The sequence below is a fragment of the Crocodylus siamensis genome, chromosome 2 (assembly GCF_052110815.1).
Source record: "Crocodylus siamensis isolate JL-2025a chromosome 2, ASM5211081v1, whole genome shotgun sequence".
Classification (NCBI taxonomy): domain Eukaryota; kingdom Metazoa; phylum Chordata; order Crocodylia; family Crocodylidae; genus Crocodylus; species Crocodylus siamensis.
The window spans coordinates 108898819-109006966 of record NC_143396.1 but is presented as its reverse complement, the minus strand read 5'-3'; the positions used below and the strand labels follow the sequence as shown (position 1 = coordinate 109006966).

The 108148-nt window shown below is 41.2% G+C and overlaps 2 protein-coding genes and 1 pseudogene across 8 annotated transcripts; 2 read left to right on the top strand and 1 right to left on the bottom strand.

The window, feature by feature from the left end:
• Positions 1-2731: 2731 nt before the first annotated feature.
• On the bottom strand, positions 2732-86644 carry SCLT1 (sodium channel and clathrin linker 1). 4 transcript variants are annotated; one of them, XM_090036547.1, is made up of 20 exons: positions 86548-86644; positions 80556-80608; positions 76440-76509; positions 73617-73672; positions 70156-70291; positions 69289-69411; positions 68248-68313; positions 65117-65187; positions 47773-47863; positions 47536-47627; positions 44366-44543; positions 39372-39470; positions 31561-31632; positions 30477-30551; positions 29689-29834; positions 25569-25761; positions 24290-24486; positions 7516-7594; positions 6083-6178; positions 2732-3494 (listed from the first exon to the last, which is right to left on the bottom strand). In XM_090036547.1, the coding sequence occupies exons 2-20, from the start codon at positions 80579-80581 to the stop codon at positions 3432-3434; spliced, it is 1929 nt and encodes a 642-aa protein (XP_089892673.1). In that variant the 5' UTR covers positions 80582-80608; positions 86548-86644; the 3' UTR covers positions 2732-3431. The 4 variants fall into 4 exon arrangements, with proteins under 4 accessions (XP_089892673.1, XP_089892674.1, XP_089892676.1 ...); XM_090036548.1 differs by having other exon boundaries at positions 86538-86558; XM_090036550.1 differs by lacking the exon at positions 80556-80608 and having other exon boundaries at positions 86548-86587.
• LOC149870596 (UPF0462 protein C4orf33-like) lies at positions 86630-105651 on the top strand. 4 transcript variants are annotated; one of them, XM_090036555.1, is made up of 7 exons: positions 86630-86745; positions 87681-87791; positions 98228-98408; positions 102122-102182; positions 102410-102461; positions 102584-102783; positions 104866-105651. In XM_090036555.1, exons 1-7 carry the CDS (start codon positions 86680-86682, stop codon positions 104969-104971), a joined length of 777 nt encoding a protein of 258 aa, XP_089892681.1. In that variant the 5' UTR covers positions 86630-86679; the 3' UTR covers positions 104972-105651. The 4 variants fall into 4 exon arrangements, with proteins under 4 accessions (XP_089892681.1, XP_089892680.1, XP_089892678.1 ...); XM_090036552.1 differs by lacking the exon at positions 86630-86745 and adding an exon at positions 86833-86999 and having other exon boundaries at positions 98165-98408; positions 104866-105641; XM_090036554.1 differs by lacking the exon at positions 87681-87791 and having other exon boundaries at positions 86727-86745; positions 98165-98408; positions 104866-105641.
• Positions 94454-96528, top strand: LOC149870597 (uncharacterized; annotated as a pseudogene).
• Positions 105652-108148: the final 2497 nt, after the last annotated feature.

The following is a 108148-nucleotide window of genomic DNA, read 5'->3' as shown; positions in this document are numbered from 1 at the left end:
AGGTTGCATTCAGCGTTAAGGATAGACTCAGACTCACTTGCCCCTAAGTGCTAGGGTAAGATCCTCTCTAGAACTCACTACTTGCAGAACTTCTTTAAAAGCTCTTTTCAGTAATAATTTGGGCCCAACTTGAGTTATAGTCCAAGGCAACCTTTTTTTGAGTGGGGAGAAAGGGAGGCAGAGGGAGTATTTCTTCCTTTGCCTAAAGCTGAGATACTGCAGTTCCTGTTCACCCTGATAGAATACAACACTGACACACTGACCAAAGTGACAAAAATATGAGGCTTTTATGCCATGCCAGTTCACTTATGGACCACCTCAACTCGGGTCTCTCATCTCTGGGCAGACCTTAGATGCTCTATGAGCAGTGCAGGCTTGGTAGAGGTTGTATCAGTTCCCCACAACAGAACAGGTAAAATCCTACTTACACAGCTCCAACAAAGCTGTTAGCATTTCTCCAATTTTCCTCCAAAGGGGATCAATTTGAGAAGAGCCTTTGTATATGACTATGAAATAAAGTACCTGAATGTCCAAAGTCTGCATCGATGGACTAAGGAACAAAACACAGATCACATCTTTTCCACCATTACCATCTGGGAAAAGACTACAATGGAACGTGCTGGCCAGAGCTCACACCACTAACCAGAAAGACTGGTGGGGCATATGGAACCACCTTCTGATTAATCCATTTTTGTCTCCCTCTACCAAGCTTTCCTGCAAAGCTCCCTTTTGTCTGCACCAGCGGAACCTATTCCTCTCATTGAAGTAAAAAGTCAAAGGTTTTAATTCTGCTATCCCAACAGAAGTTTTGGAACTACAGTTTTAATTCCAGATATTTGCTTAGGATTCAAGTCCTTGGCAAACTTACTCGTAAGAGTAAGTTATCAGCATTTTCCAACTCTCATCTCCGATGAGCTGGAAGGCACCACAGGAAAGCAAATAGTACCTAGAAAAATCAAAGTGCAGAGGTACAGTAGTTACCCTTTCTTATGCTAGTTAGGGGAGTCAGGTCTCAAAACTTTTACATGTAGTAGTACCAGGAAAAAAACCCAAAAATATATACAGAGGTGTATTCAAATGTAGTGCTTAGTTGTCATATTGCTTGCATGCTGTGGATAAAGTAAGATCTGAAATTTTCTGCAATGGTAGAGTATAGAAGACAAAATAATGCATCCAATCTTCCCTGAAAACCATGTTTGAGTAATAAGGTTTAATGATCCAGCCTCTCCACTTGGGCAAGTATTCTGTTATAAACCGTGATCCAAAATGGCACACATCAAGCCAACAATGTCTGGGGGTAAAACCATGCTCTGTTACGGTGGTTGTTCCATTTTCTTGAATTAAGTGAGGTTTCTTCGTTAACTTACTTAGTGAGAAGAATTATCCTTAGCTGTGGAAATGTTCTTAACGGGCTCTTCAGAGGGAGGCAGGTATCAGTGGCTGTGTCTACAAGTGCAATTAATGCAAAGCAACAAACTCCAGAGTTTATTGTTTCTGGGTGCACCATTTGAACATGTGCCTGGGAGCAATAGACTTCAGAGCAAGAAACTCTGGAATTTGTTGGTTTGAACGTGTGCCCAGGAATACAGCATGATGAGCTGGGTTGGAGCAGCCCCAGCTGGCAGGGGATAAATGTGCTGCAGAGGAGTTGACTGGGGTATGAGGGTGCTTCAGCACAGGGTTAGCTGGCAGGCACCGAAGCACTCCCATGCCCCAACCAGCCCCTCCAGCATCTACACGTGCACTGATACAGAGTATTTTTTACTCTGCAGCAGGATAGTACTTGTATTTACAAGTACAATATTTAGAAGTACTATCCTGCTGTGGAGTAAATTAGTAACCTAATAGGGGCACATATGTAGAGACTGAGACATTTACTGTGCAGCTAATTAGTCAACCTGATACCTTTGGGACAGGGACAGGCGTCTACACGAGTTGTCTATACAACTCGTGTAGACGCCTGTCCCTGTCCCAAAGGTATCAGGTCCTGTCCCAAAGGTGCAAGCAGCTACAAACACTGCCACAGACCTGTGGGATTAAGCATGGCTTAATTATTAATCTAAAAATAATGAAAGTTGAAGTCAACACTATAATTGACATAAAACAGGGAAAAAGAGTATAATCATGGCTAGGAACATCTTCCAATAAATACGTAAGAAAATAAGTTACTTTAGCCAAAGATGAGAACCTTCCAATATCTGTCAGATATATGCTCAAAGAATATATGTTCACAGAAAAAATAGTTATTTCTATTTTTGCTTAAAAATTACCTTTTAGACTAATGTTATGAAATTTGCCAGTCTCAAATAAGGATAAACTGCACCTTCAGGAGAGTTCTTGAACTCTTATTCTACGGAATTACAATGCTCAGAAAATGGCAAGTTAGTGCATAAAAGCTGTAGATTCTTCTGTCTGGCTTTACCAACACTGTGCAAATAGGAGCAGTTGCCTCTGGTTACCAGACATATTCCAGCAAGGAAAAGAAGCTGGGTAAAAAAAGGGAAGGAGCAACTATAAAGCACTAAAAAACAATGGGGGAGGACTTGTGTTTGTAAGAACTTTGGGTACTAAGGGGAAAATCATCATCATCAGTGATCATCCATGTTTTATTATTTTCCATGGAGAGCACAGAAGTAGTCACCTGAAGATACTGAATACTTCAAAAAATAGAGGTAAGACAGATGTGCAAAACTATCATCCATAAGCACCTACTAACTGAAAATTAAGGAGGTAATTTCCCAATTTAATTCAGAGAAGGTGCTGTACATTCCTTCTCATGCACAAGAACTGGTCAGAAAATTCAGTTTATTACTTTAAGAAAAGGTGTCATATAAAATTCAATACAACTATGTAAAGAATAAAGGTGTTTTTAGACTTTCCAGTAGGCATTTCTTTAATACTTGGTCATGATTGCAGCACTTGCTTTTGAGAAATGAAATAAACCCCAAAAGCCCTATAGCAGTGTTTCCCAGCCTTTTCCAGCTCAAGGCATGTTTGCATTAAAAAAAAAAAATTCCAACGGCACACCTGTTAAGGCATTCCCCATCCTCATACCTATCGTAGCTCATTGCCACGGCAAAATTCTGTGACACCCCTGTTCATTTCTGACAGCATGCTTTTGTGCCATGGCACGCTGGTTGGGAAACACTACCCTATATTAAATTTGTTTTGTTTTATACATTAATGAAGGTGATTAACTTCTGAAATTGTTCCGTTACATTGGTGCTTATTTGTTATATTCCATTCTCTTGTATGTATTTACTGTGAGGAAGCTACAATTCAGCTTCATTCTTCCTTGTCCAAACAGAAAGGAAAATGTTCGTGCAAATTCCATAAGCCCCATGATGCACTATAGACTTCAGTGATCCAGTACTGTGCTTCTCTGATGGTTTTCCCAACTCTTAAATGCTGTAAATGAATAATGCATATTTTTAAATGTTTTCCAGATCCATCACAGAGGCAGACTTTTTCTTCTGCATAGCAATCATCCTGAGCTGTAATTAAAAACAAACAGTCAGTTTCCCTTTTCCATCAAAATCATTATAGGAAACGTATGGCAGTACAGTTTCAATAAGCAACATGCGATGGAATAGGCAGAGATAACTGAGATTTTGGATAACTCAAGAATTTTTTACTCTGTTCAATAGATGCCATATGGTTGTGATCTTTTTTTTGACAGAAAGGAGTTAAGATTGATTGAATCTTGAAAAACAGAGGTTGCACTGAACTAAAACAAAATGCATTAAACATCCAGAATACATATATATTTTAAAACAATCTGTATAAAATCCTGCAAAATCCTGTTTTATGAGTTATCTTTGTCTAGTGGTATAGTCCTATTTTAGTCATGGCTGTAAAACTCCTGAAGATCATTGATTATTTAATAAATTATTTCCTTTTTCTTTCCTAGAGCATCTTTCATCTCAACTTGCTACATACATTACTTTGCACAGACACTGAACCACTGAAATGCCATTACCAGTGAAGGGGCAATAGCGAGGTAAACAAGTGATGCATATTTATCTGCCAACAGTGGGCACATAAATATCTGGGCCACCACTACTTAGTAAACTAATCAGAAATAATCTATGGTAACTCTACAGTAGGTAGAAAAAAGTAAGTATCTGTAACATTTGTGTGCAGGATGCAAATATGTCCTTAGTTTCTAAGCGTCTTCCTTCCACATTCACTGTGGGCGCATCTACAAATGACGCTACATTGATGGGCAAACACCATGACACCACACCTATGTCATTGTAGCAACATGCTTGCTCAGTATAGTGCAATACTAAGGCAATGTAGCAACTAAAAATAACCATGCACAGCTGACAGCGCAGTATGGGCTGTTACTGCATCATCATTTAGTACTTCCAAAAGGTACTAAATGATGGCGCAGTTAACAAGGGTGCTGCAGGGCCACGTGTAGATGCACCCTGTAAAGCTTAAACAAATACAAAGAATGACCATTTGCCCTTCCAGAACAGTGTTCTTTGAGCTGTCATAGTCACTGTGCCTCCCCAACCTCCCACAAAAGTGGCTGCATACTTTGGGGGCAAGTTTGGACTCTTCTGAATAGTTGTGTTCATTATAGCTGAGTTCTATACATCATTGGGAAGGCAGAAATGGCAGAATAGCTTTGGTGCTCCATCAGTTACTTCACAGTCTGAAGGTTCAGCATGTGGTGATGGACCAGCTAATTATCTCTAAGACCAAGTAACCATTCTTTCTTCTTTGTATATAGTGCAGCCCACTATAGGTGATTGCCAAATTGTATCATCTTCAAGATAGTCTGTATCAGACTAGGAGCATCAGGCTGGAGTGATGCTCTCCCAGATCTAGCACTGGATTCAGCAACCAACTCCAGTGTATAATAGAGAATATAGAGAAGAACAGACCTTCCATGGAGGTAAGTAACATTGGTTCTTTTGGAACATGTTGGTGGCAGTGAGGTTTCCCCTAGTGAACACCTAAAGCATCCATTTTCTGGCAGGGATGATGAGCAGAGGTGAACAGCAAACAGACTGTTTTAATGCAAAATGAGGAATGGATTTTTCTGAGAGGCTTGAAGGAAGCCAAGTTTTAAGAGTGGAATGTGGAGGTTCTGTGTTGGGCAGGTTTGGTTTGTATGCACACACAAGGCCTTTGAGAATGTTTGATACCATCTGCTGAAAGGTGATCTACACGAGACACTTGACTGTACAGTACCTTGTTACTACTGCACAATATGGTAACAAGCTCCTGTGCTGCAGTACGAAGCTCCCGTGCAGTCAGCATAACCAAGAAGCCATTCGGGGATGCTACTATGCAGTACCTCCGATTACTGCACAGTCATTTAGTAGTAAATGACAGTGCAGTAATAACTGCGCAGTCAGGGTCTTGTGTAGATGAGGCCAGAATGTATCAGGTATGTTGATATTACAGTTGCATTGTGACTGAACTGAAAAGATAAAATCTGTTTTACATCATGAATTGGATCAAGAGTTTATGGAAGCCAGGCTGTAGGAGGTAGCAAAGCATTTGCAGTTTCACAAAGACACCATTTCTGATGAATGCAGCTCTCTTGATCAAATTGTGGGGCATGAAATCAACTGTTTTGTGTAATTAGCGATGATGGCTGTTTAAACTTTATATTTTAGTCCCACATTTTGACCTAGATTTTATTTTACACAGAAGTAAAAAGATAGAACCTTCTTTTCCTTTGTTTATTTTCTATCATTCTTTGCATGTCAAACAAAATCCATATCCCCTCATTAGTATAATGAAAAAATATGAATCCAGAGATGCCATTAAATTTATCTCCAAGCTCAGATCACATAAAAAGCATTGAATCATGTTTGAAAAGAATGCATTCCACCAACTCTTGACTGTTTGAAGAAAGTCCAGCATTTGATTGAATATATACTAGTTTGAAACGACAGTTTGTAATATCAGAATGTCTCATTGCTTATTAGCTAATTTATTATGTCAAACAAACTAATACCTATAAACTGAGGAGATTCCAAGACAACATTTTTTTCTTGGGATATTCAAAGACATTGATATGTGATTGTAATCAGGATGTTGTCTACTTAGAATTAGGTACCTGTTGAGACGCAGTGGCTGCCCTCTGCTCTGCTTGGCTTAGCCGTCTTTGAAGCCTGTTGACTTTTTCTTGATGTTCTATCATTAATTTTTCATTCTGTATAAATAAAAAACCTTATTACAAATGTAAGATTCTGTTAACAGATTGATGCATATTGCAGTGTGAAAGCTTTGAGCTAAAAAAGCTTAACCAATGCTAAATATTGGAACTATTTAACATCTACAATAAGGAAAGAGAGATTGTTGTGATAGATTGTCAAGAATTTTCAGCTTAAACAAAAAAATGCAAAGTCTCTCACATTTTTTTATTTTACAGTTCTTTTACACACAGAAGATTTCAAAGCCAGTTATATTAATGTCACATTTACAGTTGAGACATCTTATAAAAAGTTGGCATATTTTACTGGCAATAACTGTTATATGTGATAGTATAACTAGAGGCGGGCAAGTGTGGGGACACCAGTCATGGGTGCTAATGTAGAGCCTTCAATATGGCGGCAGCAAGAGCCCATGTGTGGCGAACCTGTGCCCTGGCTCTCTGACACTCAGTACTGCCCCCTCCCCTGCATTTCTTTCCAGGGTACAACACCCACTGAGATGCAAACATAATAACTAGATGCAAAGCAGAGGAGAGTAGGCAACAAATATTTCAAAGATGACTCCTCTTAATGCAGGTTTTTCCCTTTATTTTCCACACCAAAAAGTCGTGTGCAAAACCAAAAATAAATCTGCCCCCCCAAAAAGCCACAAAATCCAGAGCAACCAAAACTCCTTGGTCGTATTTTTCTCTACCAGCAGTTTTAGAAATCTGTCCCCTCCACCTTGTCTTAAATAGTGCTAAGGAATAAAGCATGATGTTAAAAGACTAATTTCAGAGAACATTAGGTACTATCCCAGATTTACTAGGCAGTTTGACAGAAGCACAGCTATTTTCACAAGTGACCATTAATTACTTAATAATGCATCCCAAACAAACTTGCCTTTAAAATTTTAATGCATAATGTAAGAGAGAGTCCTTTATCTATGCATATATATTGTAAATTCCACCACTGTTAGGTAGTATGGGGAGATGGTACAGAATAAAAGTAAAAATGTAACAGGTCACCTTTCAAAAGCACACACAGACAGATATCGACAAAAATCCTTGTCTTGTGACTTTTTCTGAATCACTGACAATTTACACTGTCCTTCCTTAAGTTTCATCATTTGGGAGTTGCATTAACTTCTATTCCTGGCATCTGTCCATTAAATCTCAGCAAAAATAAGATGGTAAACTTTTCAATCTTAGAACTATACTAGTAAAAAATTCTAAGTATCTTCACAGGCATTTATAAAGTAACAATATAACTCATCTGGATAGGGTTCTGGTAAGAGTCTACTGCATGCGCATCAGGTTATAGCTGAAAGTAGTTCCCATGAGAGCCATTTTCTTACCTCTACTACCTTTTCAGTTGCTATTTCCAGCTGAGAAAGCAGCTCTTGAGTGTGAAGTTTTTGTTGACGTAGCTCACTTCTATCAATGAGAAGAAAGAAGCTGATTAATGTAAAGTAATGCATCTGCTATCTGAATAATACTTAATAGGTACTTTTCTGAAGTTTGCTAGGGTTTATGGTCCATTTTTAATTATAATGTTGTTGACAACACACTCGCACCAAATGCATTCTGACTCTCCCTTCCAAATGATATAGACTTAAATGTGTAATAGTAGAGGTATAAGGCATATTTGTTTTGAAGGCAAATAACCTTTGGTACTGCCATAAGTCTGCAATAGCAATGTTTTACAAATACTGAATCAATTATATTGACTACAAATACAAGCCGTGTGTGCAAATTTTAAACTTTCAGGTAAATAAACTGAAGTCATTAGTTTAGTTAGGTCAACTAAGCTAACATTAATGTTGGGGAACTACAAATTCAGGGTACTAGTTCTCTGCAAAATCTGAAGTACATAAAACATATACACTCATTCTAATCTTTAAAAATCTAGGCACAGCCTTGTCAGTACAACACTTAGGAAAGTATTGTAGCAAGGTATAACTAGAACTTCCCAAGCAAAGTTAATACTTTAGCATAGAGGAATTTGCATCAATTGTATATGAAGGAAAAAAAACAGGACAGAGGAAAGGAAGTTGACAACAACTTGATTTGAGGGAGAGGAGAAGCAAAAACACTGCAGTTGAATGAGATAACTTAAAACATAAATTTATCAATTGGAGAAACCCTTACCTGTAGCTTATTTTTTTCTCTTATTTCCTTTGAGTATTTTGTAATATTTAAAAAATGCCAAATAAAAACACTAAAATGTTTCCATCTTCATTCATATTACCATTGTGGGAAAAGGAGAGGACACTTAATACCAAACTTGGAACCTTTAAAAGTTCTGGTCTAAATAACCTGAGTGTAGGCAGATGCAACTCCACTGACATTCAAGTCCATCTGCTAAGAATGACTGTAAAATGTAGTGTTAAAAATTCCATTAGCTCAAAGAAAAAATATCCAAGAAAAAACACAACTTTAAAATAAAGCACTAAATAATTTGTACACTTAATACAGACTCTAGAAAATGACTGTAAGGAGTTCAGTTTATAGGTAGGGAGCTAACTTTAAAAAAATATGCATGCACAGGTGTAGACAAACAAGTGAACAGATCCAGCTCATCTTTTCCACACACATTCTGTGAATCTTAATTTACAAATCTGGTCAACAAGGGCTAGATCAGCAAACTAGCTACCTTTCCAATCTGGTTATGATGATACCGTAATTGAATTTGTTAGAAGAGGGCACTTCATTCATCCGTAGAAATGTAAGAGAATGCATATTACAAAGTAAAAGCATTCTTGCTTCATTTCATAAAACTGTCATAAAGCCAGAACGAAACTCCATTAAATTCTATTAAGAGTCTCTCATTACCTTAGATGGACCAGATGTACAGCCCAGATGTACTTGAAAGCTTCAGCTTCTATTCTTAGAATGTGAAAGCCACTGCCAGATAAAGGGTTTGCAAGTCTCCATCATGTTAACAATTTTGTCCTATTATTAGCTTGGAGATCTTAATTCTAAGTGAAAATAATATTGTTGGGTACTGGAACGGAAATAAAGTTTAAATTAGCCATCCTCTCTCCTTTGTGGGACCAACACATCCAAAATAAAATATTCACTCACAACTTATACTTTCCTTCCCTTTTAAAACTTGAATTTTTAAAGCTTCTTCAAATACTTAAAACCTAGTTTTTAAAAAATAAGAAATGAAAACTGATCCATACCCTTTTATTATCGCAGCTGCCTTGCTTCTTCCCCTAATTTAACTTTGTTACAGTTCCACGTATAATTGTACATTAAAGCTCGATGACAGTAGTTTTAAGAAATGAAGCAGGAATGCATTTACTTTGTCAGATTATTCTCCTCTTACATCTCTAAAGCAGCATGCTGTTCTTGTAGTTCTTCAATGACCAACTCAACCAGAACTATAAGAATACCATGCTACTACCTATCAATTTAAAACTGACCACTATTATACATGCTGATGTAGCATTATAGATTTAAACATATGTTAAAATTATCCCTCTGCCCTCTTGCATAAGTGTTTTTTTTTAATACGAGTGATTTTTTTTCTTTATTGAACTATGCAGATTAAGATTATTAAAGGCCTGGTTAGATGCTGCAAAACCTTATCCTCATTAACTTCACTATAATAAGTTGTCCTTAAGAAGTCAATGATGTAAATAAACCTAAGTATAAGTATTTTCAAGATAGGGCCTCAAGTGATCAGCTAATTCTTGAATGCTGATTACAGAATGTGAACAGTGATTCAACCATCTGCAAATCATTGATTTGATTTATTTATATATTGGTTCTATGAGCTAACTAGTCATTGCCAGACAACAGTGTTTTGATATACTTCACTAGCAGTGGAGTTCAGAAATTTTTCTAACAGTATAAAGGTTGTTTATGTATTCAAATATAAGTAACATTAAATTATATGTTATTAAACATTTTTGAAAGTAAGGAAGTTATTAAATTGTGGAAAGAGAAGTTACCGTAGTTCAAAATGTGTCAACCATATACACATCCTCACAGTGGCTGGACCTGTGCCACCACTTTAGGGCACTTGCTGAACAATATGGACCTGTCCACCTCCAATCTGACCTACACACTGCCTGATCCGGTCCTGTGTCAGCCAGATCTGGTGCACAGGGCCATGTTATCTGGCCCTGCAGAAGGCGGCAATGCCTCTCCTCCCACCCCTCTTCTCCCCCCGTAACACTTGCGGGGAAAAAAAGGTTGGCAGGTATCTACAAACAAATTCATAAGCTGTAAGCTCAAGGTAGTTGAGAGAAACTGATGATTAGGAAGTGTGAACTGTTCTTTATCCCCTTGGCATAGGGCAAAAGGAGGGGCAGGTATATACAGCACTCAACAGATACAGCCAAGGCAAAACTCGACTACCAGAAGCACATGAACACCAACAGTGAGCACAGTCACCTGAAGGAGAACTTCTCTTTAATATCATTTAAGGGGCCAAACAAAGAATATTTTTCAGTACTATATTTGGTATTTAAAATGTATTTATGCCTTTTTTGCTTACGTAAGCAGGTGATGAATTGACATTCTCAGTAGGATAGACCAGCATGGATGCAATCATTTTCAACTTTATACTATGAAGTTATATTTATATTACATTGGCTGTATGTTTAAGAGGAAACAATTTTGTCTTATAATCCACAAGGAAGACAAAACAGTTCTTGGCATCAATAATTGATCCATGAGGACTGTTTTAATTTTTTTTTTTAGACTTGAATAAGACCAAGAGATTTTTTTTTTAAACAAAGTTGATCAAATAAATGTCTACTCCATATTGTCTTTGTTAAATAAGTAGGAACCAAAGGTGAGCTGTTAGTATTTTGGCAGATGGGTGATAAATCTGCCAGCTGTAGTAAGTACTTTCTACAAAACTCTCGTATGACAAATATAGCATGTGACAGATGTTTTTTCAGTTGAATTATACTATAATATGCTTCAGTTACTCTTAGTAATTATGCATTTTGCAGACTGCCAGTACCTGCAGCTGTCTCTCATCCTGTTAATTTTTTTTTAATGAATGTCTTAAAAAAGCAGCTATCGATGCCAAACATTACAGAAGCACAGCCAGTAATAATGTTTTAGAAACAGAGGAAATCTCCTTCAGCTCAAACGCTCTGAAACACTCATTTAACATACTGTACGATATGTCCAAGTACACAAATATGGTGAACTGCTAAATAAAACTCAAAATGGCCAACTTTCACAAGGAAGATAGTTATAAGTGGACAACCTGAGGCTATGGAGAAATGTGCATAATTAAACATGAGATGGACACTATTACCATGAAAAAGTGAATGTTTCAGTGGCAGAAACAGAAACAAAGATACCTGAGGAAGTTACATGTAGGTTAGGATAATGTTAAGAATAAAATGAAGTGTATTTCAACAAACAGAAGCTATGTCATCCTCTTGGTGAATCTGTACTGGATGACTGTTAATAACTGAAGAGAGTTTTTAAAATGTATGCTGTTACTCAGCTTATTTGCTGGAACACGTTACAGGTTGACTCTTGAAGACAAACTGACTTTAATGTAATGTTGAGACACAAATTCAATCTTCTATTAAGAAAGTGAAAACAACTTTCCCATACTCTATTTAGTAGACTGCTAAGTTTATAACTGACATTTTTCCATTTATTAAATTCCTAATTTCCAAATTCAATTGTGAGAGTAATGTTAAAACATTTTTAATTTACTTGTGTTTGAAGGAAACCCTGTACTTAGCCATATTGGTAGTTATATGGTTCTTTGTAACCTTATGTAGAAATTTAGTTTCAAAGGAAGTAGTTTAATCAGCTGCGGCTGCCTTTACTTACGTGGTGTAGTATTTTTACTATGCAATCATCCATTGATTTAAGTGTGATTACTGGCAGAACAGGGTGTTGCTCAATACAAATGCAACCAAATTTTTCAGAATTAGGATTTTACTGGACAAATTATTTTGTCTACTTGTGTATGTCTCCAGTCTTCTTTTCCTCCATTAAAGGCCACTTATTGGACAATTTATTATATGTTTCAAATGACATTTACAGTCTTTCTTGTCATTATTGCTCTAGCCCTAGTCCTGCTAGAACCATGTTTAGGAGGGAAGTGCTATTTTCCCAGCTGTCTGGTGATGTAAGATAGCAAAAAGGACTTCATTAGGCTTTTCTAAAATATTATGCATGGTCACTAGTTATCTGCCAAGTCATTTTTCAATTTACTTTAATTCCTTCCCTCGTCCCCAAATTCAGGACATATCCTGACATAAATTTTTCATAGATTTGAAGGCCAGCAGGGACAATTATGTTAATTTAGTCTGACCTTCTGCATAGTGCAGGCCAACATTTCTGGCAAGGGTAATTTGAAAAAACTTTAAGCCAGCAGTTCTGTGTCTTTTCCAGACTTACTAAAACCACATTAACAATATGGCCTATACATGCTAACTTGTCAGTGAGAGCTACACATTTATTTACAGCTTGGTCAGATTCCTTTTATTTCTGCTTTTATTAAAGGACTTCATATATGTTCTTTCCTTCTTAGTGCCTTTTGGCTGTCTAACTAAGCTTTTGGTGGTACATGTGGGTTTGGTGGTAAAGGTGGGTTGGATTGACACAGTTTGGTCTTTGCAGGCTAGGTTCAGACTTAGAAAACATTTCTTGGATACCAGGTCAAGACCCATTGGAACAAATGTGTTAACATGAGGCCTGAATCTGGTCAGACACTAGGTCAACCCCCTATTAAAATCAGTGGGGTCAATTTCTTGTCTGAGGCAGTATGGTTGCCTATAAAGGGTTGCTCAAAGTGAAAACCTATTTGCCAACCATTGGAGTGTTTGCTTCACGGCAGGAGATGCTGTTCTGCCCCCAGTTTTATTGCCAAGTCTGTCTTCTCCTAGGTTGCAGTCCTGTGCTTATTACAGATTTCTCACTCACAATCCTGTGCTTGGTGGGTGTGGATGGTTGTGCCCAACCCAACCCTGCTGCTGAGATCTGGCACTTTTGTCCATTGAACACCGGTTCTTAGGGCTGTACAGCTTGGCTTATGTTCACTTGTGTTAACAAGGCACATCCTGTGTCTTATCCACCACGCCTTGATCTTATTCACAAGAGGGGAGAATCCTTGATTGATAGTGTTTGCCCACTTAAGCACCCTGGGTCATTGATCCTTGGGGTTCTGCCTCACCTTACACCCCACGTTAGGCCAACCAGATCTTACACCCTTGCCAGGCTGTTGGCCATCTAGTGGAAACATGGTATAATTAGCTAGCCACTCAACTGGCCAGACTTGAGCCTATCCTGTCTGTTGCTATGTCTGGGCAAACAAGCTGTCCACGCCTGGGTTCTGCACTGAGCATTCAGGTCCTTTTTTCACTCTCACACTGCCAGAGGGTATCAGTTCCCTTTCTCTGGCCCTGACGTAGAGCTACCAGTTCTGTGTCTTCTCAGCCCTGGTGGTTAGGATCTCTACCCCTTTAATCACAGTCCATGGGGCTTTTACTACAATGTCCAGCAGGACTAACCTAGCGGGCTTATAATCCTTCTAATATGCCTACACATATTAATTTTACAGTCAATATGAAGTCCTGGCTTCCCAGAACTCACAATTAGAGCTTGCATTGTTCCCCCGGGCATATAATGTCCCTCTGGGTCCTGCACAGTGTGTTGCTCCCTCTTCTTTGTCAGGGTTTGTGTCCTCCGAGCCACTACTTAGGTGAGCAGGCTCACCCCTGCTCACTTTGTACCTGCTGGGGCATGTTCTACTTGGGCTCCATGTTCCTGCTGTCATGGTCCCAGGACTCTCTTTTTTTCCTGCTGGCATGGGGCACACTTTTGTGACATCAGCCCTTGCATGCTGGCCTATCTGCATCTGGCATGAGCTGATAAAGTAGGGCAGTGGCGGTGCCTGAGGGTCTCTTGTCCACCCCACCCCACCTCTGACCCTGCAGGTGAGTCCCAGGGCCTGGTGGATTTACAGGCATTCCAACCCCATCCAGGGGACCCAGTGGAGGTGTTTCTTGGGGTCTCGTTGCCCTGGAGCCACCTGCTCAGTGACTCCCTGCTAACACAGTGAGTCAGAAAGAATCTCTGTGGGCTGGATCCAGCTCTTGGTTTGTAGGTTGCCAACCCTTGATTTATGTGATACATTTATATTATATTTTTACAGCTAAGTCAAAGTATGGTTGTAGAAATGCCAATTCCAACTATGACTGAGCTAGGATGGACAACAATGACAGTAAAGACTCAGGGACAGATCCTGTTCCACCTATTAGTAATGTGGATGTAGGCACTTAAGTATAGTCCTATTCTAGCTTGCTCTAGACTGGAAAAATCATTAACATAACTGTTTTCATAATATGACTCCATTTTAGCTGTAAGACTATGCCACAAAAAGTAATGAGCAGCAGGAGGACCCATCCATATTTTGTATTAACTGGTTTTTAAGTACTTAACACAGGGGTTGGCAACCTAAGGTCTACAAGCTAGATCCAGCCATGGAGGTCTGGCAGTCAGCCACTTGGAGGGGGGAAGGGGCGGAGACTTTAGTGTGCAGAGACAACCAGGTTGTAAGCTCTGGTCCACACTGACAACAGGCTGTCGACCTCTGGCCTAAGAGACAGAATAGGATCTCATCCTTAATGGCCTAGGCCTGAACACTAGATAGCCACTGCAGTATATTTTTGATACCTCGACGACTTGTATTTTTTTGCTAACCTATGCCACCACATCCTCACTGCTTTTATTACCCATGCCAGCTAAATTAAAGCTTCATTTTCCTGCACAGACATACTGCTGGTCCTGGACAAAGCCATAATGTAGATGCCAAATAGACAGCCTGCCTTATACAGAAACTTTCATTTGCACCTCCTTTCTTTCTTTATTTTTTACCTAAAAAGATACTTTGAGTAAGCATTATTTGGAAACTGACAACACTTTGTTTTCTCTTTGTGACAGCAAATATCTCCTCATAGGAATGTAAACATGGATTTTCTCTATTTTCTGTATAAATTTTATCCCAATCCTGGAAAGACATCAGTATTAAAAGTATAAATATTTGGTATTTTTCTGAGGCTAAAAGTGATCCTTACAATTTAGATATCTAAACATCTTAAATAACACTCTAAATATATATTTTACATATAGAAAGATACTATCGAATAGAAGCTAAAAATACGTAAGATATTACATTTAGTACTGCATTAATGAATATCAACTAAATATTCATTAAATCTTAAACAGCTACTGATGTCTAATTGAAAACACTGTCTTTTAAATAAACAGGTTTTTTTTTAGAAGTTTTTAAATTATAAAAGACATGGACATAACAGTAAGACCTTTTATATAAGATTACTGAATCTGCCACTTATTTCTAAAATCCTAACCGTGTTTGTGAGATCACAACTCAGTGCTGCGGAGATTATAAAATAAACAGAACTTTAGGAACTGTATGAACAAGAGCAGAAAAACTTTTAAAAATCTTCTTTTTATGCAAATACCCTTAGAAAGGATACAAAAATATAATGCAAACTGTAATATAAAAGTCTCTTAATGGAATGTTTCCTGTGTGTGTAAGGTGCTAATACAGCTTTATACAAAACAAATTGCAAAAAAGGCCCTCCATTTACCAAACACTAAAACTATATTGAATCTGGATAATCCAGAATGTGAGCACTTTAGGAAAAAATCTGCATTGTAGTACAAGAGATGGTATTGCACTGGAGCATACAGTAATGCATAATTGTAGTGTCTTTTCTTGTGAACCATATCAAAGACTGTAAAACATTTCTTTGATGTTAAGAAAAAAGTCCTGTTTCTACAGCAGACAGTAAAAAGAGGAACAATCATTATTTTCTTTAGCAAATGGGTCATTAATTTAGAAGATTTATCACACTGGAAGTAAACCTGAATCGAGTGTATACAAAAGCAATATTAGCTTTTCATTATTCATTAATTATTTTATGTCATTCTTAAAGGGCTATCGCTTCAATCTTCCTAATCACAAATCAACATGGCCTTATTTTATGTAGGTAAGGGATGGGGAGATGGGAGACTACTTAGATGGAAACAGAGCAGTCAGAAATTTGAAGACAAGGAGGAAGAAGACTGCAATCTGGCACAAATATTCAAAGGCTAGTAGTAGGATTGAAGAAAATTACAAAGCCAGTTTTACTTGAAGCACTTTATACCTGATGTAAGGGTGCCATGATAATTGGAATGTTATAGAAAAAGTAGCAGGAACTGAGGTTAGACTGCAGGGGCAGGCAATTATTTCAGGGGGAGGGCCACTTACTGAGTTTTGGCAAGCCATTGAGGGCTGCATGACAGGCAGCCAGGGGGTACCTAACAAGGGTGCCTTGATTTTTTAAAAAAATGAGAACCGCTGGACTAGATGATGTAATAATAATAAACGTACAGAAAGGATAATCTTCCATTAAAAAGGAGGTGGACTTAACAGCTTTTTGTTTCCCCATCCCCCAGGAATACAAACACACATACATATTTAATTTTAGGCATACTGACACCACTGTCTTCATAAGACTAATTTGATGAGTAATATTGCACATCCTTGTGTTAGAAGGATTTGGTCCTAAATTTCTGTAATGATGCAAATTGATTTAAATACAGTTTATAGTGATTAGATTGAATATGTTTCTACAGAAGAAGTCACAAATGCTACTGTGTGATTTTGTTAAAAACAATGTTTACCTCGTTACTGTGACACCATTGACATTTTGTTTTAAACCCTTTTTAAAGAATCTTGGGTAATTTATCCTTTAGTACTAGCTGATGGGTTATGGAAAACAAAAGATTATAGTTAGAAGCAATTTTATACAGCATCCTTATTTTCTGTTCTCCCCCGTTCTCAAAATAGAATCTTTGTTCATTAGATAATGTGCTTCTCTTGCTTATTCTTCATGTGAATTCATGACATTTTTTTTAACATTGTGAACATAATGGTAGAAACTGATTTTGTGACATGTCCCAAGCAGCAGGGCAGGATTTAAAAGTAGGACACAAAAAGCAAGATCAGATGACTGATTATGAACAAATGTCTCGTTTTATGCAGCTGTCTCAAGTAACAACATAAAAGAAAAGGGAATTATTGAAAGTAAGTACACCTACCTTTAAATGATAATGATAATGTGAGATGACACTGGGTCTTTAAACTTCCCGTGAATTTGACTAATTGCAATACAATCTATCACACATTGATTCACTGTCCACAAGTACTGAATGGATTTCAAATGCATATTTTTTAAAAAAAGATAAATGAATTTATGCCTATGGTGCACTGAATCAGTGTTCTAATGCTGGTTCTAGACATTAAAATAAAGCAGCTTTTTGCTGACTGCAATCCTAAATTATTATCACTATGCACTAAAATTAAGGAAAACTTCTATCACCTTAGCTCCTACTTTCTACTTTTTTCAGTTCCTTTGCGAAAGTGTTAATTCCTTGCCTATCAAAAGGAATAATCAAAATGACTGTGTGTCATTTTTTCCTTAAATTGATATTTCAAGGATTGGAAAGGAAAAAAAAGCAGCGTATTATCATAATATATCCATCATCTCTCTGGAGACCTTGGATAAATGTGGTTTATGCTCTCAAGTCACAAGTAAACTGGTGGTCTTCATCTGGATCTGATTTGTACATGTTATGACACTACTACCTCTTTTATAACTGGAACCTGCAGGGGAACTCAGACAAGACACAACGTCCGTCTACATTTCTGGCTTTGAACCTAATTTTTCTTGCATTCTAAAGTTAAGTACCTTCATCTCCAAGTTACAATTCATAACCACCAAAACATCCACACACATATACATGCTTATAGATGTTTGTGTGTGGTGTGTGCAAAGAAGATGAGATTAAGTTTAAACATTAGGGTTGTGTGAAGCTTCAGTAGCCGATTCAATTTGAAGGAGATTCAGTCTGAGTCGCCGGCCAAATCTGAATTGAATCGGGAGACCCATTAAAAGGTCTGAATTGAATCGGAAGCCTTCCGAGATTCAGAAGGCTTGCAGTAACCAGAAACTCAGAAGAGGGAGGAGGATGGGGTGACCTTCCATACAGGTAGTCTTTGACTTATGACAGTTCGAGTTATGACAAACAGCACTAACAACCTTTGTAAATTGCGACCCCATTTCCAGGTTCTGACTTCATGATGTGGGGGACAGCTGCTTCCAGGTTGTAAGTCTGTTTTGGTGGATGGAGGGGGAAGGGAAGGGGCATGGGAGGGTGCAGATCAATGCCTCCACAGCGAGGGAGGGATTGAGGCTGGGGCTGAGCCAAGTTGCCAAGCCAGGGCGGGACTCAGGGAGGGGGGCTTCCACCATTACGCACCACCGCGTGATGCTGGTTTAGGAGCTGCTCTTCTGGTGGCTCCTCTGGCAGATCTCACTGCCGGTCCAGGAAGGCATGGGAGCGGGCGTGTGCCCCCAGATATGTGCAGGGCAGGCTGGGCCGGGCTGCACTCTGGGAGGCTAGCCCCAGTCCCCCACCAGTGGGCTGTGCTCTACAGGGTGGGTGGAGCCAGGGCTGTGCTCTGGGAGGCTAGCCCCAGCCTGGAGCACACCCAGCCCTGCCTCTGCGTCCTGCAGGGTGAAGCCGTAGCTTGTCCACAGGCCTATTAAACATGTTCTAAAATATAGACTCATACACAAGTAGGGATGGAAGGGATCTCTGCAGGTCCTATAGTCCAACCCCCTTCCTGAGGCAGAATTATCCCTATTCAAACCATCCTATACAAATCCACTGTCTAACCTCTTCGCAAAACTACACAGTCAACCCTGACACAACACAAGACATAACATCCTAACCTACCACAGGTAAAACAGCGGGGACCACGGTGACCAACATCCTGCTACTGTAAAGGTGGTTAATATATGTTCAAGAAAGCTAGGTTTTCCTTGTAGTTGCATAAACCTTACTTAATTTTGTACCATAAGCAGTCAGACCATAATATACTGAAAGACTATTATATCAGCTCAGTCCAAGCCCACTGATTTCAAATGGACTTTCCAACTGGTGATCAGTTTTAAAATGTGTTTTACCACACTGGAGTTCTGCCACTATTCTACTTAAGGTTCTTGCTGATTTTGTTACAAAACCATTGAGATGTTTGTCTCAAAATTATTTTACTTTTGATTGAATAACCTGCAATATTTCTTGGTTCTTGACAAGAGATGTTTTGAATGTCTAGAAGATATCTGCACTCAAAATAATTACACTAATATTTTAAAATCAACATATGAAACCTGTTAGTTTATAATACAACAAAGACTTTATTTTGCAGAAATTCTCTCTCATAAACACCATGGCTAATTTGTGCATCAATCACATTCTGTACTATATACCTTTGTAGGGTAGTGCAAAACCTGTAAAATATTTAAGTTGGCTTTCTATTTACCATTGTAGATGATATCTAATTACCAGTATTGTAATGGCACTTGTCAGCTTATCAGAGAACCAATCACAAAGAATATAGATGCAATAACAAAGTTCTTTATGTAAGTTTAAATGACAAACTTGTTTTAGCAAATTACTCCGATTAGTTTCTATTGTTACTGTTTTCAGATCACATCTAAAATAATTCCTTCCACATATTTCATAGAATACCTGATCAGAGAAAGAATGATAAACATAAACTATGAAATCATCTCCAAAAGGTGAAATCACTTGGTATTAGTATTAAATACACAACATCTGCCAAAATGATATAGGCTTTCCACATGGAGTGTGTGTAGATTTACAGCTTTTAATATGGAAAGAACTGAGTTTTTCCTCTTCTGCTCATCAAGGCAGTCCTGTCTGATGAAATAGCTATTACACCAGTAAATGGGATGTTAAATCTTTGCAGGATATTCCCAGACACTACTATATGGACAGTCCTGACACACAAATAGGACATTTTCAAAACAGGCTATTCATTTTTCATGCAGGTTCAAAGAAAAAACTATTTGTTATGTTTTTTTCAGTTTATTTTGAAAAATAATAAACATCAGCAATTTGATTTCAATTGAAGCTTCTGATCCATTATGGAAATGTTTTAATGTTCTAGTCCTACTCATAATAGCTTTGAGAGAGAAAGGGCACCTATACACATGTTGGACATCTGCTCCGACATGTGATAATCAAATCTACCTAAGCATGTTAATTAATGCACCCCAGCAGCCTCCATGTCATGTCCATTCAGAGTCCCCGTGCTTTAAAATGGCAGTGGGGGCGCTTGAACTAAAGCTTGTCCAATGATTTTTAGTTCAAGCACCTCCGCTGACATTTTGAAGTGTGGGATGATGAATAAACATGACACTCTGGGTGCTTTAATTAGAGTGAGTCTCAGAGCTGCTCTAATTAAAGCACCTCCCTCCCCGCCAAAGCATGTGTGTAGATGCCCAAAGTGTTTGTTTTCATTGGTCATTTCACTTTCCCTGGGTGTGCCTACACGTACAATTAATAGTACCTGTATCTGACGGTACTATCCGACAGTGCTGTCTACACTAAATTAGTCTACACTGGCCCAATTTCTGTGCATGTTTAGATGGTGAAGCTTTACTGTGCAGTAAATTAGTCTACTGCACAGTAAAGCACGTGTAGACATGCCCCCTTTCTGCTGTTTTTTTTCTCCTTAAACTGAAAGTTTTGTTTGATCATCTCCAACATTAGTTATGACCCCATATGTTGAGCTGTGAAAAATGGTTTCAGCATTTCTTTGTTTTTTGAAAGACAGGATATAGCCTAGATTTAATTGTGTAACCTTACTTTGCTTTGAAACACTACATCCATTGTTCTTCCGTAGTCAAACAGTGACATAAGACGATAAAAAAGCAGCTGCAAGAGTTGACTAATTACATTTAGTCAAAGCTATATTAATCTGTTAATTAATAAAAGCTTGAAAAACAAGATACATAGCTCATAGAAGAGCTGTGAGTTCTGAATTTAGTTTTTTTTCAGAAAGACACTTTATGTAAGAAAATCTGGAAAACTTTCCAAAATGAAGCACAGGCAGATTAAGAAAAGTATATAACAGTTACCCCATGAAAAGTAAAATCAGAATAAAATGATTTGAAACAGCATTCTATCCCCAAGCTATGGCAGGGTAAACACATCTTGAATGGTTTTTAGTAAAGCTGTTGCATAAGCAGCATTTTTTAACTTCTAAAACTAGATGTGCATTGATATATCAGTCGCATATTGGATTGGCACCAATAACAGGACATTTTTGTGGCCAATGTCACTGATAAGGGACAGGGTGGGGTGCCTGCTTTGGGCACAAGGCCAGGGGATGCACTGGCCTCTTCCCAGTGAGGGGCTGCGCGGGTGGCAGCAGCAGCACTGGGAGGGGTGGCTATGGGGTGGGCTATAGCCATCCCAAAATTCCTCATCAACTGAAGAAATCATATGGCTTTCTAAAACTTTCTAATCACTGTGAGTTATCTAAAGCTATTATAATGTTGATATTATCAAGAAACTTTAAACAGACATACCCCTATATACAACAAAAACCAATAATTACATACATGTTAGTAGGTCTTGCTTCAACCTCTCAGCCTATTTCTTTCTCCTTATGGACAGCTGCAGATACAAATCTTGTTCTAACTTTCATTTCTTTCTTGTTACTTCCCAACATTCCCTTTCCATTGTCTCTTCAAGCTATGGTATTTGGCCACCTTCCTTTTCTGCTGTTTTCCTTTGAAATCTATTACATATGCTGATCCTCCCTCAGTGTACACCCTTTCACTACTCATTGGCCAGTCTTAAATGCTTCCTCTACTCCCAGTTGCCAATTTACAAAAACTCATCCTAAATAGTGAGAAGTTAACTTGGCTCTTGTACAATAGAAATAGCCTTACAAGTGACACATTTAATGGTTATTCCAAAGTGGAAATCTTGTAAATTTCACATTTTAATGTTCCCCTTTAACACCTTGTTAAAGGAAAACTGAAGTTTCACAATACCTGAAACACAAACTTTTGTCTATGCTTTACACAGCATTTTCTTACATAAGATATGCCCCAAAATAAAACACATATCTTGTTTCTGGGAGCATAACATAGAAAAAAATAATTTTCCTCCTGGAAACACTGAGTGTCACTGTGGAGATACTCAGAGTGACACTCTGGAAAGTCTGAGTGAGGTAGAAGGAACTTCCTGGCATGGCAAGGCAGCAACAAGGCTAGGCCTCCAACTCTTGTAGGGACAGTAGCAGGACTGTTACTTCTTTAGTGTAACTAGCTCTTGATATAAATTCCTGTAAATTATGAAGGGTTGTTTCCACACCACAAGCTTCATCAAAATACAACATACTGCATACAGCTGCTCACTTGCCTTGAGCCAGCTCAGCTGCTGAAGCACAAGCTACAGTGCTCAGCCAAAAGCTACAGCTGTGAGAGGGTTAACGTAGGACTCCACCCTTTCTGGTTGCTGGGGCCAGAGACAAGGAGCACAGCATCTGTTTGCTTCTATTCCTCCCCATTCCAGTGAATAAAAATCAGCTTTTGTCACTGAAGACAAGCCCTTTAATTTTAGAGGAAAAGGTGTATGTTAGTAAGCAAATAAATACAGCATTGTAATTTCATAATTGTCTTCCTAAGGAAGAAATACATTATTACATATTATTATGAATATTTGAATATATCCTGCATTTCAGGAAGTAAAACAAGCTATATAAAGGAGTTTTAACTTCCTGTGTTTTGTGTACCCTACCCATTTTCCTAATGTGAAAACTGAATGCATCTTATCCACAATGAAAACATAGCCCAGTATACTTCCTTGTAACTGCTTAGAGAATGGACTGTAATCAGTAACACACAGAAAGTAAAAAGGTGCCATTCAGACTTTCTCCTTGTTTTCTGTATTTTTAAAATCTTAGGAACATGTAAAATGTTCTTGAGAGGTTGGGCGGATAACACCATATGTTAAAGAACAAGGCCTAGATAAATGCAGAATACGTAATACATCTGTTTGCTGAACTGATAAATCCAGTTGTTAATATTTTCATGTAGCCAAAAAAAGGAGAAACAATATATATAGCAATTAACTTAGTTGCTGGGATAGGTATTTAGAAATTAAGAGTTGCCACTTCTTGTACCTACCTGCAGATAATATAGGCAACTCACTGGGCAAATAGGTCTACTTTCCAAATCCTATTAATAGCAGTATTGGAACTAACAGGGTATAGTCAGTTCTACTATTGCTAACAGTGGAAGTACTAAGATGAGCTGTAAGATTAACCTTCAAAAGTATCTGTCAGAATTAACTTTCTGATTGCCGTATGAGTCTGACAGACGTGATTTTGTTTAACAATAAGAATGATGGAAGAACTGTATAAAACCTTGCCTAAAATTGCTCTTGCCTACAGCATAAGGTCCTTCACAAATTATATCTATCCAGAAAAGACAGAAACTGAACTGAATGGATTCAAAAGATGCTTTTATAACCTCATCTTTGAACACCTGGTATCAGAAGACAATACCCATGTGGCCTTTAACAGGCAATGCTTTTCAGAGCTTTCTTAAAATTTAGTGACAACCTGCAACAGAATTTAAGGAGGGTAACTTCAAGAAGTGTAAAATATAGTGGAACCTGGATTTTTCATATCCAAGTGGTTTATAACTTGCTTAATTAGGGGGTTTGCTGAATTAGGGAGACACTGCTCGTCTGTCCTGTGCAGGTCTTTTGTGTGGTACAAAGGCATTCCCTGTTAGTTTGCAAACCCTCATCTTGGCTAGTTGGTTAGGAATCTAGCCCCGAGAAGGAACTGGGTTCTACTGTATAGAAAATTTCATAAACCAGAGCTCAAGTTTCCTAAAACATGACAGTTTACTTGGAAAGAAAAAAAAACGTAACAGCTATTCTCTGTAATAAAATGTCAAACGTACACAATAGTGTTGTACCTTAGTTGAGGTAGAAAGCTCTAATTTCTATATTTGCCTGTCTAAATTTGGAACAGTGCAGACACTGAGCAAGAAGTTTCCAAACATTGCTTTTGCAGCATCTTTTGTTGGTCTGCAGAAAATGCAACATTTTCTCTGGACTGGATGTTTTGCTCACCATCCTTTATTTCCACAACATGTACAGTTTCATAATGATGACCAAAACTGAACAGTGCAACTAATTAAAGAAAAACACTAACAAGAATTAACTTACTTCAAGTTACTAATCCTGGTCTCTGTTGTTTCTGTCAGCTTCTTTGTTTCCTCCTTCCAGCGGTTTGTTGCTTTTTGCTGAGCTACCAAAAGACGTCTCAGTTCACCAGTGGAATTTTGGTTAGCATCTTCTAGCTCTTTCAGTTGGGCCTCAAATCCGTGCTCTTTCACTAAATGCTCATGTTCCATTGTGCTTATCTAGAATATGTCCACATAATACAAAATCAATGTGTCCAAATTCTACTTATTCTCTCAAATAGAAATATTTGCCTAAAACCAATTCAAACATGTAGTAGACTTAAAAATAAAGGATAATGGAGCTGTTACTCTGTCTTTATTTAGTTGTGTTCTACAAGTATTTTTATTTTTTCTCCCCTCAAATTTAAAGGTATGACTGCAGTTGAAATAGATATAGCCAAATTAACTTTAAACTACCTAGTTCAGGTACCAGTAACATAACAGCACAGAGGTCAGCTTGGGCAAGCCTGAGTATCTACCCGGGATGGAGGGCAGATTTTGCAGACTATATTGAACCCTGTGCTGCTAGAAGCTGTGTTCTTATCAGTATCTGGACAGCTAGCTTGGACAGATCTACATTTGGGTTGCCATGTGGAAGTACCATTAAAATGTAAGACTCTTGGGGAAAGGCTTACATCTAGGGGTGCACTGATAGAGATTTTGGGGGCTGATACCAATACCCAATATTTAAGGAGGCATATTGGCGATACTGATCTGATTTCCAATACAGTTGCCTCCAGCTGGTGAGTCCGTGTGGTGGAAAGGGAGGGGGAAGAAGGGGCGTAGTGGGGGGCAGATCAACGCCCCCCCATGGTGAGAGCGGGGGCAAGAGCTGCTCAGCCAGGGTTGGGTGGGCATGAGATGGGGTGGTGATGGGTTGCTGCATGGTGGAAGGGGGCTTGGGACAGCCCCAACCTGGGCCCATAGGGGGGAGAAGCTGTGACCTGGTCCCCCATCCAACCTGGCCAGGTGGAGAGAAGGGGGTATGGCTTGGTCCTGCAGGGGGGAGCAAAAAGGGAGTGTGGGTTTGGGATTTTGGCAGTGAGAAGGGGTGGCAATACTGCGACTACTCCCCTGCCACCAAATTTCCCAACCTGTGGGGAGCCCTGTAGTTCCACAGGCCACATTTGGCCCACAGGCCAAAGCTTGAGCACCTCTCCTGTACAGGGATCTCAAACATCTGATTTGGGTTAATAAATTCCATTCTCAGAGTGAGGCAATTATAAATTCAAGTCCATCCATTATTACTTTTTTTATAGTACCTTGAGTTTAGCCTTTTTTTGTGCCTCCATGGCAAATTTCTTCAAGTCCTCTATTTCTTTTCGCAACTGTTCATTTTCTTGCTGTAGTCGTAGCCTTTGTTCACTGACACAACCAGACTTTTCTCTTTCGGAATCCAGAATGCTTTGCAACTTACGAACCATTTCCTGGCAACGAGATATCTCTTCCTCAGTGCTAGAAAAAAACAATCGATTCTCACTTAATCAGAAGGTAAAGTCAGTCTTTATCTTTTTGAGTATCCTTATCTTTTGTCCATGGCTTTCAATTAAGAAATTTATATTTAGAAGGCAGAATTCTCATGTTTAAAATGCATAATGCTTAACACTGACTTATTTGTTAAGACTGGCAAATGTGAATTCTAGTGTGTGAGACTTCATGCTTTGAATATTTTTTCCAACTTCCAGCAGGGTCAATATTCAAGAAAAATAAGGAGGATCAAACTTTAGCATGAATATTTAGTTGAAATTTAAAATGTTCTTTTTTCTCAATAAAGTGATCACAGAAAATTAACTTTACTCTCTCCATCTCCAATAAACAAGACATGCTTTTGTTAAAACAAACTACATTTAAAGATGAGTATTTTTGAGCCATAATATAAAGGATGTTGAACTTTAAGTCCTGATGCAAGAGTCTTGAGGTAAAAAGTTCAGAAGACCTATTAACTCACTCAGCTCTGAAACTTGGACTTCAGATATATTGTTCCCATTTGCTATATTACAGCTTTACTTTTGCCCTATAACATTCCCTATTATTTTTCCCATGTCACTTATGATTCCTACCACAAACTTGATATCAAATACCAACACAATCCTCACTTTCCGATTTCTACTTCACTCCTGAGTGATCCCATCTTTTTTAGGTGAAGTACTGTCCAGTACTAACCACATTTTTTGCCTTGATAGCACTACAAAATATGGATTTTCTGTACAGGTTTGATGAAGGCAAACATGTCTGCGGCAAAAGAGCAAGCATAAGGTGATAGTAAAGACTTTCTGCAACGAAACAATTTATATAACGACATATACCAAAAAAGAGCAATCATTCACAGTGTATTAGTCTATCTGTTTCTGGACTTTGAATTACCATGGCAAATTTCCTGGTATACCCTAAATGTTTCTCCTCTCTGCTGACTTATTGAGAACTGGCATAGAGGGTGTAGAGACTTCACCTATTTTGATGTAGGAACTCTGTGAAGGGATTACAAGAGGCATGGCTACAGTGATATACAGGGTCTATCTTGAACCAGGCCACAACTATTCTGAGCCATGTGAGAAGCCCTTTCCCTTTCATATCAGACCTTGTAGTTCACACCAGTGCTATCCACAACATGCAGCCTATTTCTCAAGCAAAGCTTTCTAGAAATTGATCTGCAGAATATTTGGTTCTTGTCTACGATTATAAACAGTGGGCGTTTATATACATACTCCAGGGAGGGAAAGAAAGAGAAGTTTTAATTAGAGCAGTTCCAAGTGCCGCTCTAACTAAAGCCCCTGGAGCGTCTTGTGTATCAGTGTCCCTGTGCACTTCAAAACGGCAGTGGGGGTGCTTTATCTAAAGCTTGCCAAATTAGCTTTAGCTAAAGCACCCCCCACTGCCATTTTGAAGCACAGGGATGCTGATACACAAGACGTGAGAGGCTGCTGGAGCACAGTAATTGCCATGCTCCAGAAGACTCGATTAATCGAGTCTTCTCCAATATGCTGGAATTACAGTGCATTGGAGCAGCATCTCTACTTGTTTATAGGCATGCAGTGAAACCATGTAGGTACAGAAGGGCTAGAAGTCATGATATTGTTGCTGGAAAACACCCTGTGCCCAAAACCTTAATGCCATTTGATAATAAGTGCAGAAAGGGGCAGGCTAGGAAGCAAGGCTAGGAATTTCAGCAGGGCTGGCAGGGTCAAGCTGGCTTGCTGATGGGGACTGAGCAAAAGAGTTTGTTGTATAGATGGTTGGCAGGTACAGGCTTGAGATGGATCCAAAGGCTGATGCTACCTATTAGGGGAGAGACAGCAGAAAAGACTAAAAGGGGATGAATTTCATTCTGAATGTAGGTGCACAGTAGTTTCAGTAGAAATATGGCTGAAACATATTTCTAAGTTTGTAACTTGGACAGCTCATACCTTAGAAGAAAGAAAATTCTGAAAATGCTTCATTTGAATGTAATGTTCACTAGATTAGATTTATACAGTCTGTAGCAGTATTTCATTCTTTTAATCCAGAAACAATTGTAGACCTAGCCTAAGGGGTGGAAATATATTAGCATATAAAAAAATACCCAAAACAACACCACTAAAAAAATCAAGTAATCCCCTTACCCAGGGGAAACAGAGCTCCCATTTTAAGTGGTAAAAGATGCATCAAGCTTCTCTGAACATTGCTGTATTTTGCTCTCTGCTATAAAACATCCACTTCTCTTTCAATCGCTTGTGAGCACTTGGGCTTCACAACTCTTTGCTCTAGCTTCAAAAATGGTACTACAGCTAGCAGCCCAATTCTCTCAAGCATGCTTGAAACACCTCTATGTCATGCCTACTCAGATTTAGAGTAAGGGGTATCATAGGCCAGGAGAGAAGAGGAAAATGCTCTTTATCTTGTGACTTTTCATTCTAGCACCTTCCATTCACACAGTCTTCACAAAATACTTGCTTGGAGCCTAACCTTGTCATATGTTTGAAGCAAGTACTATCCAGAACAATAAGCTAACAAAGCTTCTAAGTGCTACTTCTTTCACACCATCTGCAGGAGAACCTTGATGTTAAAATATAGGGATTTCAAATTGCTACCTAAGCAACAGCCAAATAAAACATAATGTAGTACTCTGTGGGACGTTCAGACTATCTGACATAAATGGTTCTAGAATGAAAACTTACCAAAGACAATTTCCTTCTCTTAATCCAGGTAAAAAAAAAGATTCAGTCTATTCAGGGAGAATTAAAATGGAACCTACAGATTTCTGAGCATATCTTGTTCTGTAACACTTTTTACCAAACTCCACATCTACCTTGTCAGGTAGGCAACTCAAAATATTCAGAAAAACTACAGACGGATGACCCTTCAAATAGATTAATAGAGAAAGTCTGAAGGCTTCAGTGAACCTATCCTGTTGCTCTACAAACTATGGGAATACTTCCTTTAGAGGAAAAGTAGATTTTTTTCCTCTGCTACCAGCTCAACTGTTTCAATGTACATCCTGGCTAGGAACTGACTGGAAGTTAGTTCCTACAGCCTACCCTCTGTCTCCTCTTTCCGAAGCAGAAAAGGTCCTATCCTTCAACTCCTTGTCAGAGGCCAGAAGACCTTGAATTTAGTCATTTTGAAGAGAATAGCCTTAAAGCCAATTAATACAGACACACTTCTCCCCTACTGGGGGAAGAAAAAATGGTAGTGAAGCAAGAGACTGTTGAATAAAAGGTGAGTGTACAAGAGAATAAGGTCACAAAGCCATTAGAGGAAAAAATGTACTCATGTTACAGATGAACCTTAGGAAGAAACAACACTTAGCACATCACAAATCTTAAAGTGTCAGAGGGCAGGTCACAGTGCTTTACAGGGAGAACTTCTTTAAGGTAGAGTGCTACCTTAAATAACCCCCTGGTAGAGTTTTTGAGTAGTTGTTAAGGAGAGGAGGAGACAAGGCTGTGAGAAAAATAAAAATCTGGAAAAAAAATACTCTTCTTCAGTTGTTCAGTACAAAGAACTTACTCTCAGTACTGCAAGTGTAATACCAAAAAGGAACTAGCCTATTTTACTGGACAATAATTCTAGTAAATACAGAATGTAGCAATTCTTCTGCATTTTTTACATAAAGTGATTTTTCCAAACAGATAATACTGCATATTAAGATTATTAGTTACAAAGTTGACTTCATTTTTCTATTTTCTCTGTGTTATAGAATAGTTCTGATCTTGTCTTGAATTCTAAACAATGTTATTCCCGCTTATATTACTACAGTAGTAATGCTGTTACAATTAAACAAGAATAACAATAAGAAGCCTACTACTCTTCTTCCTGCTGCTTAAAAACATTATATGCTATGACACTTGAAGATTAGGTGGAATATTTAGTGAAATCCTAATCTGTAAAACATCTGTTACTCACTTCATTTCCAGATACTTCATTTTGTTTTGTGCTGACTGCAGACTCAGTTGAAGGTCATCTTTTGCACTTTCTGCTCTTAGGCATCTTTGGTGCAGTTCCTCCAGTTTTCTGTAATCATATTCATTTCCTTGGTTTTCACGGTATATCTGTGGACAAGGCTTTCATGTAAATATCTTACTTTAATCACATGAATGGCTATCAGCATACTATTGCTGTCTTTGTTCCATGCAGTTTTAGTAGTTGAAATAATGGGATTTCCATCATTACAACTGCTACTAAGATAATAGTTTTATAGATCTTGTAGTCAGTTAATTTTCTTGATATGTGGTCTTTAGTTTCAACTGCTGCTCCTACTTTTACTCACTGGATTATGTTAAACATTTTTCTCCTACTCCCCAGCTTTTACACTTCTCAAATATTTGTAAACAGGTTTTACTACTGTTTGTCATAACCTGAATGAAGCTAACAGGAACCTAATAAATATGTTAAGCAGCCATTTACTGGTTTAGGAACATCATCTCAGAGCCATTGCTCACAGTTTATTTACTATATCTCTAAAATGGAATATGAAATCCATTTTATTTAATTTTAAATCCAAACCCTGAAATTAAAAAGAAAAATTAAAAATAAAAATCTAAAAAGGACAAAACACAGGCATCATGGTATACTGTTCACCTTGCTTTAACAGGTATTACTCAGGAAAAAACCAATAGTAAAATATATCATAAACTAATTTAATAAAACAATAAAAAAAATTTGAAGTGCAAATGTGCAATTTTCTTTCTTACCTTTTCGAGTTCTTCTTCCACTGCTCGCTTCTCTCTAATAGCCCGTTCTGTTTGACTCTGCTTTTCTCCACATTCCTATAGAAAGCCAAGCTATATTTGTAATCCTTATAAATTCACTGGGTACTATCTAATTTATATACTGAATAAGACAGGGGATACTTAAATGCCACTATCTGAAACTACTAGCTAGAGGACAGACTGCAATGTCTTATATACAACCAGACTAACAGAATTTTTTTGGATGCAAAGGTTCTTATAAACTACAGTCTGCGAGTGAGTAGATACGGCACCAAAAGGATCACCTTACAGAAGCAAGAAAACAGTTTTGGAAAACCCTGTTGTTCTAGGTATACATTTTTCTATATCAAATTAAGCACTCCAAACCAACTGATTTTCATATAATCAACAAAAGGTAAGCATTAAATCAAGTGCTACCTCTAAATAGTATTTCAAATTCCTTACCCAAACCAATCAGGTGCAAAACTGTCTAAGTTGCAACTGTTTTCTACTGACTATTTTTCCTCTGTACCTGAAATCAGTCAGACCCTTTCTGCTGAATCTTTAAAAAATGCCTCTTCATGGAGAGATCAAAACTGAAATATTTCAGTCCACATGAAGACCGACAGTTATAAACAACTGAAAGAGCCCTGTATCAGGGATCCAAAGATTCCTGTTACTTTAAGGGGAAATCACAGCAGGCAAACTTTGCTGCGTAGGCAGGCAGCTAAGTAGGAAGTAGCTGCACTGCAAGAAGCTGGCTGTGTGAGGCAGATTCTAGGCAGCCTGAAAAGTTATGACACTGTAAAACAAGAATAGGAAGAACTGTAACTTTATGCTAATTTATAAAAAAAAAATCATTTTTATAATTTAAAATACATTTTCATTTAAAAAACAGAACTGGCATTTCATGGCTGCTGACAACTGACATCTAAATGCCCTACTGAGGGTCTCAAACAACTTGTTCAAGTCTCTCTAGATTTAGATTAGCAATTAGATAACTATAAGAGGGAGCATATTAGAATATAAAGAGGAATTCAAACATTTTGATGGTCAGGAATATTTTCAACAACGTCTGGACTTGTACCATTTGGAGAGCAGTAAGTTCTTCTGATAGTCGAGAAATCTGTATATTGTACTGTTTCCTTGCAGCTTCCACCTGCAATTAAAAACATAATAAAAACAAACAAAAAAATTTAACTCGCTCTACATGAACTGCTTTTCTGTCATGTGAAATGCATATGGTACTGGAATTAGGAGTTTTCACCAGTTTCCAGACAGGAACTTTTTGGAAACTATTTAGAAGATATGGCCTACATTTATGAATGGTAGCATGAATAGTAATTAACTTTTGTCAAGGAGACTTTAATAACAAGTTGCCTCTATGAAAGGGAATTGTGACACCAAAATAACCAAATTAGAGTTAAAATCTATTGTTTTTTGGTGATCAGAAACAAAAAAGGCATTTTTTCACTATATGACATTTCTGAATTAAGGAACAGTTCTCGAGTTTTTGGAGGAAGGAAAAAGATTTGGAGAGCATGTAATTGAATTTGAATAGGAAGAATATGTAATGTGGGAGACAGCAGTAACTATATATGCATTTTTAATAATCTATGAAAACTAGTTATCCAAATAGGTTACATATTATGTGAAGTTTTGTAAAATTATTACTGTTTGCCTATGTTGCTTTAATTCAGTGGGAACTGTTGGAAAAACAAACAAAAGAAACCTACAATAAAGTAGTTTTTTTTTCTTTTAGAAAGTAATTTTGTGAATGATTTATAACAGAGGAGTCAAAGACACTGCCTGTGGCCTGCATCTGGCTCCTGAAGCCACATCATCTGGCCCCCAGTGCTGACCCTGGGTCACAAATTAACTCATGTCACAGATGGTGCATGCTGGACTGGCCCTGGGACCTGCATTACACATGGTATGTGCTCCAGGACCATACTGCATGTAGCTTGAGGCCAGTCCAAGACACCTCCTGCATGTGGATCCTGCTCTGGCTGGTCTGGGACTGCAGCACACACAGCACAAACTTTCGTACCGATGCTGCATGCAGCTTGCATCACAGAGTGGCCTGAGTGTTGTGTGTGGCTTACACCCTGGACCAGACAGAGTGGTCACCAGATCTGGCACTGGGGGGCAGGGGAAGTTTCCATGGGCCTGATCCAGCTCACAGGCCAGCCCCAAACTGTTCATTTGGCCCATGGACCAATCCCACACCACTCATCAGGGCCACACCTTGGTCTACAAAACTTAGCCAATTTTAAAACTACCTTAATGTCAGGCTACAGTTCTAGAGACCAGGTGTGATATTCTGACTTTCTGAAGCCAACTGAAAAACACCTGATTTCAGTTGAGTATGGACTTCACTGTAGCCCCTAAGATCTGGACACAGAAGAACCACTTTTTAGAAGAAAGTGAAAGAAACCCAACAGAAGAGCCAAAAGGAAAGGGCAGTACAGCACTTAACCAGAACACGAGAGAACACAGCAATTCTGGTGTAGTATTTCACTCTAATACTGATGTTGTGAAGTAATATATGATTAAGAAAAATGTTTTCTTTAGGTCTGTCGGGACTAGGCTAAGTGCGGCTTATGCTCTGCAGTTTGATTTAGTGGGTCAGCTGAACCCAGTGAACTAACCTGGCCCTGCTAAGCTGTAGGTATACTCCTACCAAGGAGGAGTAAACCTACTTGGCCCATACTTGCAGGAAGACAGAAAAGCCAAAGCAAATAAAGAGCTGAGGCTGGCAACACAAATTAAAGAGAACAAAAAATCTTTTTTTAAATATGTAGGGAGTAAAAGGAAGGCACTGGGCAGCATAGGATCCCTACTGAACAAAAAGGAGCAATTAGTGACAGACAGGGGGGATAAGGTTGAGATATTCAATGAGTTTTTTGCCTCTGTGTTCCTGAAAAGGGGTCAAGAAAAGTCTGCTAATGAGTTCTTAAATGGGCATCACAGGGACACCAGCCCACCAACTGTCAATGCTGACTTGGTGCAGAATCACTTGGATGGACTGGCTGTGTTCAAGTCAGCAGGCCCAGATGAGCTGCATTTGAGAGTACTGAAGGAATTGGCCGGTGTCATAGCAGAATCACTGGCACGGCCTTTTGGAGCACTTGTGATGCTTGGGTCAGGTCCCGGAGGACTGGAAAAGGGCCAATGTGGTCCCTATTTTCAAGAAGGGGAGGAAGGAGGATCTGAGGAATTATAGGCCAGTCAGTCTCACCTCCATCCTTGGTAAGGTCTTTGAAATGATTATGAAGGATCATATTTGTGGGAGTCCAGTGAGAAAAATAATGCAGCAGGGAAACCAGCATGGACTCGTAGTAGGTAGATCATGCCTGACCAATCTGGTTTCATTTTATGACAGGGTCACAAAATGCTTAGATGCAGTAGAGGTGGATGTTGTTTTCTTGGATTTTAGCAAGGCCTTTGATACGGTGTCTCATCCCATTCTCATAAGTATATTAAGAGGCTGTGATATAGATGTTTACATCGTCTGGTGGGTGGCAACTTGGCTTAGCAGTTGCACCCAGAGAGTGGTAGTAGATGGGTTGGTATCGACCTGGAAGGATGTAGGTAGTGGAGTCCCGCAGGGTTCGGTCCTTGGACCTGTAGACTTCAATATCTTCATCAGTGATTTGGATGTGGGTGTGAAGGGTGTGAAGCGTACTCTATCCAAGTTTGTGGATGATACTAAATTGTGGGGTGAAGTGCATGCTCCTGAGGGTAGGGAACGACTGCAGGCAAAGGACAGGTTGGAAAAGTGGGCAGTATACAATAGGATGCAATACAACAAGGATAAGTGCAGAGTGCTGCACTTAGGGCAGAAAAATATCCAGCATACCTACTGGCTGGGAAGTGACCCTCTCAGCAGCACAGAAGCGGAAAGGGATCTCGGAGTCCTAGTGGACTCCAAGATGAACATAAGTCATCAGTACAATGAAACTGTCAGCAAAGCTAACTGCACTTTATCATGCATCAGTAGATGCATGACAAATAGAACCAAGGAGGTGATACTTCCTCTCTGTGCGGCATTGGTCAGACTGCAGTTGGAGTACTGCGTCCAGTTTCAGGTGCTGTACTTCAAGAAGGATGCTGATAGACTTGAGAGGGTCCAGAGGAGGGCCACTCATATGGTTAGGGGCTTACAAGACGAGCTCTATGAGGGGAGACTGAGGGACCTGGATCTCTTCAGCCTTCACAAGAGAAGGCTGAGAGGTGATCTTGTGGCCACCTACAAATCCATTAGGGGGATGCAGCAAGGGATCGGAGATACTCTGTTCACCAGGGCGCCTCTTGGGGTAACAAGGAACAATGGTCACAAACTGACAGAGAACAGATTTTGGCTAGATATCACGAAAAACTTCTTCGTAGTAAGGGTGGCCAAAATTTGGAATGGGCTTCTAAGGGAGGTGGTGCTCTCCCCTACCCTGGAGGTCTTTTAAGAGAAGGCTGGATAAGCATCTGGCTGGGGTCATCTGACCCCAGCACTCATTCCTGCCAAGGCACGGAGTCGGACTTGATGATGTTGAGGTCCCTTCCGACCCTAGCATCTATGAATAACCTAAGTGAGGCTTCTTCCCTGCAGCCAGAGTAACTGAGCCTGAAGAACTAACCAGTGCTAGCTGAGCCCTAGCTCCTTCCCTCTGACTGGTTTCATGTCTGCTCTTAAAGAACCTTTTCAGCACCAGAGCTTGGCTGCACAATTTAATGGTTGCCAGTCCTTACGCAGCTCTTGTCCTGGTAACTCCTCTGTGGCCTCAATGCCTAATTAACCCTCTGGTTCAGTGTTTGGACTTCTCTTTGACCTTGGTTTACTTCCTGATCTCTGATCTCTAGTTAATCTTCCAGTTTGGTTTCAGACTCTGGGCTTCAGTTTAGAACTTGGGTTGGTCTTGATTGCTCCCAATCCCTAGTTCATCCCAGCAACCCTGCTTGTCCTCACTCCTGCTCTACCCACTAGGCCAATACCCTTGTGAACTGTGACAACATTATCTTCCATATTTCTTTAAACTTCTTGTTTTTCCCCCAAATCTCTAGTTTCTAGTGCTAATAAATCTAGTACATTATTTAATTTTTTTCTTTATCTCCAATTTCCTTAGCAGACAACTCTTCCTCACAACAGTTCTTCAGTTCAGTGACCATTTGTCACTGAAATGCTTTCTTTTCTCCAGCATGCATGTGCATACAACACAATTTTCATGGAATAAGCAGCAAGACTAGATGTGTTCATACAGTTTGAAGGGAAAAAAATATAACATTTTTTCAGTATTCATGAAAGCAAACATAAGAAAATACTTTTTAAAATTTTGGGGGGGAAAATGTTGCACAAACAAAAAACCTGACATTTTATTTTAGCTTTTACTTCCAAAGATGCATGCTAATTCAACAAGGTAAAATGTGCCCTAATCCTATATTATGTAAAACGACAAAAAATGTTTTAATATGTATGCAAGACAGCTCTTTAGCTCTGAGCAGTAACTCAGCGTTGCAACCAGATAAGTGCTGATGGTTCTACTGTTTCATTGCTGGGTCTTAAAACTAGCACTTGCCATCTACCTTCTACCTGCATTGCAAATGCCGTATTTCAGATTTCTATGAGGCACAGCAGTTTTTCGTGCCTGCTACTAGCAGCTAACCAAAAGAGATCAGAGATCACTTTTAGCCCTATTTCTCTAGTTAAAAACTATTTTGAAAGCCTGATGTGTCACTGCAATCTTTGGATACAAGGAAAGTAATAGGGAAAGGAGATTGGGAAGGAGAAAAGAACCTGGCATTCTTGCACAGAGACTTATCCTGAATCAGGGACAGAGACTGAATTGAGACAAAGTTTCAAAGCAATGGATCAGCATATGGACTTTTTGTCATGTCATTGGCAACTTTCAGATTAGATGATTTAAGTCTATTGCCCATCTACAGTAACACATACATTTCTTAGAGGGAAATCAAGGTTGTGAAGCCTATATTCTCTGATAAACTCTGTTTTAAGGTAACCACATTTGAAATGGGAACAACAGCTGTTGAGCACCCTCAAAGAAAAGGAGTGTCATTACAGATAAAGCAGAATTGGGAAAAATCATTTCCATCTCTTTTCATAGATGATAATAGATATAATTGCTCAACTGCTCACAAATGTCAAGATGTCAAGCATGAGTTAGTCCAAAGACCAGTTAAAATCTAAGATTGTAAAGATTGATTAAAGTCAATCTGCACCTCATTTTACGAGTACATGTTCCAGGATTGTGGCCTTTTGGTTTTAGCCCTTTTCAGTGAAATCTAGTTGTATATAGAGCAAACTTTTAAAGTAATGCCATGGAGATGCAATAACTGGTACAGGAACTTTCATCAGAACTTGTAGCTTACCCCATGCACGCAATAGGCATTCCGCAGGGAACTCAAAATGCCCCATATTCTTAAATTAATCATAGCTCCTTGTGTTGATCTCAGTAAAACAGCAGGTCTGAGGTAGTAACATCCAATAGAATTACTGAAGAGAATCTGACTCCATTTTAAGAGTCCACATACGGGCTTTTTCCTACAACAGTGCCTACACAGACTTCAACACTTTGGGTCCCTGGGGCATTTGTAAGAATCCTTCATGCGTTATAAGAGCAGTTTTATGCTCTGTCTTTGCCATCTAGACATCCTTGTAGTAGCTGTAGTATTAAAACGCTTGCAACAAGACTGTTATCATTGATCATGTACAATCAATTTTTGGGGCTGTAAGAAACACATGGGAAAACATACCTATGTATTATCTTGCAGAACATCTCCATAACATGAAAGAGTTTAGAACAATATTTATGTATTTAAATCAACATAAGCTTTTATCTTGTCAACTTATTAGCATGAACTAGCCCTTTTAACTTTATAACCTCTAACAAACTAGTAACTATCTGCCAAAAATGATGCAATTAATGTTCTGCCCAACATTTATGCAAGACAACAAAATACAGTTTTACTTCAATTAGAAACATCCTAGGCTATTGTTTGGATAATTTTTACATTTGTAAATTCTAAATTTTCTGAAATTAAAATCTGTTTACATGCTGTTTTATGTTTGTCAATGATTACATTTGATTAATTCCTGTCAGTATTTAGAAAGAGAAAAATCAATTGCTGTGGCAAGGATATTTATACTTTACATACTTAGTAAGATTAGGATCAGCACCTTGAACTTCATAAACACACAAGCAAAATGCAGGACCAGAGACCAGCAATCATTTTCATGTCTGAGTTTATTACTTAAAGTATATTACATGCTTTAATAACACATCAGTTCAGGGTTATAAATGCGTCATCAGGGTTCCACACTGGCCAATCTACTTGCAGGATGTGAGCTTTATTAATTTTTTGTTCACTGGTGGAACCATTATGATTAAAGTGAAGAAAATATGAGTATGGTTCCACTAGAAAAAGCAAATATCTTTCATTTATATTATACCACATTCCTGGCATTCATGATACAATATTAGCAGCAGATCATTTACTATTATATATACACATACATCAGACATTTTAAATGGCAAGGGCAGACATGGCAGTTGAAAATGATCCAAGATACTGTGACTTGCCTACTGGCCAATTTTATATTCCATCTGAAGAAACATTCACAATCTTCCTTCAAGTCACTGCCAGACCCATCTTTTAAATAAACACATACCAGCAACACAACTACAGAATGACCTGGAACCACCAAATACTGAACTGAAGAAGTAGGCTAAAACTCTTAATTTTCACTCAGCCATTTGGTGCACTGGAAGTGTGATTCTGTTTAAGTTATGGTGGATAGCAAGAATTATGGCATTGTGTACTTAAAATACTGTATCAGTGCTTTCTGATGTACAATATATGAGATATACATGATAAACACTTACGAAACTGTAAATGCTTTTATAGGTCTTGTACACATTTCTTCTAAAATCCTTTAAGTATAACTTATTTAAAGTTTGGACTGAAAACCACTAGTTTCATAGTTTCTAGGGTTGGAAGGGACCTGAGCAGATCATCTAGTCCAACCCCCTGCCATGGCAGGAAAGAGTACTGGGGTCAAACGACCCCAGCAAGGTGTACATCTAACCTCCTCTTAAAAACCCCCAGGGTAGGAGCCAGCACCACTTCTCTTGGAAATTGGTTCCAGAACCTAGCTGCCCTGACTGTGAAGTAGTGCCTCCTGATATCTAACCTAAACCTACCCTCTGCCAGCTTGTGACCGTTATTCCTGGTCACTCCTGGCGGTGCTCGGGGGAACAGGGACTCCCCCAATGCCTGCTGATCCCCCCCTGACTAGTTTAGAACAGGCCACAAGATCCCCCCTCAGCCTTCTCTTGTGGAGACTGAACAGGTTCAGGTCCCGTAGCCTCTCCTCATAGGGCCTGCCATATGACATTACAAAAAGGAGCTTCATTTAGTTCTAGTTGAAGATACTGCTTGTCGGTATGCTTACTTTCTTAAAGCAGCTAGAATCAAATACTGTTAAATATCATAAAATGGAAAGTAAAACATAAACCCAAACCTAGATACAAAGCTTTTAATAGTAAGTACTAAGACAAAACAAGGGCAAAGTTTATAAACTTTTTCACAGAAAGAATATCCGGAAAAATGGCTTCTGATCAGTTTCTTATTAGATAGAGAAAACAAGTGGCATGATCAATATGCCTCTAGAAATGTTTTTGTTTTTCAATTTCTTCTGTGAGCAACTATCCATATGCATATTCCAGTATATGTGACACAAAGTATATGGAAGAGCAGACTTGAACCAATGGAAGATATCCTCAAATAGTCTAAGTCATTTACTTTTTCTTCTACGTATTGAAAATGTTCAGAATAAACTCTAAAACAAGCACTGGAAATTATGCAGACTATTTTACTATAACTTACTTCCTTTCTAGTTCTGGCAGCAGCATCTTGTACAAGCTGAGAAACTGCTTCTTTCATATTTTCTATTTCCTCTTCTTTTTGCTTTTCTCCAAGCAAGGCCTACAGGAAAAAATAATCTGAAACACTGTAATATTAACAATCTGTAATACTGTTAATGCTAACAAATGCCATTTATTAAAAAAAAAATCAGTTATTATAATCTCATTTCTAGTAAAGAGAAAATGAATGTGATGGAATGCTGAATGGCATGAGAATTACTGTTCCATACAAAATTTTCATACATATATAAGATATTTAATTTTCTAGACTAAATGAACTTGGGCACATCAGGAAATACATATACTTGAACATCAAGTGTATGTCTGAGTCAATATAGTGCACTACATTGATGTCTAAGGGTGCTGTAGCCTGTACTCACTTGGAAACAGATCTTCAGACAATTGCTGACATCTTTACCGAAGCATACAATAAAATGGGACTGACAATTAACATTCAGAAGACTAAGGTCCTCCATCAACAAGCTCTTAGGGCACCTGTACACATGCAGAGAAGCTGCTCCAATGCATTGTAATTACATGTCAGAGCAGACTCAATGAAATCGAGCAGCAGACTCCAGCATCATGTGTAATCACATCCCCATGCTGAAAATCGTGGCGGGTGTGCTTTAAAATAAAGCTGGTTCAACAAGCATTAGTTAAAGTGCCACTAGTGCCATTTTTCAGCATAGGAATGCTGTGGCAGGGCACTGGCCACTTTAAGGGCAGAAAACAGGCAGCAGCCAGGTGCCTGATGAGGGCAGCCATTTTGGACCCAGGCATATAAACTGGGTGGCAGTTTGCTGCAGGAGGAAACATCAGGCTGAGAGGCTGCACCAGCCATAGTCAGGAGGTAAGGGCAGGGACCATGGGGTAGAAGTGACCCCTTGTCCTGGGTAAGACACAAAACCGCACCCTGCTGGGGAAGGGTGGTCTGGTGGGGCTCCTAGTGGCGTGAGAGCCCCCAGGAAATGCAAGGCCAGTTACCTCCCTGGTGAAAATTAGGTCAGGGTGCTTTATAACTTCAGCCCCACATCCCTGGTGGTGTTCTAATGAGCAGGGAGAGCCCAGGAATTGTTAAGGAGCCCTGAGGCAGAGCTGAGGCCGGAGGAGGGACCTGGGGCTGCTCCTAGGCAGCAGGGGAAAGCCTGGGGGGGTGCGAGACAGACCCTGAGTGAGATGGGCCATGGACACAGCAGCCCTGTGAGTGGGGATGAGTGAGGAGGCTCACTGGGGGCATACTGGCCCAGTGAGGAGCTAGGAGCAAAAGAGGCCTATAGCTGTAGAATCGCTCAGTCAACGCTCAGGTGAGGGTAGCAGGAGACACCCAACATGTTGTGCTGGGGCTGACACAGGCGAGGATAGCTAAGCCCAAAGCTGGGTGAGGCCGGGCAGGATGAGTATGGCCCTGAGAGAGGGCAGTGTGAAAGAGGCTGGGTGAGAGCCAACAGAGTAAATGGGACTCTGGTGAGAGAGGGGTGGCACGTGAAGAGAGAAGAGCTACAACTGTGTTCCCAGTTTGCTTTAACCAAAGGCCTGGAGAAGTAACACCAGAATAACATCTGCAAGGGGGGTCAGAGCAGGTATTAGGCCCTTGTCAGCAGGGTGAAAAATGGGTAGCCTCCCATGTTAGTAACAACTCTCATATTTTTCCATCAAGGCATGGCAGGAGAGCAAAGCAAGCAGTTACTCCAGGAGCAGGGTAGCTGGCGGAGCCTGATGAGGAGGCCACCCTGTTACAGACGCTGATACATATGCATTGATACACAGACACTTTACTCAGAAAGGCTCTTGAAGCCAGTCTAATTAAAGTACCCCTCCTCTTCCCTCCCTGCCTCCTGTTATAAACACCCTTCATGAGCAGTCCCAAGCTCTGCTAATTCAGATTCACAGTGAAACTGGAAAACACTGAGTATTTCTGGTATTTTGGAAACCTTCTCTCGCAGAAGGCTGACATTGATGAAGAAATCCAAATGCAACCTTTAGACACCTGAGGAAATGGGCATATAAATTTTGTGACATCAGGCCAACTTGGAAGAACGCAATATCAACTTGTGGGAGTCTATTGCCTGGGACCACCCCAAATGGAGGAAGAGTATGATGCAAGGACCTCAGTACTCTGAAGTCTAATGGCGACATGGGAGGAAAGTGACATACAGAATTCTTGAGAGGAGGAGTTGTGAAGGAGTCTCTGAAATAGGACCGTGTGAAACACAGAACATGCACTGAAGAAGGGGCCAAAGGAGAGGATGATGGAGAAATCTAAGAACTCGTTGCTATGTACAATGAACAGCTCATAACAGCTACAAAACGAGCAATGAGTCAGTCTCTGATCATTCTGCTTGGTTATTTTCTGTTTTAATTTATTTCAATCATTGTACTTCATTTCCTGTTACTATCATTTTTTAAATTCTTCAGGCCTTTTGTGGATCTCACTTTTGTAAGCCCCAATTTCTCCAAGAAGAGATGCTACCTCATTTCCATGCCTTAAAAATCTGTTACTTTCCCAGGAGACACACATTTTACATCATCCTGATGGATGGAAGCTCACTGTTCCAAATAATTTTTTTTAAGGAGTAGTGTTCAAAACCAGAAATATTAAAGTGTATATGTTATTCTTTACATTTTGGTTCTTTGTTCTGTTTAATTCATAAAGCTCAGAACAATGAATCTCTCTCTCTCTCAAGATTATCAATTAGCTGTATTTTACTATTTCATTTTATTCTCACAATAGGAATATACTCATCTGCTACTTTCAAGAATGCCAGATGTTTTACCTCTATACCTGTTCAATTAGTGTTTCAAATCTGTACTGCAACTACAGTAATTTTACCAAACCATTTATTTCTGGCATAATGCTTTGCAGAATATTTGACTGTGGATAGCACTGAACAGTCTGCTGAACTGGATAAAAAGATGTATACTGCAATAGCTCAGATATAGGAATCTTAACATTTTCTTAAACTCTGTACCTTTATGCATGCCATCAAAATGAGATTTTACTCTTTGGTGACACTTTCCAAATTAAACCAGAAAAGAATAATATGTTTCCTTTCTAATGACTTTGGAAAAAAGTTTTTCATTTTTTCTTTTCACTCTGCTTCTCGCATTGGTTTTCCCTCTTCCAAGCTCCAAAGGCCAAGTTATAGGGGTCAGATCTTGCTTATCAGGAAATGAGGACTGATGACTCCAAAGACAATCAGCAACAGCTGCAGGAAAGTAGCTTGTGGCTATTCATCCTCCAGAAGAATAGAAACTAGCTAGGCCAGGCAACTGCAAACAATAGGGGTAGAGAATATTCCAGATGTTGGTGGATACAGGAGGAGATACTGGTATAGCCGCTATCCCTTTCCTTGCACCCTCTAATACAGTGACTCTGAACCAGGATGCCAGGGCATTCTGAGGTGCTGTGTGATCTTCTGAAGGGTGCCTGTAAGGTGCAAGGAGATAAATACTAGCTCAGGCTCAATCCTGCCTTGTCACATTGCCTGAACCCCCTGCAAGAAGGTAAGTACTGAAATAAACTACCTAATTTTTATGTGCTTCTTCTGGTTAGAAGAGCCTATTTCAGGTACAGGTAATATGCTCCATAAATATTAACTATCTAGACTTCATTTGCTGATTTTTACAAACTAGTGTCTTGCCAGCAAACATACTTCAAACTACTAGCAGTTTCCTGAATGCCTGGTTTTCAGAAAATGGGACCTCTGATATAACTGGCCTACTCCTGTCGGACGGTTTGATGAATAGAATCATACAGTCTAGTAGGGATGCATGGATAAAGATTTTCTGGGCTGATTTCGATTATTGACCAGCCATAACAGCTGATACCAATCCAGTTGCTGATGTGCAGCCCGGCAGCTTGGAGAAAAGCATCTGGCTGGTAAGGCTGTTGGGGGGAAGGGGCATGGGGGCACAGATCAAGGACCCCATGGTGAGGGAGGGGGTGGGGCTGAGGCTGGGGCAGCCAGTGTGGGGTGGGACATAGGACAGAGCCACAGGGAGCTTGTCCACGGGGTATGCAGGGGGGGCTCCCACTGCTGCATGCAACCCAGGGGAGGTATGGAGGGCATGTGCCCCCAGGTTCTGTGTGCGGGGCAAGGGCGAGTGGCCACTGCAGGCTGGGGGCTGTGCTTGGGGATGGTGGGGGTAGGGTGGATGGTGGCTACACTGGGAAGGGGGTTATGGGGTGAGCTATAGCCACCCCAAAATTTGCCGTAGCCCCCTGTAGCCTCCTCTCCCAGTGCTGCTGCCACCTACCGCAAATGCAGCCCCTGCCCAGCCCCACCACTTGGAAGAGCCTGGCACAGCCCTTGGCCCTCAGTGCACAGCTCACCCTCGCTCTGCACACAAGTCTGGGGGGCATGCGCTTCCCCATGCTTCTCCTGGGGCGCACACAGGAGCTGCCCCCCTGCCCCCTACACCTCTAGACAAGAAACCTGCAGCTCTGTCCCATGCCCCGCCCCACCCCACCCTGGCTGTGCAGCACCTGCCCTTGCCCCAGCCCCGATCTCCCTCACTGTGGGGCCCTTGATCTGCACCCCTCATGCCCCTTACCTCCCCCATCCCCCTTCTCTCTCACAGACTTACCAGCCAGATGCTGTGCTCCACACTGTTGGGCTGCACTCTCAGCAGTGTACATGCTGTTGCTGTGCACATGCATACAACATTTATTGGCAACATTATTGCCAACATCAGCTAAAAAAGGCACTGCCAATAATGTCGATTTTCCTTTCATTGGTGCTGATACGATACGGACTGATGCACTAGTGCATCTCTATAGTTTAACTAAACTCTGGTGATTTTTCCCTCGGTTTTAATGATGTTGTAACAGGATCAGGAGAAACTGCATTGTAAATGAGTCCCAACTTAGCTGTTTTAGTATTATAATCTGGCACCTAACAACATAAAGTAGTAAGTAGTCTAATAATCAAGAAAGTTCTGGATCCCCTATCTTACCTGATTTTTTTGTAGATTAGCTTCCTCTAAGAGTTGCATGCTATCTCGGACTTTTACGACAGCATCATATTTCTCTTCTTCGAGACGTGAACATTTTGCCTGTAGCTCTCTAACCTGCTTCTCTAGGGCTGTTCTTGCTGTTTTCAATTGTTCGGCATCTTGAGTGGCTACACGAAGTCTGTAAAGACACAATACCTCTTATTGACAGAACAAAATTTACTAAAAACTCTCTCATTTCTGAAGCCTGTTTTGCTGATTTTTGTATAAAACCTCTCAGTTGGCCATTCATACACCTCAGAAAAACAGAAAGAAACAAGTTAATCTTGAAGAAATGGGTGCAAATGAGAAAGGTGCTGCTACTCTGAGACACCTATGCTGGGTTGCAGCGATGCACTATAATTTGCTAACTTTTGTTGTTTGTTCCTGACCCTACAGTATAATCTTCTGTATGTAACAGTCACTGCAAGGGCAACCAGTTGATGTCACACAAATTGGTCTAACATCAGTTGTTAAACAACAAAAACAGATGCACCTTAAAGAAACAGTATTATATATATAAATGCCTGTCCTTTTGGACTTTTTAAAAAAAGGGAAAAGGAGTAATTGGATAAGGACAACAAAAAATTTACAACCATGCTGTCAGTCATAAGAAGTTGGAGATTGTAACATAGTTCTAGAAATTCTTACTGCTGCATTATAATGCTTAATTATTTATTATAATCATAATTATTTTTATTAATTATGATTGACATTACTGGTGAACACCAAGGATAAGCAAGAAAAATTTTGATGCACCAATCTCAGGGAGACCTCTACGTACAGATTAGTAAAAGGCCAAAGTTATAATTGAGCATAATTACTATTTTATGACTGCAATCAAGTAGCTTATTTCCTATCATCTATAAGAGACAAGGAAATAAAGAAAAAAAAAAGTGAAACAAGGAGCAAGTCAATGAAGAAAAAAAATCACAATTCTCTATGTACAGATTAGTAAATTAAAATACTTGAAGTATGTCATGTATTAGCAAATGTTTCCACATACTATATTTACATGAATCTAAGATGACTGCATTTAAGACAAACCCCTAATAATTAGATTCTAGACATGGAAAATTTACAAATGTGTTATAACTTCCCATGTCTAGAATCTAATTATCAGAGGAGCATCTAAATTTGTCGCTATCACCACTGCACAGTAGCAGGAGCACATGGCTTGGGGGAGCAGGTAGCAGAAGGGATCAAGTGGCTTAACCCCTGCTGCCTGCCCCCACTGACACCTGCCCTCCTGTCACTTGCTGCTTACCCTACCACTGCTGGCCCCACCACCACTCTATCCTAGGGCATGAAGCACAGGCCCAGCTACATAGCCGTGTTCGCAGCAGTGGCAGCTCCAGGCTCAGACCCAGCCTGCTTGCCTGTACTCAAATTCAAGACAAGGAGCTTTTCTTCCACTTGTTAAATGGGAAATTAATGCATTTTGGATTTGCGTTACTATCAAGTTATCAAGTTGTTTGGCCAAATGCTTGATGGGTAAGAATTAAAATCAAAATTCTGATCCAGAATTAATTTATTCAGCCAGATTCTCTCCTGGAAACCTTAAAAGCTTAAATGAACTGTTATGAGCTGCACTATGGTCTGGGGAGGCTCATGGGGTGTCATGAATGTTTTCTTGTATTTATTTAACTGATACCGTGTATGTGATATTGTTGGAAAGCCCAGGTTATGCTGTATCCATTTTTGTCACTTTTATAATTTTATAGATTATGGTACATTGCCTGTATATAGCTTCATGATACTGGACATGGTTTACTCAAGGAAGTATGGGATGCATACATAAGAACAACTGCCACTCCCAGACATGGGCAGAAAGAGACATTACTGGGTTGGGCACCCAAGGCATTGTCTGCTTATAATGGGAAAAGCAACTCCTAAAGCAAAAGCTTCTGAGAGAAATGGCCTATCAGTCAAAGGAATGCCACATGTCCCTGGGAGAGAAGCTTCTGGAGGATTCTGCTACTCATTTGAATTGGGATAAGACTAGTTGAGGGAGAAGGGGACAAGAGGACTGGTTCTAGCTTGGAGTTATTTAGGGGGAAGTCTATGATATGGTTATTTTTTGCATTTTTTCCTCAGCTGGAGATGGGTCCAAGGCCCTTGCAGCCAGAGTTGACAGAATCAGTAAGAAGGCTGTGTTTTGGGAGCCTCTCAGGAGGACTAAGGCATACTAAATGAGAACCTAAGAAACTTGAACTGTCTTTCTCTTCTGTCTTCAAACTTCTGGTCTATTCTCTTTTGTCCTATATAATAAATCCTTTTATTGTCTCCTTATTTAGTGCATATGGTAAAAAGTGATCTCTGGGTGAAAGTTATTCCAGGCTTACCAGTTCTATGGAAAGGGGGACCTAAAATTTATTTCAGACCCAGGGAAGCCACCTAGACCAGACAAAGATTCCCCTGCTGTGAGGTCTGGTATGAGGGCAGTGGAGCTGAAGCTTATGAGGAGAAGGAGTTATATCAGGGTAAACCTTGGTCTGTTCCGTGGGACAAGATGGACAGAAAGGAGAAACTTAGGGCTCTGGGGCACCCTCCAATGAGGTTTGTGACATACATTACAACTGGTGGTACTATAACTGAACTCATGTCCTTCATTAGTATTCAAGAAACTATATCACTGACACTTATCACTAAAAGTTTCATTACAACAATGATTTTACTAGTTCCAAGACTCCCAACCTGAGGCTTAGAATCATCTCTTACTTGATTTAATATGGAGGAGGGCTGTATTAAGGTGGCCAATGCATATTTCAGACTGAGACTTAGATAGGCAGTTCCACCCAATATTAATGGAATTTGTGAATGGGATCCATGGATTAGCTTGATATGAGCTCTAATCTTACTCCACTGAACTGAAGTCATTTGCAAAACTACATGGGAGTAGGATCAAGCAAACAGTGGTCCCATAACCTTTATTCAGGTGAAAAGAAAGCAATTCAGATAATTTTGAGAGGGTTCTATGAACTGAGCAGCAAAAGTACTGTTAGTCCAGGATAAAGTAAGCATGTAAATTTTGAGAAACAGGAAATCCTAAAGATTATGAAACCTAAATTCTCAAATTTCATGTTGTTGTAATCAATTCCATCTTTCAGATCCAACAACATTAATCTCTTTACCTTGTTTCTAATTGTTTTATGCTAGATTGTAGTTGCTGCAAGCGTCTGTCTGATGCTTCCTCTCTCTCCTGAGCTGATACAACATCTTCTTCCTGCAAATCATGTGAATTAGTCAAAGATTTCTTACTTTTGCTTGAACATAAAAAATGAAATGTTATGATGTTACAAAAAGAACACTTTGAAGTGAATATAAGCGCTTTATGTTTGTACTAGAAGAATCTCCTGCAGTTAGAATACCTTTCTCTCCACTTGAGATTGAAGATCCTCAATCACTTTGGTCATTTCATCAACCTTTGCAGTTGCTGTTCTCACATCTAATTTGGTTTGCCTGTGTATAAAGACACCAATCTATGAATTAAAATTAGCTAAATATAGGGAGGAGCAGCAGGGAGGGGGGAGGCTGCTGATTTATTAGAACAGACTTATTAGAACTTTATTTGACCAGCTGTGAAATCTACTTCAACATGAAAGCTGAATAGGAACAAGTTCTGTTGCCTTGTATGCAGCAGCAACAGAGAGGGTTCCAATTTCATTAAAATTACTGTTGTACTGTCACGTGTAGTGGGAAGAAATTTCTGATGACCAAGCAGGAGTTTGAAACTGTTTAGGTATTGTTCAACACAGCTGTGTTGGGGACACCATGACCAACATTTTCCATAGTAATCTAATGATTAAGACATGTTAAAGGGGTATGTTTTTCAGAAGGATTTCATGATTATTGGTCCCTTTAAGTTAATTTAAACTGGGTACCCAAAATTACTTGCTATTTCTGAAAATTATAGCCTGTGTGCTTCAGAATGTTTGGATTTGGCTAGAGAAAGAGGGAAGGGCAAAAAAGAGCACATAAATGGGACCAGGGAAAGTGGGTCAGCAATCATACAGTTTTTCTAAATCGAAAAACTGAAAGAAAAACCTTTATTACAACTCTATAATGTAAGAGAGGAAAAAGAACCCAGATTCTTTCTTCTTCTGTGATCTACTTCACCCACCTTATATCTGGAAGCAACTAAAACTTTACAGGTACTCTAGTCTTTTTATTAAGATACTTAGGTACCCACGATCCTGCTTCTGTTTATATCCAGAACTGTCTTTGTCTTGGCCTTTGTACCTCTTGTCTCTTACCAAATAATCATCTTAATTATGGCTTAAGAAATTAGACAGAACAGAACCTATGTCCCTTGAGGGGCCTGATCTAGTAGGCATGCTCCATGCAAATCTATTACACACTGGATCAAGACTTTGGAAAATGCAGATCTGGCCATTTTCTTTAAAATACATGCATATATATATATATATATATATATCCAGCAGAAGAAGCAGTAGCATAAATACCACTGCCAGTGTCAATTTTTTACATAATAATTTAGCAGTCAGGGCACTTGGCCAGAAAGTGGGAAACCCCAATCTAGTGCTTTTTTTCAGCCTGAGACCCACATCTTCTACTACCCCTAAACCACCAGGTTATAGAATACTCTAGATAGGGACAATCTCCATCCTTCCTGCTAAAGCTGTGCCACTGTGCAGAACAGAATGTAAGGTTTCTGAGGACAGAATGAAGAGAATAAATCTATGGTTAGTAGTTAAGGTACTAAAGTACTGGTGGTCCTGGCTTCAGCTATCTTCTCCATGTCATTATTTATGGGATTTTGTTTTATATTACTGTCCTGGAGAGCAGGAAAATTGCACCAGAGAAAGTTCTCAGAGTAAGAATCTATACCACCAACTCTAAGTTTTTAAAATTCAGTGATAATGAACTCCCTAGGATTGTTTTCTCAGTGTAAAAATGGAAATTGTTATGTGGTACCTCAGGTTTCAGAATGTAGGGATTTTATTCCTTCTATCACAGAGCTAGCATTTGGCAGATCACTATGTTTCTGTCCTGCAAATTCAGATCAATAAATCAGGAGAATGCCCCTCTACATCACAGGAGCACTGTATGAATAAATTAGTCAATATGAGACCCCTGGATACTATGATGGATAGGTAAATTCCTTTGCATCAGTAAAAAATGCTAAGACATTTAAAATTTTACTTTTCAATTTTCACTAATATTTGAATTGACATATTTACTGATGTTAAGAATATAGAATTTATCATTCCAGATCTAACCGTTTGTCCATCTAGTCTTGGTATTCTCTTTAGAATGATTTGATAATGACTGCTTTTGAAGAGAAGATGTATAATATAATAAAACCACTGAACACCATTCAATCTCTCTTTTCCTACCTTTAACAAAAAATGAAGGAGGGAAGTCTGTTTAACCTCACTTTTCTACCAAGGAAAATCAAGCACTAAACTATCTGGATGGTAGAACTAGTCTCCCTACCAAAAAGCACAGAAGAAAGTTCTAGTATATTATAGCAGGAATTCAATGTTTTCAACTTCTTAAGTATCAAAATGTCATTGTTACTGCCTAAGAAAAAACAAAAAAGGAACAAATGTAACACACCGTCAGAGACCAGCTGCCAAAAGTAGTTTATGATAGTTGCATTTGTAGCTTTTGCCACTATTTAATTAATATAATTGCTATTTTAGAGTTTCAGAGTCTGCACATTGGTAGAGTTCTTTTCTGAATTCCACAAAGACAGAAGTGTTTGTCATTGCAACAGTGGCACTACTCAGATTAAAAAGGCAGAACAAGATATAGCGAAAGGATAACAAGCTTAAAAGTGTAATCAATTTCTTCTTGTCAGAGATGTCTTGCAAAACTAGTGAGTCTGTCTGTAGTAAAGATTTCTTAAAGATAATTTATTTTCCAATTATTTTGTTCCTTCCATCATCACCATTCCATTCAACCTGTTACAACAGAGTAGCTTTTTGGTCCTTTTTAAGATTCTCTACTTCCATCAATACCCTTTAATGCAGCAATGTTCGGGTAATTTATGTACTCACAATTAACACTATTAGAAAAAATAATAACTGTATTTTTGGAAACCAGAAGTGCCATCAAACAAACCAAATACACAGTGGGTACATCTACATGAGACATTTTACTCGAGATTAGAGCAAATTACTGTGCAAAAGTTGTCACCATCTACACGTACAGATGCTTACCGAGCAGTAATGTGCTTTAATCATGAATAAATTTGCTACCTGTAAATACAAGTAGCAAATTTACTCATAAGTAATTACTGTGAAGTATGACACATGTAGATGGCCAACTGGGAGCAAATTTGCTCCTGGTCAGCCAGGCAGCACAGGGCAGGAGATTGCCTGCTGCCGGGACAGGCATCCAGGCCCAGCCCTGTGCTCCCTGCCAGCCATAGGCTAGCACCGAGGGGGAGCCTAGAGCTCCCCCTGGCTGCTGCAGGGGGCCAGTGCAGGGCCAGTGTGGGCTGGAGCAGGCTGCTGTTTCTGCTTCCCTGCATGTATATACCCACCCTGGAACATCTGCATGCTCAGAATCATTGAACATTTGCATGCTCAGTATCATTGATGTTACAGACAAGATTGTATGCAAAGTGCATGCTGTAATTTAGTTTTAAATACAGTAAAAGCTACATTAACCAGCACCTTACGAGCCGTTTGTAAGGTAAAGTGAAACTGGAAGTGCCCACCGCTGTTCCACCTGGTACTGGCTAGTGGGCATGACCTAATCGGTGACCTAGAGATCAGTGGGAAGCTGGGTGACAGCAACCACAAGCTGATCACCTTCACCATCTGCCATAAAGCTGGCAAGTCAGTCAGCAACTGAAGTCCTTGACTTCAGGAAAGCCGACTTTGACAAGCTCAGGAGGCTTGTCAGTGAGGCCCAAAGGGACCACGACCCCAGGGGGAGGGGCGTTCAGGAAGAGTGGTTGCTCCTCAAGGGAGCGATCCTCAATGCACAAGCTAATTCTATCCCATCTTGGAAGAAAGGCAGCAAGAGGGCACAGCAGGCCCTCTGGCTCTCCAGGAATCCAGCCAGCACAGGTCTGTTGCGGGTAGGTCTTTCTTGACCAATCTCATTTATTTCTATGACCAGGTGACCTATCTCCTGGACAAGGGAGAAGAGATCGATGTCATATATCTTGATTTCAAAAAAGTCTTTCATCTGGTATCCCACGATCACCTCTTGGAGAAACTGGCTAATTGTGGCCTTGGGTCCACCACGATCCACCAGCTGGGGAATTGGCTCTGTGGTTGGACCCAGAGGGTAATAATTGACGGAAGTCAATCATCATGGTGCCCTGTGACCAGTGGAGTCCCCCAAGGCTCTGTCCTTGGACCCATATTGTTCAACATCTTCATTAATGATGTGGACATTGGAATCAGAAGTGGACTGGCTGAGTTAGCTGATGACACCAAACTTTGGGGCAAAGCATCTACATCAGAAGAAAGGAGGGTGATCCAGGCTGACCTGAGCAGGCTCAGCAAATGGGTGGATGAGAACCTGATGGTGTTTAACACCGAAAAATACAAGGTTCTCCACCTTGGGAGGAAAAACCTGCAGCATCCCTATAGCTCGGCAGTGCTACGCTGGTTAGCACTATGGAAGAAAGAGACTTGGGGGTCATCATTGACCACAAGATGAACATAAGCCTTCAGTGCTGCAGCTAGTAAAGCGAGCAAAATACTGGCTTGCATCCATAGATGCTTCTCAAGCAAATCCTGGGACGTCATTCTCCCCTTGTACTCAGCCTTGGTGAGGCCGCAGCTGGAGTACTGCATCCAGTTTTGGGCTCCACAATTCAAAAAGGATGTGGAGAAGCTTGAGAGAGTCCAGAGAAGAGCCATGCACATGATCAGAGGTCAGAAAAACAGACCTTATGATGACAGGCTGAGAGCCATGAGGCTCCTTAGCCTGGAAAAGCGCAGGCTCAGGGGTGATCTGATGGCCACCTATAAGTTTATCGGGGTGACCAGCAGTTTCTGGGGGAACGTTTGCTCACCAGAGTGCCCCAAGGGACGATGAGGTTGAATGGTTATAAACCATTGCAAGACCGTTTCAGGCTGGACATAAGGAAGAATTTCTTTATGGTCCGAGCCCCCAAGGTCTGGGACAGCCTGCCATCAGAGGTGGTTTAAGCACCTACACTGAACACCTTCAAGAGTAAATTGGATGCTTGTCTTGATTGGATCCTATGACCCCAGCTGACTTCCTGCCCTTCGGATGGGGAGCTGGACTTAATGATCTTCTGAGGTCCCTTCCAGCCCTAATGTCTACGAATCTATGAATAACAGAGTTTTTACTGTATATCAAAACGTTTAATTATACAACCTTGTATAGGTCATATTTTCCAATATACTACCTGTTCACTGATACTAAGGCCTTGACCAAACATGCCCAAAGGCTCTGACACAGGCACAAACTACTGAGCCTGTTATATTGGTTGGGTGGTAAGAGGAGGTATGTCATTGTCAGCAGGTGTGCCTACATATGGTCATTTAATACGGATTAGCCAATTTAAGCCACATTAGGGGCACGAGTCTACACATGCGTGCCCTTAAAGTGGCTTAGAAATGATGATTTTAGGCTACTTGAGCCTAAATTTGATACTCGTCCAAGCCAAATATCAAATTTGTTAATGCAGATTAATGTATGTATAAATGCGTTACTCCACATTAGTTTAATGCAAATTTAGTCCTGGGTCTGCCCAGCCACTAGGGGGCCTGCCAGAGCCCAGCCTCAGGACTCCTGGCTGGCCTCTCCTCCACCATGCCTGGGTTGCTCTCTATATAGTTTGCCACTTGTAAGCGGGAGGGCTTTTTTGTTGGTGGGTGGGATGGAGGGACACTGTTTTGGGGGGGGGAAGGAATGGGGATGGGTATTGTGAGGGTAATAAAGTATTTTTGTTTCAAGCATATGCATGTCCTGACAGTGGTGCTGGAGGTGGGCAGGGGGTAGGGGGTGTGTGGGTGGTGGGCTGCAGCAGGGAGTGCAGGAGTTGGGGGTTAGCCAGGGCCTTCTGCAGCTAGTGCCCTGGCTCCTCCTGGTGGATACGCAGCTCTCTTGGGGCTTGGGTGGGGTGGGGGTGCCTGCTGCAGGCAGCTTGGACAGCACCATAGCCAGCAGGAGCATGGGGTGCTGGTCGTTACAGTCAGGGGCCAGGCTGGAGCAGTAGGGTGCTGCTGACATTGCTGGCAGAAGCAGAGGCAGCTCTGGTGCAGGGAGGCAGGGTGGGAAGGAGGGAGCTACCGTGTGCTGCCTCTGTGCTTGGTATGTGGCTCCTGGGCAGGGAAGGAGCAGGCCAGGGAACAGAAGGCAGAGTGTGTTTCCAAGATGGCTGCCAAATGCTGGCAGCTGGCTCTGGCTTTGACATGGCTGTCAAGAGGCTGGAGTTCCCCCAAGTGGCCGCAGAGGTTCACAGCAGGGCTGAAGCAATCTGAGACTGAAGTTAGTTCCAAGTCCCACCATGTTTAGACACCTGCCAAACCCGCTTAATTCGCATTAGTTTAATGCGAATTAAATTTAAGCCATCTTAAATTCACATGTACATGCACCCAGTAGGTATCACTCAGTCTAGGAAGCCCCACTTAAAGATAATCTGAGAAAATAAGGGGGACTGCTTAGGAATCAAATCCTTCTCAGAGTTTTAAATCTTGACTAAATTTACTTTGGTGTATGCTACTCCAGAGTAAGGGTTTTGGGCAGGCATTTACACATGTGGGGATAAGGAAGCAGATTTGCTGCTCTTTGCTCCAAGTTTCCTGCAGCCCTGCAATGGGCCCCTGCCACCACTGAGGGAGCTCCAGGCTCCCTGGGTGCTAGCCCAGGGGCTGGCAGGGAACACCGGGCCACGAGACAGCTGTCCCCTGGCCCCAGGGGCCACCTGCTCCTGGGGTGGGGACAAAGTTGGGGCAGATTGGGGCAAGGGGCTGGGAACTACCCCATCCCTACAGCTCTTTCCAAGCCCTGTGCTAAATCCCCAATCACCAAATTGGGGCATAGGGTGGAAACTGTCTCTGACCAGGATAGTTCCCAGCCCCTGCCCTGCACCCTGGGTAGAGGTTGGACAGTTTTTTCCCTGCTCAGAAACATGAACGCAGAGCGGGAGGGAAAAAGGCTCGGGGACTTGTTCCCTGCCCAGCTCTGAGTGTGGAGCCAAGCAGAGAACAAGCTCCCCAGCCTGTTCCCTCCAGAGCTGGGCGAGGAGCAGGTTCCTCTGCCCCTGCCAGCAGGGAGCTCCCAGCACGATCTTCAGCGCCAGCTCCACAACTGTGGGGCCAGTGCTAGGAGATCCTCATCTCCCAGCCAGAGCTCTGCAGTCATGGGGCTTGGGCTGGGAGGCCCTTATTACCCAGCTGGAGCTCTGCAGTTGTGGCCAGTGCTGGGAGATAAGGGTATCCCCACCCAAGCCCCGTGACTCTGGAGAGCTGGCTGGGAGAAAAGGATCTCCCAGTCTGAGCCCTTTGTAGACATATGATTACCTCACAGTAAATTATGCTAATGCAAAATTAAGGGTCTCATGTAGATGCACCCACTGTCTGCCTATACATATCTCCGTGAGACCCACAAGGAACTGGCTTGAATTGGTTTTCAGAGTTTCCACAACTAAAGGAACTCTCCAGCATTTTGCCTAGATAATAAAAGTTAGGCCATTAACACTAGACTTTGGATCAGGTGCCACTGTATTCCATTAGCCCTAAAGAAAACATCAGTAGAACCTTGGTAAGAAATTCCTGTTTTATATTTCCTTGCCCTCCGCCACCCCCATTATACTGTTGAATTAGTAACACTGTGTTAATAAACACCATTTGGGTTGGCTGAATAGTCTCCCATTAATTAAATAAATGGGCAAAAGGAAAATTTGATCAAGTGATCAACTGGTTATCTAACCAGTCAGCAACTGATTCCACCGTTTCAACAACAATAACAGAATGGAAAAGCCTTTCTTTAATCCTTACACATCGTTATGTTGTGGTTGCATTGTGCTTATTATAATATAACTCTCCCAGTAATTGTTTATACCTAAAACTTTTCTTAAGCAGTATTAAAAAATTCAATTTCTTCTTAAATCAAGCTTTCCCTCAGATCTGGAGGGCCTACAATCTCTTACATATCAAACCCACCTCCAGTTTAAGTCTCTAACTGCTTCAGGCCACCTTATTTTCCAGTCATCTCCAGAAACACATACCGAGGATATATCATGACAACCATAACGGTATCACGTTTACACCATCCTATGGTTACAGATTCTAGCGGTCAATCTTCCCAGTTTTACATGAATTTTAAGACCCCTAAAACCACAGGTTTTATTTGCACACATACAAGGAGTAACATTACAGTTTTATCACAGAAACTGGCAACTGGAATACTCTGCATAAAATCTTGTAAAGGACTGTAAAAATATATCTAATTCCATATATTCCTTATTTTATATAAAAATGCATGTGATGTGGTAACATCAAATCAAATCAGCAGCTTTCTCACTCAGTGGGTGTGTCTATACGAGCCGCTTTACTGTGCATTAGCCTAATAACACTGTGCTAATAGCCTACTGCACAGTGTTATTAGGCTAATGCGCAGCAAGTGTCACTAAGCCATGCGCTGGCACAGAGGCTCTAGATACTGTGCATTTAGCTAGTTCTTTATTAAGGAAGTACTAAACTAAATGTACAGTATCTAACGCATGTTAACGAACGTGTAAACACGCCCAGTAAGGAGGCTGTAAGCATGAAAATGTACATATATAGTGATACAGCTCTAGTTGAACAAGGAAGCAGGCCAGTGAACTGATGAAAAAAATGAGTAAAACATGGTGGCACTAAGCGTGAGAGAAATGGCAAATATAAATGCTAAGCAGAAAAGAAGAAAATATCCAGCAGGGATATTTCATAAAAATGGGAATGTGATATACAATATATAATGATCCTGTACATTTCCAGAAAAAGCAAGCTGTGACAAACATCCTGAGCATGCTTTATATAAATGAAAGCTGCATGCAGTTGAATTGATAGTAGAAAAAACAAATAAACAAAACAGAACACACCCCTATTTCCCCTCCAAATAAAAGAAAGCTCCAAAGGGGATGAACTATTTTCTGTAAAGAAAGAGGAGAAAAAATGCATTGAGGAACACAAGTTCATGACTTACATTGGCTTTTTGGCCAATTACATTCCATTTTATGTCTTGAATAGGCTAGTTAGGAAAAAGCACTTTGAAAAACAGTGTTGTTAGACTTCAGATCAACTGAAAGGTGTTCTCTCTTTGTGAAAGTTTATTTTAAAGTTGTGTAAATTACCTGAAAACTTTTGAAAGTTTATCTGGAGTTTAATCTAGATGCTAAAGGCAGATATCTCCTATTTACTGGAGTGGTGACATACTAGATGCAGACAGACGTGACAATTTTTGGCTGATCTGGCCACATAAAGCAGTTTATAGCTGCGACCAAATACAAATGCATGGCTTCAAACAGCTTAAAAAATGGCCAACTGGATGAAAAGCTGACCCCTCATTGCATGAGGTATCAGATAAAGATGTTAAAAAATATAGCGTCTTTTGTAACTTACGTCTGCAGAGCTCCCAGCCTGTCACTGTTTTCAGAATGGGACGGGAGTAAAGGGAGCAGAGGGAATTCAGGTTAGGGAGGGGAGGTTCCAATTCTTGGAAGCTGGGGTGCCCCAAGAATGAGTTCTTCCTGCTGCCTTTCCCCCCACCCATTCAGAAAACAGCCAGCACTGGCAGAGAGCCCTGGTCATTGCTATGGGAACCTGGCTGCAGACTCCCAGCACAGCTAGATTCCTTTCTGCCCTGGAACCAACAGCCAACTTCTGTTTGGTCTGGGGTAACGCTGCAAGTCAGAACACTGCAAAAATCATTCCGAGTTACAGATGGGAGCTGCATTCTGTCTGTACCCATTGTTCATTTGTAGAGTCTTTACAAAGGAGGAGAGGGTAAAACTCCGTAATAAATTGTGTTTTATGGTCTTTTAAAATAGTGATATAAGCACTGGTCAAAATAGTTTAAAAATATATGGAGTTTCCCTTGACAAAATTGCTCCTGAGCAACAAAGTTGAATATAAGATAAAAACATGGGGGAAAAAATCTTAAAGCATTGTTTCTAAATACACAGAACATGTGGCCATCTAACCTGGTGATACATGGAGAAAAAACATTTGTAAAAAAGAATGACCCTTTACTGCACTAAAACAAACCTGCGCTAAAACACATATTTGCCTCAAGAATAATGTCAACTTTCACCATGTGCATACAGAGAAATTAGGACACATAAATGTATAAATAATATGACTGATTTTGCTCATCTAGCAATCATAAGTGAAAACATGTTGGCCAAAAAAGCCCTTTACTGAAAGCAAAAAGAAAACAAAGCTTAATATATTGTGCTATACCCTATTGCAGCAGTCACCAACCAGTAGATCTCGATCCACCAGTAGACCTTGGAGCCTGCTACGGTAGAGCCTTTTGGAGTTGATTTGAGGCTGGGGTGGGGGGCTGAGTGCTGAGAAGTCAGTCAATGGGGAAGAGAAGGGGCGAGGGCTAGATTGAGGCACTCGCAGTGAGGGACAGTGCCACAGAGGAAGGAGCAGGGGTAAGTTGGGACTTACCTGCTGCAGAGGTGCACCCCCAAATAATTGTTTTTCCCTCTGCCTCAATCTGCTCCCCCCTTTCCCACCCTACAGACTTACCTGCTGGGCAGGGGGGCAGGATAGCGCACAGTAGATCTTGGGTTGTTTTTAAATGCCAAAGGTGATCTCCTACTTAAAAAGGCTGGAGACCACTGCCCTACTGTTAGCCCACAGGTAAGTTTTTCAAGGTATGCCAAACATTTGATACCAATCAAGCAAAACAGCATGATCTTCCATTAACGCATGCTCTTGAGGCAATTCCTTCAGACTCATAGGACTGGAAGTGACCTTGAGGATCATCTAATTCATTCTTTGTGCAAATCTAGGATGTGCTATTCCTAAACCATTCCAGACAAATCATTATACAGCCTCTTCTCAAAAACCTCAAGCAAAGGAAAGCCTGAAAGTTTCCTGGGAAGTGCTCCATTGGCGTACTGTTCTGACAGTAAGGAAGTTATTTGAAAATCTGATCTAATAAATAAGTGCTTTGCTGCTATTTAAGCCCATTGCTTCATATTCTTCCATATGCAATCAGAAATTCCTCCTTATTCTTTCTTTCTCCTTTGTCTTTTAAATACTTGAAAACATGTCACCTTTTAATCTTCTTTTCTCTAACCCAAGTATACCCAGTTCTCTCAAGCTTTCCCCAAATGGCTTGCATTCCAATTCTTTTACAATCTTTGTTGCTTGCTTCAGGATACTCTGGACTTTGTCTAATTCTGTCTTAAACTGTCAAACCTAGAACAACACACAATGCCCAGGTGAGGCCTAATCAGCACTGAGTAGATGGCCACTGTCACCTTCCATATCTTAAATATGCTACTCCTGTTAATGCACCCCAGGGTGACTGCATCACACTGCTGACTCATGAACAGGGATCCAAATTTCCCATTTTCTGCAGAAAAATGGTAAAAAAAAATGCAGATTTTCCCTTTTAACTGAGAAAAACATGGATTTTTCATTTTAACATTGATATACTCAGATATTCCACTTCTGCAAAGACCTCTCTGCAGGCTGGCAGAGTTGCAGCCTGAAAGGGGCAGGGAGAAGCGGGGGAAGGGTGGTCAGGAAGGGGGCCCCATGTGCACTTGTGTGCTCATGCATGCACATGGCTACCAAGCAGCTTGGACAGCAGCTCCTACAAGTAAGTCTGGTGGTGGGTAAGGGGGAATGAGGTCCCTGTAGAGAGGGAGGAAGGAAGGGAGGGAGTTGGGCAGACCTGGGGCTGGGGATGCTGCCCAGCTGGGATGGTGTGTGGGGTTTGGGGCCCAGGGCTGGAATGCATGGCCGCAAAAAACAAATAGTGGTTTATACTTGTCATCACTTTTCCCTGATTCTGAACCAAAACATTGTATAAAGTTTTTGTTGTCATCCCTGATTCACTATCTGTCGTCTCGTAAGGCATCTTTGTAAAAATAAAACAGTCTCTATCAGACCGCAGTACTATTAGGCACTGATCAATTTCTCGAAGTAACAACAGCCATTGGTAGAAAGTGATTTCTAAGTTGTACCAAAGTTCAACAATATATAAATGTTTTATTTGGGAATGGCATTGAATTAGGTTTTTTGCCAATTCACTGTCTTCAAACATGACCAAGGGAGTAAGTAGCTCAGCAAGATGGAGAGAGCAGCCCTGCCCTCATTTGGGTAGAAATATCCCAATGCTGTTTCGTGAACAGGGATCTTGGTTTAATCTGTTTAAAAATCACAAGTTCTCCAATTTAAACTGCCCCCTGTGAATTCTCTGATTAAAAAACCCCAAATCCACAATTAAAATGAAACTCCACTACCTATATATATATAGGTATCAGCTGAACACAACGTTTTATTTTACTGGAGGGGGCCCCCAGCTGCCAGGGCTATGGGACCCAATGGCTCATGTGGCTAGAGGGGATCATGGAGCCTAGTTTCACCCTCTTTTCTTGTGGCTGGCACAGCAGAAATGGAGCCAAGTAGAGCCCATGCAGGGGGGACGGAGGCTGCCTACTGCAGGGCTCAGGAGTCCCTGCCCTGATGCCTTACCTACAGGGGCCTCCGCAGCACAGCGGGCAGGACTCTGCGTAGGAAGGCAGAGTGGGGTGAGGAAGCTCAGTGCCACCACCACTGCCTGGAGCCTTATGCCAGCCACACTGCTAAAGTAAGGTGCCCCCTGCCTGCCTGGTAGTGGGGGTGGCAGTGGTGGCATGTTCTGCTCCCCCACTACTGTCAGGCAGATAGGGCTGCCTCACCATGATGGCATAGCTGGTGCTGGGCTCTCAGCGGCAGTGACACCCAGACTCCCAGCCCCATTCCACCCTCCTGCGGTGGGTCCCACTCACTGCACTATGGAGGCCCCTGGTTGGGAGGGCAGTAGGCTGAGGAGCCCTGAGACCTGCAGTAGACTGCCCATATATTCCCCTGCCCTACACACAAAACTGTGGGGGGTGGGGCACATGCCCCCCATGCTCTCCTATATATATTTTTAGTTTGATTATGCCTACTTTATAGTATACGATGCAGGATGAATCTTTGAAGGACAAACTGTCATGCCATTAACCACCATTTCTTATTGCTATTCATAAAGCAGCATCTAATCAGAAACAGCATATATATACTAGTTTAGTACAGCTGCTTTGCACAGCTTTTACAGACAACCTCATGGGATTTAAAGGCATGTGTGCTACTTTCTAAATGAGGCAGCATTTTAGAATAAGAAAATGTACCATATTTTCTTGTGTACAAACAGGCCTTTCCCCGAAAAACCAGCTGCTGGAAATCAGAGTGTGTATTATGTGCAAGGAATATGGTAAGAGCAGTTTCTGCTACTTATCAGGTGAAAACAAAAGTAAAATCCACATTAATTCTCAGGGAGTAGAGCATTGAGCAGACTTGGCTTTCTAACTGCTGCTACTCAGTTACTGACTATAAGGTAAGATATTTTTCTCTTCATTTTGATGTGTATTATATTCTGGGGCTTGATGTATGTGAGGCAGTATGGTGCTTCCCTCCTAATATGTACATTGCCTACATGTATACAATACAGAATTGTGCCACATCCCTGTAAGGCAAGGAAACTGAAGGTAAATTATGAACTTGATCATTTATAGATTATATCATACTCTCAAAATGACTGCCTGGCCTGCAAATTAGTCTACTGCTGAGCAATTTCAGGATGGTTCCTCTGGGTATAAGAAAACTTTTTACCCCCTATGTATTTAAAAAAGGACTTCTTGTTGTCCTTGATTTGGGTCACTAGTCCCAGTTCCATCTCCGCCGTGGCCTTCCCGACCGCCCCCAGTACTCTTTCCTGCCATGGCAGGGGGTCAGACTTGATGATCTGCTCAGGTCCCTTCCAACCCTACAAACTATGCAACTATGAAAATACATGCTTCTATTCTTGCCCAAACACAACAAAAAACAATGAGTCTATCAACAGTGCCTGGTACTGTGATGGAGCACCTGGGGGCTCTGTCACTTTAAGAGAGCAAGAGCCCAGGCAGAGCCCTACTCAGGAGGCAGTGCAGAGCTGCATCTAGGTTGCCATAGAGACTGGCTGATTAAATTAATTAGGAGGCACCTGCAGGCAGCCCAGGAGACTCACCTGACTGAAAGAGGGGGCAGGGCCCTGGGAGGAATAAAAGGCAGCCCCAGGGGCGGGCCAGCTAGTCTGGCCCTGGGAATGAAGCAAGAAGGAGCTCTGCAAAGGTGACTGTGAGTACATTAGGCCCTGAGTCAGCTAGAGAAATGAATGCTAGCAACAGATCCAGAGCAAGGACTGGGCTAGTAGTTTTGTTAGAGCCAGAAGGACTTCTATTTGTGTTTTGATTCCAGTTTTACCTGGTGCTTTGGGGGGGCCTATAGGGTGGGTTACGAAGTCTCATAGCACCTGCAGTTGTAAAGAGCCAGAGAAAGGCAGGACTGAGAATTTGGGAGCCAGGGGGCCCAATGCCCAGGTAAGGCAGAAGCAAGGTTTGGTGCCCAAACAGAGAGAGTGTTGGGAGGCTCAACAGCCGAAGAAGGGTGATCTGATAGTCGAAGAGGGTAAGCTGAGGACCTGGGAACCCTGAAGCTTGGTACAGTCTCTAGACTACAGCTAGAGGGGCTCAAAGCAAAAAAAGCATAGGCTGTGACTTGAACAATGACAGGCTCGCTCTAGGTTCCCCAGGCAGCCTCCCTCCTTTCCAAACAATAACATCAAAGGTGTGGTAGGCAAGTAACAGGTGACAGCCCCCTAGGGTTGGAGGGGCAGGAATTATGTGCCCACCAGGGGGTGTCACAGCTGCTCCTGGGATCTGAACAACCTGTTGTCATGTACCTATGAATCCGACAGCTTTGTCAGATGACTTTTAGCCGAAACTTGTGTGAAATCACTTAAAAAAAAAAATGTGGATGTGATTTGTACAGCAAACCAGAAACAGTCTTTATCCATGTTGGATGCAAAATATGTTACACTCTTGTCAAATGTTGACATTAAGAAAAATGACTATAACACATAGTATTTCACACTACATCTCTAAACTAGTGCTGTTGTGTTGCCTCAAATTAACATGAGTGTATTTTCACCAGCTCTTGATGCTTTGAACTGGAGAGTATATTTACAAATATTTTATCTGCAACATTAATGAGGGACCTCTTAGAAAACAATTTTGACTTCTAAGGTTTTTTTTCCATCAAACAGCTTAATGAATAGCACTTGTCATTTTGTGTCAATATAGTTATACATACCTACTTTATTAATAATCCTTTTCACTAAAGTCCTAGGGAGAGAGAACCTTCTAAATACAAATCCCAGACTTCCTAAAGAATGATTTCTATGTAATGTTTAACAGAGCCCTCTACATCTGCAACCACAGAGTTGAGTCCTTTACAGTGAAAATGTGTAGACGGTGACCAAACATTTTCAAGAACTGCATGCTGAATGTTAGTAAGTATTTGAGGAAGAGCTTCAGATTTCCACAAGAGAATTTTTCAGCCCAAGTCCAGGACCACTTTTCCAAGGACTTCCACAGTATATTGGCTTACAGCTAGATGTATACACTAGACATCTGTAACATCTACTTTTAAGTCTGAAACTTAAATTTATGCAGTAGTGGTTGTTTATTTGCAACTTTTGCTAATAACAATTCAGTAGAATTAACAATAAAACTATATTGTATAATAATAAAGTTGCATGATTTGTGGTTACTGGTAAAAGTGTATAATAATTTTATGTATTTTACAAATTTTAAGGAGCATTACAGTCATTTTATAATGTATAAAGATGCATATGAATAAACAAAACGAAGCAATGTAAAGTAGTAGAATAAAAAAAATAAAGACATGGAATTCAATTTGACTTTGGCCCTTATTTGTTGTACAAGTAACACCAATACCAATGTAGTGTAGGACAGGCTGCAAGTTGTTAGAAAGGAGTCATAGTTATGTTGTCTTCATTAGCCTAGTACTTAATTTTCCACTAACGGAGAGATCAACTTCCTTCTTACTCTCTGCCCCCCCCCCCCCAAGAACAAAGGGGACCACAAATGTAGCTAGGTCATCCATCTCATTCCTCCTGCAAGAGCACATCCTATCTGAATATGGGGTCCATCACTACCGCCTCATGACAACTGAAGATTTCATTAGAGCGAACAGCAGCCTTATAATGGCCTCTCATTGTTTGTGGCTCTCTACTTCAGATACATAAATAGGTTTCTTGGCCAAAGGGGTGCTTTATTAATTTAAAAAAGGGAAATTTTTAGAGAATCCCATTGCCTGCATAGTTGTCTGTTTGCTGGCATCTTTAATTCTTAAATTTTATCTCTTGCCTTAACTATGGGGGAATATTGGTCTAGTAGCTGTCAGCACACTTCCCAGTCTTTCTCTGCAGTGTATAAATGGCATTTAACTATACAAATAAGGGTTTATTCAAAGGAAAAGAGGCTTCTAAAATAAACTCTTTAGGGTGTCTGACGGGGTACAAACTATAACTTTTTTTTTTTTTTTTAAACCAATAAAATTCTTAAATAAACTAAAGCACTCTCATTGTGAAGCCCTGTTTTGGACTACATAAATGCTTCTCCCCCCCACACCACTGTAGAGTCTGGTAGAGATATACACCTTAAAAGTAATTAAATTTCATTCTATTTCAAAATGAACTACAGGGTCAGTATCCCATAGTTCCATACAATAAAATGGGCTTTACCTTAGAGCTATAGCTCTTTAGTGCTGCCCTCCTACCAGTCTTATTGTAAAAAGATAACTCACCTCTTTCTCCCCAGAGACTTGTTTTGTTTTAATGCTTATATTTTTCAATGTGCTTATTGTAGCTCAGATTTTTATTTAAATACCTCAGAATTTATTTTAATGAGGACACTGCTGCTTATTTTTTGCAAAAACCATGCTCTTTTCTTCCTTCCATTCCCAAAAACCAATGCTTTGGATTTAGTAGTACTGATTTTTTTTCAAGATACTTGAAGTTTGAGCTTAATTTAAGCATTTTTGATGTTACACTTAAGGAACGTAATACTTCTTTACTCTTCAAACTCAGTATAATTTGTCAGTGTGTGATATACAAGAAATGTACAAGAATTCTATTTACTACATAAAAAATTGTTTTAGGTGTTTTAAACGCTTATACTTCTTGACTTTAATGAATTGCAGGTCAGGAGGACATGCATGCAGTTGAGTTTTTGTCCACATATTTATACTAATAATAAGTCTCTTTGGACTCAGTCCTGTTTAAAGTGTTGAATAGTCTCCCAGATCAAGTGCGTGGGGAGAGCTGAGTACTCATCACTGGAAGAGGAAAGGACTTCAGATGTACAAATGCATTTATCCCATCATTTTTTCTAGAATCTAAAATTTTCTGTTATGAATAACTTGTTATATAGAAAATAATATCTAGTTAATATATTTATTGAGGACTAAACGATTTGTTAGTTGAAAACTAGGGTCTGTCCTAGTCTATCTGTATCCAAACGGTCTCTAATGACTTCTAGAGAGAGAGAATTGAGTTCTGCAGTATAAACAAGGTTAACAAAGGTCAGCAATGCATCAAGCAGGAATACTGATACCCAAATGCTTGGATAGATTTAGAAATATCTCTGGTTTATACCTCAGTTGTTTGCGTAGGTGTTCTAGTTCCACATTCTGTTCTGTTACTGTTTTCAGGAATTGCTGGTTAGCCTGCAAAATGGGGAAAGATCTGTAATTCATTCTTCCTGCTGAAGACCACTTGTATGCTCTAAGTAACAAGTACTACTTTTGGACACTAGGTTAAAAGAGAGTTCCTTATGCACACTACTAACAACTGCATACAAATTCATTACCATGTGCTAGCAAATTGCCCATCAAGAATGACGGGAGGCCACTACCCGCTGCCCCTTGCCACTTTGAGCCAGGTCCGGGTCCCCCCTGCCCTACTGCTTCAGGTTGGGGCCGGGGCCATGGCTGGTGCCCCACCCTGCCACTTGGGGCTGGAGCTGGGCCCCCTGCTCCATATCAGTTGCCACTGTCACCTCATGCTGCAGAGGGTGAGGCCAGCTCCAGTGGCCTCCCCCACACTCAGTTGCCACTGTCATGGCAGCTTGGCTGCCAGTTCCTGTTTGAACACTTGCACTGCATTTGATTGTTTTGGACAACCAATCAGAGTGTGAATAAAGCATTATGGACAGACAGACTAAGACTTTTATTATAATAGAATGTATTTATACTTTTATTCTATTGGGGTTTACTTTTTATTGCACAAGTTCTTTCTCACGCATCCTATTTGGTTAGGCAACATACTAAAAATGGAATTCATTAAAGCAGTATTTTTTCATACCTCTCAATTCTTTTTTTGATATGTTTTCTTAAGTTATACTTGGTTTTCTAGCCAAATTAAGCTATGTGTTGCAAAGGCTGGGGGTTATTCAGCGAACCATAATTTGTACTGGTTAACTTCTGGAGTATTACAAAACATTCAACTCTCACATGACTCCTGTTTAAAACCATTTAAGACTATTTAACAAGAATTGTCAAGCTTATTTGCATAGAAAGCCAGATTCTGCTTTTAATTTATAATCTGTGAGTGAAATGATGAATATTAGCATTACAGAATACCCTGAATCTGCCACCTAACTTCTGCTGCTGTCAAAAGGAAATGAATGCAAGGCTAGGGACAGAAGTTACACACAAATTAGTTTTAAGTGATCAGAAACTGGTCTAATCGTGGAACAGAACTGATATTCAGTGCATATAAACCAGTTTCAAAATCACCGTAACTAGTTTAAGGTAAACCTAGTTGAATGCATCAGATGCAACTGATTTTGGGTCAGACTGGTTTATGAAACTTCTGTCCCAGACCCCTTCCTGGTTCAAGTTAAATCACAGTCTTCCAGCATGCTCTGCAGCCCTGGACTGGGCTGTACTGTCTACTTCAGAGCAGGCCTGACCCCACCCCTCTGCTCCCTAGCTGGAGCAGTGAGGGATGGCTGACAAGGATGGGACACAAACATAGTTGGGGATGCAGACTAGTCTATGGGGGAAGGGAACTATCTTCCCTTTTCTCTCTCTTCTTCCCTGCCCCCCCTCCCCGGCAAACCGCAGCTTGGGTGGGTCTGGGGCCAGGAAGGGGGGTTAAAGATCCTTTCCCGAACTCAAACTTATTGCTGGCTGCAACTGTGGACTATAAATCCCGGAGGCACCTGGAAGCAGGAGAAGGAAGTGATGAGCAACCCTCCAGAGTCCTGCTGCTGTAATTCTTGACTGCATATCCTTGTCCTGCTGCCCCTTGGGTCTCTGGGAAGTGAACACACAGTCAGAGCCATGCTTTGGCACCCCCTGGCTTCTGGCCTGAGCCACTACAGGCATGTGGCTGCATTTCCTGAATCCAAGGTAAATGTCTGTTTGCTTCTGTCTTCAACTTTTAATCTGTACAGTTTAAACTAACCTGCAAAGACTGAAATAATTCAGCCTTGGGCTTTTTGATTGTTTGTACCTAGCCCACAGGTACATTATGGCCTTTATAGGGTTAGGTCTTGAAAGATCAGTTCTGCAAACTACCACGCAGATAGACACCTTTGCCTATGCAGCAGCCCAATAAACTCAGTAAGATATCACACTAACAAAATATTTGTCAATACTGAGATCAAATCTGGAATCACCATTAATTTTGTTCAGTATTTTTGAGAATTTTATTGTTACCCCCGTAGGAAAATATACTGATATTTACCACAACTACTATTTTTCGCCCTTATTTCACTTCCTTCCCCCATCTTTCTATCATTCTGTTCTTTGTTGGCTTTTCTTAGTCATGCATTTTTTTCCCCTCAATTTTAAGTTCTTATTGTGTACACCTTTTGATAAGAAATGTTGGCAATTGAAGAAAAAATGCCATTGATAACCATCAGGTTGAATCAGACTATCAATATTCAAACAGCTTATTAGTGATTGTCCAATCCAAGATACTTGGAAGTGGGGTGTGACTTTCAGGAAGTGCTGAGTACTAACCCACTGAATATCAAGCGCTCCTAAAAATACATTGCAATAAAATACTAAAAATATAGGCACTAAAACATCTTGTTACTTTTGAACTGAATCTAATTGAAGCAAAAAACAACATACAAAAAACCACCCAGAAGCATAAATGATGAAACTGGCCAACACAACTGGCACTGAAACTCCTACAGAGATGGACTGTACAATATGAACACAAGGTGGTTACTAGTCGATCTATGAAACACTTAAGCTTGGTGAAGAACTGGCCTAAAAGCTCTAATTGTAGAATACCTCGAAATGTTGTGGAGAATCTAAGAGGTCTTAGGTGCTTAAGTGATCTTATTCCAGCCTGCCCCTCTCTCTCTCTATTTAATAGACAGAGCAAGTCCTTTGCTCTTTTCATAAAGTACTTGCAGAAGGAAAACATGAGATGACAACTATAATATACATAAACTCTATCAAGAAATTTTTGGCATGGGTTACTGGCTAGTGGAGTAACTATGGGAAGAAGAAAAACAATCAAGTCTTTGAACGTTATTCCTGAATACAGCAAAGCCTGCTGGATTCGAGAGTAATAAACCAGTCAAGATAACTGGCAAGGAGGCCCAATCACTTTTTTTTTTTTTTTAATTGCTTGGAAATATAAATGAGTATTATCCATGCACAGAAAAATTACCTTGTCTGGTCTATGCTCCCTCTGCCCCATTAGAGACCTCGAGAGCATTAAACAATTTAGTATTTTGAAAACAGTTCAGATGTACTGCTTACCAACTCTGTTTTCTCATTGGCTAAATGAAGTTGCTTAGTTAGTTGTTGAAAGCCAGTCAACTGATCCTGAAAAAGAAAGGAGAGCTTGAAACAGTCATCTTTAAGAGATCTTTAATTATCATAGATACATTTATGTTCAACTGAAATAATTTCCAACAAATTGTGTGTCTCTGTTTTATGGAATCAATGTTTAATCTCTCTTTAACTAGTAAAATCGTAGGTGAGCTACTGATAATAACCATTAAGGGCAAAAATCTAATTGGTCGCATGCCTCCTAAATGGATACATGCATACAGTAAAAATCTTAATGTATACCGGTACACTACTTCTAAGCAGCTACAGACTTCTAGCAGACTATTTTTGTTAGAAGCAGAAAATATAGACTTGCTTATGCACATATAGCCTTTCTGTAACTCCCTATATGCATTTAGGCCATTCCCTGGACTCTTGAATGCTTCCTTATGGCTCTTGTGGCTCCTGTGACTAAGAAGCTATAGGACAGCTTATTTGAAAATGAAAAACAAAAGGAGTGGGGGAGGGAAGGAGGAAAGACAATGACTTCTATTCCTTACATACTTTGCTGGGATATGATTTATGGAAAGACGGTTCTACGCAGCACCATTCTACAATTCCTTCTAAAAACTGAATGGCATTCTCACTCTACCTCACTGTAATTTACTGCTATATAAAACTACACTTGGTATGCATAGCTCATCATATTGTCAATGGATTTATTGTTCAGTTATACTATAGTGCATGTAACTGCCATAACCCAAGTGGGGTTGTGGCAGTTAAGAGTGGAACTGTAAGCCTGCCAGAATTGTGTAGTAGCATCTGGTGTCACAAACCCAACAGAAGTGAAGCTTGCAAACAAATTGGGGTCACAGCTAAAAATAGTTTGGGAACTACTCTTCTAAGCACAAGGTATAGGTGAATGATGGCAGTGAAATACAAATTATATTACTTTAAATCAAACTTTACACTCTGAATTTATCCCAGATACAATGGTGGACCAAAAGAAACAAATGCAAGGCAAATTACTTTTTGCTTTTGCCTTTCAGCCACGTGAATGTGGGTTTCAGTCATGTATTCCTGGTACTGCTGCTGGAGTTGATCTAGTTCCTGTGATACTGCCTGCCAGAGTTCTAGTGCCTGTTCTTTTTCCTAGGACATTTAAGAACAAAAATAGAGAAGATTATACATGTGTATTCTTACAAAAAGACATGTTTATCTTAATTGAAAATGATATCTTGCTTCCACCAAAGAGCTCCAAGACTGTCCAACTCAGTTTCTATACGTGTTGGCTATTGTTATTTAACTCAATTGCCAAATTCAGCTATTAGTTATATGGATCAGCTCCCAAAATCATTATGAGAGCTACACAAGAGAACATAGCCCCTCAAGTACAGAAGCATGGACATGAGGAGGTACTTGCAGTAATGGTCTTGGATTAGAGAACTGCATACACCTTTCCTACCCTAAAATTAATTAATATGAACCTTCAATGGTCCTATTCTACATTTTACTGTTGTTTTGATCAGAGCTATATGCCAAAATGACGGCCAATACAAAGTCTAGAAATATATTCATCACAAGATGTTAGAAAAGCCTTCTGTATTCTCCCATGACAATTTCTTCTTTTTAGTTGGGCAATTAAACGAATAAATCAATCTAGCAATTAATGGTACAAAATGCAAACTTTCTTGAAACATTCCAATGACGAATTCTCTTCCAAGTCTTGGAACCACAAGCAAGATATGAAGTATCAGCAGAACAGAAAATGGAATACTTTTCTAAATATTTAATCCAAAAAGATTATAATTAGAGTTTCTTTACCAAGGGATTAAATTATTTTCCCTGACATGCCAAGGAACAAGCTGAAGATAGACATACAGCAGCATTACTCACTTGATTGGCTAGATGTAACTGATCTTGGAGGTTTCTTATTATGTCTTCATCTGCAAACACATCGCTTCCCAGAAAAGTACTAGGAGGAAGGGTTTCTAACTGTTTCTCAACAGCTTCCTTCAGTTCTTCATGCAGCCTACAATACATGTAAAGAAACTTTTACTATGTGTTGTTTTTGTTTTGTTTTTTAAGACATTTGGAACAGCACAAGTATTACTGATGTGAAACACTGACTATACCTGAAATAGTCTAATATTTTCAGTCAAGCTCTATTTTAAGTTGTTAGCCTTTTGTCTGCATTAACGTTTGCAGGTTCAACTATGTCTATGGTATATGGGGTCCTATCCCGTATAACTGACAAATCTACATCAACAAAGGCCTGGTGAGATGCAGCTCTATTGGCAAAAGATCAGCTTCTGCTGGCAGCATTTCCGCCGTTCAGGGTTGCTGGTCTAACTCTGGTCCCCCCCCAAAAAAGGTATGATACATCTACACCAAAAGGCTGCTGGCATACTTAGGCAGAAGCCCTGTAATACAATGTAAACTTTAGTGCAGTACTACAGAAATAAAAATAAAAATTTAGCATGTACAAAAATGTCTATAAATACACTGAAAGTTATTACTGTTTAACTTTCTCACAGAGCTAACAGATGCAAGCAACAACCTTGCTTCCTTCTTTCTTTTGCAACAAGTGAGTTCATACTACTCAAACTGACTTCACCCAGAGGTTCAAATACTAGGACTAGAAAGAATGCCTATGGCATTGCAAGCATTGATATAGTATGTACTCTGCTGCTTTAACAGAAAAATAAGTTACTTCTTGTTTTTCTTTGATATTTAATGTGATATGCAAATGTGGTAGTTAAGAGTCTAAGGAAGGCTTTCATTATGAAACACCATCTTCAAGATTATTTCCTCTGAAACTTCTTTCTGTGAAAGCATACACATGATGATTTAGTTATTTTTGAGTTGGCCAGAGATTGAGGAAAATATTTAGTATTCAAGTTGCTAGGTGCTTTTTATTGGATAGAAACTTGGAAACTCTTTCAATTCTGCACATTTTAAGTCATCAAGAAAAAAAGCTGAAATGTTTTAATAGGCCCATTAACTTGTAGTAATATATTTAGTCAAGACAGCAAAATAAATAATAAAGCTGTAGTTAAATCTGATTAAAGCAATTGTATGAAGCATGTCAATTGCCACTCATTGGTCCTGCAAGACTAGAAAAATTTTGCAAGTTTGCCACTAAAACTAAATGGAATATATAAGATTGACAGTCACTTGTTGTTGCCTTCCTCCCCTCTCCAAAGAACAAGACTTCGCAAACATTTGTAAGCATTCCAGAGCTGTGTGGTAGCATCTGGTTTCACAAACCCAGCAGAAGTAAAGATTGTAAATAAAAGTGGGGTCACAGCTAGAAACAGTCTAGGAACTGTTGCTTTAAGCACATGAGATATAGGTGAATGATACAAGTGAAATACAAGTTATATCACCTTAAATCAGACTACACACCAACTCTAAATTTATCTAGAATACAATGGTGTATTGAAAGAAGCAAGGAAAATTTATTTTTGCTTTTGCCTTTCAAAGACTATCAAGAGGTAAAAGTTTAAAAAAGAAGTGTGAAAATTGTAGAGTGCAACAATTAATAACAAGATATGCTGTTACAATGCAACCATTAGGTTTACATGATTCTACAGAGACACAAGAATAGCAAAACTGCCCCAACTCCAGCCCTGCTTCTCCCTGGGAATGTAAATCTTGTTTTAAAAATTGTTAAGCCTCCTCTAATTATATTAAACAGTTAACCAATTAACATGTGTCTAATCCTGGTTGGCCGGGGGAGGTCAGAGCCCTAGTGCCTGCCTTGACCTGCTGCTGAGGAGTGGGGGATCCTGCCTGGAGCTGTATGGAGAACAAGGGGCTGCATGCAGACCTGCTTGGACACAGCTGGTGCTGAGAGCAGGTCCCAGGGGCCTTGGATGGGGGCAGGCAGTGGCGGCAAGCCCCACCAAACAGCACGTCCCATGTGAAGCTGTGGACAGCAGCAGCAGGCAAGGGGCTTTCTCAACCCACTGCAGCCACTGGCTCACTGGGAAGAAGTGAGCAGACAACATGAGTTGGAGTTGGACTTTAAGTAGCCTGTTATCTTCCAGCCAGGTTATTGGCACCTGTGAACAAGCAGTTAATTGTCTGAGTCATTGGGCCACCTGTTTTTCTTTAATCTTGTAATCTATGGGTACTAGTTCCCTGCCACCTCCCTGTTTGTGAGGTACTGTGCCACTTCCCTTCTCTCCTGAACAGGGCCCTGTGCAAAATGTTAACTGGTAATGCATTACTACTATAAATCTAAGCTTTCACATCTTTACTTCACTCATGTTCAAACTGGGTAGATTGTCTAAACTTGCATCACTACATAATCATTCAGATGTAACAGTTACAGCATAATGGGTAAGGCATGCTCCTAAGCAGCAACCTGCTTTTTAAAGTGGCTAAAATACATGTTTACCCATACTCCTAAATACAGTGCCAGAGGAAAAGCCCTTTAACCACCAAGCACCAGCTCGATGCTATATCTAAACATCTCACATTCTACTTAACAGTAGAAAACACAATTTTTTCTCCCTTGCTAGACTGCAAGAACCGCTTGACTGATTTTCGTTAAAGTGGGTATGCATTTCAAAAATAACTTGAGGGGAGAGGCAGGAAGGAAACAAAGTAAGGAATGATTTTCACCTTTAGTGCACAATGCAAGGAAACGTGGTAAGAGCAGACACTAACATTAAAAGGGGGGCAGAGATTTACTAGATTCCCCCAAAACTGTAGGTGCCAAGCTGTTTCACCGTATTTCACTTAGTTGGTAACAATATAATCCAAAATAAACCTTCATTCTTTACTTGCCAAGTTTCAAAATTTCATTTTCAAAAGTGAGGCAGAAAAGAGGAAGCATGGGTTTTACTTAAAAGCTGCAGGAAAAAAGTATTCCTAAGTCTTGCGTAATTCCAACAACTGAATTTTTCTAAACTTCTTAAAACTGATAATTTATCAATACTCTACTCTAAATAATCTTTTCAGTACAATGTTTTGGAAAGTATCAATTGTATAAGCAGTTTATTACTTATTTTTGTGGCCTTAATATTACTTGATGAGGGGAAAGGGAGAGGGGAAGAAGAAACCCTCTCCTACTCACTGGATATGTTTATAGGTACAGAAATATATAAATAAAAATGTATAAAATAATTAAGCTTTTACAGCATTGAAACTTAGTACTGTGCTTCCCATTTAACAATATAAACACAAAATCAGGTACAAGTACACTTGGCTAAAATTTCAAAACCTTGATGCCATAATTCATATTACACACCCGCAATATACAGGTTCAGAAATTTACTTCCAGGTCCCTAAAAAGACATTTATTTTTTAGATTTCAGAAATAGGAAAAATGGTAATGATTAATCTACCTTTCATTTTCCTTGATGACTTGTTCAAGCTTCAGTCTCATCTCGCCCAACTGTACCTGACAGAATAAAATTTGAGACTGAGCTTTCATATGTAAATCTCAGAGCTACCAATCAGTCAAGTAACAGACTGGAAAGCACGCTGTAAAACACTCCCTGAACTTCCTAAAGCTTAGCACCAATTATTTCTGACTCGCATTAATAAAAATAGACAATGCAGCATGGTGGACAAATAATGTAATATTTATTTTGCAAGAGAATTCACAAGATGCAACTTAAGTCCAGATAATTTGTAGACAGTATTCAAATATATTAAAATCATTCCATTCATGTCTATGAAAACTGCACAATAAATATTTATACGGTTTGCAAAATCTTAGGTGAATGAACTCTAATAGTAAAGTTGTCATTTAGATTGAGTTTTGTAATTTTACATAGTTCTTACTAATTGCAGTCATCCAATATAACTTTCTGCCTTAAATAGGTGCAGAAAAAAATAATGTTTCTAATTTTAAGAGAAATTTCTTAATTTTTGAAACTCTAGGAAATAAGAGCACTTTTTCTTTAAACTGTTTTTGTTTGGCCATAAATTATTACCTAAAGGACTGAAGCATCAGGAAGAGCAGACCACTTCTACAATTATCTGAACTAGGCAAACTGAGTCAACATGTGTAGACTGTCTGGCTGAGAGAGCCAACAAAAAGGCCAGATATGCTTCAGCAACATTTCCCCTCAGGTTTATATCCATCCATTTGCATAACCAATTTTCCACTTAAATGCCTCATTGGGAGGGGGATGGGTGGAGATATGATGTACGAAGAGGAGATCTGGAAGAGTTCGGACATGCTACTGCTAACTTTCTGCCTCTCCACCACCAGGAAATGCAGTGGAAGGTGAAGGAACTTTTTCTTTTCTCCCTCAAGATGAATATTGGGATGTGAAATTAAGTAGTAATTAGTGAATAATACTCACTGTTGCCTCTCTCTCTGACCAATAACTGAAATTAAGAAGTTAATTTAATCTGTGTTCCCATCAAATCTCCTTCACCACTAATACTCATTTCACCTCAGAAAAGAACTTGTAATTAGAGGTACACCGATACACCAGTCTGATTATTGGATTGTACAGATTATAAAGAAAATTATCTGTATCAGCCTTAGGTGGCCCATAATTGGGCTGATGAAATGCAGCTGCAGTGCAGCATGTAGGCAGTGAAGACACAGATTGCAGCTGGTAAGTTGGGGAAGGGAAGGGAAGGGGGTGGGGGACACAGATCAAGACCCTGCTGTGTGGGAGGGAGCAGAGGTGGGGCAGAGGCAAGCACGGAGGGCGGGGATGAAGCCTCAGCTTGTCTAGGGGTTTGGAATGGAGCAGGGCTTATATGGGGAGGGGAGGGGAGGGGAGGGGCTCCCACTACTACTGCTATCATTTACACGGGAGCGGGGGATGCATGTGCCCCCAGATCTGGGCTGGGAGGGGCACAGGGCAGGCAGTGGTGCTGCTGGAAGCAGGAGGGTTGAGGGGGGCTACCCCAAACTTTGGGGTGGCTGCAGCTCAGGCTCTGCTGGGAACAGGCCCCAGATCTGCGTGGGACACACTGAGGCTAGGGCAGTTCCCAGAGGAGCCTGGGCTCGTCAGGGGACAGTGCCAGTGGAAGGGGGCTATAGTGGGGGCTGCAGCCACCCTGAAATTAGCTATAGCCCCTCATAGGTCCTCTGCTCCGGGCAGCACTGCCACCCATCCCATGCCCTGCCTGGGTGGCTCAGGCTCCATGGGAAACAGCCCTGGCCCCAGCCTGCCCTGCCCAGTGCAGATCTGGAGGTATATACCCCCCACCCCTCCTAAATGAGTGACAGCAACAGTGGTGGGAGCTGCCAGACCAGTCGTGCATGATGGTGGGAGCCACCTCTGCTTCTCCCTCCCCCTGTGCCCCCTGGATGAGCCTTGCTCCATCCCATGCCCCCCAGACTAGCTGTGGCTTCATCCTTAGCCCACCCACCCTGACTGGGCAGTGCCTGCCCCTGCCTCGGTCCCTCATAGTGGGGCCTTGACCTGCTCCGCGCTTTCCCTTCCCCTTCTCCTCCTACCACACCAGACTTACCTGCTGTAAGCAATGTATCTGGTATTGGATTGGTATTGGCAGATATGCCTCCTTAAACATCAGCATCAGCCTCAAAAATCCCTATTGGTGCACCCCTGCTTGTAACCACATTAGGATGTTAAGAGGCAAGACTGAGCATGTTTAGTTTCGTAATGTCAGTTTCTAGTGTGTATATAAGCCAGTTAGGACATACTCAATTTCTTTTCATAAAATGGTCTATTCCACTCTTCAGAAAAAGCAGCATCCTGGTAAGTCTTTGAAAAAGCAATATTGTTTCCTTCACTGACTAAATCTCATGGTCTAGGATACTGGTACTAAAGGAATAAAGTATTACCAACAATAACAGCCATCTTGCACCAAAATACATTTTTTTGGAAAGCTGGTAGTATAGGTATTCAGTACAGGGGAAAAACCCCCCTACAAGCCAGTTTTTGTTATACTTTCAAAATAATAATGTAAAAAGTATGGCAAGCCTTGGTGTTTGACTAGGCAAACTTTTTCTTTTTTTCTTCCTTCGAGCATTAGGGTCTTGCTGTGCAAGATGCTAACTATCAGCTCAGTTTCTATTGATGCAGTTCCTTGAATTACTAGAACTGAAAGTATTTACTTTACAATTAAGCCAGCTTTAAGTCCAAGATGCAAATCTGTTCATACAGCTAGATATTTTCTGATTTGTATTTGTTAGAAAAGAGATAAGCAATCTAAAATATGAGCAAGATTCATACCTGATAGAATTGCAACTGTTCACTCATTTCGTCCAGATGTTTATCACGTTCAGCAACTAGAGGAGACAAGCTAAAAGTGGAAAACTGTGTAAGATGTACAATTATGGATGCTGACAGTGTTCTGATAATTACATGATTCCTACAGAATGTCTTGATTTTATACTTGAGAAAAAACACAGTTCACATATCTTCCTTCTTGCTTCCTAATGAAACCATAACGTTATCAAAATCAGATTAATTATTTTATTAGCTTCATAAGTATGCCTTAAAATTAGTAAAGTCACTTGCAAAACTCTTAATCTTTTTCTGCCATATCAAAACTGGATATTTGAAATACAAAATTGATGCCAGTGAAACATTAATATTATATACATCAAAATATTAAACTTCAACATAGAACCTGAGGTCTGCCTTTTTCATAGAGGTAAGAATTAACCCATGAAAGGCAATTAAAAGGACATAAAACAACAGGAGGGTACACCTTTTTTTCCTCCTTGTAGCTGCTTTTCCTAATGCACATCTTTCTACTGCCCATCATTAGTTGTTCATATTTTTGCTTCCTGACTAGTCTGCATTAATATTTTAAGTCATCTGTGAATTTGACTCATTGTCCACATGTTCATCTCTACAGATTTCTATTTTTCCCTTAATATTTATTTGATCCCTTTTTCTCTTTATACAGCTTAAAATATTACAAAATAAGATCTAGGGGCTCTTCCACAAATGAGGATGGGGGCAATCATGGTGCCACTTACCAAGTATTTGAACAGTAAGACATGGTACATACTGTAAGAGTTTACCAGGTAACTAGATAACAAATATTATTAAAAAAGGAGAACCCAGGGAATGATATACTAGTCAGCCTAACTTCAATCCCTGGAAAGAGTCTGGAATAAAACAACATAACAAGCAAACAAACCCCCCCCCCCAACAACCGCACAATGCATTTGTAAGTACCTAAAGCACAATTAGGTGGTAAAAGCATCCAGCATAGGCTTCTTAAAAATCAAGCATAACAGACAAATCTATCTTACTTGTATAGAATGTTAGGTAGCCTAGTGCACAAGGGTAAAGCAGTTCATGTGATTATTCCTTGACTTTAATAAGGCTTTTGGCACTCTTCCATCAGATACTCACAGAACAAAACCAAGGAAATAGTTTACATGTTTTGCATGGGTACAAAAATTAGTGGAATACTGTTGTCAAAGAACTGTTATCAATGATTCACTATCAAACTTGAAAATAGGGGTGCACAGATAAAAATTTTTGGCTGATACTGATGGCCAACTATTAACTAGGTATAGTGGCTGATAAGGATCCGATATGCAATGCAGCAGCTTGGAGAGAAGCCTCCTGCTGGTATATCTGGGGGGGAAGGGGGTTAGAAGGAGTGTGGGAAAGGGAAGGGGGGGGGTGTCGGGGGGCGGAGAAGAAGATCAAGGCCCCCAAGGTGATGTGAGGCAGGGGCAGATCCCTGGGGGAAAGCAGCACCATGCTGGGCTACACTGTGCTGTGGTCAGGCCCCGGGCAGCAGCAGCGCTGGGAAGGGGGAGCTATGGCAAATTTTCAGGTGCCTGCAGCCCCCTCACGTAACCCTGCTCCTAGCACTGCCCAGCTCACCCCAGACTTAGTGTGCAGCAGCAGCTGGCCCAGCTAGCGTGCTGATCCAGGGGTGCATGATTCCTGTGCCCTCCTAGGGTGCATGCCCTGCCTCCCTGCAACCTCCAGGTAAGCAGCTTATGGCTCCATCCCACAAGCAGCTATGCAGGACCTGTCTCTGCTCTAGCCCCATTCCCTCCCTCTCTCAGCTGCTGCAGCTGCCTACACTGCCTGGCATTTGTCGGGGGGAGCATGTGCCTCCCCATCTGTGCACAGCGGAGGCAGCTGCCACTGCGGGCTGGGCTTCGGGCTGCAGTGGGCCTTGGGGCACAATGTTGCATGTCCCACCGCTGGGCTGAGCCTTGTTCCCTACCCGCCCAGCAGCTGGATGCACATGGCATTGAGCCACTCCTGGGCGGGCTGCAGTGGGGCTTGGGATGCCTAGCCTGCAACACAGCTGCCTCTGCTGTGCACAGATGGGGGGGCATGTGCCCCCCTGGTCCTCTGTTGGGGTGTGCAGCGGTGGGAGACCCCCCATGTCCGTGGATGAGGTGCCCAGGCTTGATCCTCCCGCCACCTACCTGGCTAGGGCCCCACTCAACTTACCCCTGCTCCTGCCTCTGTGGCATTCTGTCCCTCCCTGCAGGGGTCTTGATCTGGCCTCTGCCCCTTCCCTCCCCCATGGACTGACCTGTTGGGTGGGGCACATGTATGTATGCATGCATGCACGCACACTCAGCCCCCCACCCCAGCCTCAGATTGACTCTAAGAGGCTCTGAGATCTATCGATTGATCAAGACTGACTGATTTGTGACCACTGTGAAACACTATGGACTAATATTGGTGCACCTCTACTTGAAAGGCAACTTAAGTGGGTCACTTGTTCAGTGTTCTCCTTTACATCATGGACTATGGCTATTAAAAGCACATGTTCTTACTATCTGCAAATAACAAGAAGTTGGGAAAGGTTGCAAGCACTCTCGAGTACAAGATTGGGACTGAAAACAATCTTGATAAATTGGAGAAATGAATTAAAATCAACAAGATGAAATTCAGTTAAAGGAAGTGCAAAGTCCTACATGTCAAAAAGCAGACGTCAAACATGATGTGATGCTGCTGCAAAAAGAGTAAAACTCATCCTTGGATCCATTTATGTGAGTTTGTAATGTAATATAAGACAAATAAGGCAACTATTCTGCTCTACTTCATGTCGGAGAGACCTTGGTTGAAAGGGTATCTCAAATTTGGAAGACCAGACTTTAAAATGTAGACATACCGGAGGCGGTTCAGAAGAGAGCAACAAGAATAATAGGAGGTTTAGAAAACGTGACCCACGTTAAGGGTCTGAAATAACTTAGTTTAAGTGTAGAAAAGAGAAGACTGAAGGTGTCAAAACAAAGCATAAAATATTAGGTCAAGGCAACAGTCTTTTAATACATAAGAAGGTGGTATGAAAAGAAAGGGGATCAGTTATTCTCCAAAAAATCAACTTAAAATTTGCAGCAAAACATGGGCTAGGGTCCAGAATGCCTATGCTGTTGGGTGAGATAATCTTTTACGATCCCTTCCTGCAGTAAGACTATGATTAGCCTCCCTACATTACAGTAAAAAAGTATGGGATTATAATGGAATCCCATCCCAAACTTCCTGATTTTTCCCAGTTGCTAAGATGTTGGGTAGCACTGGGTAGATGAATTTCCCTTTAGGTCATATATAAGGAGAGCCAGAAAGAGACCAGTCCATTACAGCTTAGCCACCAAAGAAGCTAGAGCAGTGTGCTGGACAGCTCCTGAAGCTGAGCAGATGGGTCAAAACTGGGAGACTATAGTTATCTGAGTTGTAAAAGACCCTGAGTACAGAATAAGTTTGAGACTGCTGGGAAAGATAGATAACGTGAGAGAGTGGCTGACTGTTGTGCCCCTCACTGGAGAATAAGGGATCACTGGCTATTAAACAGTTTGCTCAGCATCACATAGGATGCTGATGGCAGAGCTGGGAAGTATTTAGAACTCAAAAGAGAATGTTTAAACATAAGACTGACCTCCATGAGTAAGTAGAGTAATTGTTTCTACTACTTTCCTTATTCACAGTTGGTCAGTCACTTAATGAACAGTTCAAAAATTGGTGCATATGAGCATTCTCTGTTTCCACTAACTGCAAGAACTTTTTTCCTGGCCTGCTTTGTATAATTCTTTCAAAGGGGAAGTTCTCTTCTTTTATCCATTCCACTTACAAATTACCAGCAGAAGTCTTATTCATTCAGGTTAATCTTCTGAATGATTAACACAATAGCCAAGAAACCATTTCTGGTTTCAACACACTTGTGAATTTTACTCTACTTGTTCACTCTAAAAATCTAGGCTAAAACTTTACTCTTGTTTGTGAAACTTTGAATTGTAAAGCCATAAATTATGCTCTGAAAATGGCCATCTATAACACCATTCAGAGTGTAAAGTTTGATTTAAATACTATTATAAAACATTGTACAACTTTAAAAAAATCTGGATTCATGATTACCTTTGGTCTGACCCCTGAGATTCCATCACGTCGTTAACTCCAAGAGCACTTTTCTGTAATAACAGTTCACACATTAACACTGCTGTGCATCACTGAAAAAATGTTGATGTTCAGCTTATATACTGAAGGAGTCTGGTTCTGCTCCATTTGTACTGATAATATAAACCACAACCTGCACATTCAGTTTTAAATAAATATTCACAATGAACTCTTTCAATTTGGAAGGATAGCACTGAATTCTCCTGGGTATGTTATGACATTCACAACTATACAGAAGTGTCACGTCAAAGAACAGAAGTCCAAGCTTCTTTCTAAAAACTTGCAAGATGACACACAAATCCTATATTCTTTTTTAACATTTGGCCACATTAACACTCGGAGCCCTTTCAAAAGGAGATTGTTTCAAAGGGGCAGCAGCTTGTATGTTTTAATAGTTATATGAGGAGGAGTTATGAATGATTTAAATGCAGCAAACCCACTCTCTCACCACGAGCAAGGTGAATACGCACTTCACAGAAAGAGAAGCAATAGGTGGTATCAACTAATTTAATAACTACTGGATTTTTTTAAGGTTCAAAAGTGTAAAGTTGCCTTAAGTCTTCATTCTCCATGTATAACTGTTTTTGCTTATATTAATAACAGGGCTTGAAAAAAAAAAGTCCAACTGTTTCCAGGGCATATACAATCTAATTCCATAGGTTTTATGGCTTTTGTATGCAAACAAAAATCACAACATTTTAGCTCTTATGTTTGTAAAATGAGTACCTTTGCAACTTGATAGCTAAAGTAGGAGCTGTCATCTTCCTACATCTGCAAACACACAATTTTATGCCTGTGCTACCACCCAGACATTTGCTAAGTTGAAGCAGAGCAGAAACTAATCTTCCTCAGGTGTTCACAGGTTCCCTAAACAGTAATAGCAGAAGTAAATGGGACTACCCACAGGGGTGGCTGCCCCAAAATTAAGCTAAATTACACTAGTGAACTCCCATTTTACAACTATGCTGGCCACTGACATCAATGTAAAAATTACTACTGTAACCTATCTGTACAGATGTAGCTGTCAAAAGGATGCTCTATTTGGTACTGTTCAAATCTTATAGTTAGTCTCTGATCTGGGAAAAAACAATATCCAAGTTAAACAGACTAATCCTGCAGAAATATTTATCTGGCTTATGCCTGGGAAATTTACTGTAGCAGTTTGAAAGCATATCTGTGTGCTTATTTATAAAAGTAGTAGTCATCTATTTAATTCACAATTTCTAATGGTTATAAGTGGCTATAAATGAACTGCACGTCTCACATTGCCCATATGCATTATAAAAGCAGGTACCTGAGTCTAGACTGGGGTGCCCAATGTCATCTGACCTTCAGGGCTCCCCATAGATCCAAAAATCGGTGGTAAGGGGCAGTGGCCTGCTGCCAAATTTTTAGAGCTGGAGGGAACCCTGGAAGTTAGAGTGTGTGGCCCTGTGTGCTAGACTGGGTGTGCAGGGCCAGGATGGGGCCTGATCCGGGAGTGCAGTGCCCAATCCTGGTGCTCAGCTGGGGTAAAGTTGTTGAGGGGCCCAATCTAGGAACCCAGGGCCCACTTCTGGTGCATTGACTCTGTTCTTGGTGCACGGGGTTGGGCAGAGGTGGCATGGGGCCAATTCCAGACATATAATGACCAGCCATGGCTGTATGGAACCTGATCCAGGCATGCAGAGGCAGGACCTGATCCAAGTCTATGGACTGGCCCTGTACAACTCAGACCCAAGGGGCCCAAAAGTTGATCACCTTTGTTCTACATAATGCAAGTAAAAGAAAGGATGCAACATATGTATATGCAGCAACTCAAGAACTATGCTAAACCATCTAGACAGAAGGAATTTAACTATGCAGTTAGCTCTGTTAGATGGATGTCCTGGTTAAGATAGCACATCTACACGGATTAGACTAACAGAACATGATTTTAACCATTTTAAAAGGGAAGGGACAGCTACTGCTCTGCATATCAACTGTTACTTGAGCGAGATTTCAGACACAAAATGCTCTTCCCCAGTCTAGGGAAAGCAGCAGATAGTCTAACCTATATACCAGATAATACTATGGCTTCTGCTGAACTGAGACTGTACCTGGTAACATCCCGCTTAACTATACAGTTAGTTCAATAACTGCCCCCACATTGTTTCTATCATATTTCCTGGACCAACACAGCTACAATACTCCAACCCCCTTGACAGATTAAGTAACTCAAAAACTTACACTTCAAGTTGACAGAGTTCAAACAAAAAAAAAGAGTTTATTTTGCACTTGCATACTATGTTTGTGAGACCTCGACCAAAATATTCTGCATTAAATAAAAAATTAAACGGCACGATTCATACATTATAATTTAAATAAGTCAAGAGACAAAACTGGGTTTGTTTAATACAAGATGGTGCAGTTGAAAAGTCTACTATGGAAGGATTCTGCCATTATACAGGACCTGTTTTTTTCAATTCTATCTAAAAAGTGACAGAGCAACCTGTCTCTTGATGTCATTTGCTCCAACTACTTAATCTTTTTAAAAACTGTATGAAATCACTACCAATTATAACCATTAGAGAACTTCTACCAAAATAAATATATATAGAGATCAGTCTTGACCATCATACTTTGCCATGCTGGCAGTTTCCCACAAGTAATAGCACCTGGATTAAGCCCAGCTCCTATGTCCACTTACAAGTTATTTCCCTGTTTACAGAAGCCATATAGCCCTGGGTAGCCATATAGACCAGATGCTGTATCAATATTTTACTAGGTTCATTTCAGAATTTCAACAAAACTTGCTATCTCTTAGAAATGATGCTGATGTTACTTTGTAGTAAGGCAGATTATTAGAAGAGATCACAATATTAGCCTTGCAAAGACAAAATGCATGCATTGTAAAAAATATCCCTATAATGGATATATAAATATAGTAGAGCTCTGTGTTCACAGGGCTGGGTTCATTTGCCTTTGTGAAGATGAGGGTTTGTGAATTATACATGGAAAACTAAAAATGCTCAGTGTGATCTGCATTTTTGAATAGAAAGAATTCACCAATTGTATTGGAAAATAATTTCAAGGAGAATACGAGAGTCAGAGAGCTCATATGCATAGTTCCCGACATGCAACAAACAACTGCTCTGGTGCTTAAGGTGGCTTGAAAAACAGTAGGCAACTATAAGAAAACTAGACTCGCCTCCACCATTTCCCACTGCATTGTAATAAGCAGCTGAACAAGTTACTGGCTAGTGTCACCCACATACAGCTTTGAAGCTTGTCCTTACCTCTGCAACCCTGATTCATTTGTTGCGCTGCTTGATTCAATTAGAATTCACAGCTGCTCACTGGGAATGAGAATAAAATGGGGCTAACATTATGTGCTAGAGAGACACTGTTAGTTTGAAGTTAGGTGGAAGGCAGGGTAGGGCCATGTATATTACATATATTGAAGAATAAATGTTTTCGCTCGATCTGAGCCTTCAAGAGGCCGAGAAGCGATATTACACATGTATATTACACAATTAACTGGTGAATCGCAAAATACATATAGATTGGTCATACATGCAAAGTGATTATCACATGATAAAAATGACTGGACAGCTATAAAGACAGCCAACCAGCTATCAAGCCAGTGCTTGAAAACATGTAACCACTCTACACCAGTTTCTATCCAACTTTAATTTGAAGGTATAGCAGGGCTCCAAGGAAGGGATTTGTTTGGAGAGGCCTGAGCTTTTGTGGTCTCCAGTCAACTCTGCCAGCCGTCACAAATAAATACCATAAAAATCAGAGCAATGATACCAATTCTCACTCTTCAAATTAAGCTGGGGGCAAGGCCACTTGAGTAAAAACCCTCTGGGTTCTGTACTGTGCAATGGCACTTCTTCACCTTCCTCATGCTGTTGCAGTCTAACTGTGCCCTCAACATACAGTTAAAGCCCCTTGTTGGCCTGGTAAGATAAAGGTAAGGTAAAACACTGGAAAGAAAAATAAAAAGAAAGGGAGGGCTTATTTTGAACCTTCAGAGGAAGCATTAAAGAGGGAAGCAGGGCTTCCAAGTCAAGCCTGTCTTCAGAGCTTGCTCCTAGGATGGAGGGCAAGAGTAGGCAGGAAGTAGAAGCAGTGACCCAGCCACAGCACTGAGAAGGGGGCAGCCAAGAAGTCCAACTCTGTGAGGAAATAATTCTTGCTCTCTCCAGAGCATAGCCCTGTGCGTTGGATGGGATATGCGGGGCCTAATCAGGGCCAATTTGATACATTCAGAAATGTAGGCTTAGGCCTATCATAGACAACTATAAGCCTCCCCTTTAAAAAAGAATGACACTGAGAATGGAACAACTGATTGCTTGAGTCAAATAAAAAAAAGAAACCACGAAACGGAGCGAGGGTTACAGGTTTGAAACAAGGGATCCAGAAGAGGACACTGAGCAAAGCATGCTAGCCAGTGCCCACTGCCCCCTGTATGAGTCAAGGGAGCCTGCGGACACCAAGCAGCAAAACTCTGCCTGGAGACACAAGCAGACGAGTTAGAGGGTGGCAGCTCAGCCAGGTCCCACCCAGCCAGATCCTCCTTCCTGGTCTTGTAGGTGGCCAGCCTGGCCAGAGCCAGGAGGAGGTTGACCAGGCTTATTTGATCCATATCGGGAACATGGGCCTTGCACCCAAAGAGCTATTACGTATGCATCACCTAAAGTCCTGGGACAAAGAAAATACAAAACAGGCATGGGAGTAACGATCACAGGTTCAGAACGAGTGCACCCAGGGGCACATGGACCAGAGTATGGCAGACAGTACCCCTGGGGCCTCCAACCAGCCCAAGGAGCCAGTGGGCACTGCCCAGTGAAACATGAAGGGGCAGGGAAGCAGCCGCAGGGTCATCCCAGCCACAGTCTTTTCCCTGGTCCCATCTTCACAAAGGCCAGCGAACCCACCTTTGAGTACACGGCTCTATTGTATTTATGTATCTATTATAGGGATAATTTTTCCAATGCAGGCACTTTGTCTTTGCGAGGCTAGTATCATCATCTCTTCTAGTAATTTTCCTTACTGCCAATTAGCATCAGCATCATTTCTAAGGGGCAGCAGGTTTTGATGAAATTCTGCAATGCACTTGGAGTCAATTGCCTGGCAAATACCATGAGAGCTTCAGGTCTGTAAAGGGTCCTTTTTCCTCAGTTCTTATTCCCAGTTCCTTTTTTATGCATCTCTAATGAAATTCTCTCTCTAGCACGTGTAATCTCAGCCTCTTGTGGGCTCAGATGAAGCGTAACCCTATGCCTGTCTGGCAAGGGAAACACTGTGACCACTGAGGTGGTCCTCCAAGTTGCTCCCAGGGAAAACCGCTCTCCTGTCATGGAGATAGTACCTGCCAAGGTAATGTATAGTAAAACTCCTGCTTAGCTGCTAGAGTGGGAAGGTCTTGGATTTATGACAGCTTTATGGGAAGGGAAGCCTCCTCCCTAGCTTGCTCCTGTGGCCTTATGGCTGAAGGCAAGCAAAACTCAGGGGGATCTGAACCCCAAGCTGACTTGCACTGGCAAGTAGGATGCTCGCCAAAAGTTTTGGAAACATCTGAAGCCCTTGGTGGGGGTGGAGGATGTTTGCTGGTAGCAGGACCATTTATGGTTCTGGACTGACTCTCGGATTTGGATTTTGTTTTGGCTGATTTGGCTTGGAACGTGGAAAATTTAATTAAAAAATCAGGAATAACACACTTTTATTGGGTAGGGATTAGCTTTGAAAGAGGAACCGGGAATAAGGAACCGACTTCAGGCGCCCCAGGTCTATAATGGCACTGGGCGGCGACGGCCAGGAGAAAGCTGACCGAGAGGTCTCGGTGCGAGGGACGGAAGCGGAGCCTCCCAGCCCAGCCAAGCGGCCCGTCTCTTCAAAACGCAGCCCAGGGGCAGGGGCCCAGCCGCAGGGACGCAACCCTCCCGACCCGATCCCGGGATCGCTCCCCCCACTCACTCGCACTCACCGCCAGCAGCAACACAGCCAACTGCTTTAGTAACCGCTCCGGCACGCTGGTTGCGGGGCCTCACGTAACCCAGAAGCCCCGCCCCCGGCGACGGGCGAGGGGAGGAAGACGAGCTGGGAGAAGCTGCCGCGCATGCGCAGGGGGTTCAATAGCCAGTTCCTCTGCCTGGCAGCGGGGCCGGTGGTTGCTGGAACTTGGGTGGGTCACTGGCGGGAGGGGGAATCCCCCCCCTCCCCTCCCCCCCCCCACTGCTGCGCGAGCTCTGGCGAGGGCGGGGCCCGGGCCCGAGCCCGAGCCCGAGCCCGAGGGTGGTAGCGGGAGCTGCTGTGGGGGCGCGGGTCGGGGCCCGAAAACTAAGGGCAGCTTCCCTCTGTGTCACCTCCTGAGCGACGGGCACCGGGGAGGGCGCTGCAAGTCGTGCTGCGCAGAGGTTTTCGCCAATGTGTGCTCAGGTGGGCGCCCCTGCCCTGCCACCAGCGCCCTCGTTTTGAGTCGGGTCGTTTGTCCCGTAGCAGGTCTCTGCCCCGCCACAACTGATGTCTGCCAGAGCAGCGCTTCTCAGAGGGGCTACTACAGCAGCCCGGGGTGCCTCAAGCCCCTCTGGCAGCCTCTGGAGGTGTTAGCACCTTTGGGTGCACAGGGCTTATTTGCTCACCAAGCCTGGAGGCTGCACCTAAGACCCTGCCGTGCCTTTGCCCCCGGTGTGGGCTTTCTCCAGTTTTCACCATGGGGAAACTCACTTTGTTGTGTTCCCGTTGTAAAAAAATGGGGAAAGTTCAGGGCTGACTGAAAAAGGGGTCCCAGAGGCTGAAAAGGCCAAGAACTGCCAGTCTGGAGCATCACGTCTATTCCCGAGTTGTGAATATGGCATGAAGCAATGGGCAGAGCTGGGTACTCCTGTACCCAGAGCCATCTCTGCTCTGTTCTGCCCAGCAAGATGGGTTTGAACTTATCTTTGTGCCTGTCATTGTGCAGATAAAACTGGGATGGAGCTCCTTGTGGTTTGCCCAGCCCTTGTACCAGCTCGTGTCTTCTTGGTGACTGCATGTGGAGCTTCTTTTTGGTGTCACTTTTATTCCGTGCTGTGATAGTGAATGACTTAATAAGCTGTGTATTTCTCTTGTCATTTCTAGAACTTGTGTTCTTGTAACTCAGCTTACGCTCTTCTGAGACAGCTTTCCACAGGCAAGGGGCATGTGGCATGTGTCCTGTTAGCAACAGGAATTGTAACTAGTTTCCAAAAGGTGAGAATAATATATATATACATGTATTATGTACATTAGATATTATAACTATATTTACAATTTGTTACATGTATATTTTATATATTATTATAAATATATCATTTAAAATATATTTACAATTTGTTTAAATATCCGCACACACATAATAAATATATAATTTATTTTTATTTCTTCACATGAATGCTTCTAGTTTTATATCTTGTAAATCAGCATCGGTGTGTACACACACACTTGCACAGGGCTAGATTTTTGAACAGCGAGGCAAAGTAGAGGCAGTAAAAAAAAGATGTCCCACACACTGGGAACCTCGTAAGAACCTGATACACGTAAGTGAATTATTGAATTGTTCTTGTCTAATGCGGAAGGGGAGCTTGGTATCTTATTTGCTTAATCATTATGTGCCTGCCTCCTCCTTTCCTCCCTCCCCTTTTTTTAATTTAACCCTGGATTCTTCAGAGTAGGGAAAACAGTGAGATTAAGAGTGACTTGCTTCTTGTGGAGAATTACATGAAAGGTACACATGATTTTTCTCTTCAGTTGATATGAATTTTCATAGTTGCTTCACTTTTTAGTGTCCTTTGAGAGAACCAATGCACCCCTTTCCCCCCCTTCCCATTTGTGCTGCTTATTGTTCAAGGAGTTTTGGGATCAATACCTTTTTAATACTAATGTGTATGATTTGCATCTCTGACTTGCATCTAACTGTTCTTGTGGATGGTTATCTGCATATAATCATTTTGTAGTTCTGTGTAGGTGAAACGATGCATCACTTCTACTTTAGTTCCTTTCCCCCTCTCGTTTCCCCCTTTATTCAGTAATATACTTCATTCACATACAGAACACCCACGTTTAAGATTTGTTAAGGAGTTTATTCTCTTCCACTCTCCTTTATAAAAATTAGATCATTGTTCACATAGAGGAATTTTAATAGAATACTTAGAATGACTTGTGGCAGTACTGCACTATGTAACATGGAGCAGAATAACTCAGAACTGTTTAGCTAATCTACTAATTGTGTGATCCTCTTCTTACTCAGTTATATACTTGGTGCCTCTCTCTGAGATGTGATTTTTTTTTTGTATCCATTTTGAAGTATGTAGTCTTATTGCCCTCTAAAGGATGACTGCTGCTGCCACAAGTTTCCATACCTTCCTTTCTGATGTTTGTGAATATGTTGCCCTCTAGTGGCTGCATTTTCCAGAGGTTATAAGGCCCAGTGTTTTGCACTCAAGCAGAAATAGTTTTTCTCCCATTTGTTGAAACTTTGAAACTTCCTGAATTTTGGCAAGGCAGCAAGATGCCTTGATGTGGGTGTATAAGGAATATTCCGCAACTTATTCACTCTAAACACCGTATGCAAAGGTCTGTCAGACTTTTTGTCCCTGCTCTATTTGTTCTGTCTTGGGGACAAATGGAGGGATGGTGCTGTACCCTGTTTCTCCTTTGTAGGCTGTTACGTTAAGTTAGAATAACTTTTAGCTTGCATTCTAGTAGTTTTAATAGGCCTCTGGCTTAAGTTAGGCCATATTTGCAAAAGTGAGGCTAAGTATATGCTAGACCTTGCCTTTGTGCCACCCTAACAGTTTTTATGGCAGTCTAAAGGGAAAGCAGTTAGATGCCTATGCCCAAGTTTGTGGACCTTGATGAAAAGTAGTTTGTTAGCCTTATGGTGTGAGAGCATGAGCAGCCAGCCAAGCAGGTACTCCTGAGGCTTGAGGAGTCTGATCCATCGTGCCCTGGGAATTTCTGTGTATGACTAGGTCCCTCAAGCCCCAGGAGCGCCTGCATAGCTTTTCCTTCTTAGAGTTGTGCCACTCAGAATCTCCGGGGTACACGTCTGTAAGTGAGGAGAGATGGGGTTTCACACTTGCAGAGAACATGCCCCCAGGGAATCTTTGGGGCCTGTTCTCTGCTAGTGGGGAACTCCAGGTTTCTGCACTTAAAGACATGCCTTGGGGATTCCCCAGGGTGGGTCTCTGCAAATGGGTAACCTAAGGTTTCCCTGCCTAAAGACATGTCCCAGGAAATCTCCAGATGCTTCTCTGCAAGTGGGGAACTCCAGCTTTGCCTGCTTAGAGATGCATCCAGGGGAATCTCTGGGCATGCCTCTTCAAGCAGGGAACGTGTGGTTCATTTTTCTTCAGGATCAATGGCTGAGACAGCAGGTGACTTGTTTCACCCAGTGGAGTGGATCAGATTTGCTGGGCCATGTACTAGTACAGCTGATCGACTTCATTCAGTGACCTCTTTATTATTACACAATTTCCCTTGGGGTATAAAATAAATTGAGTTATAGGTGAGAGAAACTTCTTGAAAAGACTATCCCATTATTAGGACGTCAGATCTTGATTAAGTGCTCAGGTCTGTGTTTTAACTGGACTGACAAGATCACACATACACATTGTTTTCTGACCATATTTGTTGAAGTTTCTGTCACGTATTATAAACCTTTGTTTTGAAGTGGGGATAAAAATTGTTCAGTACTAAATTGTATCCTTCTGGCGTCCTTTGCTGATGTTTCCATCTGTAGACATAATTAAGATCCAACCCCTCATAGAATCTAGTCCCTGAATTTGAATAAGAGCTCCCGAACAGACTGGCCACTTGTTAGAAAGTCTTAGGATTTTAACGTGTATAGATTCTAAGTTGTAAGGTTACTTATTTTTGCTTGGATTATTAAAGGGCCTGAATTCATGGCAAAAGTGGGCTGTGCTAGGGCTCCTTTAATCTTGCAGGTTCCCCTCTGTCCCCCCCCCCCACGCGCGCACGCACACACACACACACGCACACACACACTAACTGGTGGAGGGATGCCCCTTGCAGCTTGCTTATGATTGGCAGGGAAGTGAAAACTGCAGTTTTAAATATGGTGCCATTTTTGCCTCCTGCAACTGATTGCCCAAGGGGCCCAGTGGGGGCTCCTGCTTGCTGCTGACCGGAGGCAAAAACAGTGCCACATTTAAAACCATGGTTTTTGCTTCCCTCCCAATCAGGAGTGAGCTGCAGGTGGGTCCCCCTCCACCAGTCAGTGGCAAGGGCAGTGCATGTAGGGGAGCCTGCAAGATTAAAGCAGCCACAGTGCAACCCACTTCTGGTGTGTATTTGTTAGGGCCCTAATCATTAAAATATATCTAGATCAGTAGTTCTCAACCTTTTTAGATTTGAGGCACACCTCATTAGACTTGAGCCCCCGCCCCCCATAACTTTTTGTGAACTGAGCAGCATCCCACTTCAAAAACTGCTTGCTTGCAGAGGGTCCAGACAGACTGGGAGAGCTTGAGCTGCCTGTACTTGCTAATCTCATTACTTCCTGCATCACCCTTCAAGGGATCTCCTGGGGCCTTGGTTGAGAAACACTGATCTAGATATGCATTCATGCTGTGAGAATAGTGTCTGTCAAAAGCAACCTAAATCTGTAGGAGTCAACACCTTTCCACATCCGGGAAAGCTTGCTGTTTTCCATAAAGAATTATAGTGGAGGCAATTCTCTTTCATTTGCATTCTTGAATGGTACCTGGGTGTTTGAAGGTCTGGCACGATTGGAGTCTTGCTTGGATAATACAGCAAGTCAGTCAAATAAAAAGTTATTAAAAGTTAAGGAGAAGATGCTGTGGATGTTTCTCAAAGTTTCATTTAAACACTGTTTCCTTCTGTATATTAGAAACTGAAAATAAATAGAAGCTGCATAATAATAGATGTAAGGCTTCCCTACAGAAACTGCTCTGTAGGGATGAACTTCATGACAGCTGTATGTTTAGCATAATGCATGCTGGAGTGTTGCAGCTGAGCAGGTACTACTCAGTCATAGGACAGGTGTGTTCACCTGTAGTCAGCAAAGATTTAATCTTCCTTCTGCTGAAAGTTGTATTCGGCACAAGTGGCTGAAGCTTTGGAATTTTTAGATATTTATCAGCGTGTGAGAGAAGATGGAAAGTGTCACTACTGCAGGCTTAGCAGCTTTCTCCTCACCTTTTTTATATACTGCCTTTGGGTAATGGCTCTCATACCCTTACCTTTCCTGAAATGCTGTAGTTTTCCTACTCTTAAATTGGGCTTTGGGCCACAGTACCCTGTACATCACCCATGACTCCTCAGTAAATTACATGTTGCTTAATTCCTTCCATTTTTTCTTAGGTAAACATTAGGGGTGTATGAAATGGGCCCTATTTGATTCAGCCCAAATCGGAGACAGTGATTCAATTTGATGATTCAGATCACTGTCCCTGATTCGATTTGGCTGAATCCGAAGATTTGATGCTGCTTTGGAGAATCAGTGATTTGGACAGACACAGCTTCACAAGTTTTTTGATGTACCTCGAGGTACCAGCATGGCTTGTGAACACTGCAATGCTGAGGTGGATGGAGTGGCCCACGGGGGCGGGGGGGCCTCCATGTGCTCAATGGTGAACCCAAAAGTGGACCAGAAGTACTTCTGGTCCACTTCTGGGTCTGCTGCTGAGCTCACTGGGGAGCCCTCCACCCTTCTGTGGGACACTCCATGTACCTCAGCATTGTAGCACTCACGAGCCATCTGCTACTTAGAGGTATGTAGAAAAAACATTTAAAGCTGTGTCTATGTCTGAATCTCTCCTAATCGATTCAGAGGGTTCCAATTCAATTAAGAGAAGTTAAAGGGTCTTCTGAGTCTCTTCAGATTCGGAGATTTGGCCACCAAATCGGGCCGAATCTCTGCCAAATCCAATCACGGACCAAGCCTTCACATAGCCCTAATGAGCATACTAACCAGCCTATTGTATCATTTAATTACACAATAATCACTTAGAGAAGGTTTTCAAAACTGTCTAATGTCTAATTGTCCCATCGTGATGACAAAAAAAGGACTAATTTCTTCAGATACCCAGTGTATACTGGTTATCAGTCTCTCAGAGCAGCTTCTTAACAACCAGTTCTATTTTTATTCCATCATAATTGCTTTGTTTTAGTCAGTTCCTGGGCTTTGGTACTGTCTGACAAGAAGCTGAGTTTTGCTAGATTAAACTGGAGTCCTCGAAGCCTTTGGCTCTGCTGTCCTGCAGTAACCTTCAAGTAGTTGCTGAGGGGTGGCTTATTTTGAACTAACATTGCTTGTTTTCCTTGCTATCGGTTCTTAAATAAAACCAGTAAATTCATATGGTAAGTGACTGGTTTAGTAACCTACAGTATTCATAAATTATCATAGAGCAATTCCCCTTCTGTTACAGAAAGCTGCTTGTTCAGTTGCTTGCTTTAAAATCACTAGGACCCCTTTCCTTAATTTTATTCAGTCATTGCCAGTTAAGATTTTTTTCATTCTTATTGCTAATCTTTAGTACTATATACTGTACAGCACACCTTAAATAAAAGTGTATTACAATGCAGTACCTTCAGTTCGTGTTGCTGTGCATATTGCCATATTTCTTTGATCAAAGATGAGGTTTTTTTTCCCCATTTAACATGGGGTTGTGTGCTAGGGGAGATCCATTGCCTTGGATTCAAGTATAAGGGGCAGGGTGCAGAAGGGGTGTTGCTCCAGCGGCAGCTCTGCTCAGGCCAGGGATGTAAATTCTGTTGTTACTTTGGCTGCACACAGGAGAGGGTAGGGAGGTGGAGGGGCAGGCATGGGGACACTCAGGCACTGGAAGAGAGGGTGTCAGGGAAGGAGTGCATCATGGGGGCTATGAGGAGAGTTGGCAGGGCAGGGGGGGGATGGGTGGTGACACTGCCAGGCCTGGAGTGGGCTTGTAGGGAGTACTGTCAGGGGGCGGGGCAGGGGTGGGCAGTATAGGCCACTGGGGATTGGGTGGGGGAAACACATGGTGGCAGCAACCCTCCAAGACCTAGTTACCCATCTCAGGGCTCCTAAACCAGATGATCAGTAAGGACAGGCTTAATTTGCAGAGCCTGGGACTTAATTTTGCAGGCACAGCTCTGGGCTCCATTCCACTGTTGCTGCAGCTAGGCCAGGCTGGGACACTGCTGTTTTTTATTTTTTCTCCCCCAAGGGCCAGGGAAGAAGTGCATGGCAGGAGGCTGTTGCTTTCATTTATTTATTTATTTTCTTTCTCCCCCGAAAGCTGGGGAAGAAAGCCAGCAGTGCCTGGGGGGCTGTTATTACTGCTTTTATTTTTCTTTCTCCCCAAGGGTCAAGGGAGAAAACCAGCAGCATCCAGGAGGCTGCTGTTACCAACTCCCAGTTAGAGCAGGGGACAGTGGAACAGGCACCCAGGAAGCTGTGAACTCTCCAACACTGGAGATGTTCAAGAAGAGGTTGGTCAGCTATCAGTCAAGGATGTGCCAAGGATGTGCCAGTTCTCCTGCCTAGTCTAAGCCCCAGAGGATCCTGGCTATAGGGTCTTTCCCATCTGGCTCAGGGTCAGACCAGTGCTGCACTGGGGTCAGGAATAAATTTTTCCCTTGGTCAGATTGGTACTGGTTGGGGTGGCAGGGTGTTGCCTTTCTCTGTGGGGGAGCATGTCTTCTGCCTGGGATCTTGCAGAGGCTGCACTGGGGTGAGCCCCATGGGCAGTGCTAGCTGATACCATGCAGCCTAGCAGTCCTGCATTGCCACCAGGCACCCCTGTGTTCAAAGATTCCAGTCAGGTTTGCTTTTGGGTGGGAAGGCTTTCCACCTTCTATGCTCGGGACCAGGAAGTCCCTTTTTCCCCAACCCCAACAAAATTGCAGGGCTTGCTTGCTTTTTTTTTTTCACAGAAAACATTTGATTTCATGCCTTCTGTGGAAAAAAATGCAGTTGTGAATTGTCAGCCCCTACGTACAGGGGCTCATGTTTTGATGCATCAAATTTTACTTCAGCCTCCAGGCCTTGCATTCAAGTCTAGAAAAGATGCTGAAGAGTGCAATAGTCACCCTTAAAGAGTATGTCGCTCAGTTTGGCAAGGATACATTTCACTCTGATTAGTACTGTGCTGTTCTGCACTGCATGTAGCAAGGCTGTAGATCACATTGGAAAGCAGATGATTGTAGAACGCGTGGAAAGCGCTAAGCATAAACGGAATGAAAAGAGATGAAAAGAAGATGCTGAAACAGAGCCATCAACAATAGTAAAGAAACAACGCACTGTGGCTGTGGCATTCCAGTGCTCTACAGTTGCCAAAGACCACCATGCCACTGTCACTTTGGATTTTGTTCAAGTGTGTTTTAAAGCAGACTTTCCTGTGCATAAAATAGACTCACATGTAGTCAGGGATTTTTTTCAGCAAGTATATTAAGGGAGGCAGTGCCATTCCCAAGTCACACTAATTGCATTTCCACCTACCAGCTCTTTTTGAAGAGGAAAAACAGTACTTTCGTAATGACTTTGAGGGAAACTTCATTGCCGTATTTGCCAGCAAAACAATTGACTCCCAAAATACACCAGTTTTCAACATTTTCTTTCAGGTGCTCAAGGTATGTCCTCCTAGCATGCTAACATTCTTCCTGCATCATTGGTAAAGACAGGGTGCCTGGGGAAAGTTAATCATGCCACCATTTTGCAAACTTTGATTTCTTGTATGGTGGAATTCAGCATCCCACTTGAGTGGATATTAGCATTTGTAACAGACAGTGCAAAGCTACATGGTGAAGGCTTGGAACAACTTGTTTTGCAATCTGTGGTCGAACTCTGTACATGTTTGTTGCTATACACATATTGTTGCTCTGGCAGGAAATACTTGGTGAGATACCGTTAAGCAAGTAGATCGCTTTGTTGCTTTGAGGTCACTTTTAGCAAAATCTCCAGCTTGTCATGCATGGTTCTTGAGATACCTGTAGGAACAGAGTGTTGATTTGCCAACACTTGTACCTGCACCAGTTGTGACCAGGTAGAATACTTGATTCCATTGTTTAAAGTACCATACACAGTACTACCAGCTCTACCATGGGTTTGTGGAGGGTGAATAAACGGAACAAAAGGTACATCTGTTCTATGGGAACTAGTGGTAGAAGACCTGCACACTAACTTGAAGTACGTTGCAGAGAACTGTAGATGCCTGGTGACATTTTACAGTCCCAAAAGCACTCCTGTGGACACACTGGACACTTTTCAGTCCCCAAAACACCAAGTGTACAACAGCGTCCTGCATTTAATTTCATGGCTGGAACATCTTGCATCAACTGATAATGCAAAAGTGTTCGCAGCTATTCAAAGCTCTGCTGATAAACTGAGATAGTAGAACATAAAAAGTAAATGGCTAGCAATTGATTTTTCTCCATGCTGTTTCTGCACTGGATCCTAAACAAATTGGTGCTGTTTATACAGATTTTGAAACTGAAACTGGAATTAAAGCTGTGCAATGAATGCAACATGGAATGGCAAGTGTATTTAGAGATTGTCAGAGACAAGTTTGGAGATTCTGAGGATCCTTTTCAGTTCTGGATGGTGGTTGAAGATTGCATTCCCAACCTGGCAAAATATGCAGTGGTTCTCCTCCAACTGACTGTAAATTCAGCCGATGTTGAAGCTTCTTGCCACCAACTTGGGGTTCCTTTTAGTCCTCATCACTACCATCTGAAAGATGAAAATTGTGGCTAGAATGCTGCAGCTCCCGGCAATATCTGGTGGGATGTTGACGAGACTGTAGGGGAGGTGGCGATCTCAGCAGGCCCAAGGACCAGGGGGTCTGGGAATGGGTGAGTGGCCCTGGAGGACTGAGGAGTGCAGACAGCCCAGATGGGGCTGGACTACAGAACTTAAGCCTTACAGTTTAAAAGTGCTTTAAGCCAGCGTTTCTCAACATGTGGGTTGTGACCCAAAAGTGGGTTGCAAGAACATTTCAGAGGGTAGTGAGCCATGTGTCAAGAAATGCTGATCCTGGGAAAGTGCCAAGACTACGGCAGGGCAGAGTGGTGGTGGGAAGGTGCCTGCCCCTTCCAGCGGGGGAAGGGTACCAGGGAGAGCTGTGAGGCTATGCTGGGTGCTCACGGGGCCTGGGCAGCTGGGGGATGCTACTTGGGGGGTGGAAGGGGCTGTGACCAGGCTACCTGCTGCAGCATGGCAGCCCCAGCCCAGGACAGGGACTGCCACAGGCCTCCCCTCCTTTTTCCTCCAGCCCATGGCAGGGCTGGATTTGCTCTGCTGCCGCCCACATGAGCTGGAGCCACCACACTGTGGCTCAAGTGGGACCAGGGTAGCTGGGGGCTCTTTCAGCAGGGCTGGGGGAAGGAGAAAGGCCTGCGGGTTGAGAGCAAGGAAAACTAACATAGTCCGGGGGTGGGGAGGGGACAGGCTGGGCCAGGGTCTATGGGTTGCGCACCATCAGGGCCAGGGGGCTGTGGGTCAGGACAGGCCGTGAATCTCTGCAAATGGGTACCGGTAGGAAACAGGTTGAGACCCACTGCTTTATGCTGTACTTTGTTTCTTTCCCCTTTGTCCTGTAATAAAACTGGTTTTTGTTTGGTACGTTGCTTGCAAGGGAAAAGTTTGTTCATTTGGGATACCCCAGTTTAAATCTAGTTGTCCCTGGCTTCTGGGTGGGTGCTCGAGCTGAAGCTAAAATTATTTGGGACACTCTCCTCCTGCCCCCAAACTTGAACTTGGCCCTTTATTGCTGCCAACAGGTGCAGGGAGCAGAAAGCAGGGGTTAGCACTGCTCAGAACCACAAAGCAGCAGGGGGGACAGCTGCAGATGGACCAGTGTCCAACGGTGGGGGGGACCTGCAGTTGGACCCAAGTCCTCGTGCAGGGGGGAAGTTGCTGCTAGGAGGGAATGAGTAGGGGGTAGGCAAGGGCTGTAGGTCTAGAGTGAAGGGCAGTGACAGGATTGGGGGGGTCTGTGACTTGGCAGTGAGGGGCATATCGGGGCTGCTCAGTGCCACAAAGCAGGGGGGAGACAACTGCTGGACCCTTGTCCTGGTGAGCAAAGGCGGGCAGGGGGAGTTCTGATTTCCCACGATAAAAAAAAACAAAATCAAACACCAATATATAGGTCTTTATTTTATTATACTGGTTGAGGCACTAATAGGCTTCCAAATTGCTTTAAAACTGTAAATATATCAATAAAACATTTTGTTCAGCTGGGATAGGTAGATAAAAGCATTTCACTTTAATTGTGAAAAAATTCAGATTTGGATATTTTTGTCAGAGAATTTTGGATTCTTTCTTTTAATAGAGAAAGACACTCATTCCCACCTGCTCTTAAATCTTTCTGTCTGTTGCTCCACATGAAGCCTGATTGTTTAGGCTAAGCAAAGGGGATCAGGATTACATCACACAGTCCCAAGTCTATAATGTTGCATCTGTCCTGCCTGGTGAATTCAGCTAAATAATGCAATCTTCTTTTTTAAGACCCCTTAAGTTATACTCCCTTCCCTGCAGGATCATTTTTCTCTTTTGAGTGCCTTGGTGTGTCATACTTAAAACAATTTTTTTTTTTTTTTTTTTTTTTTTTTTTTTACAGCTGAAAAAGGCTTGTGTTGTTGATTGTACCCACATTGCCAATTTATTGCATGAAAATCTTTAGATGGAATTTAAAATTGAACACACCTGGGACAGTTTACCTGTGAGCCATGAGCCAGTACATATCAGGCTTAAATTGAGTGATGGAGGATTGTTGATGGAAATAAGTGCTCCCTTCTTTAACGATCCTCCAGCACCACTTGGAGAGCCAGGAAAGCCTTTCAACGGATTGTGGAACTATGAAGGTAAGAGGAAATATTTTATTGGAAACATAAATCTTGTGTAATACCTAAAGCAATATATATTTAATTTATTTAACAGTATAGACGCTGTGCAGTTGATGCATCTAGTTTTTGTTTTAAATCCCATGACAAGCTGTTTCACCAATCTAGTCTAGCTTGAACTGACAGATATATGAAATCTATTAGTTACAATTCAGCATCTTTCATCAGGACAGTTTCCCTTTAGAGGCAACAAAGTCTGTAAGATGATATATTAAACACACTTTCTGCCACTACTATCCTGAGGACTCATGAAAAAATAATGATTATGATTGCTTATTTAAAACGACACCTTGCATTTTGAAAGTTCTTACAAATTCAACATTTGCATGTTTATAGTTAGTGAATTGCTCTTTCTTATAAAACATTGGGGCTGTATTCTTGTAGTGTGTGCTGTAATGCATACTGGTTTGGGGAAAGAAGTAAATAATTATCTAATTGAATGATATGAATGTATGAGGCAAATAGTATAGTCATTAGTAGAATTATGTTAATTCCCTGTTGAGCGTTCAGAATGCAGTTTTGTCTGTTTAAAATGCTTTATTTTTGTTAAAGCTTAAAAGGATATTGTCACAAGATCTTGGAATAAGGAGCATAGTTTTTATGTCTCTTCTTGATGATGGGTTTACAAGGAATAATATAAACATATTTAGACATGAAGAATTTGAGTGACAGTTGTTAGAGCTACAGAAATACTTGTCCTGTTGTTGTTTTCGAAAAATGGCACGGCAGCAATTTAAACCACCGGTTAGCACATTTTGATCATTTAGATAAGTAATTTCCAATCTTGTCTTGGCTGGAGTCTATTTCAGAAACAACAAATACCATAGACCTACAGCCAAACAAAATTGTGATGTAAACAGAGGTAAATTTTGCTCATATGTATACTGCCGTACAAAATTATATCAAAATTTAGACAGAAGAGTACCAAAATTTCTTGAATACAAAATGAAGTCCGCCCTGCCTCTCCCCTGTCTTCCCCTTCCCCCTCTCAGCTTGCATGGGGAGAAAAGCCTCTTCTCTTATAATCACATACTGCGAAATCGTACTAAATGCATTGTTTGTAATTAAATTGCTGCCAAAAGCAACATGTGCTCAGCAATGGAAACCAACTATGAAGTTGATTTAATAGTCAACACTGAGCACAAGTATAAAACCTGTGGCCCATATTGGGCAAGCATGCTGCAAAGATAGGTTAGTGCAGCCTACTTGAATAAGATACGTAGTAGTGCCCATAAGCTCAGTTCCCCTCACTGCTGATTCTTTTAAAAGTCATAGTGAGCCACATACATGGCCTTTCCTATTTCCAGTGATTCCTGTTTCTTCACTAGCCTTAAATGCCCAGCAAACATCATCATGAAACAGGGCCCCAAATAGTTCCCCCAGATCCCTCTGTCACCCTGCTTCACAGCCTGTCTCATATAATTAGAGTGGCCCTGCCCTCCATGAAGTGAAGCCAGACCAGGTTGCCCTGCATCTCATCTGCATATACATTTTTGGAGCATCCTAAGACTAGATGAGAACACCCAGTTTGTCATGAGTGGGGAACTAATTAGCTCATGGATCCTTTGTTGCGGGTATCTGGAATACATGATGTAGTGAGCAAGTGCTGTGCTGTGGGGTCACCATGTCTTGAAATGCTGTTGATGCTGCTGGGGCCCACCCCAATGTACGATGTGGTAAATCATGAGCCTTTGGCTTTGGACTAATATCATGCATAGTTTTGTTTGTTCATTTGTTTGCTTGTTTTTTTAATTTCACGTCTCAGGTCAAATTAGCGCCAAATTCTATTGACTGAGCAGAGCCGAGTTGTTCAGGTCCATGTGGTACTACCACTGGCAAGTATCCTCTGTCCCAGACTGTCTAGGCTAGGGTGTTATATACTTCCAAATCCATGGCAGGCATCCTACATGCAGGCCCCAAGCCTGGAGGTCTTTGAGTTCGGATGCCCTTGAGTTTCGTGTGCCCTTAGCCTGAAAACCAAATATGCTGGGGACGAATCGCTCATTTCCATAAAATAGGCGTGTAGCTGAGATCCTTCTACTACATATAAGTAAGTGCCAAGGTGCTGCTCAGAAATATATTTATGGAGTACCTGTGCTAAAATTTGCAACAGTTCCAAAAAAGAAAAAAGAATAACATCCATTCTGGATGTCCTAAGTATAAACTATATGCAAAATGTTACAGCCATGTTTAATTTGAAGATCAGTATGTTCAATTTGCTTATCACTTCTTTGTGCTCAGGGAGAGCAGGGTTTGAAAGTAAGGAGAGGGGCAAGGGTCTCCCAGGGTAAAAAATTCAGGGGAAGCAGAAAGCAAGGGAAACCATCTCATATTTATTTTCCCTGCTGTAGCACTGCGAGGGGGACAGATTCAAGGAAAACTTACAATAATCAGATTCTGTACCTGGAAAATTATAACATTTATAAATTTTTCATCAATTATTGAGCGGTCCTGTTATAATCAGGGTCCCCTTTCTATTTGAGTAAATATGGTATTTCTTGTTCCAGCTGTTCTAAATAATCTGAAGTCTGATATACTCCCAACAATGCTCCATCTGCAGCTGTGGTGCGAGGAGTACACATGTTAGCACTCCACAAAAAAGTTAACATGCAGTCTGTTACAAAAGTCCAAAAAGTGGAGTTGTTCAAAATACTATCAAAATAATTTAAAGAAATTAATTGTAAATTATATTTTGTCCATTCTGTAACTGGAAGTAATAATTTTATTTGCTGCTCTGGAAGAGTACTTGTAATGAGACAATATGTAGTATAGTATAAATGCTGTGCTTTTACTATGGCTGATACTGCGGTAAATTAAGTCAGTATTTACATTTTAGAATTGTTTGCTGAAAGTGGCTTTGTATTCAGACCATGATGATAATCTTTGATGATGATGATAATGCTATACCTTACATTTGATCAAGTGAAGGGTCATTCAGTAAGGGTAGCCTACCTCCAAATACATTGCTCTAGAAGGTTGTTCTTGGGGAAAGCAAGTTCAATTCAAATGCTTCATCACCTGGTTTTGCTCTTCTCTGAGGATCACTGCTATAGCAAAATTTAGCAGCTGATTTTTATGTGCACTTTGCTCTTTGTGAATGTTCTTGTTTTCTTTTTTCCCCTTAACTCCTTTTTAAAATTATTATTATTGTTGGTCTTGTCTTTCATGTTCAAGTCATCAGCATGGGAATTTGAAGCATCATGCACTTTCAACTTAAATGGGTTGTGGTGGGTTTTTTTAAAGAGCGCAGTTGACTAACATCACTTGGGGCCTGGTCAGCTGCGCTCACAGCAGGTATCATTTGATAAAATGTGTCTGTGCTAGTACTGCTCCTTTCCCATTGACACCTAACAGTAGTTAGCAGAGGCACAATTTTTATAGACACTCCAGCTTGAGAACCACTGGATGTGATGCAATAAAATTAAATTAAACCAACCTGCTTATTTGTAGAAAGCTCTGAAGTGTGATTGTTGTAAAAAAGGCACTGGCATTCTAAAATGACTTTCTGATCAAAAGATTGCTCAGGTTTGGAACCTCCTGATGGTGTATTCACAATGTAGTACAATTCTGTAATCTGTAGGTCAAACTACTGTATGAAAACAAAATACTTTAGTGAGAAATAAGGTTTAAGAGGTAACCACTATTTTGTACTGATGGTGCATGTATTTTTCAAGTTGTAGAAGCATTTTTCTTGTGTGAGAGAACTGAGCAGTACTTGGAAGTTGAACTGTGTCCGTAAGTACAATGCTTTCTTCCTTTTTTTTAATAGTTGGTATTTTCAGTGCCATTGTAGTAGAAGTCCTAGAAGTCACAATGATAGATAAGAAGGAGAGGGCAACATAACTGTAGCAAGAGCTGTTTCAGCTCTGTAGTATTTATATGTTCATATTTGTAGATGCAGATATGAGTGTATTTAATATACATTACTTTAATAACATTGTTTTATTTTTTATTTTTACCAGCCACGGACAGCATTTGGTACTCCTGCTTTCTGGCAGAAGAAGAGTATGGAAAGTAAGTGATAAAATACTTTCCATAAACCATGAAAGACTATCTTTTTAGACAACTAGTTGTTCTGTGATTGCTTGGAAGATATGATGGACTATCTGCATCTCTTTGCTTTTTTCTTAATGTAGCAAGAACTTGCTTTAACATTTGAAGTGTGCAGAACAGAGACCAAATGGGAAGGCAGAGCTCATCTTCCTTGGAGTTATTTTCCACCAAGCACAGACAAATTTAATGCATTTGCAATTCATGGCTCTGAAGATAAGAGAACATATGAAGCATTTTATCCATTGCCTCAGCATGAAATACAGGAAGGACAGAAACCAGATTTGTAAGCAGAAAATTACCTCATCTGTATCGCAATGTATCCTAACAGTCTAGGAGATTTTTGTATAAAGGAGTTGATTTTTCTTATAAAAACTAAGACTACCACTGGTGCTTTAATTCTGTTGCTGAGCTGCAAACACTGTGTCGAGTTCTATATAATATTTAGAACTCTGTGGCAGATAAGCTGTAACGAGTCACTACTTTCATACTTGTTGCTGTCCCCTACATTCATATAAAGTGAGGAAATGAAGTACCACTTGGTGTCTGTTGTATTACCTTCCTCAAGCTGTTGTTCCACTTTTCCCTAACTAAACACCCATTGAAATGCCAGCTATTGATGATTTTATTAGATGAATTTCCAGTGGCCTAGGGCTTACACAGCCAGGTCTGTACCCAGTGTTTCCAGTGTTTTGGAATTGATTCCAGTAAAAAAAAAAAAAAAAAAAAAAAATCAACTGAATTACTTGACAGGTTATAACATTAAAGAAACTGACATTTGTCATAGGAGCAAATAACAGGAGCTTTACATTACCTAGGCATTTGGGGGCATATCTGACTATGAGAATGAAGTAGGTTAAGGTTACCTCTCTAGCAATTATTATTGTGTGTAGTAAAAGCGCACTACCCTAGAAGACTCTTGATTATACATTTGCAATTTTCTTAGAGATACTAATCCCTCAAAACAAAAATTTCTTCACCAAAATAATAAGCTTATGCTCTGCTGAATTTTGCCATATTTTTAGTGCCAGATTTGCAGAATTTTAAACTTTTTTACTATTATTTATTTGTAGACCTTGTTCTCAAAAGTCTAGTATAGAAAAAGCATGGAACACTTCCTTGCCACTGTCCTGGAGGAAGAAAAAGTTTAAACCATTTGTATGTCCCGACTAGATTGCATTCAACCCCGTTCTCTGTCTCTCACCCCGTTCTCATTTAGAAACTGGGGGACTGTGGTGTAGACACCCACACAGTCAATTGGGTCGTCAACTGGCTGGAGGGCCGCATCCAGAGAGTGGTGGTGGATGGGTCATTTTCAACCTGGAGGGATGTGGGCAGCGGGGTTCCGCAGAGCTCAGTCCTCGGGCCCGCGCTGTTCAACATCTTCATCAGTGACTTGGACAAGGGGGTGAAAAGCACCCTGTTCAAATTTGCTGATGACACTAAGATGTGGGGGGATGTGGGCACACTAGAAGGAAGGAATAGGCTACAATCGGACCTAGACAGGTTACAGGGTGGGCAGATGAGAATAGGATGGGATTCAACACTGACAACTGCAAGGTGATGCACCTGGGGAGGAAGAATAAGCAGCATACCTACAGGCTGGGGAACTCCCTTCTCGTCAGTACAGAGGCAGAAAAGGATCTTGGAGTCATCATTGATGCCAAGATGAGTATGGGCTGGCAGTGTGGGCATGCAGTCAGGAAGGCAAACTGTACCTTGTTATGCATCCACAGATGCATCTCAAGCAGATCCAAGGAGGTGATACTCCCCCTCTATGCGGCACTGGTAAGGATACAGCTGGAGTACTGCGTCCAGTTCTCGGCACCGCACTTCAAGAGGGATGTGGACAACATGGAGAAGGTCCAGAGGAGGACCACTCGCATGATCAGGGGGCAGCAGGGCAGGCCCTATGAGGAGAGGCTACGGGACCTGAACCTGTTCAGCCTCCAAAAGAGAAGGCTGAGGGGGGATCTAGTGGCCTGTTACAAACTAGTCAGAGGGGACCAGCAGGTATTGGGGAAGTCCCTGTTCCCTCGAGCACTAGCAGGACTGACTAGAAATAACGTCACAAGCTGGCAGAGGGTAGATTTATGCTAGGTATGAGGAGGCGCTACTTCATGGTCAGGGTGGCTAGGATCTGGAACCAACTTCCAAGAGAAGTGGTGCTGGCTCCTACCCTGGGGGACCTTGCTGGGGTCATTTGACACCATACTCTTTCCTGCCATGGCAGGGGGTTGGACTCGATGATCTGCTAAGGTCCCTTCTGACCCTAGAAACTATGAAACCAATTTTTTTCTTCATATTAAGACAGTCGCCTGAAATTCATAACCCGTGGGAACTTACCCTTCTTTTCATTTACTTACAGCCATCGCTTGGAACTTTTCAAACAATTTAGCTTGAAGGCATTAATGGGAGAAGATTGGAGGCAGCCTGAATCCGATCTCTGGATGTCATGCAAACATGCTGATTAGCAAAGCAGGATGAGAAATTTAAATCTTTACTCTGATTAGGGGGGAATGAAGCTGTAGGGCCTCATCTCTTCAGCTAAATTTCAGTGGTAAGAATTCCAGTGTGTTACTAAAATGAATCATGTTTAACTTCTCTTTTTTTTTTTTTTACCCTTGGCCACTTTCAGCTTAGCCTTTTAGCTTCAGGCCTACTCAGGTGAGCCTTTCACAGGGCTCCATTTCCAGTTTCCTTTCCACCAGCCTGCCATTATCTTAGCCCAGAGTTGACTGCTGATCATCTCCTAAACATTTTAGGACAGAAGAAGCAAGTATGATCATCTGACTTTCTGTATAACATGGCTGTTACTAGGCCAGAGGCATCTTTATTTTCTTGTTTCCACATCAGTTCCATAACTTCTATTTGACCTGTAGTATGTCTCTTAAAATAAATAAATAAAATTAGTATTGATTTTAAGACTTCATGTTGGAGATGCTCCACTTTCAAGGAAAGGTTCCCTTACCCCTCTTGACTTTAAATAGTACTCCTTTAATGATTGGTACCTCACTTCACTATGTTTGTCTATTTAGCGTCTAATTATTGTATCCCATTCTGTCTTTTTGTAATAGATTAAAGATCTATTTCTTGCAAGAAATTGTCACCTCCTTTTCTTTTTGTTCATGTTCTTGAGGATTGTAGCTCTGTGACCTAGGAAAATAACTAATGTTAGTAGCATCCCCTAGACCTTTGCTGAGTGTCTACATATGACACCAACTGTTGTTGACTTTCTAAATGATGTAGGGCAGGTCTCTGGAGTGTCTTCTTCCTCATTTTACTTATCTACTCTCTACTGTTCCTTGAGGAGGTATGGATGAAAACTTTATTCCTGTTTTTATACTGTCAGTCTCTGTTATCAGAAGACTGTGCGGATCTTGGCCAGTTCCTGTTGATGGAAAGAATGGAGAATGTGTGTACACAGTTTTAATGGGTGTGCAGTTGCATTGAATTTATAAAAATTATCATTTACATATATCACTTTCAAACACAAAGGGGAAAATTTCTTATACTTTGTTGACTGTGGTTAAAAAGATAACTGCTCTCAAGTTGGGAAGAAATGTACTATATATCTGCAGACATGCCTTATGGAGGCCAAAAGAACACATCCTACTTCATATAATGCATGGAAGGGAGCATAGTAACTGCACTCCTCCAGCACAATACAGTACCCATGTTACATGCTGTTGTGCCTCCATGGAACTTCATTTGTAGACTGAATCTTTCAGTATTATTGCTATTTTTTTCTTTGGCAGTCTGACTCAAGAAACCTTGCCAGGTTGCTTTTATAACTATTTGGGTTCTGGCCAGCTCCCCACTGCATACTATCACTGCTAGATTTTAATATTTGTGGCATCCAAAGATGCAGGTATATGCTTTTAAGAATAGCTAACTAAAATATTTTAGATGTTTATCTCCCAAAATTTAGATCCTTGATCCCTGTTCAGTTGCTGCCTAATGCTGGAAGCTCTTAAAAGCCCCTGAGTGCCTGCATTTCTGCTTTAGGCTTGAGTCTTGAGCAGCTGAGCAGCTAGGCACCTAACTGACACTTAACTATTTGGATTCCTAAACTGGGAATAAACCAAAAGGTTTATTTAATCTCTGGAGCTGAATATGGTAGGTTTTCTCAGAGATGTCTACTGTATCAGTCATTGCACAAGACAGCCAGGGGAAAAGGTGTCCCCACCTCTTCCTCACCTCACCTTTTCCTAATTAGCCTAAAAGTTGGAGCACTTGCCCAGATTTGAGAGTGACCTGGATAATTCCTCTTTCTGCTTGACGGAAATGAGGAGATTTAACTGAAGGACTCTCCCAGTTTAGTAACTTGGCCAAGAGTGGAGATAGATATAGATAGATATAGATATATATATATAATATTTTTTTTCCCCCCCTCATAAGCAGTTTTTCCTAATGATCTGAAGCAAAGTGATCTTCCATGGTCTCTGGCTCTTTGTCAGGAGAATGTTTTGAAGTTAAAGTGCTTAAGTCAATCCTGAGGACATGGATGACAGTCCCCAGTGAAGGGATAATCCTGTAGTCTAAAGGTAGGTCTGTTTTGCGGGGATAAAAGACTGTAACATCTATTCCACCAATATTTCACACTGGCTAGTTTAGGTGATTTTTCGTGGATCTCATTCTTGGGCATCTTGTATTTTTTCAGGAATGTCATTTAAGATAAGAGGATCTTGTCCAGTGTAGCTAAGCTGGATCAGCCTCAATATGACTGCTTTTTTAAAATTGGACACTGTAGACTCCTTGCTGTGAATTGCCACCTGTTGAAAGTTTACAAGCACTGTACATATAGTTGCAGGGGGTGGTGGAAGGTTTGCACCTACAGTACTTGCACACTTTTCCGAAAATAAACTCTAGTACAAGATCATGGATTTTTATCTAGTAAACATAAGTAAAAAATCTGGGTGAGTTTTTGTCTGAAAGCTGTCTTACTCTGTTAAATTTCACAGGTCCGTGTTTTTCCCCCCCCCGCCCCCACACACACACACTTGCATGCTGCTATTTCATGTGTGAACTCCTTAGTGTTTGCTCAGGTTGAGCATTTTGAGTGCAAAGAGAATGCAGTAATTCAAAACAGTTTCCTGCTTGTACAGGCTTTCTCTTCTCACACTTGGCTGATTTATTTTATGTTTAAAGGTACAATAAATCGTCCTGTTTACTCAGGTGGTTTTTACCTGTTCAGATTTTGATCTTTGTAGAGCCAGTTCTGGCCTTGAGTACATCTATTGGACTATATTGGAGGGCAGTGGCCTAATGTATTAAACATGCTGGATATTTCTGAAAATACAGATTATCGTACATTAACTATGCTGCACTTGATGGTCAACAGTAGCAGAGGATTCAGCCACTGAATTTTGTGTATTATAAGCTACCACAGCCTGGTGAGAGAGCAAGCACTGTCCTTCAGTTTTAGAATCTCTGAACTGAACAATTCTTGAGTACAGGCCCTCTTTCTAATAACACTTTCCTGAGGGTTAGAACCTACAGACCAGATTCACTTCCCTGGGATGTAGTCCTGGCTTCTCAGATTCTGTTATCTGTAACACACCCTCACCAAGTCTCTTGCAAAAGATGTGAGCTTCTTGTTTACAGCTCTTTAAGTGCATAGGACACATGTATTAGTTGTAAGTAAACAC

What these genes read in the sequence shown, in the direction of transcription:
- SCLT1 (XM_090036547.1), bottom strand. Translation starts at nt 80,581, where the DNA reads ATGGAATCTCAGGGGTCAGACCAAAG. An exon ending in AACTTACTGCTCTCCAAATG is followed by an intron (nt 30,552 to 31,560) that starts GTACAAGTCCAG and finishes GGCTTTCTATAG; the next exon opens with GAATGTGGAGAAAAGCAGAG. An exon ending in AAAAAAAGGCTAAACTCAAG is followed by an intron (nt 24,487 to 25,568) that starts GTACTATAAAAA and finishes GACATATTCTAG; the next exon opens with ATAAGCACAATGGAACATGA.
- LOC149870596 (XM_090036555.1), top strand. Translation starts at nt 86,680, where the DNA reads ATGCGCAGGGGGTTCAATAGCCAGTTCCTCTGCCTGGCAGCGGGGCCG. An exon ending in CGGTGGTTGCTGGAACTTGG is followed by an intron (nt 86,746 to 87,680) that starts GTGGGTCACTGG and finishes TGTCATTTCTAG; the next exon opens with AACTTGTGTTCTTGTAACTC. An exon ending in GAAGGACAGAAACCAGATTT is followed by an intron (nt 102,784 to 104,865) that starts GTAAGCAGAAAA and finishes ATTTACTTACAG; the next exon opens with CCATCGCTTGGAACTTTTCA.